The 120,171-nt window shown below is 38.5% G+C and overlaps 1 protein-coding gene across 1 annotated transcript; it reads left to right on the top strand.

Annotated features, from left to right (window-relative positions):
• The first annotated feature begins 56,028 nt into the window (after positions 1-56,028).
• On the top strand, positions 56,029-119,899 carry SEL1L2 (SEL1L2 adaptor subunit of SYVN1 ubiquitin ligase). Its single transcript, XM_030763577.2, has 17 exons — positions 56,029-57,216; positions 61,579-61,741; positions 84,514-84,567; positions 84,983-85,042; positions 85,128-85,209; positions 86,623-86,777; positions 87,419-87,475; positions 94,527-94,595; positions 95,456-95,533; positions 99,302-99,364; positions 99,931-100,018; positions 104,599-104,747; positions 105,898-106,063; positions 106,177-106,251; positions 110,354-110,526; positions 117,866-117,994; positions 118,135-119,899. Exons 1-17 carry the CDS (start codon positions 57,083-57,085, stop codon positions 118,252-118,254), a joined length of 1,815 nt encoding a protein of 604 aa, XP_030619437.2. The 5' UTR covers positions 56,029-57,082; the 3' UTR covers positions 118,255-119,899.
• The last annotated feature ends 272 nt before the right edge of the window (positions 119,900-120,171 follow it).

Below are 120,171 nucleotides of genomic sequence, written 5' to 3' on the forward strand. Positions count from 1 at the left end.
AATTTTATTTAGATACTTTTTTAAAGTACCGAAGTTGGGCCAGTTCTATTTTGAAGTCTCTTGGTGAGAGGAAAAGGTATTAGGGACACTGGTAGACTGAATAACGGTCCCAAAGATCTCTAGGACCTAATCTCTAGAACCTATGAATGTTACTTTATTTGGCAAAAGGAACTTTGCCAATATGACTGAGGATTTTGAGATCAGGAGATTATCTTGTATTTTGGTGGTGCCTAAATGTAATCGCAAGTGTCCTAAGAGGGAGACAGAAGGAGATTAAACCACTGAAGGGGAGAAGGCAAATGATGATTGTGCACAGATTAGAGTGATGTAGCCACAAATTGAGAAGTGTGGGCAGCCACTAAAATCTGGATGATTCTAGGCAAGGAATGGATTCTCCCCTGGAGCCCCCAGAACCAATTAGATCTGCTTTTAATTTTAGTCCTGTAAGAATCCTTTTGGACTTCTGACCTCCAGAACTGTAAGACAATACATTTCTGGGGGTTTTTTCTGTTATTTTTAACCCACTAAATTTGTAGTAATTTGTCACAACAGCAATGAGAATACAGGGAGTAAGCCTAAAAATTCAAGGCAATAAATACATCTGTTTCTGAAGTAATTACCTGAACAAACTGTAAAAGTTGGATATATTTTAGGTATGATTTCTCTACTAACTCCATTCTTTGGGTATTGTTAATATTGCGATACTTTACCTAATATTCATTTTGATTTCTGGTCCTAGCTTTAAGGGTATTCATTCATAAAATGCCCATATATTTTAAGAGAGTAAAGAAGGCATTTTTAAACACCTTTTAATGAAAGTTTAATGAAACACCCTTTTTTTTAACATCTTTATTGGAGTATAATTGCTTTACAATGTTGTGTTAATTTCCTTTGTATAACAAAGTGAATCAGCTATATGTATGCATATATCCCCATATCCCCTCCCTGTTGCGGCCCCTCCCTCCCACCCTCCCTATCCCACCCCTCTAGGTGGTCACAAAGCATGGAGCTGATCTCCCTGTGCTATGCGGCTGCTTCTCACTAGCTATCTATTTTACACTTGGTAGTGTATATATGTCAATGCTACGCTCTCACTTTGTCCCAGCTTACCCTTCCCCCTCCCCTTGTCCTCAAGTCCATTCTCTATGCCTGCGTATTTATTCCTGTCCTGCCCCTAGGTTTATCAGAACCATTTTTTTTTTTAGATTCCATATATATGTGTTAGCATATGGTATTTGTTTTTCTTTTTCAAAAATGTAATTGATGACTGGGATTTGTTTGTCTTGGTCCTAGTAAAATGTCAGCAGTTCCTTACCTGAACAGAGTATAAACATTTTCACCAAGATGGGGACCATAGCAGACTTGGTCCATATATTTCCTGTCCACCATAGCCTTGAGATCTTAGATTAAAGGACGATGTCAGGTTAATTGTGTTTTCACATAATTGCAGCTTGCATCTCTGGAGGTACCATAAAAATAATAATTTCCAGCAACTCTGAACAGAATTCAGAGAGCAACTCCTACCTATTTCAAGCCTACAACTTATCTCTCACCGGAGAAGAAAGAAACTAGATATGGTTCCTTCCCCACAGCCTGCTCTGTCCATCAGCTGCCTTCATTCCCCATTGAAAGGAACTTCCTGGCCTGGCAGCTCATTGGCCCAAGAGTAAAGAAATTGTTGCTTAGCAACCAAGTCCTGACCCCTACAGACCTAAAAAGAGGAAGCTTGTGGACCAGCCACCTAGTTCTGCCTGTGTTACAGTAAGAAGGAGCTGCTTAGGAGAAAATGAAGCCCTTGTCCCTGCTAATAGAGATATTGATAATTCTTGGGGTCACAATTAAAAGTAAGTTTTTCTGTCCTTATGGTTCTCTATGAGCGGTTTTAGCACTAAGGGTGGAAGCTGATTAGAAAATCATATGTAACTTCACTATATTCCTAATTAACACTACTTTTGGATAACTACTTTAAAATATTCAATTAGGATAAATAGTAACGATACTCTCATTTAGGACAATACGTGGGAAGGATGTGTGTGTGTGTGTGTGTGTGAGAGAGAGAGAGAGAGAGAGAGAGAAAGAGAGAAGGAGTGCGGTGGGAGAGATTGAGCAAATCTATGAGAAAAGGCTTACAGTAATTTTTATAGAGTAGGGATATTTGAGACAGGTTAAGTTTTGTTAAATCTAGAATATCATGAAGATCTAGTTCTAGAACTTTAAATGAAAAGTATAGAACTCAAAGAGTGGTTAAGTGCTTTAATTTATATTCTTGTAGTCTCTTATAATCTTTCCACAATAGCAATTCTACTTTCAAAGTTTCCATGATTCCTAACTAATTACTATCTTAAAATGGAAATTATTTTCCAATCTTGTTTCTCTGGCTGTTTAACAAGTTAATTTTTACCCAATCCTCAGATACTTTGCTCACCATGAATTCAATTTAAGGAATATTTATTTGCATTTAACCCAGGAATGCAAGGTTGGTATAACACCTGAAAGTTAGTTAATGTAACACACCACATCAATAGATCAAATGACAAAGACCACATGGTCATCTCAATTGATGCAGGAAGAGCACTTGACAAGTCAACTTCCCTTTTGTATAAAAACACTCAACAAACTAGGAATAGAAGGGAACTTGTCAACCTAATAAAGTGCATCCTCAAAAAACTGGCACCTAATATATTTAATGGTGAAAGACTGAATGCTTTCCCGGTATGGTCCGCCTAAGATCAGGAACAAGACAAGGATGTCTACTCTTGCCATTCCTATTCAACATTGTACTGGAGGTTCTAGCCAAGGCAATTAGATAAGAAAAAGAAATAAAGATTAGGAAGGGAGAAGTAAACCTATCTGTATTTACCAAAGACATCTTATACACAGAAAATCCTAAGGTATCCACTAAAAAACTATTAGAACTGATAAATGAGTTCAGCAGGGTTGCAGGATAAAAGACAAATAGACAAAAATTGATTCTATTTCTATACCATCACAGTAAACAAACCAAAAATGAAATTAACAATTTCATTTACAATAGCATTGAAATAGATAAAGTGCTTAGAAATAAATTTAACAAAAAAGTGCAGAGCTCATACTCTGAAACTGCAAAAATTGTTAAAAGAAATTAAAGAAAACTTCAATAAATGAAAATACTTCCCATGTTCATGGATTGGAAAATTTAATATTGTTAAGATGGTAGTACTCTCCAATTTGATCTACAGATCCAATATAATCCTATCAAAATCCCAGCTTCCTGGGATCTTTGCAGAAGATTAACTAATTAATTTCTTTGCAGAAATTAATAAAACAATCTGAAAATTAATATGGAAATGAATGTTCTTGAAAAAAAGGATAAAGTTAGAGGACTCACACTTCTCAATTTCAAAACTTACTATAGAACTACAGTAATTAAGACAGTGTGGTACTGGCATGAGGATAGACATATAGATCAATAAAATGTCATTGAAAGTTCAGAAATAAATCCTCACATTTATTGTCAATATATTTTTGGCAAAGATGCCAAAACATTGAGTTAATGGGGAAGGGGAATAATAATTCTTCAACATACGGTGAGGGCATCTGGAAAGCCACCTATCTTATACTAGTTGGACATCTACCACACGCTGTATATAGAAACTAATTCAAAATGTGTCAAAGAGCTAAATATAATAGCTAAATCTTTAAAACTCTTAGAAGAAAACATAGACATAAATCTTTGTGACCCTATATTAGGCAATGATTTCTTAGATATGCCATGAAAAGCACAAGCAAAAAAAAAACCAAACTGGATGTCATCAAAATTAAGCACTTTTATGCTTCAAAGGACATCATCAAGAAACTGAAAAGACAACCCACAGAATGGGAGAAAATGTTTGCAAATCATACATTCAATAAAGGTTTAGTATTCAGGATATATTAATAACTCTTAGAACTCATCAAAAAAAATGACAAAAAACCCAATTTTTAAATGGGCAAAGGAATTGCATAGATGCTCTTCCATAGAAGCTATACAAATGGCCATCAAATGCATGAAAACACATTCAACATCATTGGTCATTAAGAAAATGCAAATCAAAACCACAATGATATATTACATCATATCTATTAGGATGCCTATAATAAAAAACAAAAAAGGAAAATAACAAGATTTGACAATGATGCAGAGAAATAAGAACGTTCACACATTGCTGGTAGGAATGTAAAATGGTACTGCCACTGTGGAAAACAGTTTGGCAGTTCCTCAAAAAGTTAAATTTAGAATTACCATATGACCCATCAATTCCACTACTAGGAACACACCCAAGAGAAATGAAAGCATATGTCCACACTGAAAATTTGTATACAAATGTTTATAAAAACATTATTTATTATATTTAAAAGGTGGAAACAACCTAAATAATGGATGCGTCGATAAACAAGTTGTGGTGTATACATACTATGGAATTCAACCATGAAAAGGAATGAAGTACTGGAACATACTACAAGTTGGATAAACCTCAAAAACGTTATGATATGTGAAAGAAGCCAGATACAAAAGGCCACATATTATATGATTTTTATTATATGAAATATATGTGAAATATCCAGAATAGGCAAATCCATAGAGACAGAAAACAGATTAGTGGTTGCCAGTGGATGGGGGAAGAGATAATGGGGAGTTATTTAATGAATATAGAGTGAGTTTCTGGGTTAAAGAAAAAGGGTTTTTTTGTTTGTTTTTTATTTATTTTTTTGGCTGCGTTGGATCTTCATTGCTGCGTGTGGGCTTTCTCTAGTTGTGGTGAGCGAAGGCTACTCTTCGTTGCCGTGCACGGGCTTCTCATTGCTATGGCTTGTCTTGTTGCAGAGCACGGGTTCTAGGTTCACATGGGCTTCAGTAGTTGTGGTGCTTGGGCTCAGTAGTTGTGGCTTGCAGTAGTTGCTCCACGGCATGTGGGATCTTCCCGGACCAGGGATCCAACTCATGTTCCCCTGCATTGGCAGGTGGATTCTTAACCACTGTGTCACCAAGGAAGACCCAAAAAAAATTCTGAAACTAAAAAGAGATGGTGGTTGTGAATGCACTAACAGTCACTTAATTGTACATTTTTAAATGGTTACTTATATATTATGAACTTCACCTCAATTTTTTAAATGGTACAATGCTTTGGAAAGCAGCCTTGAAGTTCCTCAAAAGATTAAACATAGAATTACCATATGATCCAGAAATTACACCCTAGGTATGTATCCAAGGGAACTGAAAACATTCCCATGCAAAAACTTGTACACAAATGGCAGCATTATTCATAGTAGCCAAAAAGTGGGGAAAAAACTAATGTTCACCAGCTGATGAATAATAAAGATACTTTGTTATATCCATGCAATGGAATATTATTCAGCAAAAAAATAAATGAGGTACAATATGGATGATCACTGAAAATATTATGCTAAGCAAAAGCAACTAGACATAAAAGGCCACATATTGTGTGATTTCATACAGATGAAATGTCCAGAATAGGCAAGTCCACAGAGACAGAAAGTAGTTTGCTAGTTACCTAGAGCTGGGAGGTGTAGGGGATTTGAGGAGATTATGGCTGAGAGATTACTTTTGGGGTAATGAAAATGTTCTAAAATTAAGGTGATGGTTGCACAAATCTCTGAATATCCTAAAAGCCTTTGACTTATAGGGAGAAAAAAATATTTAATAAAAGTTACGTGCCAGGAGTATGGGAAGAATATCTAAGACACAGTCCTTGTCCTTGAGTAGCTTAGAGTCTAGAACAAAAAAACAAGTAAACAGGGAATAAATTGTAAAGTGTTGTAGGTATTAAAATAGAGGCATTTATAAGATACTGTAGGGCACAAATCGGGGAGGCCAATTCTACCAGTGTGCAGAGCAGTCAGAGGGCTTCATAAAGAAAAGGACATAAACTGAATCTTGAAAGATTAGTGAGTGTTCACTAAGCAGGCAAAAGAGAACGAGAACATTTCAGACCAGGTAAAGGGAACAAAGACACAGAGGAATAAAAGAGCATGGTCTATAAATAAGTATGTCAGTTTGCTATGGTTTGGGATATAAGATGGAACACAGCAATTGATGGGGGGAGAGGTAGGCAAAGACCGTGTGATAGGCTTTGAAGTTTGGGCTTGATCCTGTGAGCAATGGGGAGTCATTTAAGGGTTTACTCATTGAAGAACATGAATAGACTTATGCTTTTTAAAAATGACTTTGGCAGTTGAGAGGTGGTTGGATTCTAGCTGTACAACTCTAGTGACAATGTAAACAGTAGCAGACTATTGAATGGCCCAAACAAGGAACTATGAGGACTTAAACTATAGCGATAGCAGTGGGGACTGAGGAGTAGATGGAAAACAAGACTAAAGAGAATAGTGTCATAAGAGTCCAGAGTGAGAGCGTGCCATGAAGATGGGAACAGCCAATAGTGCCAAATGCCGGAGAGAGTAGGGAAAAGAGGTAAGAGCCAACAAGTGACCATTGGATTTAATAGCTGGAGAATCCACATTGCCAAGACAGTTTTATTAGAGAAGCAGGGACAAAATTTGATTTCAGTTGGTGGGAGTGAACAGGAGGAGAGAAAGTAGAGACAGTAATGATGAGTACAGAGCTCCTCCTGGATTATGACATGGTGCCAGGGTCAGATGCGTTTTCAACAGATCATTTACTGATTGCAGGTGTACAGAGACCCAAGGAAGCAGTTAATGGGGGAGAAGACATTTGCTTTACAAGCTAGTGCTAACACACCTAAGGTTCATACATAAAATCAGCCCTTAACCCCACTCTATTTTTTCTCTTCCTACCTCTCTACCCCTACTTCTCAAGGCAAAACAGGTCTGTCCTTTTTCACTCACATGTAACTTGCAAGCTTGCATGTTGCCTTTTTATGCATTTTTTGCTTGATGCTCAATATACTTTGATTTCACCTCTGTAAAAATATTGAAAGAGGGATGATGCCATAACTATGTGATTTTCCCTGACTCTGCATTCACCTCAGGAAAGTTCTAAAATAGTTACCAACATTTTTCCCTTTTAGTAAATCCTCAGGAAAAAAGTAGTTGATGCTTATGGAAAAAATGAGCAATCTATCCCAAAGTGTAGCTTATAAAATGGAATAAAACTAATAGTGTGTTTTTTCTGTATCCACCCTATCCATCCAGATGCTGATTTAAGGTAGTATAAGGTATATAACTGAGGCAGAAAAAAGACATTGCCAGAAGTTCCAGCTCTAGATTCTCCAGGATTCAAGGTTTCTCTATCCTGTCTCTCTTTTCAGGAGTAATTTCTCACTGTCATACAAATTCTGCAATTAGAAAAAAATAAAGTAAAATTCAAATACAAGCTGAAATAGAAAGTTCATAACAACTCTGTCCCCTGATAGTCACCCACCCAGCAACCCTCTTCCTCAGTTGAAAAAGGCAAGTAGCTCATCGATCTCACACCAATCGGTGGTCAGAAAACAATTGCCTAGCAATCACATCTATATTCCTGGAGGGTCCAGAGAGAAACCACATAAAGGCCAAGTCCTAGACATGTTGCAGTTGATTCTGGGCCTAAGCAGTACAAGCAGGCAATGTCTTACTGCTTCAGAAATGTACTTCCATTACCAGTTCTATTTTGAATAACTTTTGAAATCCAAGAATTTTAAATTACCTTTGCTTCCTTTCAGTTTTGTTTGTTTTTTAATAGAGTAGTTCTTTCTTTTTCAGTTAATTTTATTTATTTATTTTTTGGCTGCATTGGGTCTTCGTTGTTGCGTGGGGGCTCTCTCTAGTTGCAGCAAGCAGGGGCTACTCTTCGTTGCGGTGCGCGGGCTTCTCATTGCGGTGGCTTCTCTTGTTGCAGAACACGGGCTCTAACCGCGCAGGCTTCAGTAGTTGTGGCACACGGGCTCTACAGCATAGGCTCAATAGTTGTGGTGCACGGGCTTTGTTGCTCCGCAGCATGTGGGATCTTCCCGGACCAGGGATCAAACCCATGTGCCCTGCATTGGCAGGCAGATTCTTAACCACTGCACCACCAGGGAAGTCCCTCAGTTCTTTATATTATGCCTCTAAACAGGGAAAGAATAAATTGTCAGTATCTGGAGCATCTTTCCTTGCAGAGAAGCAGGAGGGAGCAGGTGTGTCATGGTGGGACCATTGACTACTAGAGAGAAGTTTGATTTCTGTGTTATGTTTAGGGATCAGTAAGGAAGCTCATTTCTCCTTTGTGAGTTGTCCCGGAATATGTAAAGCTTTTCCTTGTATTCATATCCTAGAGTCACCTGAAAGGTTTCTATATTAACCAATTACTGTTACTCTTTAGAACCATCCAGTAGGACAGCACTCAGTGGGGAGAGGGCAGCCCTCAACCTGGAGATCTCTGGGAGAATAGATGCCCCTGCTGAGCCCATGAATGCCCTTGCATCAGCTTTACTTCTGGTTGCTCAGTTAGATTTGAGGAACTAACCTCTTCTGCCATGTCCTTTTGTCATACCAGAAATCACTCTTCCCAATTCTACTCCATTTTCTCCATGCAGAGACTCATAATCCACTTCTACTCCGTTTTCTCCATGCAAAGACTCTCATGTCTCTCTTATCACATAACTACTCCAAGAATTCTCTCTGCCAGTAATAGCCCTCTACTTGCTCCTAACTGATTCTAAGATCTACTCCCCATCTATTGAGACTGCTTTCTCAAAGAACACCAATAGCCAATGATTACCAATCCAGTGGCTCCTACTGTTCTTACTACTTAACCTCTCAGCAGCATTTGACACTATATTCTTTCCCCTCTACCTCTGTAGAATCTTCTTAGGCTCTTTCACTGGCTTGTTTTCCTCAACCCTCCCTTTAAATGCTATGCCCAAAGTTCAGTGCTTAGCTCTCTTGCTCTTCATATTCTATGCTTCTGGTGCTCTCTCCCAAGCCCCACAGCTTCATTTACCTGTGTATTTACACCCTAGGCCTTCCTCTGAATCTCCAGGCCTACGTATCAGCTGCATGATGGTCATGAACAATGTATGGTCTGCGAACATCTTAAATTCAACATTTCTTCTCAGAGTTAGTTCCTCTCGGACTTCCCTGGTGGTCCATTGGTTAAGACTTTGGGCTTCCACTGCAGGGGGCACAGGTTCAATCCCTAGTCGGGGAACTAAGATCCTGCACGCCTCAGAGCGCAGCCAAAAAAAAAAAAAAAGTTCCTCTCCTATGTTTCTTCTCTTCTTAATGACATCAACATCCCTCCCAGCTTCCTTGGTTCTCAAGTGTAAAACCTGCAAATTATATGATCATACAGTTAATGATGCACTAATTATCATCTAATTCAATGTTTTTACAGATGATAGGAGTGGCGCCCAGAGTGGTGAAATTAATTCCCAAGGGTTATTTTGCAAGGCCAGTTCTGGAGCCAAAATCTCCTAATCCTTTACGATTATTCATTCCTTTATTCCTTCACCAAATCCTGTCAGTTCCACAGTGCTTCTCCCATCTATACATTTTCACCATCTCAATTTATAGTCTTTTTTTTTTTTTTTTTTTTCGGTACGCGGGCCTCTCACTGTTGTGGCCTCTCCCGTTGCGGAGCACAGGCTCCGGACGCGCAGGCTCAGCGGCCATGGCTCACGGGCCCAGCCGCTCCGCGGCATGTCGCGGCATGTGGGATCTTCCCGGACCGGGGCACAAACCCGTGTCCCCTGCATCGGCAGGCGGACTCTCAACCCCTGCACCACCAGGGAAGCCCCATAGTCTTATTTTTGTATTTTTTATTTATATTACTGCACTTCTAACTTTCCCCTCTCTTATTCACAATACAGTACTGCGGGAAATAATATTCCTAAACCCCAGATTTGATCATGATTTTCCCTGTTTCAAGCACCTACTTTATACAGAATAAAGTTCAACATCTTGTCCAGCAGTCAGAATCCTATGCAGTTAGATCTGAACTTCCTTTATTTCAACCGATTCAAACTATGAGCTACTCAGTATACCTCTCTCACTTCCACATCTTTCTCAGTCTGTTCTACAGACTCTTCTTCCCCATCACCACCATAGATCCACAGCATAACATCCTACTAATCTTTTAAAGTCCATTTCAAGTTCTACTCCTCCAAAAAAAGCTTTCCCAAGCCCTTCCTCATAGCACATTGTGCCTTTACTTTCTTATGCATCACAGTTTCACAACTGAGTTAGTTTTTAACCCTTCTCACTATATTATCAACTACCTGAATGCAGAGATTGTGTTTTACTTACCTTTAGTATTTCCTATAGCACATTGCAGAACTTGGCATATAATAGATGCTCAGTTAGCACTTGTAAAATAGAATAACTAACATCTGTGTAATACTTTGAAATTTGTAAAATACATTCCCAAAACCTGTGGAGTAAGTCATGTAAGTATTTTTATTATTCTAAATTTACACATTTTCAAAACTCTGAAATATAGAGTTTAGTAAAACCTGAATCCTCTAATAGGAACCAAGCTTTGTTTTTTGTTTTTTACTCCCTATCACCTGTTTGTTATGCTAAGTCTGTATTCTTCAAAGTAGACTTCTGAGAGTATTTGCCTTATTATCATATTTACTTGCCTCAGGCTATTTCTACATACTACCAAACAGCCAGATGAAAAATAAAAATGCAATCAATCTTCCAAATATTTTAAAATGTAGTATACATATGTTTGTTTCTGTATAGAACAAACAGCTAGGTGATTGATTTGCATTATTTACTTTTCAACCAGTTGTTTCGGCAGTGTGCTGATTATATAAACTCCAACAGTGGCATTTTCTCAGTTTTTTGTTGATTTTGTAATTTTACTGCCATCTGCAATTTTTTTACAGTAGCCATCTAATTTTATTTATATAGTTTATTGCCAATGAGATATGGTAGGCAAGAAAAACTGGTTTCTTTTAAGTCTTCTTTAAGCCTGCCCCACAGACGTGGAGCCAAGGTTGCATGGGATTGAAGATATATTCCCAAATTGAAAAAAGTACTGTAATGTACACCCTGCAGCTTCCCTCATAGAAGAGTTAAAAACAAAAAAAACCCCAACTCATCAGCTCTGAAAAACAAGTGCCTTTGATGAAAACAGAATTAGGAATACCTAAAAGACAAGAGATAGAAATGGATTGAAAGAAGAAACTTTTGCCCAAAAATGTACAAAAGAGAATATGGCTAGAAAAAAATGTACAAGTGGGTTCAGGAAAAAGGGAAGGAGCCCCAGGGCAAAAAGAAAGGGCTGTTGGTTGAAAACAACATTAGGAGCAGCCTAGCAGTGCTGATCCCTAGTCCCCTCATCACTACATGGCACTACCACCAGATACAAAGGAAAAGTCAGCACTTTGATTTCTGGTAACAAAAGGCTAGGTGACTAGGTTATTTGGACCAACCCTCCCACTGAAAACATATGACACAAAAATATACGAAAGTCTTAAATTTATCAGAGAGTTGAGAAGTTAGTAAAGGACTACCAACAAAAAAATCTACGGAATTGCTGGAATGCAAAGAAGTAAACACAGAGCACCTGAGCAGGGCCTGGACTTGCCTTACGCTGGTCCCAGCCCTGTACCTGAATATCAAAACAGCTTTTGCCCTGAACAAGATAAACTTCGGCTTTGGTTTTAGTGGCCTAGCAAAGCAAGAAGGATGGAACTGTAGTCCTCAAGACCTGTTAAAGGTGAGGCATCTAATAAGAAACTTTTTTATCATTAACCAAAGTCCATAAAGTGCTATACTCATAGGATAAGGGCAGACCAGAAGTAAATACACCCCTTCCAAAGTCCAGGGATCTGCAGACAGCTTAACACTTAGCAGAGCAGGGAGAAAAGGAAAAGGATAAATTACATTTCTGAGAAGTTATGGTCTCAGGCCAGCCCTCCTGGAGATTTACAGCCTTGGTAATCCCAGGTATCCTGAGCCTAGAACTAGATCTAAGATGGTCCTGTACCGTAGTGCCCTAGGCACTTGGCAAAAGCAAACTCATGTTCTCCCCACAGGAAGGCAACTTCATTGTAGGTCTCAAAGAACCCACTCAGATAAGGTTTTCAGTACATAATAAAAATAACTAAGCACACAAGGAGACAAAGCACCATGAAGCAGGGGCATTTTGGGGTGGGTATTTGGGCCAGAGATGTAGGATACAGCTGCAAGTGGCTAGTGATACTCAAGCAGCCTGTATTCCAGAAGACTAGCTCTTGTCACATCCTGATAGCATATCCTACAACACTCCGTTACTAGTGGCAAGCTGAGGTAATTGTTATAGCATTCACAGACAGGTTAAGAGGGAAAATCCAAGTCCAACATGAATACAATCAAGAATCACCAAACATTTGAGAAAAACTAACACCACGAGAGAAAAGCATCAGCCTACACACACACACGCACACACACACACACACACACATACATACACACACACCCTGATAACACCTGAGGAAATAGAACAAATGGTTGAAAACTAAAACATAAAATGATTGTCATAAGATGTATTTAGAGAGGTTGCTATATCCTTGAAACAAGAGCATGTCTAAAAGATGAGCTATTTTGGAAATGAAATAAATAATGGTTAAAAAAAAAAAGCCTCAAGGGTAAATAGCAAAATTGAAGAGCAACCTGGAGGCTCAAAGATCAAACTGAGAAATTCTCTTAGATCACACTGCAAATGGACAGAGAGATGACAGGTATAAAATAAAAGTTAAAGGCCTTGGAGGAGCCACCCAAAAGTTACAAATCCACATAATGGGATTTCCAGAAAGAGAAAATCAAAGCACTTAGAAAAAGAAATAAAGAAATGAAATAAAATTCCCCAGATCTGAAAAACGACTCAGATTTTTAGATTAAGTGCCACTGAGTGCCAAGCAAGAAGACTGAGAAAAGACCCACTCCTAGAAAATAATGGCAAAATCTTAATATTTCATGGCTAATCAGAAAATCCTAAAGGCTTCTAAAGAGAAAAAATACATTATTTATAAGGAAAAAAAGCACCATGTTGACTTCAAATTCATTAGCAACATTGGGTACAGAAAGATACTAGAGAAATATTTTCTTAGTATTGAGGTAAAATGATTTTGAATCTAGAATTTTATAATCTGACAAACTATCAGACAAGTGTAATGGCCAAATAAGACATTTACAGACAAGAGAGGATTCAGAAAATTTACCATCCACAAATTTTTAGCTGAAATATTGACTTGAAGATATGCTCCAGCAAAATAAAACACAAATTCAGGAGGAACACCAAAAATCAATGGTAAGCAAAGAAATCTTTAAGACTTATGATTACTCTAAATAAATGTTCATTTTAATTTTAAAAAATATAACAATCACAAAGTCATTAAAAAAATTCCTTTCACAATAGTGACAGAAATTATAAAATAGGTAGGAATCAATTTAATTAAAGTGAAACAAGACATACATGAGTAATAAAAATGAAATTTTTCTGAAGACCATTAAAGAGAAAAATTGAAATAAATTAAGGCTATAAACCTGAATGGATCTCAATATTGTAAATATGGCAGGTCTTTGTAAATTAACATGTAAATCCAATGCAATCCCAGTGAAAAGATCAACACATTTTTAAATGAATCTGACAAACTTATTCTAGAATTTATCTAGAAAAGAAATTATGCTAGAATCCCCAAGATAAGTTTTTAAAAGAGGAACGATGAGGGTGTGTTTTGTGTGTGTGTGTGTGTGTATCTGCACAGAGAGGTTCTTGCCCAACCAGATTGTAAAATACGCAATTATAAATCTGCATTAATTGTAGTATTGGCAGAAGAATAGATCAAGAAAATAGAACAGAGAGGTTTCAAACAGGATTTGAAAAATAGTTTTGAATGTGAAGTTAAACCTGATTATGGAGGAAACTGGAAGTCGAAATAGGAAGTTAGTCTTTGTACAATAAGACTTGTGGGTTTCTAAGCAGATGTATGCCTTGCTGGAAACAGTACTTGGGGAAAATTATTCTGAGGGTAGATGTAAGTTAGATTAAAATTAGAATAATCATGATTAAATCCATTAGGAAGCTGTTATAAGAATGCAGGCACGAAATGATGAGGGTCTGATTTATGCTGTGCTTTCCACAGGGAACCAAATACTCACCCCCACAAAAATCCCTTTGGCAGAATTTTCTCTGGACCTTTGTAGGTACCAGCCCTCACTCTTCTAACTCCTACATTTCCAGAGTTGTTTACTCATTTCTCGCTCATCTACACTTCTATTCCCACCCTGGCCTGCTCCCATGATTTTAGTCCTAGGTTTTGGAACTGTCCTTGTTGCCAGGTTGTCTCTCATCACTTGTCTCACCTCTGCCAGCCTGGATTCCTTCCCTGGATTCTCCTGTTACCTGTGTTTTTCTGCTTTCCAGCCATCACGGTTTGATTCCCAGGGTTTTACTTCTTAAGTGGCCGCCTGTCCCAGAATCAGTACCTTATTGTTTCCTAGCTCCTGAACGCCTGCACTCACCATCTGTCCACTTCAAAGTCTTTGCTGACCCCACTCAGCTCTTAGATCATGCCAGAGAGAAAAGGTGAGGACTGAGCATTAAGAAATACACAGTCATTAGTGGATATAAAACCAAAGAGGAACTCTAGAATAGGGGTTTGAAAGGAAGAACGATATCCAGGATAGTGTAGAGTTACAGAAACCAGTGTACTACACAGAATCTAAAAGAAAGTTTGGAAAGGAACCAATGGTTAATATTTTTATACCAAATGAATCAGGTGAAGATCTAAGTGAGGCATAAAGCACCATTTTAGAGAACTAGGACAGGAGAATCAATAAAATACTTCTGTTTAGTTTCATTTGTCAGTGTTGTGTGAACAAAGAATCAGATTTTATTTGGCTTTAACTCCCCAGGCAGATCCCCCATAAAATACAGAAGTGTTTTTTCATAACTTCAGTCAGTAAAAGAACAGTCACATTAACTGGTGTCCCAATGTTCATTTAAAGGAAGATAAACCGTGTCCTGGAAAGAAAGGAGGTGAGCAACGTTGGGGGAATTCATGGTAAAGCCAGGAGTTAATGTATATCAAGCCTTTCATGAGAAAGTGGATCTGAAAAGAACTGTGATCAAGGCAATATTGGGGGATATTATTTTTTTCTAATCCTTTTCTCAATGCTATGAATATATTATATACGATTTATTTTGGCATCATTTATTGGTCTAATGTGGCTTCTGAGAAATGAGAATTCTATCCAAGGAGTCCTCGTAGGCTGAAGAAACAGGCTTATTTCAGTTATCAATTGCTGCATAACAAACATCCCAAACTTAGAGGTTTGAAACAATGATTTATTATTTGTCATAATTCTCTTTCGGGTTGACTAGGTGATTTTTCTGCTGGTCTCACCTGGGATCACTCATGCAGCTTCACTCAGCTGGTGGTCAGTGGAGACAGCTGGGTCTCTCTCTCCATATGACCTATTACTCCTGGCATGATAATCTCAAGGCATTTTTCCAAGAGGGTAAAAGAGGCTTAAAGGTCAAAGCACTACCCTTGGAAGTTAAACAGTGTCATCTGCCACATTTCTTTTGGCCAAAGCAAGTCACAAGGACAACCCATTCAAAGAGTAGGGAAAATAATCTCCATCTCTTGATGGGAGGATTGGGCAAAGACACATTGTAAAGGGGTATCAACGTGGGTAACAGTGATTCACTGGGGACTGTTGTTGTGACAATCTACAACAGTCTAACCTTAGACCTCAATGATTCACATCTCTCTCATGTGATTCTCCCCCTTCCAAAATTGTCCAAATCTTATCCAATTATAGCATCAGGCTCAAAATCCATGATCTCATAATCTGCATCAGGTCAAGATGTCAATGAGGCTCCTTGGTGCAGTTTTTAGATTCAGACACCTATGAGCTAAAAAGGCAAGTTACCTTCCCATTACCTCAGGTACCCAACGTACACTGGAGAGATAGAAAAACCACACTACCATAGACACTGATGTTCAAAAAAGGGGAAGGGGAAAATGTACAACAGCCACTGGTCCATGACAATTTGGAAATCCAGCCAGGTGCGTGTTGTCAGGTTTCTATACTCCAGGAGTAGACAGTGTTGCTTGATTGGAGTATATTCCTAATCTTTTGTTCTCCTGGGTTCTGGGCAACAACCTCTCAGCTCCTGGCTCTGTCCTCTTGGTTGTCCTTCCTTCTCCATAAGAAATGACCTGTGTTTGTAGGTGAGAAGCTTTCTCATCCTTCTTCCTACTCATTGAAAGATAGAGGCCCAGAAGCCTCTTTTTATTTTGAACTATCTCAATCTCTTTTACTCTAAGCTAGTAATGTTTTTTCAACACACTCTTTTAAAAATTTTGTGGTTTTTCTATAAAGCTGTTGGGGTTCACTCCATGCCCCCAAAAGGCATATGGATAATTCTTTTGGAGGCAATGAGCTGTAGTGCTAGTTTCTTCTTTACTATTTCAAAATTCTTCTTTCTCAATGAGGGATAATAAATTAAAGCTCTTGTGTACATAAAATGGTGTGTTTCACATTATGCAAATAGACATACCCTGTAAAATTTTGTGCATAAATCAATTTTTTATAAAGACAATGGACTGCATGTCATTGTAGAAGCTTGCCATTCAGTCTATTGTGAATCCTTTGGTAAAGTTGGGAGAGACAGTGGAGTAGAAAGAGGGGTAGCTCTGGAGTCAGACCTGCATTTGAATCCCACTCTGCCATGTGACCTTGGACAAGTTACTTATGCTCATTTGATGTCAGTTTCCTCATGAGTAAAATAGAAATACAAATATTCTGTGCTTACTCCTTAACAACCCAACTTCTGTGCTGGGTTGTTAAGGAGACCAGAGCTAAATTATGCAAAGCAACTGGCATATAATAAATTATAGCTAAATTACAGATGTAGAAAGTAAACTTATGGTTACCAGGGGATAAGGGTGGGGAAGTATAAATTGGGAGATTGGGATTGACATATACACACTACTATATGTAAAATAGATAACTAATAAGGACCTACTGTATAGCACAGGGAACTCTACTCAGTACTCTGTAATGGCCTATATGGGAAAAGAATCTAAAAAAGAGTGGATACATGGATATGTATAACAGATTCACTTTGTTCTACACCTGAAACTAATACAACATTGTAAATCAACTATACCCCAATAAAAATTTTTAAAATAAATAACTTAATTAATTAAAGCTAGAGCTACAATTCTAGAGCTGAATAAAACTTTAGTCCCCTTCCAAAGCTGACTCCATATCAAAACTTTTTGATGGTATATTCTGTTGTATGTATATTTATTTATTTATTTGGATGATATACTACTGATCTAGTATATTATAAAAGACACCACAAAGATAGAAATTATAAAGGAGATTTTTTAAATCACACATAAGTAAGTCTAATATATTCTCCCTGCACACAGTGGATTGTGTTTTTCTCAGGGAGTGCTGAAATTTGTGGCAATATCAATATTCACATAGAGGGAAGCGATGAAACAGTGGGACAGGTCTCCAACAATCACCAGTGTTTCTCAATTGATATAAAAACCTACAAGAAAGCATTGTGCAAGGTACCATTTGAAGCAGAATGGTTTCCCCAGTAGCCAATCAAAAGTTTGTTTTCTCTAGGTGAAAACCTAGAAGCCTGATATTTAGGAAAGAAACACATTTTTAAAACGAGTTTCAAAGGAGGCTTTTTTTATTGTGCAACTTCTGCTGTAAATAATGACCAACTACCTTTATCTTCTTTTTATGTTTTAAGCTATTAAATAGTTTGTTCCTTCAGTTAGATTATTGCACCTCCTCCCATTTCAATAATTCTTTTATCTGCATTTATTCTACCTTTGATAGCTACTTTTAGCCCTGTAATTTTCATGACAGTTTGATTTTCTGGTCCAGTGTATAATACAATTTATTCCATTTAATATCCATAATTTTCTTCTCTTATTCTAATACACATGACACTTTCTACTTCTTATTCTGTGTCTGTACATTCTGTGCATACTAACTCTAATTTTATTCTCTGTACTTTGGAGAATATAATAATGGGAATACACCAAATCACATTGCTTTTTTAGTTTACTTTTTCTAGTTGTGATAATGGAATTTTTAAATTAGTAGACGTTTGCTGTGACTGTAATATCAGTCACACTGTCTGATTTCCAATACACAAATATAATTAGACAAAGTAATTTGTTTTGAAGAAAATACCTTAATTCAGAAAGAAGTCATATTATAGGCAAAGCATTAATAAATTCTAACAGGGTATTAAGTCTTTAATAATGCTTTATTCACCATAGTCCTTTTAAAATACAAATTTACATGTACTATTATCCTGAAGGCATCTTAAGTCCTTTAAAGAAGTAGGCTTCATATAACAATAATAATAATATTATTATTTTTATTATATATGTAGCTAACATTTATTAAACATACTGAACATGTATTAAGTACTGTGCTAAATATGTTACATGGATTATTTCATTTGATTAGCATAATAAATTAATGAAGTAGGTATAAAATTAGGACTTGATCACAGTCCTGTGTGACTCAAAGTCTACATGGTGGGCCATGATGCTATGTTGCCTCTGATAATGAGTATACATGGCCCCAAAATGAGCACTTTGCAAACTTGGGATAAAGAAAGTTTCATTTGTAGTAAACATTTTTATTCTGGTAAAATTTATTTTACATCCTGAAGCTAAAGAGCAATCCTAATGTACATAATTGTATGAAATATGTATAACCTTTAAATTTTTCATGTGCTTTATATTAATGCAATTGTCACCATGTAATTATTGGATTTTTATTTAGAATTTGCCAACTGTTTCTCTAATTTGACAGAAGACTAAATATCAAACAACCTAGGACCAGTTTCTTTAAGGACTGGCTTATGAAGTAAACAGAATTGTGAGGCCAAGTGCTAAAGTTCATTAGTGAGAGAAAGAATAAAACATATCAAATTAATAAATAAAATGTCAGAGATAACATTAGAAAATTCATAACCTGCTCTTAAAGTACAAGCTCATGACTATTGGAAATATAAAATTTTGACTACCCTATATTTGTCTTGAGTCAAGTTCTTCAGTCTGTAAAATGTGAATGTATCACATACATGCATTTTTTTACTTCAGGAAATATGTGGGGTCATTTTTGCTGTGCATCAAATAATTTTTCAGTAATTGAAACTGAGCAATACTAATAAAGTAGTTGACGTGTCATGAGTTATCAACCCTTTATATCAGGTTTTCAAATTCTTATTTTTCTAAATATGTAAGTTAATAAATATCAAGTACTGTGCAAAAATGAAATATATCAATAACTACATATGTATTCTATATGGTATATATAGTCTATTCTTCATAAAAAGATTCATTAAAAATTGCTTTTGAAAATTATTTGCTTAAATTTCAAAGCCTGATATAATTATACTACTCTACATTTCTCAAATATTTATATCATTCAACTATATTCATTTTTAGTATCTCTCTGCCATATGGATGAGTCTGTAAAAATTTAAAAGACTGTATTCTCTCTTCTATGTTTTAATATTCTCTATTAATAGATGGCTTTTATTTACCTAGATACTTTTTAATTAAATTCTAGCTCAGAAAGTTTTCAACTGTTGTAATTAACTCCATTATTTGTAGAACTCTTTCATGTTATCTCAATTTCATGATGCTTGATTAAAGTATTTAGATTATGTCTGGTGTCAAGTTACATCTTTAAAAATTATCAGTAAAGGAATTACTTTGTAACACACTATTAGTAACTTTAAACTGTGTATTATTTTAAATTATTATTTTTAGAATTCTAAGTTATCCCAAAAGTTTTTTAACAAGAAACTGTAGTGAAATTTTAAAAAGAAAATGTTTTCATATTTTATAAAAATGTTTGTATATTGCAGCTATCGAAGCAGAAAAACATAATAAAAAGCAAAAAGAAAGAAATGTCACCACACAGGTAAATATTTTGCTAAATCATTATTATTTTTTTTTAAATCATTATATTTTTCCAATACAAAATTAAGCTATAGGCACTATTACTAGTGTTTACTCAGCATGCTCATATTTTCTTAAACAACTAATTATTGACTATTGTTTCTGTTCCTTTTTTTACATTCTCAATCAATATTTTTTGTTCATTCATTCAACAAATATTTGTTCATTCCACTGTGAGAAGATAAGAATGTCATCAGGCCTGAGCCTTTCTATACACCATGGCCTGTCTGAGGTCCTAAATACTAAGACAAAAAGGGCACAGACCCGTCTGGCTTATAGAGTCACAGATGCTTATTAACCTCAGGATGTCTTCTGACATCTTCAAAGAATTTAACATTTTCAGTCTATTCTCAACCCAGCAATCAGCATAATCCTGTAAATGTTAAGTCATTTCCTTGCAACCATCTCACACCGATGTCTTGCCTAACAGACTCTGTGGTCTGGCCCCACTGCTTTTTCTCTGACATCACCTCCCTTACACACACCATTCTAGACACACTGGGCTCTGTGCTGTTCCTCAGAAACCCCAGATGCGTGCCCACCTTTCTGTTCTTTCTGCCTGTAACATCCTTGAGCCCAGATATCCACATGGCTCCCTTCCCTCTCCTCCGCTCAAATGTCATCTTTTTTGGAGGGTTCTTCCCTAGACATTCTATAAAGTTGCAATCACTCTAAAATCACTATCATAACACCTTCTATCTCCCTTCCTTGCTGTATTTTTCCTCTCAGAATTACCATTATGTTAAATAACATATTTTGTTATGTTTGTTGTCGCTCTCCCTCCACTAGAATATAAACTCCATGAGAGCAGGGGTTTTTGTCTCTGTTGTTCACTGCTATTACCCCAATAACTAGAACAGTGCCTGGCACATAGCAGACCCTCAGTAAATGTTAATTGAATTAATGAATAAATCTTAAATCCAGATTAAAGAAGTAAACTTTGAAAAAATGTTTATATAAATTAAAACCCCTCTACATTGCAGCATTTTCTAAACCCCTGCAAATTTAGCTTTTTTCCCATAACTACCACACCCCATAATTAGCAGTGGGATTGTTATCTGCAGAAATAGAAGTGACCTTGGCATAAAGTTCAGTTTGTCCTTGAGCAGGTAGAGATTTAAGGACACCTGCTTCATCAGGTCATCTTGCTTTCCTTGTTATCTTATGATTTGTAGTGCCTGCCCAATAACATATAAAAGCCCCCTTTGGATTCGAGGACCTCCTTACTGCTTGGGACCAAGGATGCTGCTCAGGCCCATAAGCGTCCTCCCCAGTGAGATTAATAGATGAGGCCTATACAGTAAATATGGGAGAGGACCCCATCTCTACCCATGTACAGCCAAGCAAAATAGAAAACTATAAACTATACTAGAGATCTTAGAATATTGGAAAACAAAAGCACTATCTTCCTGTCAAAGATGGAAAACATGCCAGGGTGGCCTGTTTGTAAACTATATATCTCACTCAATTCCCCCGGAGTTTCTTCTTTTTTTACCTTCCTTAGCACCAACCTCATAGAGCACAGACTGAGGAAGTGAAAAGACCAAAGACTGCAAATGATTCTAATGCAAAGTCCCTTACATCCATTCTATACTACAGCCAGGATCAAGTAACCTTAATTCACTCAACTTGCCATATTGTTTCATGACTCCTTTGTAATAAACAGGATATTATCTGGCTGAAAACATTCTCTGCCTAGATCTACCCCTACTATAGACATGGTAAATTCTAGTTATCTTTCATAATAATTACTATTTGCACTATAATTTTTTTAAACACTCACCTACGTATAGCTACTCTTTCCCTAGGTTTTCTCTTTCTGGCTTTATAACTCTAAAATCCACAAGAGTATCATCTACTCCTCCATCCCCCAACACACACTTTCTAAAAACACACATTCACACTTAAAATAATGTTTAAAGACACTTTGTTTTGTGTTAAGGATCTAATACTTTCAGGGGTTCTGTGTATTACTTCCTTCAGTATTAAAGAATGATCATGATCACAGAGCAGGGGTAGACTCTCAGGTATCTAATGTCCTACCACAGAGTAACTGAGGCCGCACAATGTTGCAATTCAAGTGTATGCCTGAGGGACCATTATGACAACCACCACTACCAAGAGCAACAGTGTAAACTCTGAAAACAAGGAAAAAGTAGCCCAGCTCGCAGGATTGCACAGTTTCACCGGAGTTCCCAGAGTCCTCAGTTCCTTTCTCTGCTTCACCTAAGCAGACACATTCTGCTTGTTTTTGAGATTATTGTTATTGTTCTAACAGTTAGATTTTTTTTTACACATTTTGGTACCTTGATTTATGTCTTACAGTTATGTAATACTTTAAATTTTGTAAAATCCCTTCACATATACTATTCATTTCTCCTAACATTTCTGTGAAGGAAGTTAATTAGTTATTTAAATGGTTACTTATTAACCCCATTTTACGGATCAGAATAACCAAGCATGTTCAAATTTAAAAGATCTTTGTATTACAAATTTCATTCATTCAACACAATGCCTACCATTTACCAAATACAGTTACTGGAATCTGGAATTTCCAAAAGATTCTAATTTTTTTTTAGCTTTGTGAAACCTCCATTTGATATTGCTTAAACTTGATTGTGAGCTTCTAAAGGGTAAGAAGGTATCTTGTCAAACTTTTTTGCATATGGTAGATACTGTAAAGATTTACAGATTTAATTAAATATGGTGCTACCATCTAAGACTTTCATTATAAAATGGGTGGATTCTCCATCCCATGGACTCTTATTTTTTTTCTAATCACCTATCTTGGTGTCATACTTCTCCAAATGCTGCCTTTACCTTCATTTTAACTGAAATCTGGTTGTCTCCTGAGAACTTCTTTCCCTGTAGCCCTCTTGGGAATTTTCTCCCATTGCAAAATAATATTGGTCCTAGTTGGGGTGGTCAGTATCCATCTTCCTCCTTATTGCTACATTCTCATTGGGAGAATAATAGGAGATGGGGACAGAGAAGTAGCCCATGGTCTTTGTCTCCAACTCTGCTCCTGTCATTGTTCTTAGAGACTTTAGTATCCATGAATCCTAGCCTCTCTGTTCTGTTATATAGACCTGTTAGCTCCAAGAATTGCACACTCCTCTCTACTCCCATGGTCATAATCTGGACTATGTCTTTTTCAAATTAAAATTTCAAGTTTCCAAGTCTCTAATGACCCCTGATGCTTTCCAGGTTACTCCGTCAATACTTCAGTTCCACCAGGACCTCAAGTCTATTTGTCCCTTTTACTGCTCATCATTCCCCTCACATTCTCACTTCCCTTCTTACTTGACTTAGAGTTGGTGGCTCATCACTACAGGACCACAGTTTCTTTTTTAAAACCCTTGGGAACAAGTATGTTACAGAATTCAAGGTTTTTTTTAAAAAATTGTGGTAAAATATACATAACATAAAGTTTACCCTCAAAACCATTTTTAAGTGTACAATTCATTAGTATTAGGTACATTCATTCACACTGTTGTGAAACCAAATTCCAGAACTCTTTTCATCTTTCAAAACTGAAACTTTATACCCATGAAATAATAACTCTCCACTCCTCCTCTACTCCCAACCCCTGGCAACCACTGTTACAGTTTCTGTCTCTATGAATTTGATACTCTAGGTACCTCATATAAGTAGACACATACAGTATTTGTATTTTTGTGACTGACATTTCACTTAGCATAAAGTCCCAAAGGTTTATCCATGTTGTAGCATATCAGAATTTTCTTCCTTTTTAAGGAACAAAACAGAAACTCTAGTGAAAGTTATGAGGAAAAAGGTACTGAAATTAATGACAAAAACCAGGTTTCTAGAGTTACCTTTTGATTTTAATTACCTGTTTATCCCTTGTACCATGAATACTTAATACGGCTATATGTTTAACTATAATTTTTTCTGCTCCTTGCATGTAAAAATGCAGAATACAAATACTCTAATATGTATTGGTTCTTAATGTTCTCTTAAATTCAGAAAGCTACCCTTATAATGCATCTGCCAATTAATAGAAATGTTATATTAGCACTGTATTATTAGTATCACTGATGCTATTTTATTTTTCCCCTATTACTTTCTACTTCACCATTTTCCCACATTTCAGAAGTTATCTTTGGATAGCTGTCTACTGTTGTTATTTGGTGACTTTTGAAGGTAGATGTACAAATACACAATAAAATAATTAGCGTTGCCTTTGCCAAGAGAAAGAAATATTTTTACTGATGAATGAGTTATTTCTTCTATGTAAGAGGTAGCTATTCTTTTAATTTACAAGTGGCTATGCCATATTTGCCTTATTTTGAAAAAAACTTAAGCATGTTAGGAAAAAGTTTTCAATATTATTTTATATCCTTAACTGAATATAGTCTAGGAAAAATGAAAAATAATAAGATCATTACCAAAAATACATTTGCTTCCATTTAAGCATCTCATAAGTAAAATCTTACTTTAAAGGAGAAAAATTACTAAATCAGTGAGCTTTTCTAATTTAAAAGTGCCAGTCATTTTTTCCCCAAATATATATATATATACACATTTATTTAAGACCTAGAAAGCTCGAGTAATCTGTTACAACTTAAATTCCTTGTTAAAAACCATAATCCAGACAATCAGCTTCAATGTGTCTTTGTTATGTGTGTAAATATCTTCACTGTCTGATGAGTGATAGAAATTTTATATTTTATTTGTGTACTTTAATTCCATTTTAATTTGCTGTTTACCTTCTTCACTACGACCTAGGGCAGGGGTTCCCAAACTTTCACATGCATCAGAATCAGCTGGAGGACTTGTAAAAACACAGATTGCTGGGCTTCACCCCCAGAGTTTTTGATTCTGTAGACCTTAAGTGGAGCTGAGAGAATTTACTTTGTTTTCCTTCCACGGGAAAAGTCATGCCAACTTCCATAAGGCTACAGGCTGGACCAAGTCCTCCTACCTCAAGACCTTATGTGGCTGGGCTGCTAGTGCTTATTTTGCTCTCTGTCACAGCTCTGTAGCACCTCACTCATCCCCCCAACAGGGGCCACTAATGAGGAAGTGCTGAGCTAGTCTGGGTTTGCCACTGCTCTCGTCCTCACTGATGATTTCAATAAGTTCTTACTTTTCATGTACTCTTTACCCAAAGAGGTTTTTCAGCAGAATTTAGGACCTTACACAGTGCCAAGGAACAGTGACTGTTTTGGGGCATGTGAGATGGGGGGAAAAGGGGACACAGATAGTTAAGGAAAGCAAGATACACCCTTGATTTTTGAGCCCTAGGGAAAGTAAGTCTGACAGGCAAAGAATCCTTACCTTCCAGTTCTTCTTTAACTTCTCAGCTATCTCCCATTTGCAGGGAATGACGCTCACTTCCCGTTCCATAGCAAACATGATTCACACTTACCCCCACTTAGACAAAAAACCAAAAATTTTTGTTTTCCATGTATATAGTCACACAATTTGGAGACATTACCACATGTATGTGTGTGGCGGTGTGAGAATAATTCCTTCCTCCAAAATTCCTCCCTGCTCCTCATTCTTCTTCATCCCTGTAACTGGAATCTCCATCAACTCAGCTGGTCCAGCCAAAAAGCAAGAAGTTATCTTCAGCTTTGTCCTTGGGGATAAGCCTATATACAGTCCCTATCTGCACTACTTCCAAAACATATCCTAAATCTGCCCATGTAATTTATCTCTATTGCTTCTACACTCATCTGAGTCCCATCATCCCGCACCTGGTTGACGACAATAGTCTCTGAACTGTACTTTTTGTTCCCACCCTTAATCCTGTGCAATCCACTCTTCACATGTCAGCCAGAATGTTCCTTCTTTCTAAAATTTAAATGAGAGCCTGTCACTTAAAACTCTCCAGTGTCTTCCTCTTGTCTTTATTCTTGTTGAATAAAATGTCAACTCCTTACCGTGTCCCTACATGATATGATCCCTACTTCTCTCCGTCTTTCTCGTTTGTAATTCTCCCCTTAGCTCACACTCCTTCAGTCACTGGGGCCTTATTTGCGTTCCTAGAACATACACGTTTGTCTCCGCTTTAGAGCACTGGTACTTGCTATTCCCTCTGCCTGGAATGCTCTGCCCCATATCTAGGCAGGACTACTTTCCTGTCATTAAATTCTTGGCTACAAAGTCACCTCTTCAGTGAGGCTTCTTGGACATCCAATCTAAATTACCTGTACACCAATCCCTCTTTACCCTGCATATCACTCTTTTTGACATCTCCTTGTTTTAGTCTCTTCATAGCATGTATTGATACATGATACTAACTTGTTTACTGGTTATTGTCTGTCTTCTCACAGACGAATGAAAGCTCCATAAGATCAGAAAATTCTTCTGTCTTATTTGCCACTATGTGTTCAATTCCTAGCGGGTCTACTCAAATACTATCAGAGAACTTGTCCCTTACCATCCGTATCAAATAACACCAGCTTCAATCAGTTCCATCCCCTTACTCTTGTCTTTTTAAACCTCCTTTTATCAGTTGACTCTTATCTTCCCCACCAGAACATCAGCTTCATGAGGACAAGGAATATTTTTGTTCGTGTCTATCTCCCCAGCTCTTAGAACAGGGTCTGAGGTAGACACTCAATAAATACTTGTTATTGAGTTATATAATCTTCAGATGCTTTTAAGAGTTAGAGGAAGGCTCTCTGTCTGCCAGGGCTCCCTGATACTAGCTCCAGCTGGCTATTGTTCTGCCCACTCCTACTAGGCGAGAAAGGAATCTAAATCAGGAAACAGCCTCTGTAGAAGGAGGATATAGAAACACCAGATAAGCAGAGGCATTTGCCAAGCTTTACTGCCTCCTCAACTTAGCTGTTGGCTGTTTTTGAATTGAAAAATTCAATTTCTTTTAATAGCAATAATATATGATAATCCCATTGTACCAAAGAATGCTGGAGGCCCATCGAAGTCCATGTTCTCTTCTTCATGATACCCAGATAGATTATATTTCCCAACTCCCCTTGCAGTTGGGTGGGGCCATGTGGCAGCTTCAGCCAATGGAAAGTGACTGAAAGCACTGTATACCACTTCTAGGTCTGGCCTATAAAAGAAAATTGAGCAAAGCAAACCAAATGAAACAAAGCAAAAAACAAAACAAAACAAACAGAAAACGCTTTCTGCACAAGATCTTCTGTGCTCTTTCCCTTTCTGTCTGCTAGATATCAATACTCTGGGAAACCTTGGAATTCACATGTTGAAGCTGGCACAGCCTTTATCTGCCCAGGTCCCTGAATGAAAGCACAGAGCAGAGCTGCCACTGACTTGAACACCTGGTTATTGCAGAGCAGCCACTGAGCCATCATACACTATGGGTCCATTTGTTAACATACAATCTTTGTCACATACTTATACTTTTAAAAAATTCATGCTTATGTGAAATTCAGATTTAACTGGGCACCCTGTATTTTCTGTTGCTGAATCTGGCAACCCTACAATAAGAAGAATCACGTTTAAAGTCCTCATTTATCCATACAGAAACTTGTATATGAATGTTTATAGCAACATTATTCATATAGCCAAAAGGTAAAAACAGTCCAAATGTCCATCAGCAGGCAAATGGATAAGCAAAATGTAGTATACCCATATAAAGAATAATATTTGGCCATATAAATGAATGAAGTGCTGATACATACTACCACATGGATCAAACTTGAAAACATTATGCTAAGTGAAAGAAGTCAGTCACGAAAATTCATACACTATGTGATTTCATTCATATGCAAATCCAGAATAGGGGAATGTGTAGAGATGTAGAACATAGATTAGTGATTGCACGGGGCTGGGAGTAGAGGGAATGAGAGAAGAGGGAGGGTAATAGCTAAAGGACTCATGGTTTCTTCTTGAAGTGATAAAAATGTTCTAAAATTGTGGTAATGATTGCACATATCTGTGACTATTCTACAAGTCGTTGAATTGTACACTTTAAATGTACAATTATACATTTATAATTATAGCATATGAATTATATCTCACTAAAGGTGGTTTTTCAAGAGTCACTTGTTTCATTTTAAAAAGCTACAAATGAAAAAAAATGAGCAAAAATCTTTTTTTTTGTAGGTATCAGTGAGTGAAATCAAACAATATTTATCAAATATATTGGAACAAAAAAAATCAATTAATGTGATCAATAAAAAAGAAAATCTCTTAGAAAAAAAGAAGAATCAGCATAAATTAAGAATAAAAGGAATTCGAAATAAACATCTGTGGAAAAGAAGTAAAAATCATTGTAAGTAGAATGCCCTCTCACAGGTAAATTAAAAATGACTTCATGTACTCTAAAATCAAATTTTGTAGCTACATTCCAAAAAGTCTTAGGATATAGTCATAAAGAGTTATACACACAAAAGCCTTAAATTTTGTCAGTTTTTGTCCACTGACTTAATTTAGAATTTGTACTGATGATAATAAGCAATGTTGATAATTAAGACTTATGAATAAAAAAACCTCCATAATTATGTAAATAAAACATTTCAGATATTCTGCTAATAGAAACCCTCATACTTTAAAGAAAATCGAAGTTAATATAGTGCTCTTTTTTTTCTGGTCTAGCAATCTAAAACTGTCTCTAGTAAAGACATAACTGATTAGTTGATTTCTCTGGATGCAGGAAGAGTCTAGAAAATATAAACAGTGGAAGTGCATGCTAACCTTCCCGAGGCACACTTTCCCCTTCGCAAGTAGAGCCTGGGTATAGAATGTCACCATCCTTTGCCTGATTTCATCAAACAAGCCTTCTAACAGGTCTCCCATGTAGCTTTCTCCTGGCTTCAGGGCATCTTCTCCAGTATGACCCAGCCGTGTGGCTGACAGTGTCATGGTGCTCGGCCAGGTGTCAGGCCTGAGCCTCTGAGGTGGCAGAGCTTAGTTCGGGACATTGGTCCACCAGAGACCTCCCGGCTGCCAGAAATATCAGTCGGTGAGAGCTCTCCCAGAGATCTCCATCTCAATGCTAAGACCCAGCTCCACTCAACGACCAGCAAGCTCCACTGCTGGACACCCCATGCCAAACAACTAACAAGACAGGAACGCAACCCCACCCATTAGCAGAGAGGCTGCCTAAACTCATAATAAGTTCACAGATACCCCAAAACACACCACCAGATATGATCCTACCCACCAGAAGACAAGATCCAGCCTAATCCATCAGAACACAGGCACCAGTCACCTCTACCAGGAAGCCTGCATACCACACTGAGCCAACCTTACCCACTGGGGGCAGACACCAAAAACAACAGAAACTACAAACCTGCAGCTTGTGAAAAGGAGACCCCAAACACAGTAAGTTAAGCAAAATGAGAAGACAGAGAAATACACAGCAAATGAAGGAGCAAGGCAAAAACCCATCAGACCAAACAAAGAGGAAATAGGCAGTCTACCCTGAAAAACAATTCAGAGTAATGATACTAAAGATGATCCAGAATCTTGGAAATAGAATGGAGAAAATACAAGAAACATTTAACAAGGACATAGAAGAACTAAAGAGCAAACAATGATGACCAACACAATACATGAAATTACAAATTCTTTAGAAGGAATCAATAGCAGAATAACTGAGGCAGAAGAACAAATAAGTGACCTGGAAGATAAAATAGTGGAAATAACTACCACAGAGCAGAATAAAGAAAAAAGAATGAAGAGAATTGAAGACAGTCTCAGAGACCTCTGGGACAACATTAAACTCACCAACATTCGAATTATAGGGGTCCCAGAAGAAGAGGAGAAAAAGAAAGGGACTGAGAAAATATTTAAAGAGATTATAGTTGAAAACTTCCCTAATCTGGGAAAGGAAATAGTCAATCAAGTCCAGGAAGCTCAGAGAGTCCCATACAGGATAAATCCAAGGAGAAACATGCCAAGACACATGTGAATCAAACTATCAAAAATTAAATATTAAAAGCAGTAAGGGAGAAGCAATAAATAACATAGAAGGGAATCCCCATAAGGTTAACAGCTGATCTTTCAGCAGAAACTCTGCAAGCCAGAAGGGAGTGGCAAGACATATTTAAAGTGATGAAAGGGAAAAACCTACACCAAGATTACTCTACCCAGCAAGGATCTCATTCAGATTTGACAGAGAAATTAAAACCTTTACAGACAGGCAAAAGCTAAGAGAATTCAGCACCACAAAACCAGCTTTACAACAAATGCTAAAGAAACTCCTCTAGGCAGGAAACACAAGATAAGGAAAAGACCTACAATAACAAACCCCAAACAATTAAGAAAATGGTAATAGGAGCATACATATCGATAATTACCTAAAATGTAAATGGATTAAATGCTCCAACCAAAAGACACAGACTGGCTGAATGGATACAAAAACCAGACCTGTAAATATGCTGCCTACAAGAGACCTACTTCAGACCTAGGAACACATACAGACTGAAAGTGAAGGGATGGAAAAAGATATTCCATGCAAACGGAAATCAAAAGGAAGCTGGAGTAGCAATTCTCATATCAGACAAAAAAGACTTTAATATAAAGACTATTGCAAGGGACAAAGAAGGACACTACATAATGATCAAGGGATCAATCCAAGAAGAGATATAACAATTGTAAATATTTATGCACCCATCGTAGGAGCACCTCAATACATAAGGCAAATGCTAACAGCTATAAAAGGGGAAATCAACAGTAACACAATCATAGTACGGGCCTTTAAACCCCACTTTCGACAATGGACAGATCATCCAAAATGAAAATAAATAAGGAAACACAAGCTTTAGCTGATACATTAAACAAGATGGACTTAGATGGTATTTATAGGACATTCCATCCAAAAACAACAGAATACACTTTCTTCTCAAGTGCTCATGGAACATTCTCCAGGACCGATTTTATCTTGGGTCACAAATCAAGCCTTGGTAAATTTAAGAAAATTGAAATCGTACCAAAGATCTTTTCCGACCACAACACTATAAGACTAGATAACAATTACAGGAAAAAAAACTGTAAAACATACAAACACATGGAGGCTAAACAATACACTACTAAATAACCAAGAGATCACTGAATGAATCAAAGAGTAATTTTTAAAAATACCTAGAAACAAATGACAATGAAAACACAACAACCCAAAACCTAAGCGATGCAGCAGAAGCAGTTCTAAGAAGAAAACTGAAATCCTATCGAGTATCTTTTCTGACCACAACACTATAAGACTAGATATCAGTTGCAGGAAAAAACTGTAAAAAACACAAAACACATGAAGGTTAAACAATACACTACTAAATAACCTAGAGATCACTGAAGAAATCAAAGAGGAAATCAAAAAATACCTAGAAACAAATGACAATGAAAACACGACCACCCAGAACATATGGGATGCAGCAGAAGCAGTTCTAAGAGGGAAGTTTGTAGCAATACAATCCTACCTCAAGAAACAAGAAAAATCTCAAATAAACCACCTAACCTTCCACCTGAAGCGATTAGAGAAAGAACAAAAAAACCCCCAAAGTTAGCAGAAGGAAAGAAATATGAAGATCAGATCAGAAAAATATGAAAAAGAAATGAAGGAAATGATAACAAAGATCATTAAAATTAAAAGCTGGGTTTGGAGAAGATAAACAAAATTGATAAACCGTTAGCCAGACTCATGAAGAAAAAAAGGGAAAAGACTCAGATCAATAGAATTATAAATGAAAAGGGAGAAGTAACAGCTGACACTGCAGAAATACACACCACCATGAGAGATTAATACAAGCAACTATATGCCAACAAAATGGACAACCTGGAAGAAATGGACAAATTCTTAGAAAAGCACAACCTTCCGAGACTGAAACAGTAAAAAATAGAAAATATAAACAGACCAATCATAAACATTGACATTGAAACTGTGACTAAAAATCTTCCAACAAAAAAAGTCCAGGACCAGGTGGCTTCACAGGCAAATTGTATCAGACATTCAGAGAAGAGCTAACACCTATACTCCTCAAACTCTTCCAAAATATAGCAGAGGCAGGAACACTCCCAAACTGATTCTATGAGGCCACCATCACCCTGATACCAAAACCAGACAAAGAAGTCACCAAAAGAGAAAACTACAGGCCAATATCACTGATGAACATAGATGCAAAATCCTTAAAAAATATTAGCAAACAGAATCCAGCAGCACATTACAAGGATCATACACCATGATCAAGTGGGGTTTATCCCAGGAATGCAAGATTTCTTCAATATATGCAAATCAATCAAAGTGATAAACCATATTAACATATTGAAGGAGAAAAACCATATGATCATCTCAATAGATGCAGAAAAAGCTTTTGAAAAAATTCAACACCCATTTATGATAAAAAACCCTCCAGAAAGTAGGCATAGAGGGAACTTACCTCAACATAATGAAGGCCATATATGGCAAACCCACAACCAACATCGTTCTCAGTGGTGAAAAACTGAAACCATTTCCACTAAGATCAGGAAATAAGACAAGGCTGTCCACTCTCACCACTATTATTCAACATAGTTTTGGAAGTTTTAGCCATGGCAATCAGAGAAGAAAAAGAAATAAAAGGAATCCAAATCGGAAAAGGAGAAGTAAAGCTGTCACTGTTTGCAGATGACATGATACTATACATAAAGAATCCTAAAGATGCTACCAGAGAAGTACTAGAGCTAATCAATGAATTTGGTAAAGTAGCACGATACAAAATTAATGCACAGAAATCTCTTGCATTCCTATACACTAATGATGGAAAATCAGAGAGAAAAATTAAGGAAACACTCCCATTTACCATTGCAACAAAAAGAATAAAACATCTAGGAATAAACCTACCTAAGGAGACAAAAGACCTGTATGCAGAAAACTGTAAGACACTGATGAAAGAAATTAAAGATGATATGAACAGATGGAGAAATATACCATGTTCTTGGATTGGAAGATTCAACATTGTGAAAATGACTCTACTACCCAAAGCAATCTACAGATTCAATGCAATCCCTATCAAACTACCATGGTATTTTCACAGAAATAGAATAAAAAATTTCACAATTTGTATGGAAACACAAAAGACCCTGAATAGCCAAAGCAATCTTGAGAAAGAAAAACGGAGCTGGAGGAATCAGGCTCCCAGACTTCAGACTATACTACAAAGCTACAGTAATCAAGACAGTATGGTACTGGCACAAAAACAGAAATATAGATCAATGGAACAGGATAGAAAGCCCAGAGATAAACCAATACACATATGGTCACCTTATGTTTGATAAAGGAGGCAAGAATATACAATGGAGGAAAGACAGCCTCTTCAATAAGTGGTGCTGGGAAACCTGGACAGCTACATGTGAAAGGATGAAATTAGAACACTCCCTAACACCATACACAAAAATAAGCTCAAAGTGTATTAAAGACCTAAATGTAAGGCCAGACACTATAAAACTCTTAGGGGAAAATATAGGCAGAACACTCTGTGACATAAATCACAGCAAGATCATTTTTGACTCACCTCATAGAGAAAGGGAAATAAAAACAAAAATAAACAGATGGGACCTAATGAAACTTCAGAGCTTTTGCACAGCAAAGGAAACGATAAACAAGACCAAAAGACAATCCTCAGAATGGGAGAAAATATTTGTAAATGAAGCAACAGACAAAGGATTAATCTCCAAAATATACAAGCAGCTCATGCAGCTCAATATCAAAACAACAAACAATCCAATCCAAAAATGGGCAGAAGACCTAAATAAACATTTCTCCAAAGAAGATATACAGATTGCCAACAAACACATGAAAGGATGTTCAACATCACTAATAATTAGAGAAATGCAAATCAAACCTACAGTGAGGTATCACCTCACACCTGTTGGAACGGCCATCATCAAAAAGTCTACAAATAATAAATGCTGGAGGGGCTGTAGAGAAAAGGGAACCCTCTTGTGCTGTTGGTGGGAATGTAAACTGATGCAGCCACTATGGAGAACGGTAGAGGTTCCTTAAAGAACTAAAAATAGAACTCCCATATGACCCAGCAATTCCACCACTGAGCATATACCCTGAGAAAACCATAATTCAAAGAGGGTCATGTACCACAATGTTCACTGCAGCACTATTTACAATAGTCAGGACATGGAAGCAACCTAAGTGTCCATTGACAGATGAATGGATAAAGAAGATGTGGCACATATATACAATGGAATATTACTCAGCCATAAAAAGAAACGAAATTGAGTTGTTTGTAGTGAGGTGGATGGACCTAGAGTCGGTTATACAGAGTGAAGAGAAATATCTGGAAAGGGATAACAAATACCGTAGAAAGAGAAAAACAAATATTGTATGCTAACACATATATATGGAATGTAAAAAAAAAAAAAAAAAGGTTCTGTGGAACCTAGGAGCAGGACAGGAATGAAGATGCAGACGTAGAGAATGAACCTGAGGATGTGGGGAGGGAGAAGGGTAAGCTGGGAGAAAGTGAGAGAGTGGCATGGACATATATATACTACCAAATGTAAAATAGATAGCTAGTGGGAAGCAGCTGCATAGCACAGGGAGATCAGATCACTGCTTTGTGTCCACCTAGAGGGGTGGGATATGGAGGGTGAGAGGGAGATGCAAGAGGGAGGGGATATGAGGATATATGTACACGTATAGCTGCTCACTGTGTGATACAGCAGAAACTAACACACGATTCTAAAGCAATTATACTCCAATAAAGATGTATTTAAAAAAAATATATAAACAATGTCTCCATAGATTCTGTGTGCAGGAGTTAACTGGTGCTCAATTATAAATTTTTTTTTTTTGCTGTACGCGGGCCTCTCACTGTTGTGGCCTCTCCCGTTGCGGAGCACAGGCTCCGGACGCGCAGGCTCAGCGGCCATGGCTCAGGGGCCCAGCCGCTCCGCGGCACGTGGGATCCTCCCGGACCGGGGCACGAACCCGTGTCCCCATGATCGGCAGGCGGACTCTCAACCACTGCGCCACCAGGGAAGCCCTCAATTATAAAATTTAAGACTCATTTTCAGCATTTAAGTCTGATACATGAAAACTTTCTCTTTTCTAACAGATATGTATGAGTTTCTATAATTTAACATCTTATTTAGGAGAGGGAATCTTCCTTGGCAGAGATAAATTAAGAATATCAGTTTTTAATGGCATTATAAAAAATGTACATATCTTAAAGTTCTTTTAAATCTAAATCATATACATTGAAACGTACATTTGACAATTTTCTGGCATAGAAACATGAGCTGTCTTTTATTTAGCATTGGTCTACTGATTGGCATTTCTAGTATAAACCACACTCAAACTGTATCATCTATGATTTCCCATCTCAGTTTTTTAATGAAAAAAGGAGCTAAAAACATTTATGGAACAAGTATGCGCAAAATCCTTCCAGATATTTGCAGACTTTTCCCCCAGTCATTTATAAATGCTTTGCCTACAATTAAATTTGATAACTTTTAGTGGCTCTCCTTATCATTTTTTTTCATAATATTTCAATCACTTTACATAGAAACAACATTTTCTTTTTGTACTTATTTTAGTAAGTTTACATATTGTTTGGTTAAATTCTGTAATTATAAAAACAGCACAATTGATACAAATAGATTTGGGATCAAGCACTCCTGATCTTTGGTAAGTATGCAAAGGGTGGGAACAGAAGTAACACCTGTACTAAAGAGAATCCCACTGGCCACAAACTAGTTCAATATGCTGTGGACATCGGTCAGTAAGTTGGATAGAAGACGTGAAAATCATTGATTAATTTGGCGAATATGGTAGGTAGAGGTTGTTTAAGAGAGCTTCTGCTGTTTAAAAGAGTAACTAATGTCACCCTTCAAATGAGATCCCTTTCCCTTATATGGAACTAGTTATATTATACCTAATAATAATAGATAATACGCTAACTCTAATTGAGCATCCCCCATATTTTTAAATGTTCACTTAAGATAGGTTATATCATTTCCACTTTGTAAGGTGTGAAACTTGCAACACAGAGAAATAATTTGCTTAGCATTATAAAACCAATATTTAGTAGGGAAACTAGGATTTGAACTTAGATGGTGTAGTCTTAGATGGTCTGGTGTCAAAGTCCTCTAGCTCTTAGCCACTATACCATATGCATCTCACAAAAGTAAGCTGACAATATTAAGAAATTTTAATCCCTTGCTTCTCAAAATGGCTTAGGGCAAATATTGAACTGTATGGTAAAGATGCTCAGTTTCCTGAGCACCAAATGAAGATTTTTAAGGGAAATAAATAATGGTAGGGACTACCCTTGTGGCTCAGTGGTTAGGAATCCACCTGCCAATGCAGGGGACACGGGTTTGAGCCCTGGTCCAGGAAGATCCCACATGCTACGGAGCAACTAAGCATATGCACCACAACTACTGAGCCTACACTCTAGAGCCCGCGATCCACAACTACTGAAGCCCGCGCACCTAGAGCCCGTGCTCCACAACAAAGACAAGCTGCCATTATGAGAAGCCTGCACACCACAACAAAGAGTAGTCCCTGCTTGCCACAATTAGAGAAAGCCCGTGCCCAGCAACAAGAATCCAACACAGCCATAAATAAATAAATTTATGGGGAAAAAAATAATGGTAAATAATTGAAAACATTTTCATTTTAGAACTAACAGTATAATGTATGCTGTAAATTTCAAAACTCACACTTTGAATTATCAAACCTAAGACTTTAAAGAAATTTATTCCTGTCCTCCACATCTCTAGGGAGTGTATATGCATTCATTGATGCCTACCTAAATGTTTCAAGGACATTTGAGAACCCCTGTCTTATAATAGTCATAACACCCATTCATCAAGATTTACACAAATTAGAAAATGTTTCCTTCTGCCAGAAGTAAACATAGAAAAGTGATCACTACTAATAAGAGCAACAGAAAAAAATTGAGAACCAAGAGATTCCAGAGGAGAGAGAAGTTAGTTTTGGAGCTGGAAGGACTCTTACTGACCTAGTCTGTCCTTGGTCTTTATGAGAGTCTTGCTTCGATAAAGATTTTTAAATTTTTTTAATCTTAATATTTTAAGAGTATTTTTCCCACATTTACTCCAAAAGACTGGTTGACTGCTCATTTGAAGAGTTGGCTCTATATAGGACATAAAGATGTTGACATGCGTGTTACTTGAAGTACCAGGTAGGATTTTTGACAGGAAACAAATGACACATTTAATTTGAGTCATATGGGGACTTCCCTGGTGGCACAGTGGTTAAGACTCCTCTCTCCCAATGCAGGGGGCCTGGGTTCGATCCCTGGTCCGGGAACTAAATCCCACATACATGCTGCAACTAAGAGTTCACATGCCACAACTAAGGAGCTGGTGAGCTGCAACTAAGGAGCCTGCCTGCCACAACTAAGACCGGACACAACCAAATAAATAAATTTACTTTTGAGAAGTGATATATTTATTTATTTATTTTTATAGATCTTTATTGGAGTATAATTGCTTCTCAGTACTGTGTTAGTTTCTGTTGCACAACAAAGTGAATCAGCCATATGCATACACATGTCCCCATATCCCCTCCCTCTTGAGCCTCCCTCCCATCCTCCCTATCCCACCCCTCTAGGTCATCGCAAAGCACCGAGCCAATCTCCCTGTGCTATGCTGCTGCTTTCCACCAGCCAACTATTTTACATTCGGTAGTGTATATATGTCAATGCTACTCTCACTTCACCCCAGCTTGGCCCTCCCACCCCATGTCCTCAAGTCCATTTTCTATGTCTACCTCTTTATGGAAAACAGCATGGAGGTTCCTTAAAAAACTAAAAATAGAACTACCATATGACCCAGCAATCCCACTACTGGGCATATACCCTGAGAAAACCATAATTCAAAAAGAGACATGTACTGCAATGTTCATTGCAGCACTATTTACAATAGCCAGGACATGGAACCAACCTAAATGTCCATTGACAGATGAATGGATAAAGAAGATGTGGCACATATATACAATAAATATTTTTTAAAAAATAAAAAATTAAATGTATATGAGTAAAATTTAGTCAAGGGCCTATTTCTAAAAGTGCAGACAGGGTGTGGAGAAACCTAGGATAGTAACCACAGTGGCATTACCACCCCCAGGTCTGCAGGGTCTCGGGGCAGTAGTGGCTACTGGGATGCTGAGAAAGAAAGCAAGAGGTATGTGGAGAGGACCCTCTGACAGAACTATGATGTGAGGTCAAGGGACTAAGCCAGCCTGCAGCAACCCAGACTTGGGGAGCTGGAGAATAAATACTCCTACCTCGTTCTCTTCCTACCCTTCGTACTTCCAGCTGGTGCCTCTCAGCCAAATCTAACCAGAAGCTGGAGGGCAAGGGAGTCCTTTGAAGAAGCCCATATGGGCATAGAGCAGGATGGAATGGCTCTAGAAAAGCAATCAGAAGACAACGAACACACCAGGTTTTCCAGACAAGGGAAATTAAATGGCATGAACTAAAAGGATGAGGACATTTAGTGGCATGCATTAGAAGCATAGTTATTAAAAGTAAAATTACAGAACCTTAGAATTAGGGAACACTAGAGGTCATCTAGTCTAGTATCTTTCATCAGATATTCCTGGCAGACAACACCAGCTCCTACTTAAATACCTGTGACTAAGCTCACTATATCATACAGGGCAGCCTGTGACATTATTTAATATATCTCTTTCTTATAAAGTTAGCTTCCATTACACCAAAATCCCTTCCCCACAGTGATCTTAGGCAGCTGGAGGTGGACAGAATAATCCCGCTATGGGTATGGACTCCAGCAATGGAGCTGTGGCTCCCCTTCACTGGATACTGTGGCTCGTGCATATTGTTTCTAAGATCCTGTGAGTTGTTTCTGGCCCCCACTCGTAGCGATTAACGCATAACAAACTTAGAAGAAACTGAAATCTTTTCACACCTAAAGGTACTAAGCCAGTGTATCAATCAGGGTTCAACCAGAAAAAAAGAACCAGTAGGAGATATATATTAAAGGATTTATATTAAGGTATTGGCTTATGCGATTATGGGAGCTGGCTGGGCAAGTCCGGAACCCACAGGGTAGTTTATCAACGAGGCAGACTGGAAGTCTCGGGCAGGAGCTGAAACTGCTGTTTACAGGTGGGCTTTTTTCTTCTTCAGGGAAACCTCAGTTCCATTCTTAAGGCCTCTCAACTGTTTGAATCAGCCCAACCCAGATTATTTAGGATAATCTCACTTACTTAAACGTGCCTGCTAAATACCCTCACAGCAAAAACTAGTTTCATGTAGGACTTAATAACTGGAGGCTGTACTCACCAAATAGATACATAAAGTTGACCATCACAGCCAGGTATCTCCTAATCCCTATGTGTTCACTAAATTTTTGAATCTAAGTGAAATCTTTTACATTTATGTCTATTTGTTTCATTGTGTTCATTTGGGACTATTTCAACCTATCAATTATAAAAATCAAACTCTCCTAGTTTTCTGTCATTCAAATTTTTTGACAAGCATGCCCTCCAATCTTTTACCCAAATTCTTGTTACAGACGTTAACCAGACAGGACCAAGTTTAGAGCCTAGAGCCCACAATAATCCACCATAAATCTCTAATATTATATTTACCCACTGATAACAGATAAAAATCTACATGTGATGAGGTTGAAAAAATAAAATTTTAGTTATCAGAATGCCTTGTACAGAGTGCACTGCCCTTGTTTGGGAACATGCCTTAATAGGCATTGGTAGATAGAAGGTAGGCAGACACGCCTTCCTGATCCCCCACCTTCAACCCCACACAGAAGCCTAGTGTCAGGAACAGTACCTATGGAATCAGTAGTTAAGAAAGTAGAGGAAGCCATGGAGAAGTAACCTTCCTTGGAAGATTTACAAGCTATGAAATGAACCAGAAATATGGGTTATACATGGTTATAGAGCTGGCTAAAAACCTTGCTAAATCCCATTCTCATTCAGTTCCCATTTCAACATTTTGTGTACAGGATATCATAAAAAATGGGATATAGGTGTTTTATATAAATGCTACTCCCCAGACTTGTTAGTCCTTCAGAAGAGAAAAATTAGATTGAACCTAACATTCTCAAAAAACTTCCTGATTCTTAGTGATAATATCTCCTTAACTCAAGGCTCACAAACTGTGTATAAAAATTTGTTCAAAAAATGAAAGAGAAATTAAGGAGATTGGCATCAAGCTGGTTCTAGAATATGAATATATTTTTCTACATCTTGAAAATAGGAGAACTATCTACCAATTTTCAGATCCCTGTCACTTTTTCCTTTACCTAGAGATTGTCAAATATAACCAATAGCATTTGTTTTCCCTTTAATTCAAGGCAAGATCTGTGCCTGGCATTGTGTCTGTCACATACTTAATATGAATAAATATTTGCTGAATTAAACTGAGTTGAATTCTTCCTATATAGAGCTAGGATGTAAACTCAGATCTTCTGACTCCAAGTTCAGCATTATCTACAATATAGGTGCTACATAAAAATAATAAAACCTTACAGTTTTAGAGTAAGTTTGAATGGTGTTTTATAGTTGAGCACAATGCTTTCATATCCCATTACATGTTTTTAACAGCATGCTCATTTTCTCTCAGGATATCTTATCACTAGAACTTCAATAACTAATTCTTTCTGAGTCAGAATTGAGTCTAATAGAGTAATTATCTTTATTAAGTTGTTAACAAGACAAATCAATAATTAATCATGCAGTGGGAACAGTGGAGCCTATTCCTGCAGGCAACTGGAACACTAGTTTCTTTGTCCTACCTGACCAGATCCTTCCTGGCATTTCTTGGAATTAATCATCATTAATTTTGGTGATCAGACCATACAGCTCCTGTGTTCTTGGTTGGAGGGGAGTGTCTTAGAATCCTGCTTTAAGCCAGGGTTGGCATTCTTTTTTCTCACTTCTAGGGTCTGTGACCAGCTAGGCTAAGTTTATCTTTTGTATTCCACTTTATTGACTGTGGAATGTATGTGGAGGACACTGGGAAGTGCCATTCAGATCCTCTCTTCAATGAGGGACTTGTTGCCCAGTTGCTGGAAGTGAAGTTCACAGACAGCCTTCAGCAGTCAGTCCCTTTAGAGACTGTCTCAGGTGCAGACAACTGCATAGCCCAAAGTTATGCCTCCTTCCTGGGAGAGGCAACTTCCAATGACTAATCAATTCGGGAACATAAAGGCCTGACCATGTCAGTCTAACTTGAGATGAGTTAGAAGAGACATGTTAGCTCCAGAGTACCCTCTGGGGTCAGGAAAGGGTTTCACTGGACTTGTTACCGAGTCCAAGCTTGTACTGCTTGCCACATGACAGGCCAATAAATCAAGAGACAAGTTAGTTGTTGGGGCAAGGAATAGAGACTTTATTCAGGAAAACAGCAGGCTGAGAAGATGGTGGACTACTGTCTCAAAGAACCATATTACCTGAGTTAGAATTCAGGCTTCTTTTATACTAAGATTGAAGGAGGTATGGCTCATTCTTGCAAACTTTTTGGTGCAGGAATCCTTTGTTCCTGCAGCTGTCCAAGTAGGTCTGGTCACAATGTTCCTATATACCACCAAGAAGACAATTATTATTTTCTGTTCTGCAACTTTTTATCTCTATATGTATGGAAAAATGTTATACCTTCAAAGGTCAGAACCTTGAGAATGGGTTATCATGTATATTTCAGGCTATAAGCAGCATTCTTTTACAAAAGGAGCAGAGCCAGCATGGCTGAGCACAGGCAACAGAACACAAGGGTTAGAATTAAAGGAATAGATCTGATATGGAGTCAGGTTTGTTCTTCTCTGTTACAGGTTGCATAACAGCTTCTCTTTCTGCCTAATCCAACTTCTTCACCAGGTGTGCTTCCCAAGGGCACTTCTTCTTTCTTTTTATCTATTTATTTATTTATTTATGGCTGCATTGGGTCTTCGTTGCTGCACGTGGGCTTTCTCTAGTTGCAGTGAGCGGGGGCTACTCTTCATTGCTGTGCGGGGGGTTCTCGTTGCGGTGGTTGTCTTTGTTGCACAGCACAGTCTCTAGGCACACGGGCTTCACTAGTTTTGTCATTCAGGCTCAGTAGTTGTGGCTTGCATGGTCTAGAGCAGAGGCTCAGTAGTTGTGCCACATGAGCTTAGCTGCTCCATAGCATGTGGGATCTTCCCAGACCAGGGCTCAAACCCATGTGCCCTACATTGGCAGGCGAATTCTTAACCACTGCACCACCAGGGAAGTCCCAAGGACACTTCTTAATAAATACTCCAAACTCTTAAAGTCTGCTTATCAGGGAACCCAATCTGTGTACCATTTAATATCTTTCCTATTACTTAAAGTTTTTCTTTAAATCAACACAAGTTTTTTTGTGAATGAATTTATTTTAAAAGAAAATCACTAAAGATCTCCTATTCTGGCAAAATGGTGGTTTAATCCAATATGAAAATCCTACTGCTTACAAATACCTAAAAATGACACCTAATATATGCCAAAACACTTTTTTTAAATGAAGGCCTGGGCTTACAAGAAACTGAAATCCCCAGGTGCTAGAAATAATGAAAAATAAGCATGTGAGTTGATGTTTTGGCAAGCTGTGATCAGAGCTGGTACTGGATGAGCCTTGGATTTTAAATCCCAGGCTGGGAAAATAAAAAAGACATAAAGATCTTTGACAAGGGAATTGAGATTAGAGTTATGAATAAAACTAAGAGTCTCATAGAGCTGTGCATACAGTGAGAGGGGAGATTAGGAAATAACAACAAACCACCCACCATTATATGTAAATATCAAGAAAGCTTTTCTTCCACTTCGACTCTCGCAGAGAAAAACATGTTCCTGGAAAATAACCTACACAATATCCCTGCACCTTATACAGATTTGAATTTGAATTTATGCCACCCTATTTTTGTGTGTGTGTGTGTGTGAACACTTTCAAGCCAATATGTTCACATACACAAATTTCTTTCCACCAATAAGATGATAAATCTGGAAACCTGAAAGAAGCAATACAAAATAACTTTGTGGAAACAATTCCACAATTCCTACATTAAAAGCCTTGTTGGGGGGGTGGAGTCAAGATGGCAGCGTGGGAAGACGTGCAGTTAGTGTCTCCCCACAACTAGGGTGCCTGACGGCCGCTGGTAGGATGCCCAAGGAGACGGGAGGAACCCCCAAGTGAACCCCCAAGTGAACCAGCTTGGTTCACAAGCCAGGGGTCATGCAGAAGCTCCTGCGGTGGGTGCTCTCAGTCCGAACCACTGGACTAACAGAGAACCTTAGACTCCAGGGGAATATTTATCAGAGTGAGGTCTCACAGAGGTCCTCATCTCAGCACCAAAACGCAGCTCTACCCAACAGCCTAGAAACTCCAGTGTTGGAGGCCTCAGGCCAAACAACCAGCAAGACAGGAACAAAATCCCACTCATAAAAAAAAAGGAAAAAAAAAATGAGACGGCAAAAAAATATGTCACAGATGAAGGAGCAATGTAAAAACCTATGTGACCAAATAAATGAAGAGGAAATAGGCAATCTCTCTGAAAAAGAATTCAGAGTAATGATAGTAAAGATGATCCAGAATCTTGGAAATAGAATGGAGGCACAGATTGAGAAAATACAAGAAATGTTTAACAAAGATCTAGAAGAACTAAAGAAAAAACAAACAGAGATGAACAACACAATAATTGAAATGAAAAATACACTAGAAGGAGTCAGTAACAGAATAACTGAGGCAGAAGAATGAATTAAGTGAGCTGGAAGACAAAATGGTGGAAATAACTGCCAAGGAGCAGAATAAAGATAAAAGAATAAATAGAATTGAAGACAATCCCAGAGACCTCTGGGACAGCCCTAAACACACTAACATTCGAATTATAGGGGTCCCAGAAGAAGAAGAGAAAAAGAAAGGGTCTGAGAAAATATTTGAAGAGATTATAGTGGAAAACTTCCCTAACATGGGAAAGGAAATAGTCACCCAAGTTCAGGAAGCGCAGAGAATCCCATACAGGATAAACCCTAGGAGAAACACACCAAGACACATATTCATCAAACAAACAAAAATTAAATTCAAAGAAAAAATATTAAAAGCAGCAAGGGAAAAACAAAAAATAACATACAAAGGAATCCCCCTAAGGTTATCAGCTGATTTTTCAGCAGAAACTCTGCAGGCCAGAAAGGAGTGGCAGGATATACTTACAGTGATGAAAGAGAAAAGCCTACAACCAAGATTACCCAGAAGATCTCATTCAGATTCAATGGAGAAATCAAAAGCTTTTCAGACAAGCAAAACCTAAGAGAATTCAGCACCACCAAACCAGCTTTACATCAAATCCTAAAGGAACTTCTCTAGGCTGGAAACACAAGAGAAGAAACACAACCACAAAAACAAACCCAAAACAATTAAGAAAATGGTAATAGGAACATACATATTGATAATAACCTTGAATGTAAATGGATTAAGTGCCCCAACCAAAAGACACAGACTGGCTGAATGGATACAAAAACAAGACCCTTATATGCTGTCTACAAGAGGCCCACTTCAGACCTATGGACACATACACACTGAAAGTGAAGGGATGGAAAAAGATATTCCATGCAAACGGAAATCAAAAGAAAGCTGGAGTAGTAATACTCGTATCAGATAAAATAGATTTTAAAATAAAGACTGTTACAAAAGATAAGGAGGGACACTATATTGTGATCAAAGGATCAATCCAAGAAGAAGCTATAACAATTATAAATGTTTATGCACCCAACATAGGAGCACCTCAATACATAAGGCAAATGCTAACAACCATGAAAGGAGAAATCGACAGTAGCACAATAATAGTAGGGGACTTTAACACCCCACTTACACCAATGGAGAGATCATCCAAACAGAAAATAAATAAGGAAACACAAGCTTTAAATGATACAATAGACCAGATATATTTAATTGATATTTATAGAATATTCCACCCAGAAGTGGCAGAATACACTTTCTTCTCAAGTGCACACGGAACATTCTCCAGGATTGATCACATCTTGGGTCACAAATCAAGCCTCAGAAAACTTAAGAAAATTGAAATCGTATCAAGCATCTTTTCTGACCACAACGCTATGAGATTGAAAATCAATTACAGGAAAAAACTGTGAAAAAACACAAATACATGGAGGGTAAACAGCGCCATACTAAATAACCAAGAGATCACTGAAGAAATCAAAGAAGAAATTTAAAAACTGCATAGAAACAAACGACAATGAAAACACAATGACCCAAAACCTATGGGATGCAGCAAAAGCAGTTCTAAGAGGGAAGTTTATAGCAATTAAGTCTCACCTCAAGAAACAAGAAAAATCTCAAATAAACAATCTAACCCTACAATTAAAACAACTAGAGAAATAAGAACAAAGAAAACCCAAAGTCAGTAGAAGGAAAGAAATCATAAAGATCAGAGCAGAAATAAATGAAATAAAAATGAAAACAATAGCAAAGATCAATAAAACTAAAACCGGTTCTTTGAGAATATAAACAAAACTGATAAACCCTTAGCCAGACTCATCAAGAAAAAAAGGGAGAGGATGCAAATCAATAAAATTAGAAATGAAAAAGGATAAATCACAACAGACACTGCAGAAATACAAAGGGTTATAAGAGACTACTACAAGCAACTCTGTGCCAATAAAATGGACAACCTGGAAGAAATGGAGAAATTCTTAGAAAGGTATAACCTTCCAAGACTTAAGCAGGAAGAAACAGAAAATATGAACAGACCAATCACAAGTAATGAAATTGAAACTGTGATTAAAAATCTTCCAACAGGGCTTCCCTGGTGGCACAATGGTTGAGAGTCCGCCTGCCGATGCAGGGGACACGGGTTTGTGCCCTGGTCCAGGAGGATCCCACATGCCACGGAGTGGCTGGGCCCATGAGCCATGGCCACCGAGCCTGCACGTCTGGAGCCTGTGCTCCTCAATGGGAGAGGCCACAACAGCGAGAGGTCTGCGTACCGCAAAAAAAAACAAAAAAATCTTCCAACAAACAAAAGTCCAGGACCAGATGGCTTCACAGGTGAATTCTATCAAACATATAGAGAAGAGCTAACACCTATCCTTCTCAAACTCTTCCAAAAATTTGCAGAGGGAGAAACACTCCCAAATTCATTCTATGAAGCCACCATCACCCTGATACCAAAACCAGAAAAAGATATCACAAAAGTAGAAAATTATAGACCAATATCACTGATGAACTTAGATGCAAAAATCCTGAACAAAATAATAACAAACAGAGTCCAACAGCACATTAAAATGATCATACACCATGATCAAGTGGGATTTATCCCAGGGATGCAAGGTTTCTTCAATATACACAAATCAATCAATGTGATACACCATATTAACAAATTAAGGAATAAAAACCATATGATCATCTCAATAGATGCAGAAAAAGCTTTTGACAAAATTCAACACCAATTTATGATAAAAACTCTCCAGAAAGTGGGCATAGAGGGAACCTACCTCAACTTAATAAAGGCCATATATGACAAACCCACAGCAAGCATCATACTCGATGGTGAAAAACTGAAAGCATTTCCACTAAGATCAGGAACAAGACAAGAATGTCCAGTCTCGCCACTCTTACTCAGCATAGTTTTGGAAGTCCTGGTCACAGCAATCAGAGAAGAAAAGGAAATACAAATTGGAAAAGAAGAAGTAAAACTGTCACTGTTTGCAGATGGCATGATACTATGCATAGAAAATCCTAAAGATGCCACCAGAAAACCACTAGAACTAATCAATGAATTTGGTAAGGTTTCAGGATACAAAGTTAATGCACAAAAAGCTCTGGCATTCCTATACAGCAACAACAAAAAATCAAAGAGAGAAATTAAGGAAACACTCCCATTTACCACTGCAACAAAAAGAATAAAATACCTAGGAATAAACCTGCCTAAGGAGGCGAAAGACTTGTACTCAGAAAACTACAAAACACTGATGAACGAAACCAAAGATGACATAAACAGATGGAGAAATATGCCATGTTCTTGGATTGGAAGAATCAGTATTGTGAAAATGACTATACTACCCAAAGCAATCTACAGATTGAATGCAATCCCTATCAAACTACCAATGGCATTCTTCACAGAATTAGGACAAAAGATTTTACAATTCGTATAGAAACACAAAAGACCCTGAATAGCCAAAGCAATCTTGAGAAAGAAAAACAGTTGGAGGAATCAGGCTCCCTGACTTCAAACTATACCTCAAAGCTACAGTAATCAAGACAGTATGGTACTGGCACAAAAACAGAAATGTAGATGAATGGTATAGGATAGAATGCCCAGAGATAAACCCACACACATATGAGCACCTAATTTATGACAAAGGAGGCAAGAACATTCAATGGAGAAAAGATAGCCTCTTCAATAAGTGGTGCTGGGAAAGTATAAACAGATTATACACAGACCATTGATTATCATTTGGATGAAGATTAACATCAGATCCCATCCCCACCTCATATACAAAAATTCCAGTTTTATTAAAGACCTAAATGTGATTATCAAAACTTTAATAATTTTAGAAGAAATTATGATATTGGCATAAGAAAGGGGTCTTAGAAAAGATAAAAATAAAACCATAATGGCAAAATTCATAAATTTGACTACCTGAAAAAATTTTAATTTGAATATATATTTTTTATTATAACATAAAAAAAAGCCTAACAGGCTGGAAAAAGCAACAAATATAGTCAACAAAGAATTAGTATTTGGTTATATAAAGAACACCTACAAATCAACATGAAAACCAAATAGAAAAGGAACAAAGGATACAAATAGGCAATTCTTTTTTTTTTAGATTTATTTTTTATTGAGGTAACATTGGTTTATAACATTATATAAGGGGACTGGGGACTTCCCTGGTGGTCCAGTGGTTAAGACTTCGCCTTCCAATGCAGGGGATGTAGGTTCAATCCCTGGTCAGGAAGCTAAGATCCCACATGCCTCGCAGCCCAAAAACCAAAACATAAAACAGAAGCAGTATTGTAACAAATTCAGTAAAGACTTTAAAAAAATGGTCCATATCCAAAAAAAAACTTTAAAACATTATATAAGTTTCATATATATAACATTATACTTCTGCTTCTGAATATACTACAGTGTGCTCACCATCAAAAATTTAGTTTCTATCCATCACCTTACAGTTGGCCCTCTTTATGCATTTTGCCCTTCCCTCCCCCACTTCCCTTCTGTTAACCACTACTCTGTTCTCTATATCTATGTGTTTGTTTTGGTTTGGTTTGGTTTGTTCATTTATTTTTTATTTGTTTTTTTGTTTTTCATATTCCACATATTAGTGAAATCATATGGTATTTGTCTTTCTTCATCTGACTTATTTCACTTAGCATAATACCCTCAAGGTTCATCCATGCTTCATCTTTTTTGATGATAGCTGAGTAGTATTCCATTGTGTGTGTGTGTGTGTGTGTGTATATGTGTGTGTGCCGCATATATATGTATATGTATGTGTGTGTATATATATATATATATATATATATATATATATATATATATAAAACATCTTCTTTATCCATTCATCTATTGATGGGCACTTAGGTTGTCTCCATACCTTGGCTATTGTAAGTAATGAAGTGATGAATACAGGGGTGCACATATCTTTTCAAGTTAGTGTTTTCAAATTCTTTGGATAAATACCCAGAAGTGGAATTGCTAGATCACATGGTAGTTCCATTCTTAATTTTTTGAGGAATCTCCATACTATTTTCCATAGTGGCTGCACCAATTTACATTTCCAACAGTATATAAGGTTTCCCTTTTCTCCACATCCTCACCAACATTTATTTCTTGCCTTTTTGATGATAGCCATTCTAACGGGTGTGAGGTAATATCCCATTTTCCTAAAAGGTGAAAACAACCAAAGGCCAATAATTATACTTAACTTCATTAGTAATTGCAGAAACAAATTCAATAGCAAAGATTAATTATTTGACACAGATTAGCAAAACTAAAAGGTCAGATAGCCCCATGAGTGATCCAGAATGTGAAGAAACAAGAACCCTTATACATCACTAGTGAGAGCATAAGTTTTGTCCAACCTCTTTAAACAGCAATGTGGTAATATTTAGTAAAGTTTAAGATGCATATATCCCATACTTGGCACATGTACTTTTAGATAAATTCTCACACATCTGTAGAAGGAAATGTGCATGAGGATTTTTATTGTAGAATTGGTTTTGGTAACACAGAAGTGGAAAAACCTAATGTGCATGGAATGAGTAGGATAACTAATGAAGCAATGAATACATAAAGTGGATTATACATACAAAGAATTTTAACCAGACAGTTGGTGCTGTTAAAATGAATGAATGAAACTTGCTTGGCTCAAGATGAATAAATCTCAAAAAGTGAAAAACCGGGCTTCCCTGGTGGCGAAGTGGTTGAGAGTCCGCCTGCCGATGCAGGGGACACGGGTTCATGCCCCGGTCCGGGAAGATCCCACATGCCACGGAGCGGCTAGGCCCGTGAGCCGTGGCCGCTGAGCCTGCGCATCCGGAGCCTGTGCTCCGCAACGGGAGAGGCCACAACAGTGAGAGGCCTGCGTACCGCAAAAACAAAAAGTGAAAAACCTAGTTGCAAAAGTATATACAGTATGATGCTATTTATATAAAGTATAGAAATAATATTGGGTACATATATGTAGTAAAATAGCTACATAGCAACTTCAGGACAATAACCCCTCTGAAGAGGGAACAAGGAGAAAGGATGCTGGGAGGAGGCTTGGGTGTTTCTGTACATTCTGTTTCCTTAGAGTTGATACCTAAAACAAATAAGGCAAAATGTCACCATCTGTTAAACTGGGTGTGTGAGGGGGGAGGGTAATAGTGTGTTTCACTTTCTGGATTTTTTTTTATATGTTTGAAATAATTCATGGTTAATTTTTTAAGGAAAAAAAATGGAAATTAGCATCACTTGACACAAATAGAATTTACAGGTGAATATACATTAAATATATTAACTATCAAAGTATTGAAGTTTGTGTGTGTACCACTTAAAATTATCTTATGTACCCTTTGGGAAACAGTGATCTAAGGTGTTACAAATTAGCAAGTGCAGCTAAGTGTCAACCCAGCCACTTTCAGCAGGCACTCTTGCCCACCCCAGAGGACATGGGTACAGCATGTCACCATCTTTCTCTTGCCCCTGCTCCCACTCATTACTGAAAGTCTTCCTATTATCCAAGGCCTCCCACAAGCACTGTCTTCTTACATAATCTTGTCCAAACCAACCAGACTGGGCATTGTCAGGTATGCCTAATGATGCTCTGAATCATCAAGACCAGGTTACACCATGCTCATTATCTTCTGTTGGGGAAGGTGGAGGAATATACTGTATCCTTTTCAGACAGATTTCCATCAGAAAACAGTCAAAATAAAAAGGGATATGACTCATCTAATGGGGAAAATGATTTATATGAAACATATTTTTTAGCAATGTCAGATAAATGAAGTATTACTATAAATAAACAACTTTAAAATATAACAAATTACAATAAATTTATTTTTTAAATATATTTAAATTTTTTTTATTTTTTCAAATTTTTCATCATTTGATAGTAACTTTGCATTTAACACATGAGTCTGCATATTGTGTAGCTCTAAGAGGTAGTATGAGCACAGACTCTGGAGTCAGACTGCCTAGACTTGAATCCTTGTCTACTGGGTACCAGCTATATGACCTTGGGTAGGTTACTTAACCTCTCTGTGCCTACATCACCTCATCTGTAAAATGGGAATGATATGGCGCCTTCCTTTTACAGTCAGTGAGAAAATTGCCTTGGGACCCAAGTGCTTTATAAATATTAGCTCCTATTTATAACTATAACTATAGATATATATTATTTTTGATTCTTCACTTGTTTTATAACCCATATTTCTTTCTGCTAAATTAAGAGTTTTAGATTGTGATTTGTATCTGTCAGAATCCGTCTTATTTCAAGTTTTGCTTAATACACACTTAAAGAGAAAAAAATTTTTTTTCTACTGATAATTTGTCTACCATTTCTAAGAAATACCACTGGAGGTATTGATATCTGAGGACAATAATCTGGGGACAGAATGAATAAACTTGACTGTTGTAAATATCTGTGCTCTATTCAAGTGTATTTGAGTTGATCGCATCTTTATCTGACTAAACTCTGCTGAGTCATTCTTTCTTGGATGGAATGTTATTTTTAGAAATGGATCGTTATTCTCCCTCCTTATCTTAGATTGTATCTTTCTAGCAGACATTAAGGGCAAATGTGAAGAGCTCTTCTGATGCATTATTCAGAAAATCAGTAACTGAAGTTGGTTTATATTAAAGACAACTAAAATTAGATAGATACAGTGTCTGTGGAGGCAAGATTTTCTGCAGGGCAAAGATTTTCCCATTTAATCTTTTTGTATCATTTTAATGGTGAAAGCACCTGATTTTTAGTCAGACTAAAAGATATTCATCTCCTTTAACTCTCAGTGACAAGACATTCTTTTAACTCTCAGTGGTCCTTTGTGTGGTTCACAACATAACTATAATTTGAGATTCAAAATAATGAATTTATTATTCTTTTTCCTTTTATTTTTCTAGATAATTTAGATGGTATTTATATACTTAAATTTAAGTGCTAAAGTTCTAGATTTTCTGGTGAAACATACAAGAAAGTGAGGAATGCAGGCTAGGGCAAGGGAAGGAGCTGAGCAAAGATAAGAGTTTCAGAAGTTTAGGGCTTTGAAGAACGAATTGCCCTGGAGGATTGCCCCCTTTGCATAGGCAAGGGGGCTGGGCTTTTTTACTCCCACATCAATCAGCCAATGGCTATAGGCCACCAGCACCTTATATGTTGAAAGACCTTGCCTTACTTGCTGAACCTCCTTGACTCCAATCAACTTCGTCTCTATTCAAACTCCAAAACAATTGTCTCTGATCAGAGCCATCTTCCTGCCACTTCTATTCTCTCACTCTTTCTCCTTCCAAACCTGCCTTCACCTTCACAATGACCTCAGTTCCCTCCTCCCTCTCCTTCTTCACCCCTCTGTCCTCTCTCCTCAGTATCACTTACTTCTGTAGCCAGCTTTGGCTGCATGACCAGCCGTGACATTCAAGCTCTCATTCTTCAAGATACACTGCCCCCCAGTTCATTTGCATAGACTGTTTCCTCCAAATGGAACACCAGTTTCATCTTCTTGGTCTGAAAAATTCCTACCTACGTTTTAAGAACTATCTAAAGTGCCATTTCATCTGTGAAGATTTCTTTATTTCACGAAGCCAGAGTAAGGGGCATGAAGTGGGTGGGCATTTGCTGTTTGTGGGCTTCCCATCATCCATTTTACCCTTCTCACCATCCCAATTTCCTCTGAGGAATTAGGTCTTCCCCAATGGATACATTTTTATAGGAAGGTAATGAGAAGCCTTGTTTTCCCTGCTGACCCATCAGATTCATCATGGAGTCTTCCTCAACAGAGAGAGGAAGGTCCTAAAAGGATTGGATTCTAGTCCATCCCAGTAGCAATGTCTGGCTCTGCTTCCAGAGATACTTTGATTCCTGATCAACCCCACTAAGTCTATGAACCTCCTAATAAGTTTCTTCGGCTTAAGTCAATCATATTGGGTTTCTGTTGCTTACAAACAAAGAAGCCTCCTTTACTCCCACTGTGCGTTCTTATGTAGTGCCTACCACGTGGCCTTGTAATTTTTGGTAAACATGTTTTTCTCCACCAGGCTAAGACACAATATCTAGCATTGTGTCTAACACATGGTGAGTATCAGTTCATACCTATTAAATGAACGAGGGAACATATGAATGACAGAGAACAAGTTGTCTCCAGCTTTCCTTCTTCTCATTAATATCTGAAACAAGCAAGTGGGCCATTTTTGTTCTAAAGATTTGCTTCTAGTCATTATGAACAAGAGGATTCTGCACGAATTCCACAATGGCAAGTGACAGGAATTAAGAAATAGACTTGATTAGAGAATTTTACAACTGAAGTATGAGCAGGAGAAGGCATAGATTCCCATTTCTCCCACCATCTCACAGAAAGGTAATCTGGGTCCAAGTATTTATGGACACATGCAAGGTCTACCTACTACACTGTACTTTGAGTACAATCATGAGAAAGTGACCTTGTCAGAGGTGAGCTACTTGGGCATCCAGCTGCCTGGGAAAGTCAGATGTCCAGCACCTGGAAACCTTGGGGGGCCATGGGAAATTTCAGTCCCTCTTGCTTTTAGAAGGTAGCCACTGATCTGATCAGAAACTGAGTTTGGGTGCATCCTTTCTCACAGGGAGAAGGGACAGCTTGTTTTCCTTGTGATCTGGAGTTGGCATCAGTATTAGTTTGCTATGGCTGCCATAACAAAATACCATAGGCGAGGTGGCTTACACAGCAGAAATTTATTTTCTCACAGTTCTGGAGGCTGGAAGTCCACGATCAAGGTGTTTGCAGGGTTGGTTTCATTCTAAGGCTTCTTTCCTTGGCTTACAAAGGGTCACCTTCTCAACGTGTCCTTACATGATCTTTTTTCTGTGCCCGCATGCTCCTGGTGTTTCTTCTGCTTATAAGGACACCTGTCATATTGGATTAGGGCCCCAACCTAATGGCCTCATTTAATCACTTCTTTAAAGACCTCATCTCCAAATAAGGTTACATTCTGAGGTACTGGGGGTTGGGACTTCAATATATGAATTTTGAAGGACACAATTCAGCCCATAACAGTCCCCAAGTTAGATAGGGAGTAATGATAATACGGCTGCAGAAGTAATAAAGTATCTAGAACTCTCTACAAATTATATCTCTGACAAACATTGAAATACAAACTCATCTAGTTGGAGCACTTTCCACAATTACTGCTGCCTTAAATACTACTCTGGCACACCTATTCGCCCTTTTATTCCTGATGCTCATCCCCACCACTTCTCAGTCACCTTAGAGCCCCTACCAGTACAAAACAGTTGGCCATTCAAAGGACTTCAGAGTTATGAAGGTCTTTTACATCAACTTCAGAATGGTCTCCTCAAATCCACAAATCATTTCCTGACTGTAATTTTCCCCAAATTTTGAAATCATTAAACCATAAAAAGAAAATCAAAGTGTTGTCAAGATAACTTTTTCTGATAATTGAGCCCTCTTGTGTTAAAGAAAACTTGTATTTTAATACATTTGGAAAACCAAAAAGAAAATTACACATAAAGGTAAAAGCCATGGCTAGAAATCTGTAGTGGTAAATCATTTCTCATATGTATATGGATGCAGAGTCAACCTTTCAAAATTTATTCTCACTCTTTGAAAGCATGTTAATAGGAGCAATTGCTATTCCATTAATAGGAGCAATTGCTATTCCAAACACAGATGAGTAGATTTTTCCCATTATTTTTCCTCTTTAATCATAAGTATAGGTAATATACAACCCAAAGCAGAAGTTAGACACAAAACTTGTCTGGTGTTACTAAATTGATTGGATAACTTGAAGCATTCAAAATAGTTGTAAACTGGCTTTTAAGTTTGTTGTGTTTGGGTTTGTTTTTTAATTTACAAAAGAAAGTGCACAACTCTGATATCTTGTCAGGAAGAAGAAAAACAAGAACCACTTTAAAAGTTCTTTGTTGTCTTGTTAATGAGGCATCAAATCCCAGAATGCCTCTCCTTTAAAATGACTTCAGCAATCTTCAGAAAGAAAAATGGAGCTGGAGGAATCAGGCTCCTGGACTTCAGACTATACTACAAAGCTACAGTGCCAGACAGTATGGTACTGGCACAAAAATAGAAATATAGATCAATGGAACAGGATAGAAAGCCCAGAGATAAACCCATGCACGTATGGTCACCTTATTTTTGATAAAAGAGGCAAGAATATACAATGGAGACAAGGCAGCCTCTCAATAAGTGGTGCTGGGAAAACTGGAGAGCTACCTGTAAAAGAATGAAATTAGAACACTCCTTAACACCATACACAAAAATAAACTCCAAATGGATTAAAGACCTAAATGTAAGGCCAGACACTATAAAAATCTTAGAGGAAAACATAGGAAGAACACTCTATGACATACATCACAGCAAGATCCTTTTTGACCCACCTCCTAGAGAAAAGGAAATAAAAACAAAAATAAACAAATTGTACCTAATGAAACTTCAAAGCTTTTGCACAGCAAAGGAAACCATAAACAAGACCAAAAGACAACCCTCAGAATGGGAGAAAATATTTGCAAATGAAGCAACTGACAAAGGACTAACCTCCAAAATTTACAAGCAGCTCATGCAACTCAATATCAGAAAAAAAAAACAACCCCAATCCAAAAATGGGCAGAAGAGCTAAATAGATATTTCTCCAAAGAAGATATACAGATTGCCAACAAACACATGAAAGAATGCTCAACATCACTAATCATTAGAGAAATGCAAATCAAAACTACAATGAGGTATCACCTCACACCAGTCAGAATGGCCATCATCAAAAAATCTACAAACGATAAATGCTGGAGAGGGTGTGGAGAAAAGGGAACCCTCTTGCACTATTGGTGGGAATGTAAATTGATAGAGCCACTATGGAGAACAGTATGGAGGTTCCTTAAAAAACTAAAAACAGAACTACCATATGACCCATCAATCCCACTACTGGGCATATACCCTGAGAAAACCATAATTCAAAAAGAGTCATGTACCACAATGTTCATTGCAGCTCTATTTACAATAGCCAGGACATGGAAGCAACCTAAGTGTCCATTAACAGATGAATGGATAAAGAAGATGTGGCACATATATACAATGGGATATTGCACAGCCATAAAAAGAAATGAAATTGAGTTATTTATAGTGAGGCGGATGGACCCAGAGTCTGTTGTACAGAGTGAAGTAAGTCAGAAAGAGAAAATCAAATATTGTATGCTAACACATATATATGGAATCCAAAAATAAAAAAAGATTCTGAAGAACCTAGGGGCAGGACAGGAATAAAGACACAGACGTAGAGAATGGACTTGAGGACACAGGGAGGGGGAAGGGTAAGCTGGGATGATAGTGAGAGAGTGGCATGGACTTATATATACTACCAAATGTAAAATAGATAGCTAGTGGGAAGCAGCCACATAGCACAGGGAGATCAGCTCGGTGCTTTGTGACCACATAGAGGGGTGGGATAGGGAGGGTGGGAGGGAGACACAAGAGGGAGTAGATATGGAGACATATGTATATATATAGCTGATTCACTTTGTTATAAAGCAGAAACTAACAAACCATTGTAAAGCAATTATATTCCAGTAAAGATGTTAAAAAATAATAATAAAATAAAATGACTTCAGATGTGGTTCACCTAATCAGAGTTTTCAGTGAGTGTCATAATGGACTTCAAGAGGCACTGTGATACTATGGAGGGGTGTGTGTGTGTGTGTGTGTGTGTGTGTGTGTGCGTGTGTGTGTGTGTGTGTGTGTGTTGAGGTGGGGGCTCTAAAGCAGACTCTCCTTCTAACCAGCTTTCCCCATCTGTAAACTGGTGATATGTTTTGAAAATTGTGAATTGTTATATAAATGTTTTAAAATATTATTATTGTAGCAGGTAACTTCCTGTTTCCTTATTTTCCTTAAATGCTATAAAATTTACTCTGAGTCTCCATCCCACAAGGCAAATTATTATTGATACTCTCTCTGTGTGTCTTCTCCAAGGTCCAAAGTATGTCTTGGCACACGTACTCTTATTCCTGATGCTCATCCCCAACAGTTCTCAGGCTAGAAAGGTCTGAGAAAGGTTCTGGGGAGGAGGGAGGAGCCTTGGGCAGAGCAAAATTTTCAGGGAGATTCTCTCTTCCAATCCTAGGTACACAATGGTCATCTTGGAGATGCCCATTGCTCATGAAATCTTAAGGTTCAGACAAGGGATCTGAGAGCTGAGAGCCTGGTGTATAAGATCCAGCCTGTAGAATACACCAGGCAACCCCTTCCCTTAGAGGCCTTGCTTCCTGTCTTCTGCTTACAGGACTTTGTACCCTCTTCCCACACTGGGAACACCTCTCTCACTCCTACCATCAGAAACATCTGACTGTCTCCTCTACCCTCCAAGACCTTTCACAAAAGAGAGGAAGAGAGTACTTTTGTAGGCAGCTTCTACCATCTGACCAAAGGTGAGGTGATCTTGAAATGCAGAAGTTAGAAAATGAGAGAGAACCCCAACTAATATTCCAGCACCTTATTTTTAAAATATAAAACACAAAAATAATGTTATTTGTCCTTGTTGGTCCATATACAGTAAAAAAGCAAACAAAGAAAATTTTCACAGATGAAGGAGACCAGCTTTTTAAGATGGGCATCAAGATCCTCCAGCAGTCTAAAAGCCGAAAACAAAAAGCAGAGTAAGTCCATCCAGCTACTTAAGCCAAGTTCAATTTCCAGGTTGAGAAAAAGGAACAATCCAAAATCTAATTTGTCATTAAAAGCTTACTGGTATAACAAGTAAGCTTATTTGCCTGTAAGCTTTTATTTTTAAAAGGATCAAATGGTGTTTAAAGAATCCTACAAATTTTCCAGCCTACAAATGGAAGGACTATGTGTGAAATTGTGGTCCCTACACATTAAATGAAAGGCAGAATGAAGGCACTGATCTGAGCATTCAGGCAAAAATATTCTGTTTTGGATTTAATTGATTCAAATGAAATAAAACATGTATTATTTGAATTAGAGAAGTTATTGTTTTAGAATGCTTTATTCTGCCTAACAGCATTTGTACATCACTTTATGGTTTTCAGAGCACTTTTGTACATGTGACGCCATTTTATCCCCAGAACAGACTTATGAGTTAAGAAGAGTTTCATTTTTCCCCCTTTAAAAAGTCGAGAACAGAGATTCAAGGATGTTAAAGTGAGGTGATCACAAATGCACAGCTGGGAGGTGACCAAGCCGTGGCCACATGGTCTCACATCATGTCCATTGTTTCTCTTTTCACTTGTCTATTTTGTCTAAATGGGAGGCAGAAATATCTTCTCCCCCCAGGAGAGGGGCACAACTTGAGGTCCTATCAACTCTCTAGTTAAAACCTTGGGATCACACTCTGGCTCTGCCATTACTGGTGTGATCCTGAGCAAGTTACTTAACTGCTTCGTGCCCTGGATAATGCAATCAAGCTCTTAGAACAATGTCCTTAGTAATAAGGAGATAAGTGTTTGCTATTTTTATCTCTAGTCCTCTAAATGGTAAGTGGAAGGTGTGGAAGAGAAGAAGGCAAGTGTGTCTTGAACCATAATAGAAAGAATGGACTCAGCCCCCGACAAGAAGACTTCTTTTGTTTTCACACAAATTAGGCATACCAGCCCCACAGGAAGCATCCCAGAGCTGTGGTAACCAGCCCGAGGCGGGCAGCCGCAGAGTCCATGAATTCTTTCTGAAAACTCAAAGCCTTTGAGAAGAGCGTAAGAGTGTAGAGGATGAGGGTGGGGGTGGGGCACTCAACTGTGAACCTGGTTATAAAAACATTGCAACGTCCATTTTTCAAGGTCCTTCTTTGTGTTAATGTTGTAGGCGTTTATGTGTGGGATATTACTCATTGCTCACAATGATACTGTAAGACATAAATTATTATCCCCAAATTATGGAGGAGGAAATGGAAGGTCAAAAAGATTCTGATTTTTCCAAAGTGACAAGAAGAAGGAAGTAAGGGATTTGGTCCTCTCTCTAGGGAAAATTAAATTAGAAGCTCTTTATAAGAGCAAAGGAAACCATTCTCAGCAAAACCCAAGGCTCATGCTGAGCATTCCTGGGGGCTCTCATGATGAGGATGGAGTTAAATCAGACCCCAAACTACAATCCAGCCTGGGAAGTCAGCTCACTCAGGTGCCAATGAGTAGATGAGTAAGGATAGGATTTCTCAAGCTGGCCGGGCTAGATGAGAGAACAATGGGAAGGGCTGTTCCCTGAGATTTCAGACTAGCTCTGCCTATAGCCTGTGAACCCAAGATGAGGGGCTCCATCAAGTCCAAGGAAGGCCTAGATTCAGCCTGATGGGACAAAACCACTCTTAGAAGGTTCTGCTTAACCTTGATGCGTGCCTTCCTTTCTGGCTTCAAGGATGGGGAGAAAACCCAGCCCTTCAGTGCAGGACCATCCAGCAGTGCAGGAACCTTCATGCCTACCTGGTGTCATTCAATCTCAGGTTATTCTTTCCCAGTCTATCCTGCTCCAGTCCTTGCCCAAGAATCCGAGAAGAACAGCTTGTTTCTGTAGCAGCATAGATACGTGAGAGGGTACATAAATCTGAGTCTCCTGACCCTTCAGCATGTGTAGCAGTGGAGACCTGAAACCAAATGTGTTCATAACAAAAGACCCTAGGAGTTTGTGGGCAAGATGGGTGAAATTCCTTCAGTTTTCAGGATGATCTGCTCTCCACTTAAGCCAGTTACATCTAATACAGCCATTTTAAGATTCTGGTCAGACCAAAGAGGAATCATATCCCTCCTATTCATCTTCTACCCTACCGCCTCCTTGCTTCACCGCTTCTCAGATGAGGGTAGCATAAGTTAGAGGGGCTAGTAGAATTTTTGGCTCATCCACACCCACATCTTGGTCTAATTCATTTATTCAGTCTCTTCATATATAGGAAAGGAAAATTGTTGAACAAGTCAGTGCTGTTGGAAGTACAGATGTTAAGCAAGCATATGTCAGGGAAACACAAACTTGTCTGAAGGAGTCAAGAAACCTCTATGACATCCCAGGTTAACTGTCATTAAGAATTACTCCCCATCAGTGAAGAAGCTGTGAAGATAAGCTGCTGCCCCACACCAAGTTTCTGATGTGTCCTAGAGATGCATTTAGCCTCCTCCTTCCCCAGCACCCAACCGAGCATCCAATGCCAGATCCTTTACAGACAATCCGGATACCTAACTGAACTTTCTTTTGGAGATCTGCCCCTGCAGCCCAGTTTCTCCTACTTTTTCACTCTTGGGGATTGCAGTCCACATCTTAATCCCACAAACTTTACCAACACCTTTCTCCTGCCCTTGGTCCTGCTTCTGGTATTCCATATATCACCTTGGACTTTCCTGACAGGGGACCTAAGTACCCACCCCTCCCTCAGAATCAAAGACACCTAGAGGGGTTGGATTTGCAAACTTTTGCTGCCCCCTGGGACCAGCGACTGGCTATATTGCTGGCCCCTGTAGCTCATCTCAGGTTTCTCTGCCCTGGACCATGTCGGTGCCCTTCTAGTCCCAGCAGACTATGTGGTTGCAGCAGCAAGCCATGCAACAGAAGAGCTCCCAGGAGTCTGTATCCTGTTGCCATGCCCATCCCCTGATGCCAGACATTTGAATTCATTGACCTTTGAGAACTTCTATTTTATTATTTGCTTTCTGGTCCCCAGAACCTCCGCTTGCTTTGACCATGGCTAATTTCTTGCTTGACCTCCTGGCTTCTTTTTGTCCCACTGGGATCTACTCTCTGTTTGCCATCCAGGACCCTAATGCGTACCTGGATGTCACTCATCCTGGCCTTTTTGGCCCATTCTGTTCTGCTCCAGCTTTTGACCAAGAGCAGCTTATTCTAGCAACAGCATGGGTAGGGGTATATAAAGCTGAGTCTCCTGATCCTTCTGAATTGGTAGCTGTGGTAGATTTGTGTGTTTGTTCCGGTATTTGAGTCAAGGTCACAGGCTTGACTGATCTTACTGCTACCAAAAAGGAAGTTAAAAGAGTAAAAATAAATTCCCAAAGCACTCTCTATCTCCAACACAAGTTTTGACCTTGCAAGTCTCTCCATCATTACTTGCTACACAGATCAGGTCCAGGTGACTTCTGACTAGGACTCATAAAATGCACTGTGAGGCAATCCTCTGGCATCTATATTGGTTATCACTAAACTTTACGTGATTTACCCACTAATTATAGGAGAAAAAGTACCATGCTATAAAACTTCAGAATCTATGCAATAGTCCTAGTAATAATAATAGCTAAATTTATTGAGTGCTTACTCTGTATCAGGCAGTATGTCAGGCACTTCGCATGGATTATCTCATTGAATCTTCCCAGAAACCCTATGAAGTAAGTGCTCTTATTATCCCCATTCCATAGATGAAAGAGGCACAAAGAAGTTAAGTAACTTGCCCAAAGCTCTCAAACTAAATTAGTGGTAGAGCCAGGATTTGAACCCAGGCATTCAGACTCTACAGCCCTAAAAACCATTAAGGTTTTGTTTGGTTATTGTTTTCCCACACAGTCTGTCTTTGCTGTGCTGAATAATATGTTCTGTTTTAGAAATTTATTTTGGAATATAAAGGAACTGTTCTCATGATAGTAACTTCCAAGATGACATTCCAGTTTTGATTATTTTTAATTGATTTTGATTATATTGTTATGTATTTCAGAGTTCATTTTATAAATCAAATACTCATAATTAATGGGAGTTGCCGTGGGAGAGTTCACTATTTTAAGAAAAGTGCCCCAATTTTTCACTTTTCTTGGTCTATAAGCTTGAAGCATGATATAGCCTCAATATTTCTACTTTTCAGCAGCTTCATTATTTGTCAGATATATTTGAAATTATAATCTTAGACTGACCTAAGGCTGAAAAAAATCTACTGGTCTAGAAATGTAATGGACTTTAGCCAAACTGTATTGTTAGTAGCAACATCAACCAGGTCCTACTTGTTAGAGAGAAGCAGTATGAAGGAGGGAGCAGCAATTTTCATTTTTGATAATCACACTTCTAACTTCGTATTCTTCAAACAGAGCCTACAAACTCTTTGCTAAAGCATCTGACATGGGAAACTTGAAAGCTACGGAGAAAATGGCTGATGCTTTGCTATTTGGAAATTTTGGCATGCAAAACATAACAGCAGCTATCCAATTATACGAGTCGTTGGCTAAAGAAGGATCATATAAAGCCCAAAACGTGAGTTTTGAAAGAAAATTAAACTTTAAATAGCTACATCCTGAAATAATTATAGGCAAATAACATGTGAGAGGAGTTGAGCCTCTACTGCATGAGCCCAGGCCTAGGAAAGTTACTGTAATGCGCTGAGTGTAATGTTCTCGTCAGGGCAGGAACGAGCAGGAGCCCGGGGCAAATTCTTCTAGCTCTTGAGTGACTTTCAGGAATGGAGCAGAGCTGCTCTCTAATCCACCTTCCCACCATCCATGTCCATGTGTGTGTTTCGAAATAATGTGAGAACTCTGAACCCCTAACATAGTTAAATTTTATATAAAATATATTCACCTATGCAAAGAAATATGGAACTAAATCTCCTACCTTAGGATGCCAGGTTTTTACACTTCAAATATTTTATAAGCTATATATATTTCCTTTTCTATTTTAATATGTGTATTTCATTTTATTCCAAGAATAACATAAGCATTTCATAGAAAATCTGGAAAACAGGAAAAAAAAAAAAAAGCCCTTCCCAAGCCAACCATCCTGACTCAACTACTGTTAGGACTGCTTTGTATTTCTGTTTGGCTTCTTCCTCTGTGCATCTTTCTTTTAAAAATATCATCATAATCACATGTATTATGATTATGATGTATAATTTTGTTTCTGGCTGCTTTCACTTAATGCTATAGCAAAAGTATGTTTTCATGTTGCTGGTTGCGCTTTTTTGTTTTAGATGTTGGGGGTAGGAGTTTTAGTAATTTATTTATTTATTTTTGCTGTGTTGGGTCTTCATTTCAGTGCAAGGGCTTTCTCTAGTTGTGGCAAGCGGGGGCTACTCTTCATCGCAGTGCGCGGGCCTCTCACTATCGTGGCCTCTCTTGTTGCGGAGCACAAGCTCCAGACGCGCAGGCTCAGTAGTTTTGGCTCACAGGCCTAGTTGCTCCGCAGCATGTGGGATCTTCCCAGACCAGGGCTCGAACCCGTGTCCCCTGCATTAGCAGGCAGATTCTCAACCACTGCGCCACCAGGGAAGCCCTTTGCTGGTCTTCTTAATGAAAACATTTCTTTCTGATCACAAAAGAAATTTATGCTGATTACAAGAAAAACTGGCGAATTCAGAAATTATGAGGAAGACACTAAAAGTTGTCTAAAATCTTTTCCCATAGATCATTTTTGTTTCCATCCAGTAAAGTGTAGAAGCTAAGCTTTGGAGTCAGGCAGATCTAAGTTCAAATGCACTCTACGACTTGCTTATTGGATAACTACTTAACAAAACCCTTTCCCCTTCTTCTGCATGAGAATTTGACCTTTGGTTCACTCTCTACTTCTGTTTCCCTGGTAATATGATAGGAGTGAAATGTTAACTATGTTTCTAGATAGTATTGCTTATTGTTGAAATGACCTCTACTTGGTAAACTACCTTTGGACTGGGAGAAACTGTCATGAACTATAAATACCTGATGGTGGTGATGATTCTTACCGGGTTCCTGGACACTATGCCTATGGAGTTGTTACAGGGGGAATATGAGGCTTTTATGTCAGGTTGCCTGTTGCACCACCCAATGTGCAACAGGGGATCTCATCCCCTTGTGTCTGAGTCAGCTGAGGGACCAAAGATGAGGGCTGCTGGAGGACTATGTGACCTGCTGCAAGGACTCCCACAGAAAGGAGGCCTGATGCTGCCCTGCTGGCAAACTGTGATTCCTGTGCTACATCTACCTGAAGAAACTGGTGGCATGTGTGGCCTGTGGGAGTCTTGTGAGTCTGCATATTTATTTGAACCAGAAGTTGGACGAGAGGAACTCTAATGGGTGGGATAACCTTTCTAACTTTCACCTGTAGAGTTAGGATAATGATAAAACACCAGGTTCTATGTCTATCTGGTTCACTGCTATATCTCTAAAAATTTAGTGCAGTGCCTGGGACAAAAACTATTAGTTCAATGCTGAATTAATTCATGATGAATGAATTAATGGAGTTGTGAGGATTAAAATAATGTGTGAAGGCACTTAATTCCATACCTGGAACTTTATAATCATTCATCATAAAAGATATAAATGCAATTATTACTCTTACTATTATTCTTCCAGAATTTTTCCTATAAGTATGTAGAAAATTTTTTACAAAAATGAGACATACTTTAATTGCTGTTTCTTAATCTGCTCTTTACTCACTTAATAATATATCACAGATATCTTTCCCTGTGAATATATCCCATATTTGGTTAATCAAAAATATAAAGTTCCAAAACAGACCAAATGTTACCATCATGACCACCACAACAAATAATGTCACCTAATTCCTTTCTAAACTAGTGAATATGTGCTTTTTCTGTTAGTGGGTATATTAATTAATTAATTAAGTCAACAGTTGTTTCTTGGACACTTACTATGTACCACACATAATCCTGTTGATGGGGAGAAAAAGATCAATAGGCCAAAGTCCTTATGGGCCAATCTGAAATATAAACAAATATATAAATATATTTATATAAATATGTTTATATAAATATAAACAAATAATTTCAGCATAATTTAGGTGGACTAGAATTAAGGTGTGTATAAAGTGCACAGAAAAGGGTCTGACTGGTTTTGCCTGAGGCAGGTAAGGAAGGCTTCAAGGAAGAAGCGACATTTGCTCCCAGTCTAGAATATTGGATACAGGCAACATGAAGGATTTGTCTATATTTGAATAAAGTATTTGATGCAAGGGTCAAAGTACTACTTTCAGAAAAAAAAATTCCAAATTAACATAATTGATACATAAAACATATGGATTTTAAAGTTGAAGTCAGAGTTTCACTCCACATACTCTAGTTAGAATTGTTCTATCGCATGGCCCCAGACCTCCTGTCTATTTATGTGTGTTTGGTCTCAAGAGGATAAGAAGACAAAATGTGGGTGAGGACAGACTTATCACCTGAAAGGCTGACATTGACCTGATATGCAAAATTCAGCCACACTGTTTATTGAAATGCTACAACAGTGCTTGGAAAAAGTCTCTGCCCCAAGCTCCTCTTATGCTCTTCCTGACAACCTGAACACCCGTATTCTTCACTTGGACCTCCCCCTCCTCCCTTCAGCTCCCCATGAGCTTGCAGCCAAAGTGTTATCTGGATGGGCAGGGAGCTTACAGGACCGTGTTCCAGTGCTACAGCTGGATTCTATTCTGAAATTAACTGTCATCCCTGTCATCACTATAGGAAAATCTGTTTCTGACAGCAAGTCCTCTTGCAGTTGATTTATCTCCTTATACAAAGAACAATTAAAGATATTCCATGGTACAAACAATGCTTTGTTTGATGGCTGGTTGCTGCGACAAGGCTGGCCACGTGCCATATTGATCACAGCTCTTTAACAGGACTGGCCAGGTGACCACCTTTCTTCTCAGGCTGTTTGTGCCAGGCCTGATACAGGAATCCAGCCGCACTGGTAGGAAATATTGCTGGGAACTGTGAGGACAACGTAGCAACAGAAATGTGGCTGAAGAAGCTGAAATGTATACTGAGAATGATAATGAAAGAGAGTGAGAGAGATAGACATAAAGATAGAAAGAAAATTAGAATGAAGACACCTATCTCTGGGGGAAAAGGGTAAGAACAATCGGAAATACTGAAATGTTATAGATGGGAGAAGTCTGGAGTGCCAGAGGGCTAGTAGAGACCTGATTTAACAAAGAAAACAAAAAAGATATGAACTCAGATTCATGCAGGCATTGAGGGGGTGGGGGAAGAAATGCAGTTTCAGGCTATGTATAAAAGGAAAGCTGGATGGAGGAAAAGAGGCATACTTATTTCTTTTCATGCACCTTGAATGGTTCATCTCACAAAAAATCCAAATAAACTAAAAGAAATCCTGATAAGGGCAATAAAAACAAATAAGATTGTGAACAGACTCCATTGAATTGATTTGCAAAGAATCTGTACCTTCCAAATAATGAAAACTATCACTAATGGTGTAGTCTTCATGAAAATGGTGAAAAATTGAGGAAAGAACAAACAAAAATAAGCCATATTTTAGAGGATGTCATAAGATATTGTAGTATACCAGCTGGAGGTAGATAAATTATGTATTTTTTATTTCTCTGATCCTCATTTAAGGAAGCAGAGATTCAGAATTAGAAAGACTCATTCTTTTCTTGATACTGATGAACTGTTTCAATAAAAAATTTGTCTGTTAATTTGCCAAACAAGAAGATAGGGTTTAAACCTCATTTGCTTTGAGAATCAAGAAATAGATCATAAATGGATAACTAATAAGAACCTGCTGTATAAAAGAATAAATAAAATAAAATTAAAAAATAAAAAAGAAGAAATGGATCATTCACATTGTATCACCTTAAAATTAACTTAATCACTGTAATGATTATTAGCACTGTGCTACTACTGAAAAAAAAATCATTTTTAGTATCAAATACTCGCTTTGATAATTCTAGGATTACCTGTGTAGAGCATTTCTTTTTGACGTTAATCATCTTTTTGTATTAAGGGTGCAAAAAGGATCTGAGTTTTCCATCAGGGTTGATTCACACTTCTGTTTGGCATGCAATTTGAGCTAAAAGTAATGACCACAGATGCTTTCAAGCCCCGTACAACAATTATAATAATTAAATGCTTAACCTTTTTTCTCTTTTAATAATTCCTTATATAAAGAGAAAAAGGAGGAACATTTAATTTTTAAGTTGTTATTATGGAACCTGAGTAATTTGCTTTGAAATATACTAAAATATCCTCTACACTTAACTCCTTCCACTCAAATCCCAGTGACTATAACACAGCACAATGGTTGATTTCAGGGTCTTATAAACAAATTTAATTTGCAGAGCTTGACATTTTAAAACCACTGAAAGTATCATTGATGTCATCACTATAGTGTAGCTTCTTTTCAAATCTCAGCATTTTTTTTCTGGATTAAGATTTAATCATTCTAGGGCTTCCCAGGTGGCACAGTGGTTAAGAATCCACCTGCCAATGCAGGGGACACGGGTTCGAGCCCTGGTCCGGGAAGATCCCACATGCTGTGGAGCAACTAAGCCTATGCGCCACAACTACTGAGCCTACACTCTAGAGCCCGCGATCCACAACTACTGAAGCCCGCGCACCTAGAGCCCGTGCTCTGCAACAAGAGAAGCCACCGCAATGAGAAGCCCACGCACTGCAACAAAGAGTAGCCCCCGCTCGCCCCAACTAGAGAAAAGCCCGCGTGCAGCAACAAAGACCCAACACAGCCAAAAATAAAATTAATTTTAAAAAAGATTTAATCATTCTATAATCCATTTCATTTCACCTCAGCCTTATCTCAGAAAAAACCAAAGACCAAAAACTGACTACTGTAAAGTTGTTAGGTAACAATGCCTAAGTGTAAAGAAACAGGACAGCCCTGACTATAATTGGCATATTTACTACATGAGAGCCCATAACATCTTTTGTCTTCCTGCCTGCCATGCTTTAAGCAGTGGGGAAAAAAAAAAAAAAAAAAGTTAAGCCCTCCAGAGAATTAATTCAAGATCATCCATTGTTATTTTTCTGCTAAAGAGAGAGGAAGCATTCTCTTTGAGTTGATTTATTTGAGGCTGGGAAAATCATGGTTTTAGCCCTTTATAGAATGAGCTTTATACAGAGAAAGCTCTCCATCCCAATCACAGGATGGAAATTAACTCCCACACAATCCACTACACAACTTCACGATCTCACAATTTTCTCCAAGAGGATCAGGCCAAAAAGTGTGGTAGGCTCTGCACAAAATGATACACTGTTGGTGAAAGCATCTTATAATACAAGCTCAACTGAATAGAACATATCTTCATTTTCTTATATAAAGGTCAGTATATTTGTATACTATCAAAGTTTCTACATAAACAAGATTCTAAATGGAGCAGAATCAAAAATTGCTAAGAGTTGCAAGAAAAATAAATTATTTAGCCAATAATATTGGCTAAAGATATTTTTACAAGGAACCAATTTAGCCATTTAAAATATAACTACAAGGGTTAGAGGAGTACCAGGATTCCACTTTCCATTTGTAATAACAGCCTTCATGATCAACTTTCCTGAAAAGGGAGCCTTTGAGACTAAAGAGGAATTGGCAGAATCTTAGATTTTTTTTTAGTTTATGGATTAAGTAGATTACAAATTATAAACCACATGTTAGAGCTATTATGCTTTTAAGAACTGAACTCTGCTGTCAATTCCCTAGTTTAAAAAGTAAGATTGTTCTTTATCCTTGAAATTTTAATAAAAAGTTTAAGAAATTATTCATTTTCTGTTTTGATGGAATTATCAGACCTCGTTGTATCTTGATTTTAGGGAGACATTTAACAAAGTCTTGCATCATGTTCTCATGAGCTAGATGAAAAAGTAGAAACGTGGGCTTTGATAATGGTAAATAAAAAGTATAGACTAATAGGTTGATGCCAAGGTGAAAGCAAGTCTGGTAATCTGCCTCAGGACGCTGCCTATGACCCTGTGCTCTTCAAATATTCCATCAGCTATTAAGCTGAATGGCTAATACAAAATTGTTTTTAATTTGAAGCATAGAAAGAAAGGCATATTACCCATGATTTGCATAAGAGTGTAGAATGAACTTGTAAAAATGGTGATAGGAATAATAAAGCTACAAATGAGTAGCAACTTGAAAATATTAGGAACACCAAAACAGACTATTACAATTATGTTCTGACAAAAAATAGTGTTATGACTCTATTGAGAAGAGGAGGAAGGAGAAAAAATAAAGTGATGTAGATGACCTAAATCATCATCTATCATCTAGCAAATCTATAGCTAATGTGCAAAATACATAAATTAACAGCAAGTAGTAGCAACTTATCAGGAGTCCTAATGGTGGTAATTATTAGAAGAAAACAGCTAAAATAATTAAAAGTGGTTATCTCTGAGGAGACAAATAGGGAGTAGCCTAGAAAGGAGCAGGGCATTGATATTTGTATTTTAAGCCCTCAGAAGTATTGGAATTTTAATTTTTAATACATATACATCTCTTAATTTTATAACAAATATATAAAAAGTTAAATTTAGATATTAACTCTCCCCCCCAAAAGGAATTATGCTTAACAACAGAAGTCCTCTCCCACTGAAAAGAAAGCAGAATCTTTGGAAAATGTCAAATTCTGGGTATGGGGCAAGAAATATACAAGATGATGTTGAAACATCTTATCCTACTTGATGGCAAGGACACTGTAAGAAAATACTAGGATTGAGAATTCCCTGGTGGTCCAGTGATTAAGACTTGGCGCTTTCACTGCGGTGGCCTGGGTTCAATCCCTTGTCCGGCAGCTCAAACAAGCACGAATTACTAAAGATGGAACAATTGAGCACAAAGATGAATAATGACCACAATGGACTGAAATTACCTCAAATGTACTTAAATCCATTAGTTCATAATGATACTTAGAAACAACACTCTTTTTTTTTTTTTAATATTTATTTTTGGCTGTGTTGGGTCTTCGTTTCTGTGCGAGGGCTTTCTCCACTTGCAGCAAGCGGGGACCACTCTTCATCGTGGTGTGCGGGCCTCTCACTACCACGGCCTCTCTTGTTGCGGAGCACAGGCTCCAGATGCGCAGGCTCAGTAGTTGTGGCTCACGGGCCTAGTTGCTCCACGGCGTGTGGGATCCTCCTGGACCAGGGCTCGAACCCGTGTCCCCTGCATTGACAGGCAGATTCTCAACCACTGCGCCACCAGGGAAGCCCGGAACAACACTCTTTAATCACTTTGGAGGATGTTAGAGAGCCAACTCTCATTATTTTGAAAACTGATAAACAGACAGGTTCAAACATTTATTGACTATTCTTCACAAACTATATCTCAGAATATAGGAGACCAAGGAAAGTTTTTCTTTATAAAATTATTCCAGCTAATAAATAAGGAAGGAAAGACAGAATTAGAATGGTATCTTTTTGCCACCCCTAATAAGTCAATGGACTTATGCAGTGGTCATTACTGGCTGCTAACATCACAAAGTAGAGACAAGAAACTATATACCTCCTGATGGAAATACATAACACTTCCTATGAGACAGTCTTGCCAAACACATTACGCCTAAGTTTGATCAAGCCTCTAAATCTGACTGCCAGCCTGTAGAAAATACAGTATTGTGATCAACAAAATCCAGGCTAAGTATAACTCTATAGGAGGAGTGACTGGTTTTTTCAACAACAACGAAAAATTACAAGGAGAAAAGGGATGGATAAGAAACTTAGATATTAAAAAAGACTTGAGACTTCCCACTCAGTTGCAATGTATTGGCCATATCTGGATCCTAATTCAAACAAACTGTTAAAAAAAGAAAAGAAAAAGTTAAAAGAAAAATAAAGAACATTTATAAGGCAGTTGGGTAGATATAGACACTGACTAATGATATTAACAAATTTATATTAATGTTTTCAGTGAATAATGATATTATGATTTTGTTTTTTAAAGGTTCTTTCTTTTAGAGGCACATACTGAAATATTTACAGATGAAATATATATTGTCCAAGATTTACTTCAAAATAAACTGGATGGCCAGAGAAAATCAGTGTGGATATCAGTGAAGCCAGATTGGGCAAATTGACCATGGATAATGATTGGGTGATGGATCATGGGTTTTTTATATTACTTTATTTACTTTTTCATATTCAAAGTATTCTGTACTAAAAAGAATACACAGATGGAATAGGTGTTAGACTTGAAGATTAATAACTAAGAGGAAGTGGAATATCTCTACACCCTTCTGGTTTTTGTTGAGCAGTATGGCATTTTCCCCCCAAAATGGCCACAGTAATATTTCCAGTCCACATGCTATTTCAGACCCCTAATCAACATCATCAAAAAGCAGAGTCTACTTTCCATTTGCTTGTATGCAGGTGGGCTTGTGACTACTTCAAACAATAGAGTTTGCTATAAGTATTGCTACATCACTTTGAAGGCTAAGTCATAAAAAGGATATAGCTCTGCCTGGCTCCCTCTCTCTCAGGATGCTCACTCCTGGAACCCAGCTACCATGCTGTGAGGAAGCTCATACAATAGGAGAGGCCACATGTTGCTGTTCTGGCCATTAGTCTCTGCTAAGGTCTCAACAAACAGCTAGAATCAACTGTCAGACGTGTGAGTGAACCAGCATTCAGATTATTGCATCCCTAGACTTTGAGTCTTCCAACTAAGGCCCCCATATCATGGATCAGAGAAAAGCCATCCCCACTCTACCTTGACCAAATTCCTGACCCACTGAACCCTTAGCCTAATAAATGGTCATTTTATGCCACCAAGTTTCCGATTACTTTGTTACACAGCCATAGTAACTGGAACAAAGACACAAACATTCAGAATTTAAAGGGCAGATTGTACTTTTCTCAGAAGCACCTGATGCCTTGGCATCCTTGTTGAAAATCACTTAACCATATATATGACGGTTTATTTCTGGTCTCTCTACACTGTTCCATTGCTCTATATGTCTGTCTTTATGCCAGTACTACAGGGTTTTGATTTACTGTAGCTTTATGCCAGTACCATAGGGTTTTGAATTACTGTAGGCATCTAGCTTTGGAGTTTTTTCCCTCAAGATAGATCAACTATTTTGTGAGCTTCCATATGAGATTTTATATAAATTTTAGGATGTTTGTTTCTATTTGTGCAAAAATGACATTGAGACTTCGATAGAGGTTGCACTGAATCTGTAATCTCTCTGGGTATATTCTAACAATATTAGGTCTTCCAATACATAAGCATAGGATATTTTCCATTTATTTATGTCTTTTTAAATTTTTTTCAGCATTGTTTTATAGTTTTCATTGTACAATTCTTTCACCTCCTTGGTTAGTTTATTCCTAAGTATTTATTCTTTTTGATGCTATTGTAAAATGGACAGTTAAATTCCTTTTCTAACTGTTGATTGTTAATGTATAGAAAAGCTATTTGTTTTTTGTGTTGATTTTGTATCCTGCAACTTTGCTGAATTTATTAGTTTTAGCAGATTTTTGTGAAATCATTAGGGTTTTCTACATATAAGATTATGTCATTTGTGAACAAAGTTTATTTTACTTATCCTTTCCAATTTAGAGGTCTTTTTTTGTTTTCCTTGCCTAACTCCTCTAGCTAGAACTTCCAGTACCATGTTGAATAGCAGTGATGAGAGTACATCTCCTTGCCTTGTTCCTAATCTTAAAGGGAAAGCTTTCAGTTTTTCACCATTACATATGATGTTTCCTATGGGCTTTTTATACATGGTATTTATTATGCTGAAGTAATTTTCCTCTATTCCTAATTTGTTTAGTGTTTTTATTGTAAAAAGGTGTTGAATTATGTCAAGTGCTCTTTCTGCATCAATTGAAATGATCATATTTTTCTCTTTTATTTTGTCAATGTGGTACAGTAGGCCCTTGGGATCCATAGGGGATTGGTTCCAGGACACCCCTACTGATACCAGAAATCCACATATGGTCACATACATTATATTGGGTGGGACAAAATATGCCTTCAGTTTTCTAAGTAAAAATAAAACACACATTTTTCATTTTCACCAAGAACTTTACTGAACAACGTATTCACCCTTTTGTTCCACTACCTTCTGTCATTTTTCATAATTCCATCTTTCCAAAATATTTTTAACATCTTTTTGAGACCATAATTGCTTTACAATGGTGTCTTAGTTTCTGCTCTATAACAAAGTGAATCAGCTATACATATACATATATCCCCATATCTTCTCCCTCTTGCGTCTGCCTCCCACCCTTCTTATCCCACCCTTCTAGGTGGATACAAAGCACCGAGCTGCCCTCCCTGTGCTAAGTGGCTGCTTCCCACTAGCTATCTATTTTACATCTGGTAGTGTATATATGTCCATGCCACTCTCTCACTTCGTCCCAGCTTACCATTCCCCTTCCCTGTCTCCTCAAGTCATTCTCTACCTCTGCGTCTTTATTCCTGTCCTGTCCCTAGGTTCTTCAGAACCATTTTTTTTCTTTTCTAAGATACCATATATATGGTTAGCATATGGTATTTGTTTTTCTCTTTCTGACTTACTTAACTCTGTATGACACACTCTAGGTCCATCCACCTCACTACAAAAAACTCAATTTTGTTTCTTTTTATGGCTGAGTAATATTCCATTGTATATAATTGCCACATCTTCTTTATCCATTCATCTGTTGATGAACACTTAGATTGCTTCCATGTCCTGGCTTTTTTTTAAAAAAATTTTTCATGTCCTGGCTTTTTAAAAAATGAACATTGTGGTACATGAATCTTTTTGAGTTATGGTTTTCTCAGGGTATAGGCCCAGTAGTGGGATCGCTGGGTCATATGGGAGTTCTATTTTTAGTTTTTTAAGGAACCTCCATACTGTTCTCCATAGTGGCTCTATCAATTTACATTCCCACCAACAGTGCAAGAGGGTTCCCTTTTCTCCACACCCTCTCCAGCACTTATTGTTTGTAGATTTTTTGATGATGGCCATTCTGACTGGTGTGAGGTGATACCTCATTGTAGTTTTGATTTGCATTTCTCTAACGATTAGTGATGTTGAGCATTCTTTCATGTGTTTGTTGAAATCTGTATATCTTCTTTGGAGAAATGTCTATTTAGGTCTTCTGTCCATTTTTGGATTGGGTTGTTTGTTTTTTTGATATTGAGCTGCATGAGTTGCCTGTATATTTTGGAGGTTAATCCTTTGTCAGTTGCTTCATTTGCAAATATTTTCTCCCATTCTGAGGGTTGTCTTTTGGTCTTGTTTATGGTTTTCTTTCCTGTGCAAAAGCTCTGAAGTTTCATTAGGTCTCATTTGTTTATTTTTGTTTTTATTTCCATTTCTCTAGGAGGTGGGTCACAAAGGATCTTGCTGTGATTTATGTCATAGAGTGTTCTTCCTATGTTTTCCTCTAAGATTTTTATAGTGTCTGGCCTTACATTTAGGTCTTTAATCCATTTGGAGTTTATTTTTCTGTATGGTGTTAGGGAGTGTTCTAATTTCATTCTTTTAAATGTAGCTATCCAGTTTTCCCAGCATGACTTATTGAACAGGCTGTCGTTTCTCCATTGTATATTCTTGCCTCCTTTATCAAACATAAGGTGACCATATGTGTATTGGTTTATCTCTGGGCTTTCTATCCTGTTCCATTTATCTATATTTCTGTTTTTGTGACAGTACCATACTGTCTTGATTACTGTAGCTTTGTAGTATAGTCTGAAGTCTGGGAGACTGATTCCTCCAGCTCCATTTTTCTTTCTCAAGATTGCTTTGGCAGGCTTCCCTGGTGGCGCAGTGGTTGGGGGTCTGCCTGCCGATTCAGGGGACATGGGTTCGTGCCCCGGTCCAGGAACATCCCACATGCCGCAGAGCGGCTGGGCCTGTGAGCCATGGCCGCTGAGCCTGCGCGTATGGAGCCTGTGCTCTGCAGTGGGAGAGGTCACAACACTGACAGGCCCACATACTGCAAAAAAAAAAAAAAAAAAAAATGATTGCTTTGGCTATTTGGGGTCTTTTGTGTTTCCATACAAATTGTGAAATTTTTTGTTCTAGTTCTATGAAAAAGGCCATTGGTAGTTTGGTAGGGATTGCATTGAATCTGTAGATTGCTTTGGGATGTATAGTCATTTTCACAATGTTGATTCTTCCAATCCAAGAACATGGTTTATCTCTCTGTCTGTTTGTATCATCTTTAATTTCTCTCATCAGTGTCTTACAGTTTTCTGCATACAGGTCTTTTGTCTCCTTATGTAGGTTTATTCCTAGGTATTTTATTATTTTTGTTGCAGTGGTAAATGGGAGTATTTCTTTAATTTCTCTTTCAGATTTTTCATCATTAGTGTATAGGAATGCAAGAGATTTCTGTGCATTAGTTTTGTATCCTGCTACTTTACATATTCATTGATTAGCTCTAGTAGCTTTCTGGTAGCATCTTTGGGATTCTCTATGTATAGTATCATGTCATCTGCAAACAGTGACAGTTTTACTTCTTTTTTTCCAATTTGGATTCCTGTTATTTGTTTTTCTTCTCTGATTGCTGTGGCTAAAACTTCCAAAACTATGTGAATAATAGTGGTGAGAGTGGACATCCTTGTCTTGTTCCTGATCTTAGTGGAAATGGTTTCAGTTTTTCACCATTGAGAAAAATGTTGGCTGTGGGTTTGTCATATATGGCTTTTATTATGTTGAGGTAAGTTCCCTCTATGCCTACTTTCTGGAGGGTATTTATCATAAATGGGTGTTGAATTTGTCAACAGCTTTTTCTGCATCTATTGAGATGATCAAATGGTTTTTCTCTGTCAATTTGTTAATATGTTTTATCACATTGATTGTTTTGTGTATATTGAAGAATCCTTGCATTCTTGGGATATCCTCACTTGAACATGGTGTATGATCCTTCTAATGTGCTGTTGGATTCTGTTTGCTGGTATTTTGTTGAGGATTTTTGAATCTATGTTCATCAGTGATATTGGTCTGTAGTTTTCTCTTTTGGGACATCTTTGTCTGGTTTTGGTATTAGGGTGATGGTGGCCTCATAGAATGAGTTTGGAAGTGTTCCTCCCCCTGCTATATTTTGGAAGAGTTTGAGAAAGATAGGTGTTAGCTCTTCCCTAAATGTTTGACAGAATTTGCCTGTGAAGCCCTCTGGTCCTGGGCTTTTGTTTGTTGGAAGATTTTTAATCACAGTTTCAATTTCAGTGCTTGTAATTGGTCTGTTTATATTTTCTATTTCTTCCTGTTTCAGCTTTGGACGGTTATGCTTTTCTAAGAGTTTGTCCATTCCTTCCAGGTTGTCCCTTTTATTGGCATATAGTTGCTTGTAGTAATCTCTCATGATCCTTTGTATTTCTGCAGTGTCAGTTGTTACTTCTCCTTTTTCATTTCTAATTCTGTTGACTTGAGTCTTCTCCCTTTTTCTTCTTGATGAGTCTGGCTAGTGGTTTATCAATTTTGTTTATTTTCTCAAAGACCCAGCTTTTAGTTTTATTGATCTTTGCTATCGTTTCCTACATTTCTTTTTCACTTATTTCTGATCTGATCTTTATGATTTCTTTCCTTCTGCTAACTTTGGGGTTTTCTTGTTCTTCTTTCTCTAATTGCTTTAGGTGTAAGGTTAGATTGTTTATTTGAGATGTTTCTCGTTTCTTGAGGTAGGATTGTATTGCCGTAAACTTCCCTCTTAAAACTGCTTTTGCTGCATCCCATATGTTCTGGGTGGTCGTGATTTCATTGTCATTTGTTTCTAGGTATTTTTTGATTTCCTATTTGATTTCTTCAGTGATCTCTTGGTTATTTAGTAGTGTATTGTTAGGCCTCCATGTGTTTGTATTTTTAACACATATTTTCCTGTAATTGATATCTAGTCTCATAGCGTTGTGGTTGGAAAAGATACTTGATACGATTTCAATTTTCTTAAATTTACCAAGGCTTGATTTGTGACCCAAGATATGGTCTATCCTGGAGAATGTTCCACGAGCACTTGAGAAGAAAGTGTATTCTGTTGTTTTTGGATGGAATGTCCTAAAAATATCAATTAAGTCCATCTTGTTTAATGTATCAGCTAAAGCTTGTGTTTCCTTATTTATTTTCATTTTGAGTGATCTGTCCATTGGTGAAAGTGGGGTGTTAAAGTCCCCTACTATGATTGTGTTACTGTCTGGTTCCCCTTTTATGGCTGTTAGCATTTGCCTTATGTATTGAGGTGTTCCTATGTTGGGTGCATACATATTTACAATTGTTATATCTTCTTCTTGGACTGATCCCTTGATCATTATGTAGTGTCCTTCTTTGGCTCTTCTAATAGTCTTTATTTTAAAGTCTATTTTGCCTGATATGAGAATTGCTACTCCAGCTTTCTTTTGATTTCCATTTGCATTCAATATCTTTTTCTATCCCCTCACTTTCAGTCTGTATGTGTCCCTAGGTCTGAAGTGGGTCTCTTGTAGACAGCATATTTACAGGTCTTGTTTTTGTATCCATTCAGCCAGTCTATGTCTTTTGGTTGGAGCATTTAATCCATTTACATTTAAGGTAATTATTGATATGTATGTTCCTATTACCATTTTCTTAATTGTTTGGGGTTTATTATTGTAGGTCTTTTCCTTCTCTTGTGTTTCCTGCCTAGAGAAGTTCCTTTAGCATTTGTTGTAAAGGCTGGTTTAGTGGTGCTGAACTCTCTCAGCTTTTGCTTGTCTGTAAAGGTTTTAATTTCTCCATCAAATCTGAATGAGATCCTTGCTGGGTAGAGTAATCTTGGTTGTAGGATTTTCCCTTTCATCACTTTAAATATGTCCTGCCACTCCCTTCTGGCTTGCAGAGTTTCTGCTGAAAGATCAGCTGTTAACCTTATGGGGATTCCCTTGTATGTTATTTGTTGCTTTTCCCTTGCTGCTTTTAATGTTTTTGCTTTGTATTTAATTTTTGTTAGTTTGATTCATATGTGTCTTGGCATGTTTCTCCTTGGATTTATCCTGTATGGGACTCTCTGTGCTTCCTGGACTTGATTGTTTCCTTTTCCATATTAGGGAAGTTTTCAACTATATTCCCTTCAAATATTTTCTCAGTCCCTTTCTTTTTCTCTTCTTCTTCTGGGACCCCTATAATTCGAATGTTGGTGCATTTAATGTTGTCCCAGAGGTCTCTGAGACTGTCCTCAATTCTTTTCATTCTTTTTGCTTTATTCTGCTCTGCAGTAGTTATTTCCAGTTTTTTATCTTCCAGGTCACTTATCCGTTCTTCTGCATCAGTTATTCTGCTATTGATTCCTTCTAGAGAATTTCTAGTTTCATTTATTGTGTTGTTCATCATTGTTTGTTTGCTCTTTAGTTCTTCTATGTCCTTGTTAAATGTTTCTTGTATTTTCTCCATTCTATTTCCAAGATTTTTGATCATCTTTAGATCATTACTCTGAATTATCTTTCAGTTAGACTGCCTATTTCCTCTTCATTTGTTTGGTCTGGTGGGTTTTTATCTTGCTCCTTCATCTGCTGTGTATTTCTCTGTCTTCTCATTTTGCTTAACTTACTGTGTTTGGGGTCTCCTTTCTTCAGGCTGCAGGCTTATAGTTCCCGTTTTTTTTGGTGTCTGTCCCCAGTGGGTAATGTTAGTTCAGTGGGTTGTGTAGCCTTCCTGGTGAAGGGGACTGGTGCCTGTGTTCTAGTGTATGAGGATGGATCTTGTCTTTCTGGTGGGCAGGACTTCATCCGGTGGTGTGTTTTGCGGTGTCTGTGAAATTTTTATGATTTTCGGCAGCCTCTCTGCTAATGGGTAAGGTTGTGTTCCTGTCTTGCTAGTTGTTTGGCACGGGCTGTCCAGCACTGTAGCTTTCTGGTCATTGATTGGAGCTGGGTCTTAGTATTGAGTTGGAGATCTCTGAGAGAGCTTTCACGGTTTGATATTACTTGGGGCTGGGAGGTCTCTGGTGGAACTCGGCTCTCCCACCTCAGAGGCTCAGGCCTGACACCCGGCTGGAGCACCAAGACTATGATTGTGGAGGCTTGGTGAATACAAAATCTGATATAGTAGGCCAGTAAGATGGAGACTCTGGGAAGAGTTGCAGCCCAAAAGAAGGCTGCTGGCAGAATCCTATCCTCTGGTCATTGGCAGGAGGCTTCATTTCCTTACCATGTGGAGCTCTTATTAGGGATGCTCATAACAAAGCTTCTTCCATAGAATGGAAGAGAGGAAAAGGGGGAGAGAAGGACAGAGAGGGAAAGGGAGAAAGTCAGGGGCTGGGAGAGTGGGCCCCAAAACTTTTTATCTTTTTGAGCAAAGAACTGTTCCAGGTGCCTTTTACAGTCTTCTAGGGAATTGAAGTTTTTTCCATTAAGAGAATTTTGTAAAGACCAAAATAAACGGAGATCCGAAGGTGCAGTGTTTGGTGAATACTGCAGATGAATCAGAACTTCCCAGCCAAGCTGTAACAGTTTTTGCCTGGTCATCAAAGAAACAGGCAGTCTTGCATTATCCTGATGGAAGATTATGTGTTTTCTGTTGAATAATTCTGGACGCTTTTCATTGAGTGCTGTTTTCCGTTGGTCTCATTGGGAGCAGTACTTGTTGGAATTAATTGTTTGGTTTTCTGAAACAAGCTCATAATAGAAGACTCCCTTCCAATCCCACCATATACACAACATCACCTTCTTTGGATGAAGATCGGCCTTTGGTGTGGCTGGTGGTGGTTCATTTCGCTGTCCCACGATCTCTTCCCTTCCACATTATTGTACAGTATCCACTTTTCATCGCCCATCACAATTTGTTTTAAAAATGGAACGTTTTCATTATGTTTCACTGGAGAATCACATGCAGAACTATGGTCAAGAATGTTTTTTTCGCTTAAATTATGTGGAACTCAAACATTAAAGCAATGAACATAACCAAGCTGGTGCAAATGATTTTCAGCACTTGATTTGTATATTTTGAGTATGTCAGCTCTCTCCTGCATGGTGTAACATTGATTGTTCTCAATTATTGCTTTGATTTGATCGCTATCCTCTTCAGCTGGCCTACCCAACCATGGAGCCTCATTCAGTGAGAAATCTCCAGCACGAAACTTCGCAAACCACTTTTGACATATTCGATCAGTCACAGCACTTTCTCTATACAGTGCACAAATCTTTTTGTGCATTTCAGTTGCATTTTTACCTTTCTTGAGATAATACAGCATAAAATGCTGAAAATGTTGCTTTATTTCTTTCATCTTCAATATTAAAATGGCTATACAAAAATTCACCAGTTTTGTTGTCTTTTTTTATTTTTTATTTATTTATTTATTTTTATTTATTTATTTATTGCGGTACGCGGGCCTCTCACTGTTGTGGCCTCTCCTGTTGTGGAACACAGGCTCCAGACACGCAGGCTCAGCAGCCATGGCTCACGGGCCTAGCCGCTCCGCGGCATGTGGGATCTTCCCAGAGCAGGCCACGAACCCATGTCCCCTGCATTGGCAGGTGGACTGTCTACCACTGAGCCTCCAGGGAAGCCCTGTTGTCTTTTTTTAAATGCACAGTGATATGACAGCTGTCACATACAATCTAACAAAATTGTTTGGAATAAAGTTAAAGACAACTAAGTGCTACTAGAGCCATCTTATGAAAACCGAACTAACCTTTGGCTCACCCGATAGAATGATGTAGTATTTGCATATAACCTACACACATCCCCCTGTATACTTAAAATCATCTCTAGATTACTTACCATGTAAATGTTATGTGAATAGTTTCCAGTGCACAGTAAATTTAAGTTTTGCTTTTTGGAATTTTAAAAATATTTTTGTTCTGTGGTTGGTTGAGTCTGTTGATGCAGAACCCCCCAGATACAGTGGGCCAACAGTATATATTTTGATCTATTTTATATGCTGAACTGTCTTTGCATTCTAGGAATAAATCCCATTTGATCATGGTATACAATCCATTTAATGTGTTGTTGAATTCTGTTTGCTAGTACTTTGTTAAGGTTTTCTTTTCATCAATATACATCAGGGATATTGGTCTGTGGTTTTCTTTTCTTGTAGCATACTTGTCTGGCTTTATTATCAGGGTAGTGGTGGCCTTATAAAATGAGTTTGAAAGTATTCTCTACTCTTCGGTTTTTGGGAAGAATTTGAGAAGGATTGGTGTTATTCTTTAAATGCTTGATAAAATTCTCCAGTGAAGCCATCAGATCCTGGGCTGTTCTTTGTAGGAGGTTTTTGATTACTGATTTAACCTCCTTACTAGTTATAGATCTGTTTAGATTTTTATTTCTTCATGATTCAGTCTTCATAAGTTGTGTTTTTCTAGAAATATATCCATTTCTTGTAGATTATCCAATTTTGGGGTGTATATTTGTTCATACTACTCTCTTATTATCTTTTTCATTTCTGTGGCATCAGTTGTAATGTCCCCTCTGTTATTTCTGATTTTTGTGTTTTGGGTCTTTTTTTCTTAGTCTAAGCATTTGTCAATTTTGCTGATCTTTTGAAAAACTAGCTCTTAGTTTCATTGATTTTTCTACTGTTTTTCTATTCTCTTTTTTGTTTATCTTTCCTTTATTCTTTATTATTTCCTTCCTTCTACTAACTTCGGGCTTCATTTGTTCTGTTTTCTTTAGTTGCTTGAGGTATAAAGTTAGGTTGTTAATTTGAGAGCTTTTTAAAGTAGATTTTTATCTCTATAAACTTCCTCTTAGTACTGCTTTTGCTGCATTGCCTAAGTTTGGTATGGTGTTGTTAGTTTTCATTTGTCTCAAGACATTTTCTAATTTTTCCTGTGATTTTTCTTTGACCCATTTGTTATTCAAGAGTGTGTTGCTTAATTTGTGCATATTTGTGAATTTTCCAGTTTTCTTTTTGCTATTGATTTCTAGTTTCATTCCACTGTGGTCAGAAAAGATACTTGGTATGATTTTAATCTTTTTAAATTTGTTAATATTTGTCTTGTGGCCTAACATATGATCTATCCTGGAGAATGTTCTATGTGATCTTCAGAAGAATATGCATTCAGCTGTAGTTGAGTAGAGTGTTTGCTATATGTCCATTAGGTCTAATTAGTCCTTGGTGTTGGTCAACTCCTCTGTTTCCTTATTAATCTTCTGTCTCGTTGTTCTATCCATTATTGAAAGTGGGGAATTAAAATCTCCTACTGTTATTTTATCACTATTTCTCCTTTCAATTCTGTCATTGTTTGCTTCATATATTTGGGTGCTCTGCTGTTAGGTGCATATACATTTATAATGGTTATATCTTCCTGGTGAATTGACCCTTTTATCATTATATAATGTCCTTTGCCTCTTGTGACAGTTTTTGACTTAAAGTCTACTTTTTCTAAGTGTGATCATCCCTCTCTTTTGGTTACAGCTTGCATAGAATATCTTTTTCCATTTTTTTCACTTTCACAGCCTATGTTTGTTTTTATATCTAAGGTAAGTCTTCTGTAGACAGCATAAAGTTGGATCTTGTTTTTTATCCATTGAGCCTTCTATGTCTTTTAATTGAGGGAGTTTAATCCATATAAAAATTGAGAGTAATTACTTAAAGAGAAAGACTCACTATTGACATTTTGTTCATTGTTTTCTGTTTGTTTTATAGTTATTTTGTCCTTCTTTTCCTCTCTTGATGACTTCCTTTGTCTTTCATTTATTTTTTTGTAATGGCATGCTTTGATTCCCTTCTCATTTTCTGTGTGCATCTTCTGTAGGTATTTTCCTTGTAGTTACCCTGGAGATTACATAAAACGTCTTATAGTTATGACAATCTATTTTAAATTGATATCAACTTAACTTCAATCACATAGACTCTGCCCTCCTCCCACTTTATGTTATTAGTGACACAAATCACTTCTTTTTATATTTTGTATCAATTAACATAGTTTTTTAGTTACAGTTATCTTTTATGCTTTTATCTTTTAAATTCTCTACCAGAATTAAAAGTGACTTATTCACCACCATTACGGTATTACATGATTCTTTGTTTGTCTGTGTATTTATTATTACCAGAGAGCTTTATATTTTTGTATGCTTTTGTGTTGCGGGCTAACATCCTTTCATTTCAACTTGGATTCCCTTTAGCAATTCTTGTAAAGCAGCTCTAGTGTTGATGAACTCCCTCATCTTTTGCTTATCTGGGAAGTTCTATATTTTGTCTTCATTTTTGAAGGTTAGGTTGTCCAGATACAGTATTCTTGGTTGACAGCTTTTTTCTTTCAACATTTTGAATATATCATTTCACTCCCTTCTGGCCTGTAATGTTTCTGCTGAGATATCTGCTCATAATCTTATGGAAACTTCCCTGTACATGACAAGTCTCCTTTCTCTTGCTGCATCTGGTGCTCTATGTCTTTGTTTTGATTATAATGTGTCTTTGTGTTGGCCTCTTTGAGTGGACTCCCTACTTGGAGTTCTTTGAACTTGAATTTAGATACCTATTTCCTTTCTCAGGTTTGGGAAGTTTTCATCCAAATTTTATTAAAATAAGCTCTCTGCCCCTTTATCTCTCAGTCTTCTGTGGCTCCCATACTGTGTATAATGTTCAGTTTTTTTGTGTCCCTCAAGTCCCTTAGGCTTTCTTCACTTTTTTAAATTCCTTTTTTTTTATGTTCCTCCAACTCAATCATTTCAAATGACTTGTGTTCAAGTTCACTGATTCTTTCTTCTGCTTGATTAAGTCTGTTGTTGAATGTCTCTAGTGAAATTTTCAATTTTATTATTGTATTCAGCTCCAGAATTTCTGTAAGATTTTTTTAATAGTTTCTCTTTGTTGATTTTCTCATTTTGTTCATGCATTATTTTCCTGATTTCATTTAGTTGTTTATATGTGTTTTCTTGTAGCATTTTGAGCTTAAGATGATTGTTTTGAATTATTTGTCTGGTAATTTGTAAATCTCCATTTCTTTAGGGTAATTTTTAAAGATTCATTTTATTCCTTTGGTTGGGCCATATTTCCCTGTTTCTTTATCTGCCTTGTTATTTTTTGCTGTGATTTATGCATCTGGGGAAACAGCCACCTTTCCCAGTCTTTATGGACTAGATTTATACAGAGGAAGACCTTCACCAGTAAACACAGCTAGAGATTCTGGGGGTCTCTCAAATATTTTCTGGGAATGTGTCTTCTCTGGATTTGTGTTTGTAATTTCCCAATTACAGAGATTTCTTTTTCAGAAGGTTGTAATCACTTGCTGTCTCTGGTGGTACTGCCTTCTGTGGTACTGCAGGTTCTCTAGTGTTGCAACAAGCCTCCAAGCTCTCTTTTTTGCTTAGAGGCCCCCAGCATCTAAAGCATTCCATTTCTGTCAGTGCTCCAAATCAGATGAGATGAAAGCCAAATCTTCGATCAGCCCCTCTTCAAAAGTCAGAATTCCCACTCTGTTTTTCTCTTTCCTTCCCAAGGGAGAAGCCATGAGGTGGGCTGTTTCTCCTGATTGTGCCGAGTTGTGCTGGCTGCCATCTGCAGTATGCTATAAGTTCTCTGATGCTGCAACAATCCCATGAGCTCTTTTGTTCTCAGAAGCCCCCTGGGGAATCGAAAGTATGCTGGTTCCCCATTAGCACCCTGTATCAGGCAAGACAGAAATCAGTCCCTCAGGCAATCCCACCAAAAGCTGGAATACTGGACCTAAGTTCCACTCTCCTCTTTCCCTCCCAAGGGAGAAGCTCCAAATTGGACACACCAAGCTGTGCTGGCCTGGGGGAGGAGTGATTGCAGATTAAATAACCTTAAAAACCTGCAATAAGATTGCAGATTAAATAATGGCTTTTCTAACCTATTTTAATTGCCTGTTCTTTGCTGTGAGCTTGACTGGGTAACTACGATTTCTTAACTGGCTTCTGAAATTCTCATAAAGGCTTTTTGAACTGTGTATTTTGGCTACATTGGAGAAACAAGGCTTGGGGCTTCCTATTCCACCATCTTGCTCTGTGTTCAGACTTTCACTTTTTATTCAATATAATTCTTCTTGTTTGAACTTTTTATATCCATCACATTTTATTTTTAAAATATGTAAAAAAGTATTCAAATTAAAATTTAAAAGTATTGGAGAAAAAAGTCTTTTCATTGCCAAGAAAGGTAAACACATAGAGAGCTTTGGTTTATACTATTTTATTACTATAATTATTCTAAAATTCAGTAAGTATTAGCTTATTTTCACATATATTATACAAAACTTCCACTACTGTAACCTTTTCCAAATTTTTCCTGTTGCCTTAGCAAAAGTGTAATAAGGCAATTTGCTATGGTATAAGAAATAAGTTAACAATATAAATAATTATAGAGCAGACATTTAAAATACCCCTTACTAATGTAGGTAAGAATAGCTGTAAAATAAATGGATTTGTTGAGTTTTTCTTTTTCTTTTGGGCTTTAGGCATTAGGATTTTTGTCTTCTTGTGGAATAGGAATGGAATACAATCAAGCTAAGGTAAGGTCATTTTATTTTTTTCTGGAACAAAAATGATTTTTTAAAGGGACACTGAATAGAGAGTCTACTCTTTAAGTGAAGGGCTCACTCTAGTGTGGTGGTTAAGAGCACAGCTCAATAGTTAGAGAAGTTTAGGGTCCTAATGCCATTTGTTTCTTAATGTTCCATATTATCAAGTTTCAGATAATATCTACTCCATAGGGGTTTTGTGATGTTTAAATGGAATATCATGTACAATCCCCTTTTCACAGACTCCAGAGCTCAATAAGCCCCCAGTGAATGGCAGCCATCTTTACAGAGAAAGAGAATGAAATTTGTAATTTATTTTGGAGTAGCTCAAGGTTGGGAATAAAAAGGCAATGATTGGGTTTGAGTTTCAAATTTAAATGTCGAATAACCTTTTTTTAAACTTTAGGCACTGATATATTACACCTTTGGAAGTGCTGGAGGAAGCATGATATCCCAGATGATTTTGGTTTGTAATTAAATATTCTTGGGCCCAAACAGGTGTGTTATAAATATAGCATTGTCAAAATATTAAGAATTTATATGTGTTTTAGGGTTACAGATATTTGTCAGGAATCAGTGTTCTACAGAATTGCGAAGTTGCCCTAAGTCATTACAAGAAAGTGGCAGATTATAGTGAGTAATCCACATAATTTATTTTAAGATAAAGAGATTTGCCAAGCAATTAAAAAAACAAATCAATACTAGTTGAAATATTTATGAAAGTATTTAAAGACTGTGCTTTAACATCGGTTATAATACAATTCTTTTAATACAATGTAGAGTTTCTGATTTCTTAATAGTTACTTTTCCAAAAGTTTTAAATGATTGTACTCATCTTTTATTTTTGTTAGTTCATGTCTCCAAACAATTCTATTTTACTTGATCTTGTGATCTTCTTTCCTTAAACTGAGAATTTTAATATAACATGAATAAATATTAAGCAGTTTCTGTAATTCTAACATTTAGAATATGGGATGACTTGTTAAAAATTCCTGAAGAAATGGATGTAAGGTACATACCTTGGCAATCTCTATTGTTGCACTTGAGAACAATTCAAGTAACCATTATTCTATTACCCTATCCTTTGTCTACAAAAAACAGAGCACGAGGTTAATATATATTCCTAGAATCATTTTCAAAGTTGCATGTAATATTTCCTCATGCAACATCACTGAACCAGACTACATAATAGAGTTTTAAATAAAAATCTTCCAAGAAGTGAATAGGGTAAAGTCCATGGTTAATTTCTATGATCAGAATAACATCTGAATTTACATCTTTGACATTATTAGGATCTGAGAAAAGAAAGAAAAAAAATTACTTTTGGGGCTTCCCTGGTGGCGTAGTGGTTGAGAGTCCGCCTGCTGATGCAGGGGACACGGGTTTGTGCCGCGGTCCGGGAAGATCCCACATGCCGCGGAGCGGCTGGGCCCGTGAGCCATGGCCGCTGAGCCTGCGCGTCCGGAGCCTGTGTTCCGCAACGGGAGAGGCCACAACAGTGAGAGGCCCGTGTACCGCAAAAAAAAAAAAAAAAAAAAAATTACTTTTGAATTAAAGATGTTATATATATCAAGATGTTTTTGTATGCTTAATGAAACTGAAATTACCAGATATATTTCAAATTGTGTATTTTGTTAGGTTTACTCAACCATATTTGAAATTTATTTTCAGACTATCCATAGGAAATAATTAAGAAGCAGTTCTTACTCTTGTATTGTAGTTTCAATATACCCAGTAAAAGTCAGTGATAGAAGGAGTTGGTTGCCTTCTTCTGAAATCTGTCTTCTTTCCTGAGCCTGCTTGGCTAGGGTCTTACATATATTGATACAATATTTGTATAGGCAGCAAAAAATAAGTAGTGTCTTGTACTTTTCTGAGAACCAAATAAGCAAAATTCTATCTCCTAAGGATATTACTTTTCTGTTAGTAGACCAGATCTCTGCACAATTTGAAGAGAATAGGCCTAATAGTTTTTTTCTGTAAGCTGACTGCTGTCTCTTACAGTCTGTGTATTCTGGCTACTTTCTGGTTTGTTTCTATTCACAGTTGCTGACAAATTGGAAAAAAGTGAAGGTGTTCCAGTGGAAAAAGTGAGACTAACTGAAAGACCTGAAAATCTGAGTTCTAACAGTGAGATTTTGGACTGGGACATATACCAATACTATAAATTTTTGGCTGAAAGAGGAGATGTTCAGATACAAGTAATGTATACAGATGAGCTTGAATTTTTAGAACATGCAAATTACAAAGGGCTTAGTTCTCTCTGAGTCCTAGAAGGGTTAACAATGCTCCATCTTGAATGGGAAAGGGAAGAGAACCCCCTCTTTGTTCTACTCCTTTTTTGTCTGTATCTTTCAGTTCTTTATAGCCTATGGGAGAGCCAGTTGCAATAGTAATGGCATTGTTTTTTGCATTTACTCCTAAAAAAATTATTACAAAAAAAACCTAGATTTTAATTATAGAAAAAAAGTACCATCCAATGTTGGTTTTAATATGAATGAACTCTTACCAGGATCCAGAAATACCCTGTCCTTGGAAATGGGAATGGAAATAGGACAGCATTTGTGTGACCTTTGAGAACCAAGAGTTAAGGCCACTAGGTTTACGTGCCCAGGTGTTGCTGTACATCACCAGGCCAGCTTTCTGGCCTTGAGGAAGCCATATGACCAACATCAACCCAATAAAATACAGAATTGGGAACGGTTTTCTGCTTTTTTTTTAAGACATGCCAATTGTAGCAAACTGGATCAATATACTGCATTAAAATCAAATAATTTTTTTTCTTTTCTTTATTGAAATGAATACTACTACTAAAATAATTGTCAAAACTCATCATTTCTAGGTATCTCTTGGACAGTTACACCTAATTGGGAGGAAGGGCCTAGATCAGGATTACTATGTAAGTCAATCTCAAGCTTCAGTCACGTGGGGTGGGAAGGATAATGGTGAGAGAGGTTGGCGGGGCCATGAAAGGTGAGAGGGTGGGTGGAAGAGTTGCTGGGGAAAGCCCACTGCTGCTTCCTTGGTCAGATCTGCTTCCCAGTTTTTGAGGAAGAACAAAGTTCACTAGAGAAAGCACTTTTCCTACCTGCCTCCAAGTACAAAGGGGTAGAGGCCTGTGAAGGAGTAGCTGGGGCTGGGGAGTTTCCATGGTCCCACTGAACCCTCTCTCTTCCCACCCAAACTCACTGTTGAACTGGGGTTAGGTGAGGAGGATACACCCATTCCCAAAGGCCAGCTGTGGAAAGTCTACCTGGGAGTTAACACCTCAACCCCACTTGGCTAGATTAGAGGACAGACTGCTACCAATATAATTAGGTATATTATTAATCATCTTTATACATTTGCAAAGCTCCTTTCAGTCACTTTGCTTAATCTTACCTGATCCCAGCGAGGTTAGAAGATTAATTAACAATCCACATTTATGGTGGAGAAAAAAGCAAATAAACTTGACCTACAGAGGATCCTCCTCAGTAAGATGCCAAAGACGTTGGATGAGATCTTGTCGTAATCCTGATTGTGGTTTCAAGGCCCTAGAGCCCCACAGATCTGGGGAACTAACTGGGATTCTTTTAAAAGATGATTTTGCAGCCCTTGTCATTTTATACAAGCCATGTGCTCACTGTCTCAAAGGAACACACACTCTATTTCAACATAGTCCCAATGGCTAAGCAATAGAAATAACTACTTTGTATGGCAGTTACATAAAAGACTGATCTGTTATTACTTTCTGTTTCACTTTATATTTTATTTTATGAATGTACCTTTGGTACTATAGTTTGTGTTTTATATGAGGTACTATACTCATTAGGTAAATGTCAAAGTTCATTTTATAAGATGTGATAAAATAGGTAGCAATTGAAATAAGCATATGCATCCCAAGACAGCTCAACTGAAGGTCTTCAGATTTTTTTAAATCTTCACAATAACTAAGGTTTTAGCTTCTTAGATGAGAAGTTCTGGATTCACACGATTCCAACATCAGATTTCAGCCTGCAATGGGTTTCTCCTGTAAACTATAAGATGCATAACTGAGAATTCCCCATTTTCCATAAAGACAAAATTTGATTGTGAAGGTGCCCAAACCATGCCTATATGGAATGCCCACTAAGCTTTGCAGAGTACATAAGATCCCACAAAGCTCAGCATTGGGCTGGCCAAAAAGTTCATTCGGGCTTTTCTGTATGATGGTATGGAATAACCCGAACGAATTTTATGGCCAACCCAATACTTCCAGTCAGCTCTAGCCACCATGAACACCAGATGGGAGCTGTAGCTGCCTCTAGGTGAGAATGAGGTGCAATCCCAAGGCTGGCAATAGAAGAGCCTGGTGCTGTAGTGGCAACAGCTAGGCAGTTGGGTATCACCCAGGAGCCCAGTCAGGCTCTACTGTGGGCTCATTCACATTCATTATCTCTGTTTTACAGATGAGAAGCTGAGGCTGGAGAGATGAAGTAAATTGTTTCAAATCTCACAGCTAGGTAGTAAGATTGTTAAGGAGTAAAATTTGAACTCAGGATTTCCACATTCAAAGCCTGTGCTCTTGTCATTAAACTTTGCTTACTCTTGACCTGGGCAAAAAGAAAACACAAATTAAAAAAATGCAGCCATTGAAATCTAGTTTCCTCATTTGTAAAGCAAGAAGAAGGAATGATATAATCACTCAGGTTTCTCCAAATTCTCTGGTGGTATGTTGGGCTCCAATCTTCCCATCTAGGCATCTAAAAAGGCTGGTTTAATTCCAGAACCATCCCAGTAGTTGGGCAAGCACAAGCTGGTCCTTCCTGCTTTCCTCAGTCTAATAAATCTGAGGTTGCATGGAGGACTCCAGTCAAGGTATCAAGACTGATTGGCTTATATATCAGTTAGCTTAACCTGCCATCATAAACCCCATTCCCAAAGTTAGGTGGCTTAAAACAACAACCATTTATTTAATTCATGATTTTGGCAGGTCAGTAGTTGTGGCTGGGCTCAGCTGAGAAATTCTTCTGGTCTGGGCCAGGCTCAACTAATCTTGGCTGGGCTTACTCACACATGTATAGTTAGCTAGAGTTTTGGCCAGGGCTGGCCCATTTATGACGGCCTCATCTGTGACAGCTGAGATGACTGGGTCTCTCTTCATGCTCTCATCCTCCAGCCAGTTGGCCCAAGCTTTTCACATGGCAGTCAAAGGTTCTACAAATACAATAGCAAAAGTCTCTTGAGGCCTAGGGTTGGAACTGCCGAAATCACTTCTGCCATATTCTTTTGGCCAAAGTAAGTCATGAGGCCTGCCAGCGTTGAAGGAGTAGGAAAAAGAATTTCTCCTTTTAATAGGCAGAACTGCAAAGTATTGTGGCCGTTTTTGCAACTTGCCACAGCTTAGCTGCATCAAAATCAACTTGGAAGAGCATGGAGATGCAGAGGGGAGAGAGAAGATAAAACGATAAAGACAATTTCTGAAAGGCTGTTGCTGCAGCTCTTCCCATGTCTAGCTTCTCATCCTTCAAGTCTTACTGCATCAGAGAGGGCTTTCTTGATCAACTCTGCTTTTTTTTTTTGCGGTACGTGGGCCTCTCACTGTTGTGGCCTCTCCCGTTGTGGAGCACAGGCTCCGGACACACAGGCTCAGTGGCCATGGCTCACAGGCCTAGCTGCTCCGCGGCATGTGGGATCTTCCTGGACCGGGGCACGAACCCATGTCCCCTGCATCGGCAGGTGGGCTCTCAACCACTGTGCCACCAGGGAAGCCCAACTCTACTTTTTTATCACTTATCCTATCATGCTGTGTTTATTTTTCTCTAGCCCCTCTCACTCCTTGTACTATACTGATCTTGACTTGTTTGCTGTCTCCCCACGATGGAATGTAAATTCTTATCTATCTTACTCATTACTGTGTGTCTTGTACTCAGATTAGTACCTTGTACATATTAGGTACTTAGTAAATATTTACTGAATAAATGAGTAAATGAGTGAATGAATGAATGACAGCATCCTAAGAATTAGACATTTTCCCCAGCCTAAGAACCACCACTTGAGTCAGTATGCTAATGTTATAGTCCACCAAAGAAAATTAGTAGTGTAAGGCTCTTTATAAATATAAGTGATGCCCAGTACTGCCCAGCAAATTAAACATCAGAATACCTGGAAATGACTAGCTTGCCTTTTTTCCCCCTCCTCATTGTTTGATTGAATTAATTTCTCTTATGAGTTGTCACCACAGGCAACATTTTCACCTTCCCCTCCCCACTACCAAATTCTTAATTATTGAAAAGTATTGTATATGCAATTCTTGATTACATTGTCTTGAATTTGTACACATATATTTTAATGTCATTTGCATTTCTAAATATATACAGGCTCAGAATTAATTGGATTAGGAAAGCTGGGTGTTTTGGTGCATATTATTAAAGTGGATAATGCATAATTAAATTAAACCTAGTGGAAGAATAATATCAAGTATGTAAAGGCAACAGCTTTGTCCACCCTGCCACCTATTAAAAAGAACAGAGCTAATACTATCCCCTTTAAGAGTGGCTTATAGAACCTGTGATAAAAGAAGATTCACAAATGTTTTTAGAACAATACATTTTCTTGGCATTTCATTCTAAAGGAAATATTATAAACTGATTAAACTAGGGACTTTCTTAGAACCAACAAAAAAATCATGCCCATTTTTATTTTAAAAAGAGATGTGCATTCAAATAATGAAACTTCACTTAGCATAATGCCTGAGACATATTATAGTTCATCCTATCTAAGACACCATCAATTATAAGATACATTATGTCTACTGAGGAAGAGAAAACACTCCCAATATAAATTATATGATGCCATTGATAGTAAGAAATGTCCTGATTAAAATGGGAGACGAGTTGGGCGCTGTACGCCTTAGAATCAGTAAAATATGATGGTGGGTGCTCAGTAAATATTTGAAGAATGGATGGATGGATGGATCGTGTCTTAGTCTGTTTGAGCTGTTATAACAAAAATACCACAGACTGGGTGGCTTATAAACAATGAAAGTTTATTTCTCACTGTTTTGGAGGCTGGAAGTCTGACCTCAGGGTACCAGCATGATTGGGTGAGGGCCCTCTTGCAATGCAGGCTTCTCCTTGTATCCTCACATAACAGAAGGGGCAGGCTAGCTCTCTGGGGCCTCTTTCAAGGGCACTAATCCCATTCATGAGGGCTCTGCCAGTCACCTCTTAAAGACCCCACTTCCTAATACAATTACCTTGGGCATTAGGTTTTCAACATATGAATTTGGGGGGAACACAAATATGCAGACCATAGCAGATGGATAGATGAATGGATGGATGGATGGATGGATGGATGGATACTTGACTCTTTGAGAGCAAGAACTCAGGTTTGCCCATGCATAGCCATCAAAGTAGCTTGCATGGTTCTTTCACATAGTGTTTAATAAATGTTTATGCAATTGAAACAATAGCATTGAAGGCAGGTTAATGTAAAGATAAAGAAAAGAGAGCTGAGATGCCAAGTAAGCCAGGAAAGAGGAAGGGGAAATGAGAGAGAGCCTCAATTCCTTTGGTCTTTACAAGATCATTATACTGAAGGATGGGGAAAACTCCAGGATTCTTATTTGCTTCTAGGGAATAGATGATTCTCTTTTAACAGTTCAAATCTAGAGTCCCAGAATGTAACTTTTCCCCCAGAGCTCTCTATTGCCAAATATTTGAGCCCAAATTCTGAAACTGGACTTTGAAAATGATTTCATAGAATCATAATGCTAGAGCTGGAAGGGACCATAAAAATTAAAATCCAGTCCCCTTGTTTTAGAGATTGACAAATTTATCTTTTCATTCAGTCATTTATTCTTTCATTCCAGAAATATTTTCTGAGTGCCTAACATACAGTAGACACTGTGCTAAGATACAGAGAATTCAACACTGGGGGAGACAAAAAATTAAGCAGACAGGTCAATGGATGCATGCCATGATAGGGAAAGACAGGGTTCCCAAAAGCACAGAGGAAGAGAACATGAATGAATAATCCAAAGCCTGGAGCAAATTTGTACTATGACTTGCACAAATTATAGTTACTGACGGATATATTCGGGTCTTGGCTCAGTAGAGATATTTATAAGAAATACGATTATTTCTTATACTGATGTGTTCTGATAAATGTGATCGTTAAATCATACGTTTAGTCATACCTTTGATTTATTTACCAATATGTAATTGGTAAATCATACATTGCTACAATTTTCTCCTATCCAGTTGACACCTACGTTATTCCAGACATTTTAGACAGCATTTGTTTCAAGACTACTTCATGCTCATAAATCTCCAATGGCTTCTATTTTTTACCAAATAAAATGAAAGTCCTTAGCCTGGTATTCAAGACTGTTTATAATACGGCCCCATCACATTTTTGCTAGTCCTAGCTTTTGGATGTTCTACTTCAGGTGTACCGAAGTAACTACTATTTCCTGGACACACCTTGGACACTCCCATCTCCATTCTTTGTTCATGTTATTCCCTCAGCCTATGATGCCTTCTGCACAGTGAATCCTTTATCTTTTGTATGACCTTTATCATTTAAGCCCTCCTTCTTTAAACCACGAAGGCAGAGTGCCAAGGACATGGGAATTGGATTCAGGCTGCTGGCGGGTTGCCAGTACCAACTGCATGAATCTGAGTGTGACTAAATGGGCGCAGATATTAATAATACCTTCCTTACAGTGCTGTTGTGAAAACTGAGTAAGGAAAAGCTTGTAAAACACTTAACATAGAGCTGCATACAATTTCTATTATTCTAAACCCATCTAATTCTTTTCAGTGTCCCTTTTAGGTCACCTATCACTTATTGTCTTACTGCTATTTACATCTACTCCTTTTTCTCAACAGTATTGTTCGGGAGCAAATGTAGGGATAGGGTTTTTTGCTCATCTATGAATCACCTATAATACCTGCCATACTACCATATGTATGGCAGGTTTCAACCAAGTTCTTGAAAGGATAAGTGAAGAATAGAAGAGGTGGATGGATGAATGGATGCATGATGTGATGAGGTCCGGGATGGTAGCGTTTGTATTTACTTTATGTCCACAAGGCAGACCGACTTTAGTAACAAGTGTGTGGTTCTCAAATAAGTTGGCAATCTTTCTAGAGCAAATTTATGTATAAAAGAACTACCTGCATTTCTTCCTTGAACATTCTCTTCTCTTTGGGAAGGAGTGGATCCTTGCACATCAATCTAGTCAAGGCTTTTTAAAGAGAGAAGAGTTGTGTCCTAATAAGACACTTTGGCGAGTGTCTTCATTTCTCATTCCTGGGGCTTCTTTCTTTTATTTCTCCATGTGGTCTCTGAGGAGAACTGATGGAAGGTCACGATGAGGCCTAAGGAATGAGGCAGCAAGAGACAGGTCAGCTCCCATGGGTTCTAGACTGAGCATTTCATTTAACATTATGACCCAGAGAGAATCAAAGGCTTTGCTGGCCCCCTTCAGTTTGATTTAGAAAGAATTGGTCTGAAGTTCACCTCTGCAGAAAGGCCTGGGCTCAGCAGGCAGCCAGCTGTGTCTAGTCTTACTTCCTCTGCCTCATAAACATTAGGATGCTGTATATCCAATTCTGCCAATTACACAAACTGTCTTATGCAATAAGTACATACTGACAACATACAAGTATACTTTTTTAAAATAACGGAGTATTTAGTTCTGCAGCTGGGATTTATCTGTCCTCCACAAAGCCACATGCCTATCATGCCTTTCCAAATGTGAGAAACAAGCCCTAACATTCTAAAATTATATATATGAAATATATATATTTATCTCCCACTCTTTCAGGTTTGTGATTGAAATAGCACTTGGAGTAGTGCTTTAAACAAAGTGGGCATTTCATAGATCGTTTTTAATGCATGTTGAATGAAATAAAATTTAGTTCAAAAGCTATTTTGTATGATATGTTCATTACTGTCAATAATGTTGTTCCTTTTCTCTCCAGAAAGCATTATACTACTTCTTAAAGGCAGCAAAAGCTGGGAATGCAAATGCCATGGCATTTATAGGAAAGGTACAAGCTTCATCTTTACCAATATTTTTCATTTCTTAAAACCTAATACTACCAGCTAATTGAACCCAGTGTAGGGTGACAGGGCTGCACACCTCCTTCATGGAAGCAGCTAAGCGGGGCATTCGGCTACAAGCTGAGAGTAGCATTCTTGAGGTGACAGTTTGGGAAGAAGCCCCATACAATAGTGGTCTTTAGCCAGGGCACCAAAAGCTGTCTTGAAAGTGAATGTGGCCCAGGGATCCTGGCTGAGTGTAGCTCAGAGCCCCTCTGTTGAGCCCTTGGCGGGTAACAGTAGATCTGGGCTAGATTGGGACAGGCCTCGACCCATCGAGGTACCTCCTTCCTCCATCCCTGGAATGAGAACCAGCTCCAGACTGACCGAAACCCAGCTCCTCCCTGACTGATGGGAGGAGCTGTTGTGGAGTGTCCCTCTGGAGAGGCATCTTCTTCTCTCCTTCAAAGACCACTCACACTCCTGTGTGCTGTCCTTGGCTCCCCGCAGCCAGTCTGCATCAGTAACCATGGGGACAAGTGCCCTGCTTCCAGAGGGCTACATACAGTAAATTTAGATGCAAGGAAACATGAAAAAACACACATAGGATCCTTTTTTTTTTGCCCTTGGGCAAGGGCACTCCAGAATGTATGTAATAGATTGTATCCTTAGTTTTTCCATTTATAAAAATTGAGGTGAAATTCAAATAACATAAAATTAACCATTTTAAAGTGTACACTTCAGTGGCCTTTACTGCATTCACAATGTTGTACAACCATCACCTCTATGTAGTTCTCAAAGATTTTCATCACCCTCAAATTCCTTAGTTTTTACATCTTTTCATTTATTTTATTTTATTTTATTGTAGATGTATTTAGAAGGGAATGTTGCAGCACCACAAAATAATGCTACCGCTTTCAAATACTTTTCTATGGCAGCTAATAAGGTATGTATTCAGCCCATTTCTGTAAAAAATACTTGCCTTTTATTACATGCAGACTGGTGCTGAAGAGTTAAGTCCAAAGCCCCATGCCAGACTAATGGGCCTGGGAGGCGTTTAGGGTCCCGGGGAAGAAAAATATTGTTGACAATGAAATTTGGGGTGGGAGTAGGCAGAGACACGTCTCACCTTCTTGGTAAATGGAAAATGGCAGTGCCTTGTGCTGTCCTAGCTGGAGGCCAGACAGAAGCTCAGCTCTCCCCTCCACCATGCAGTAGATGAGGCCATCTAGCTCAGGAAACAGGAAACAAAAATGAGGACCGAGGAAGGGAAAACTCAGTCAGTAACTGCAGTAAGTTGAGTACAAAGACAACCAAGAAATGCCCAGTTTTTTCTCCCTTGATCTTACCCAAAGGCTCTGGCTCAGGCAGAAGGTTGTCGGGCAGCCAGGACAATATGATTGAGAGCGTGGCGCTGGAGACAGAATCCCTGGTTTGAATGCCAACTTAGTAGCTGTGTGACCATGGACAAGTTACTTAACCTCTCTGTGCCTCAATTTTCCTATCTATAAAGTGAGAACATAGGAAAATTTGCCTCATATTATTGTTGTCAGGATTTAATGAGTTAATAGTTATATGCCTCATATTGTAAAGTACCTAAAGCAGTGCCTGGCACATAGTAAGTGTTGTGTGTCAGCTATTATCTTTCCAAGTCTGGGGCCAATAAGGTAGAATGAAGTTCAAAGCATATCCTAGGCAGAATGGATGGGATCTGTGAGGAAATATAGAAATTGTGTAGTGTGGCTCCTGCCGCTGAAGTTCTTGCCTTGGTTCCTAAGATCAGTGAGGCTGGTATCTGTCAGGTGAAATTTAGCAGACTCCCCTAAACCCCTGTAGTGCATAAAGAACGTCCTCATGACTACACTCACCAACCTAACGTTGGAGAACAGCCTTGATAAACTTTCTAATTCTGCACGGTAGGAAGCATTTTGTTGTCTTCCACTGTCTTACAGCAACACAGGCAGTAGAGATGTGCTCAAATGGAGAATATTTTCAACTGTTCTCGGTTTTTAAAAGCCCACACGCTGCTTCAGGAGCCTATTTATAAATGACTAGCACCTCGGAGCTGCTGCTATTGTGGTTTAAATTACTGAGAAGGCTGGTATTCGGCTCCTCTCCTCTCCCTTGTAATTTATATGAAATTGTTGCTCAGCAAGACAGTCATCCAGAGTACCATTAGATTAGGATGACAAGGAGAGCAGACTGAAAAAGAGGTGGTATAATGTAACAGAGGAAGATCTCATGTGACTGGGCAGATAATGCTGATTTGTCAGCGCAAAGGAATGATGCCAGGGAGCTGAGTGTGTAAATTAACCCAGCTCCCCCAAGCTATTCAAGGGCTGTGTAACCAGTAGTGATCTGAGCTACTCGTGCTCTAAACCTGAGCTCCCTTCCTTTATGGTCATTATTATGAATGGCATCAGGTGGACATAGCCATGTAATCCTTTACCATCTCCTGGACAGTTTATTAGACTCCTCACTTGGGATCACTATCAAAGTAAAGAGTTTCTGCCTCCAACTCTTGCACGCCCATACTCTTCTTTTACAACTATTTTTTAAACTGTTGCTTTTTAAATTTGTTTTTAAGTCATATCAGTACCAGGATGCAAAGCTATAGACTCTACCACTTCTTGTGTCTTACTCAGAAACATGAACAGTTATCCTGTGTTGGGCCCAAGTTGGACCATATTCTTCTGGTTTCCTCTCTCACACCTCTGAACACATGAGGCCCATCCCCATCTTCACACTTCTGTCATTCCCCCCTTCCCAGAATCCCCCATTCTGAATACCCATCCCCCAGAGCAGAGCTCGATCCTCTCTCCTGCCACAAAGCCACCCCTACTCCCTTAAACACAACTTTTCCCTCTTCTGAACTTGCCCTGTGTTCACTCTGTGTACTGCTAGACACTTCACTGCTTCTACCCTGTGCCTTCTCTCCTACTGTCTGAAGGTCATGTCTCTTCACCTAGAGGAGGCCAACGGTCTTAGTGCCTTGTAGGGGTTCATCAAATATTTGCCAAATGTGACCATCTGGTCCCTAAGTTCATGTCAGTTAACCTGAGCAAGAGCATTGAGCCCTAAGGCAGAAGTTATGTATGGGGTGGGGGTGGTGGTGCCTGCATATATGTTTTGTTTGGCTCAGAAAGAGTTTTAAAAATTAGGAAATTTCGTATCAAAATCTGGATGTCCAGCTTTTCTTGGAAAATGAGAAGAGCTGTCCACGTGAGGCGGCCTTTCCACATGATGACAGCTGGCTGCAGCAGAGAGCCGGGGAGGTGCTGCTGCCTTTGGACAGGGCAGGTGCTCTCTGGTTTGCCTCAGTCTCCACCACTCCCCCATCACTGGGCTTAATGTACTTCTTACATTACTTGCATGGCTCTGGAGGTATCTGAGTTAGCCACTCCTGAGTTGAACATTCTAAACAGGTACTCTGGGCCTTAAACAGTTGGTGAGTCATCCAATGAGACCCTGGTTTCCCAAGGATTCTCTTAGAGAAAGAAAGAAATGTGTCCCTAGTATTCTAACCTTTCTCCTCCTTCTCCCTTCCTCTTTCCTTCCTCTCATTTCCCTTCCCTCCCATTTTTTCTCAACATCTAAATGAAGATAGTTAAAAGGAGACAGACTCACTAGACTTTACCACATGGATCACACCAGACCTTACTATCCCCAGAGCAGACTATCCTAAAACTCCTGGAACCACAGGTAGTAGTCAGGGGAGAAGAGAGAAGAGGATAGTAGACATATACCAGCTGTTTTAAATACAGGTGGACCGTCCTCAAGAATTCTTACAATAGCTGGCCCTTTGACATGCATAGGCTCAAAGTCTGGAGTCTTGAAATAGTTGTTGAACTATGCCTTCTCTAGTTATGTGCTATTCATGTATCACCGAGGAATATTCTGGTTGCATCAGCAATAATTACATTTCAATTATTAAATTATTAAAACTAATTACAAATAAATACATTTAAGTGGTAAAGAGAAATTTGGAGAGTTTTCTATCAGAACTTAAGTCCCTGAGGAAATACTATAAACCTTACAAGCAGTAACAGTGCTTTACCATCCATAACAGCTAGATTGAAATTCATAGAGTCTCCAAATGTTATTTGGCCATTTATGTCAACCTCCTTTGACCAAAGCAGGTAACAAGTGTCTAGATAGACTTCTCCCTTCTGAAAAACTCCTACACATCCTTTAAGACCCAGCTCAAATGTCAACAACTCCGACCACTCAATCTGCTCAGTCCCTAGTCTCACCCACCGTCACCTAGCCTCCCTCTTCTAGGTGCCCACAACACTCTTTATCTGTTTCTACTATAGGACTTACCACATTTGACATGATTAAGAGGTCCTACCTAGTGGCTCAGAGCCCAGGAGTCTATAAGGCAGGGATCATGGTTTATTGATCTTTTGACTTTCATCTCCTACCTCTGCCCAATGCCTGTTACGGAGTCACACACAAAGCAAGCACTAAATAAATGCTGAATGAAAGACTGGAGGAAAGATTTGACTTTCATCTCCCTCTTTCTAGTCAGAGGTGGGTTATGAAAGTGTGAAAGGAGAAACTAGAGAGGGTCAGAATAACACCAACTGCCTGATTCACCTGCCTTAGTTCATCTCCTACCGGCTGCATTTCAAATATTGTGAATGATTTTGCAATACTTTTCCGTATGGTGAATTCTTCTGGGACTTTACTTGGATTTTTAAACCTGTTCCAGGGCAATGCCATTGGTCTTCATGGGCTTGGTCTTCTTTACTTTTATGGGAAAGGAGTTCCTGTGGTAAGTTAAATAATTTTCTTATCTTTTTCAACATTTCTAGCAATTTATTAGGGTGAAATTCATGATCACTGATTAATCTAAAGGAATTAGTCTCTATTACTTGGTTTGCCAAGGTATCATATCTGGTAATAGAGAATAAAATAATTCAGTGAAATATTTGCCAAAGAGACATAGAACAAGCTTGTGACAAGAATAACAACCCTAATTATATCTTAGAATCACAGATTCTAAGTAACCTTAGAAATCATCTAAGCCGTGAGGATTTTTTTTCATAGAGAAATTTATCTTCTTACTTTAACTTTCTGTCTTTTGAGTGACCTTCCCCCAATATCTAACAAAACCTACTGTCAATGTAGGAAAAGACATAATTTACAATGAAAATAAGATAATTATTTCTTAATAGAATCTAATATAATAATGAAATAAAATGTATAATACTTCTGATACTACTTTAATTAGCCTAAATCACATAGGGCACTAACTATGCTCTTAAGAAAAGTGGAAGGCAATTGTTACCATGGAGTTATGCATGTACCTTTGAGTAACAAAGTGTAATTATCTTGCAGAATTATGCAGAAGCACTTAAATACTTTCAGAAAGCTGCAGAAAAGGGATGGCCAAACGCACAGTTTCAGTTAGGCTTCATGTACTACTGTAAGTGCTACACATATGGCTGCTTTACTTAGAATGATACATGCAAAGTCTGCTCCTTTTTTAAGACAAATCAAAGGATTGGTGTAAGTGGTTTAGATAGAACATTCAGGCAGCAATTTGAGGAGGAATTTGAAGAAGACAGGAGGAAAAGGACATTTGGGGGGAGGAGGCAATGAGGTGCAATCAGAAAGCTCACCTTTGAAAATTTTAAGTTTAAAGTGCCGTGTGACACTCAGCGCACAACCCAGAAACAAGTATGAAACTCACAAGAAAGGTAAAACTTGGAGAGAAAGATTTGGGGAGACATCAACATACAGGCATTAGTAAGAGTAACTGAGGTTGCAGAGGGAAAGGAGACAGAGTGTGAGAGGAAGGAGAGTGGGCCATGGTGAGAAATCTGATGATCCTTGGTGCCATATTGAAAAGACGGGCAGAGAAAGAGTGGTCACAAGAAGACTGAAAAAGCATGGCCATTTGATTTGGAATTATAGTATTATCTGGCCCAAGATAGGTGGTGCTCCTTATTTTGGGCCAGATAATACTATAATTCCAAATCAAATAACACAGTCCAGTGGCATCAGCTCAATGGTTGCAATATATGCCATTGTTTAATCTATAGTCCTCATTTATCTTTGATCAAGATAAAAAATGATGTAACTATCCTTATTAAATTGATTAATACTTTGCATCACAATTATGGCTAGGACTAATACTGTAGCACTATGCCCAGAAAAATGATTCCATAAAAACATCCGAGTTTCAGATCAAAGTGAAGTGTTAATTCTCAAGTGGTACTAAGGGTTAAGAGTCTTATTCCAAAACAGTGGTTCATATACATTTTGGTTCTTATACATACCTTTGTGAATCTGATGAAATATAAACCTTCCCCTTCAGATATGTGCGTAAGGACACGTGTACACACACACACCCCAAAAAAATGTTGGATACATTTCAGAAACTTACATTCCCTGAAGCCTATCCATGAATTCCAGGTAAAGAATCCCTTCTCTGAATATTTTCTCAGCTTCAGAAAGATTTGAAAATAATCACAATAGTTTGGTCTTAAAATAACCAAAAGTTGTCCAGGGGCAATGATTCGATGCTCTATTCCTAGTGGGTTTTCTTTTATTTTTGAGAAATTTATTTTCTCCAAATTGGCTCATGTCTACTAGAAGAATATCTAAGATGTATACAGCATTGTTTGATTTTCAGAGCACTGGCATATGGTGCCATATGACTTACCTTGGGGCTTTTGCATAATATACATCAGTTGAATTACATTTTAGACTCATGCGATCTTCTCAACAATTCTAGAAGGTTTCAACCTCATTAATGGATAGGAACCTCAAATACAGAGATATCCATGAGTTGGCTAGTCAGCATGAGATTGAAAAAGAGACTCAGAATGCTTGCTCTGGTACCAGTCCCTTTTCTTTGGGCTATGTTGCCAACCAATATTTTAAATAAATAAATAGCAACAACAATAATAAAATAGTTATTATTTGCTGAGCAGTTCTAAGCATTGAGCTAAAAATTGCTATAAAACCATGAATTTCAAACCAGAATTTTAAATGTGGATTTACACTGAATGATGATCTTTAACGAACAACATGAACATATTCTTCATCATCTGGTGATTGTCCTAACACTGAGTATTGCTACTCCATTTTAGTGTTCAAGCTTGCATTAATGCCTGCCATTGTGAAAGCCAAATAATTCCATGGCATCCCACAGCAAGAGAGGTTTCTGGCAGTTCAAATATAAAAATGTAATGAGAGATCTGTGTTCACAGGGCACATAGTGGTTTGAGAAATCTGCTCAATAAATGCTTGTTGTTGATTGAATACTTAGTTTCGAAAATAATATTTAACTTTTCTTCCAGAATACCAGTTTAGCAGGAAATGTTATCATAAGTATAAAGAAATCATTTCCACTCCCAGAAATAAATGGATTAAATTCCCATTTAATGCAGATTTTAATTCCCTAAAAACACTAACCTTTGTGCTAATCTTTAGCAATTAATGAAAATTGGCATGTAAGAATTTTTTGCTGGAAGAATTTTGATAAATTATGAGACTAACTTGAGCTATCAAACAACTCCTTGGAGTTTTAAATTTCATTTTGTACAGCATATTTATGCGAGTAAACCTTTTTTCGCATTAGAAACGGTGAAGCCAAAATGCTGAAAATTATGGAGGCTGACATGAAGCCTCATCATATTAATATTAAATTCAACATCAGTGATTTATTGTCACAAACAACATTATCTGTCATGTTAAACAAATGCTATTAACTTATACTATGTTTTTATTTGATTTGTGTGTCCATTTTGATTTTTAAATATTTATTGTTGAATAAGGCCTGCAAGTGTGAACAACTTATTTCTAAATTTAGGTTTATATGTTTGAATAATATTATAATAAAATTTTAAATCAGAAAAAAATAAAAAAGCATGGTCAGAGGAATGGGGTGAGGAGGAGGTGACCTTAAGTAGGACAAGGGATAGAACTTTCAAGAAAGAGTAAATGAATGAGTACCCCTTTGAAATTCGGTGAAAGGCCTAGTTCTCACTTCTCAAAAAAAGAAAAAAAAGGAAGAAAGGGCCAAGTATCTGTGGGACTTGTCGATAAGGAGGATTTTGTGAGGTCATTGAACTGGTTGGGATGGAAGCCAGATACAGTGGGCTGAGGTGTAAATGGAAGGTGAGGAAGTAGATGAGTAAAACTATTCTTGGAAGTAGTGTGCCTTTAAATGGAGGAGAGAAGGGCGATAGTACCATGAGGGGGACCGAGAATCAAGAGGGAGTTGTTTTTAAGATGGTGAGAGACCTGAGTATAATTTTTGGCAGAAAAAAGAGAGCCAGCCAGTGGAGGTGGTTAATGTGTCATGGGAGAGATGAGATAACTGATGAAGAGGTTCTGGGAATATTTAGGTGGCATTTCTGATCTAATCTGACCAGTGGCAAATCTGAAAGTATCTGATCAGGTCCAGGTAGGTGGGGGTCTCATTAGCTTTGATGAAGAGGAGGGATTTCTCACCCTCAAAGGCTGGAGAGACGGTGGAATAGATGGTGCAGCTGTAAATCTGGGGAGAGAGGCAAGTGAGGAAAGATAATGTGAGGGTTCCCTCCATGAGCTCAGAGGTACAAAGTCATCTTCTGAGAGCGAAGGTAGAGTGGTTGGGGTAGGTGATCTCAGAAAGCCATGAAGGTTTGTAATAATCTTTGTGGGAACTGAGAGAGAGAGAGTGTGGCCAAGACACGTGTCAGGAGATCTGAGCACACCTGAGTAACCCTGCTGAGTCCTTCCTGTCAGGTGGAGCAAGGGCAGCAGCAGACTGCATCATCAAGAAGACAGGTCTGGTGGCTTCCCTGGTGGTACAGTGGTTGAGAGTCCGCTTGCCTATGCGGGGGAAACGGGTTCCTGCCGCGGAGCGTCTGGGCCCGTGAGCCATGGCCGCTGAGCCTGCGCGTCCCGGAGCCTGTGCTCCGCAACGGGAGAGGGCACAACAGTGAGAGGCCCGCGTACCACAAAAAAAAAAAAAAAAAAAAAGACAGGCATGGCCAAGAGGTCAGCTGGCATTTTCCACAATAGCCCAGGTGGAGGGCCTGTTCTCTATGGTCTTGGGAGGTTGCCTAAGATAGTCTTGTTCTTCTAGTTTATTCCAAATCCCAGGCCCAGGGTCTATCAGATTCCTCAAGCATCTAGAATAAGAGTAATAGTTATGGCTAATGTTTAAGTCTTTACATGTATTTACTTATTTAGTCCTCTCAACACATCTAGGGGGTAGCCCACCATTTCTAGAGGAGCAAACTGAGCCATATCAAAGTCAAACATCTTACACAAGATCACACACTTGGTGGAGCTGGGACTCAAACCCAAGTGACCTGCCTCCAGAGCCTTTGCTCTTAGCAGCAACATGGCACTGCTTCTAAAGGCTAAGAAATGTTAGAGCTGGAAGGCAGTTTCAGAACCACCTAGTGAAAGCCCTTCCTTTTGCAAATGAAGTGCCTATGAGTGCCCAGGTCACAAAAGGAGTAATGGGAGAGCCAGGACAAGAATCCCAGCTGCTGGGAGTAGCTGATTCTCCATCCTAGCTCCAAATGCCTCTCCTTGCTCCAAGCAATGAGCTGAGTCTGAGCTGGGCCTCCTGGAGCTGGGATTTACCGGCTCCAAACTCCATAGTTATGGCTGGGAGGAGCTATACTGGTCTCCTGGTGTGGAAGGATGACAGGGATGGTGACACACATCATGGAGGGCCTTCTGGTCCTCAGAGACTACCACTTGGTCTCCTTTTCATTAATTGCAGTTATACCATATTGAGGAGATGTTTTCATGAGACTAAACAGTCCATCTCCTTCAGTTTTCTGAATGGGTCGAGAACATACATTTCCATATTCTTACTTAAAATTTAACTCAGCTTTTTTTCCCCCAAATAGTAGATCTAGAGTAGCTTGACTTTTGGTTGGCTTTTCTCATCCTATTTAAAATAGCAGGAATCACTATGAGCATTACATCCATAGATTATAATGTAAAAAATAATGTAAATAAGGGGTGGCTCAAAATAATTTTAATTTTCAGCTGGCTCTGGAGTATGGAAGGATTATAAACTTGCCTTCAAATATTTTTACTTGGCATCTCAGAGTGGGCAGCCCCTCGCCATTTATTACCTGGCCAAGATGTACGCCACAGGAACAGGAGTGTTAAGATCATGCAGAACTGCTGTGGAGGTAAATCACGGGCTATTTCTAAAGCACTTTTCATTTATCACAGAGAGGAGGTGATACTGTCCTTAGATTGTTGGTGTCTTTGATTTTATAGATATTATTTTGTTTCTTCCAGCTGACATTGTGAACATTGACATTTGCCAGGGAGGAAAAGCAGTGATGTAACTCAGACTGGGAAAGGGAGGAAAAGAAATGATCCCTCCTGTCTTGCATCTGGCTTTTCATCAAGTTCAGAGCTCGCCTCCAAATTCAGTTATGGAGCTCTGTTTCAGCTTTCAATCAAATCTCCAGGGCAATTTGGCACTTCTAGTAGGATTGGGAGTTGCGACTTGGGACATGAAAGGCTTGATTTAGCCTAGAAAATGTAGCTCACTTCTTCCCAGAAAGCCAGGTCCTTAGGTTTTTCTGATGATTTGGATGACAATTGAGAAAGTGAATTCCTTCAGCCTGGGATAGTGATGCAGTTTTCAAAAGAATGCTTTTAGGACCTTAATGTCCTTCATTGATTTATGAAACACTTCCCCTGCACCAATATAAATACCTTCATGTTGCAACCTGGCCCCTCTGAAATTCGTTTCAAAGCCTGCCAGCTAATAATCTATCTTTAGATTTGCTCCTTTGCCAATTCCTAATGAATTATGTATGGTTAACCTCTTTTGGTTACATAAGGGCTATTCAACTAAGTTGCCGGTTGTCCCCACAGAGCTCTGCACACCTCCCTCACGGTTATGTCATCTACACCCTCAGGCACTATCTTCCCTTCATTCTCTCTTCTCCATATCAGCTGCAGCCTTATAACGCATCCTCGCAGGGCAGCAGCGTCCAGAAAATCCCTTTTATTAAAAAACAGAAGTCGTTACATCCTGTTGTCCTGCCAAATAGCCCCCAAGTCAGAAAAGTTCATTTACACATATTTAAAACAAGCCTCAGGAAGTGTAAGCTCAAGACAAAAAAAAAAAGATACACACCTGTAATCTTCATGCCTGTGAAAGGTATTAACACCTCACCCTAAATAATTTTCAAAAGCCATGCTTTAGACCTAAAATCCTTGCCTGACCAGCCAGCAGGAACTGAAGACTGAGGTTATTTATCGTTTACCTGGAATGAAGTGTATTGGCTAACTGGTCTGCTTGATTTCTCTTTGTATATACAGCTTTATAAAGGTGTCTGTGAACTAGGCCACTGGGCTGAGAAATTCCTGACAGCATACTTTGCCTATAAGAATGGTGATATAGATTCTTCTCTTGTTCAATATGCGCTACTTGCAGAAATGGGTTATGAAGTAGCTCAAAGCAATTCAGCATTCATTTTGGAATCTAGTAAGATAAGTTAAAATTCTCTGCAATTCCCCAATCATACATATGCATATATGACTTTACTGTAGGGGTATTTTAAGCCTTCCTAATGGAATGTCTCCTTTTTTTTTTTTTAGAAAAAGCTAAAATCCTTGAAAAAGAGAAGATGTATCCAATGGCACTTCTCCTGTGGAATCGAGCTGCCACTCAAGGTACAGAACTTAGATAAAAATGAGCACTACTTGGCCCCTGTCCACTATTATTCATCTGATTTGCTCCGGCTGAGTTCTTGGGCATATAGGCAGAAAGGTGCAGAATATCTAGCAGGTGGTATTTCAAACTGATGTTAGGGTCAGTCTTTGGTTAGAGGTCATTTCCAGGAACTTCTTTTGTTATTCTCAGGGTCTCCAGTTTAGCAAACCATAGGAATTTTTCTATGGCTCTGTCTCCATGACATCAGAACGGTTGTTTGAAACATGGCAGTTTTACTCAAGAAATCTGTTTTCTTGGTCTGGCTTCAGTCACTCATTTGCTGAGTTTCTCTAAACTTATCAGAGATATGACCTATGTTTCAATGAGTTTATATAGGTTAAATTACTTATGGCTCTAAGACTTGTTTGATTTTTCTTTTAGAATATCACATTGAGTATTACCACAAGCTTCAGATCTCTATTATAACCATTAGCATGGTAGCATCAAGGGAAAAAAAGAATTAATTAGCAAGATCCTCCCCCCCGCCGTAGGGAGCGCTGGTGGGAAAGCAGTGGCAGGTGGCATTTGCATCACTATGTCTCATTCCATTCTTTCCCTAAAATTATATTACTAATAGCAGAGAGATTCTGCAAAGCTGTCACTATTGGCATTTGGATATGTGAGGTGCTCTCTTACGGTAAGAGAGCAATTTTACTTCCAATTAAGTTTCTTAAAATTGTCTCAGGCTAAGGCCGAATCATCCCTTTTCTATAAGAATTGAATGGAATAAAAACAATTCTCAGTGATGATAATATGAGGCAGAAGCAAAAGTCACAGTGGTGCCTTCTCAGGTCCAGCTGAGCTGGTACTGCAGCAGCAAGCCATCTGTGTGATTTTAGTGAGAAATTCCCTAAAAAAAGAAAATTCTCTGTTTTCTAAAATGTTTGGAGTAAGGAAACAACACCAGCAACCCTTCAGCTATGGTAAATCAACTGAATTGTAACAAATACAGGTTTATTCCAAGCCAGGAAATGCTGTGGAAATTGCACTAAGGAAAAGAGACATTGAAAATGAGAGGACATTAATATTAAACAGAATTCACCAGTATAAAACTGTCAGACCACTAAAAATAATTGTGTGTCACCAGAGAGGTCAGGCATGATTGTCCCCAGAGATGTGGTTGCTGAATGGCTGTCTTGAGCTTAGGAAATCTAGTAATGGAAGTTAGGTTTCCAATCAGTCATTGGTGATGTTTGTTCCAGGAGTGTGAGGAGGGTGCTGAACCATAAGGACTCAGCCACCAGCCTGTGACTGTGAAATTGGAGGGGAAATCCCTCCCACTGTCTAGTGACCCCCCTAGGAGCCTGTCAGGATTGCCACATGCCCCCCACCCCCATCAGTCCCCTAATTAGGGTGGAGCTGAATCCTCTGGAGAATCTGCTTGTTCACAACATTTCATTCTTAGAGACCTCAGGGGTCCTGCTTACTGCTTGCAAAGCTTGAAAATGCAGAGTCCTGTTCTTTTGTGGCTATGGTGCAGAAGGAATCTTCGGGTCAAAGGAAGATAGCTTTGTGCAAAATTAGAAATGGAGTGGGCTTCTCTTTAGAGCTTGAGGGGTCTCTTGCTTCTGCAGGCCCCTCTGAGCCCCTCTCCTGGACGTCATTTCTATGAGGTCTTACCCCGAGCTACCTGCACATTTTGAAGCACCTGAGAAGCAAACCCTGACAACTAATATCTTTTGCAGCTTAAGAAGTTTGCGACGTTACTTCTACTCCAAGAAAACTAAAGACGGCTCATGGTATTACATTTTAGTATAGGGTTCCAGAAGACTAAAAGAACTTCAGAACCCAAAGGAATCAATTCCAAAAAATGTTAGGCTTTGCGTTAGGCCAAATGGGAAGAAAAACTTGGAAGGAGTCCTATAGCTCTTAATGATACACATCAGACCATACCACACAGGGTACTTTCCCCTTTTCCAAGTAAGCCTAGACTGTGCCAGCTGGTTAGCCACAGCTGAAGTGGATGTCCTACATGAGCATTCCCTCATCTTTTCAATCAATATAGCCCTAGTGAGTGGAAACATGGGCCCCAAAGAGACGCTTAGAGGTCATCCCTAAGTGGCCTTCAAAAGACTGAAGTCTCATATCTTAAAAAGTCACATGAATTTTTTTCTACTCCTGAATATTTTCATGTTTGTTGGAAACTAAGATTGTAAAATACTTAACATCTGGGGGAAGCATTTTCTAAAAAGTTTCTTACCCTGTCTATCCATTCATTCCATAAATATTCATCAAGTACCATTCTCATCCTGGTACTATATCAGTGATCAAGAGCTTCAAAATTCTCTCTCATGAAAGAGAGAGAGAAAATAAACTAGTAAACAAATAAGAGAGATACATGCTGTGAGGAAATAAAACATGGAGATGGGATGGATAACTACTGGGATGTAGTCTGACAAGGTAGTCAGAGAAGGCTCTAGAAGGGAAGCGAAGTTTGCAGTGAGACCAGAATGATGAGTAAGAGGAACTGCAAACATGCCAGGCAGAGGGGCTTGAAGAATCTTACTGCAGGGATGCCGAGGCAAGAATGAGCTCGGTGTGTTGAAGGAATATTAAGAAGGCTACAGCATCCCGAGAAAGTGACATGTGGTAAGCCCAGCCAGGGAGACAGAAGACAGATAAGGCACAACTTGTAGGTCGGGTAAGGAATCTGGATGTTATTCCAAGTGCAAAGTGAAGCGCTTGGGGGAATAACGTGATTTGATTTTACATTTGAAAAAGATCATCTTGGCTGTTGTGTGGAGAACAGATCGAAAAGTGTAGCTAAAAGCACATTTTGGAGGCTGCTGTAGTATTCCAGGCTTAGACTAGATGGTGGAGGAGCTGGAGAGAAACAGGTGTGTTTTAAAGGTAGAACCAACAGGATTTGCTGATGGATTTGATAACGAAAGTGAGGGGAAAGAACTGGGAATAATTCCCCTAGATTTATGGCCTGAAAAATGGTGGTGCTGGCACTGATAGAGGAAAGGAACTGATGACTTTGTTCGGGGGAAGGGGTAGCAGGGAGTTAAGAATCTCTAGTGGATGTTTTAAGTCTGAGATCCAGGCAGAGAAGTCAAGAAGGCAGTTGTAAGAATCTGGGGCTTAGAGAGAGATGGAATATAGATACAAGTTCAGAAATAGGAAACATAGAGCCATGGAACTAGATGAGATCACCTGGAAAGAGAGTTGAGATAGAGCAGAGTGGAGGAGAGAGGAGGGGAAGGGAGGAGAGGAGAGAAAAGAAGGGAGAGGAGCTGGGGAAAAAGGAGTCAGTAACAAGCCCTTGATACTCCAACATTTAGAAGCTGGGTAGAGGAGGAGTCAGGCAAGAGTTTGAAAAGGACAGGCCTCTGAGGCAGGAGGGAAGTCGAGAGAAGAAAGGGCGTGGGCAGACAGCACCAGTGATTCCAGTGCCGCTTAGTGGTCCAGTGAGATGAGGACAAGAAGTGACCAGGGGATCTGGCTGCGTGGAGGTTATCGACCACCTTAAAAATAGCAGTTTCTTGGAGGAGGGAGCAGAAGCCAGAGTGGGGTGGGTTGAAGAGTATGTGGGAGGAGAAGCTTTGGAGACAGTGAGTGTAGAACACACTTTTGAAAAGGCTGAGTATGAAGTGAACAGAGAAATGGGGAGTAGTTACAAGGAGATGCCATGGGATAAAGGTTTGGTTTTGTTCATAGAAGATACCAAAGTGTGTTTGGATGACTCATGGGACTAGAAGAGGGGCAGAAACTGGTGATGCAGGAGAGCAGAGCTTCAGGAGTGAAGGCTAAGAAAAGGAAGGGTGGGATCCAGTGTCCCAAGAATTGACCTACCTTCAAAAAATGAATCTAAAAGGTAAAATTGATAATTTTTTATTCTTTAAGAACATTTGTACTATACTGTGGGAGTTATCCTACAATAAAGACAGCTAGCATTGTGTGTCATATCCATAAATCATATCTAATTCTGATTCTGGGACTCTGAGTGTTTTTTTCTTTTTTTATATAGATTATCATTAGGCTGATACTAATGATTTACTAGGAACTACACATGAATCATTTGAGTTATTATTCTCCTTCCCTTTCTAATATTTCTATCAGGCAATGCATTCGCTAGAGTGAAAATTGGAGATTACCATTACTATGGCTACGGGACTAAGAAAGACTATCAAACAGCAGCCATGCATTACAGCATCGCAGCCAACAAATACCACAGCGCACAAGCCATGTTCAACCTGGCCTATATGTATGAACATGGTTTAGGTATCGCAAAGGTAATTGTGCTGGTAATAATCCAACCTAGTAACGGCAGCTGTACAGGAAGGAAAATTTATAATGTTTCACATTTCATTGATGTCATCAATGTAGAGAAAAAGACTTAATATTTGCTGAGTCCCTCCCACATGCCAACACATATTATGTATCCTGATATAACCCTATGAGGTAGAATTTATTTTCTCCATGACGCCCAAGGATGGAACTAACGAGGAGAATAAATCTAGTCTTGGCCAATTTGAGTCATAGTAAATTCACGCTTTTTCCAGCAACACTAGTAGGCCCTGCCCCCACTGCCTTCCACCCACAGGCCTTTTTCCATTAAAATTTCCATTGACTCACAAGCTCTCAGTAATAAGGAGAAAGTGAGAATGAGATCAGAGCTGGATACAGAGGTGGCATTAATCCAGAAACGTCTTTTGAAACACCCACTGTGTACATGACATAATGCCGAGTGCTCTAGAGAAGCCCAAGAAAACAGATCTCCATCCTTCAAAGACTACACCCGACTTGAGGAGATGAGGTGTATTCATTAAGAGGGCTAACACTACAAGGTGATAGCGGGTAGATCCTTCAGACAGTCAGTGTAATTAAGGCAGAAGATGGCATTAGGATCTGACAGGGTGAGAAAGGTGATTACGATAGCCAGGTGTTGGCGTGTTATGTATACCATGTCATTTAAGTCACATAACCACTCAATGAGACGCATCCTATCATTGTCCTTGTTGTGTGCATCAGGAAATCACAGTGCAGGTTAAGTCATAGGGCCGAGTTTGCAGGGCTCATCGGTGGTGGAGCCATCATTCGAACCCAGATCTGGCTGACCCCACATTGCTGTTGGAAAGAGTTGGGCCCGGCACTACTGAATTTTCTATGCTTTCTTTTTCCTTCCAGTTGTTATAGTAACTGGGAATTATTGGTGGGGAATTTCCTACCTGACAACTGCTCATGTGCACACGGCTGCAAGAGCTTCTCATTCAGGTGCCAACAATCCAACGGTAGAGACCTGTGCCTGCCTGTGCCTCTCCTGTGCCTGCCTCTTGACTGATCACTTTTCATCATCCCCAGAACCCTAAGCAGTAGAAAGAATGTCAAATCCAAATGCAGTCTGTTTTCCCCATTCCTAGCAGGTGCAAGCTTCCTGTTTTATAACATTGGGGCGGGTAGGACTGGATCGAATAGCTAGATTGGATGATCCTTTGGATGTTATTAAGCCACACTCCCTTCCCCTCCAACTGTCATCCACATCTGTAAAACAGAACAGTGATACAAGCCCTGCCCCAGGCTTTGAGGATAAAACGAATAAGCCTTTGTGAAAGGGCTTTGTAGTGAAACAGTGTTAGATCAGAAGAGAATGTGAGCGATTGCTAAGTAAGGCTTCAAGAGGATTAACGCTTTTGTTCATCATTCCCCATGTAAAACATAACAATATTGGTGAGAGGAGCATTGTGTGTATAGGATAAAAGTGACCCCACCCCATGGGTTAAATTCAGATTAGCTCTCCTGCCCCCATGTGAATGGAGAAGGACTTAACAGCCCCATTGTCCTCACAGTGAGGTCATTTAGCAGTGACTCCCTGGGGTGGGGAGAGCCGTCCTCTCAGGACACAAGGCTGACTACACAGCCCACTGTGTCAGGGGTTCAGTTTTCCTCCTTCAAGTCACTGCTGGCTCTCTCCTAGGCACTTTCTTCACAATGTCCAAAAGCAGTTGTCGAGACATATATTTCATACATCTAGAAAAACTTTGAAGTTTCTCTCTAGCCACATTTCTTTTCTTTTCGGTCAGGGTTCTTGTTAAATCGTGGGTAGTTCATTTTGATCAGTCTCTCTGTCACAGATAAATTTTTTCCTACAGAAAGTCTCTACATATAGAAAAAAAAGAGGCTGCGCTTAACCTCAGACCTGGACACGGGAATTTTAGATTTAGTTAATGAGGGCCCATTGCTCTTTGCCTTTATTAATTTCTTCTGTTTAGCAATTAGTAAAATAATTACCAAGTACCCAGGGGCCAAGTTTATTAATCTTGCTATCTCGTAGTCAGATTAATGAGGAGATATCACCTCTTCTAATTTTTAAAATGAATATGCTGATAATTAAAAGTCCAAAGCTTGTTCCATTTATGGTTAATGAAAGCAAAGCAGTTAGGAGAACAGGCTTTCATAGCACCCAAGACATCGAGTAATTATGCATGTCTTCAGCAAGGCTCTTCACAATCCTCTTTATTAGTTAAACCTCATGCAAACCAGTGGGACAGATGAGTCTAACATCGTTACCAGGATTTCTCTGAGAATCAAAAGAAGTTTTGGTAAACTCTGAATGTAAGCCCCCTGGAAAAAGGCAGTAAGGTATAAATCGACTCTTGGTAAATCAGGGTAAAAATATGGGTCATTATTTTTCTCATCCGTCTTTAGGAAAGGATTTGGGACTGGGGTGATGTAGGTCAATTATCCTAATAGCTTCACTGAGAAACGTCTCATTCCCCAATTTCCGCCCTTGAGTTAAGCTCACTTGACTTAACTGTGGACCAGGACTGACTGTACCATTGTTTTGGGAACACAAAATAATACCTAGGGAGAAACTGAGAGATGACCTGAACTAATTTAGAAATATAAGCACTCGGCTCACAATTTGTTATGAAACTCCTTCTCAATTTATACTTGATTCAGAAGTCCTTCAAAAATTTAATAACCATGAAAAAAATCTGTTGCCCATCCTCTCCTGCCCATTCCTTCTGGCCTTATCCCGGTTCAGGCCAGAATTTCTACTTGTTGTAAAGGATTCTCAGGGGTCTCCCATTCTAGTGTTCTTCCTTGAACTGTGTGGCCAGAGAAAGCTCTGTCCTACAAAGATTTACCACCAACCAGAAACATCCACACTCGACTGTTGAATGTGCTAAACCATTGAAATTTGGGGGTTTATTGGTTGCAGATGTTAGCATTACTTTAGTTAACACATAATACAGCTAACAAAGCCCCACTGGGTTATTCTTGATAAAGTATAACTCTAGTACTGCTACCCCTCCCCCACACTCCTCCCAAAAGATGCACACACACATGCACACAAATACAAGCCAACAAACACAAAAATAAAAGAATCTTACTGACTTTCGATTGCTTAATGAAGTCCAGACTTCTTACCCTGGCATTCAAACCCTCCCTGACCTAATCCACCTTGACAATAATGGCTTGATATGCCACTATTTCCCTATATATCTTCTAGACTGCTTTTCCTTTCCCCGCAAGACCTTGAACTGCACCCTCCTGACCTTAGGTCACATCGCCCCATTTGCTGGAATGATCTTCTCCCACATTTTTGCCCATTGAAGACCAATCCATTTTTCAAAGAATAGCTCCAGTATCATCACCTCTATGAACCCTTCAATGAAGCCCTAGATTTAAAAGACATCTGCTTCTAAACTACCATGGTAACGTGCCTTGCTTTTCTTCATTCATTTATTTACTCAAATATTTATCAAGTCCTTGTTTTGTGTCAAGAAGCATTGTGTCAAGAAGGATCCGAGAACAAGACACCCTTCAAAGCGTTCATAGTCTACTGTGGAAGAGACACGTCCATAACTAAAGTGAAAGCCCAAAATGATGTGCATGCATGCACACACAAGTGAAATACTATAAACTTGTTAAAGAGGAAACCATTCAGGTAGAGGAATCAGTACTGTCAGATTCTGTTCTAAAATGTTTTTGTAACATAGAGTATAAGACACACATGACGCTCTTTTTATTTTTTCATTTTTTTCCTTTGTTTTGTTTTTAAAATGGAAGAAAGCAGGTATGTTTTAAGATACTGACTAGAAAATCTATCTAAATTAAGAAAAAAGGTGAGAGGAAATTATCCTTGGAAATGAGTTTCAATATATATAGTTAGACCTACTAAATAACACATTTTTTGGATCCTGCAGGGAAAACAAAACCACATCTACTGAATAAATTATAAATAGATCTGTCAAAAATAAAAGTAATTATGGCACGAAGCATTTTTATTTTTTTCATTTGTCTGGTCTGACCTCCTATGGAGTGTTAGAGCTGAAGCTTTAAACACCAGAATAGAATTATTTTCTGGAAAGGCCAAACTAAAGTTTGACATTAAAATGGCCCCCTCGGAAATATGACAGGACAAAATATACATCTCTTAGAAATGGTCATAACCTTTCTTGAAATACATGTCTATTATCTAATGAAATAATCAGAAATGTGCCAAAAAATTTGTGTGTGAATACCTTTATTTATTAGAAAAAAACCCTACAAACAACCAAAATACTCCAAAATAGAGAACATGTTATATCAACTATTGTGTGGTGGTATACTACTCCATTATATATTTTATGGCCTAGTGACTAAGTGAGCAGGCTAGAAGCAGACTCTCTGGATTTGAATCTCAGCTCTGCCATTTACAAGTCATATGAATTTAGATAAGTGACTTAACCTCTCAGCGCCTCAGTTTCTTCATCTTTAAAATGAAGTTAATAATATCAGCTGCCCTACAGAATTGTAACAGGGTTTAAATAAATGACAGCGGTGAATGTCACACAGTAAGTATTTAATAAGTACTAGTCGTTATTATGAAATACTGTACAACCATTAAAAATAAAAATATTATAGACTAAAGGAATATCTTAGGACATGGTATATTTTTTGAAATATATCGTTAACTTAAGAAAACAGAAGACAAAGTATCATACAGAATGAAAAATTCCTAAATTAAAAGTATGTATGTATGAATATATACAAAAACACTGGAATGCTGGAAGGATGTGTATGAAATATCAGTAGTTACCTCTGTACAGTGAGATTGTGGGTGTTTTTTCCTTATTTGTTCACCTCTGTATTTTCAAAGTTTCCTCTAATTAACATATTTATAATAAGAAAACAAGAATGAATTATTCAAAAAACTACCTCTGTCCCAGTATAAGACATTTTTGATGACACCCAAAGATTCGGGGCTGGAAAACTCCTGAGTCATGTAACTGAACAATTTTCACAAACCGGATCCTTTATTGCTGGAGAATTCTATATCTTTGAGTTATAAGCAGCTTTTGAACATGTGAGCATAGGGCGGTACTTCGGCACACCTGACATCAGAGTTAGAAACACTTAAGAAATCTGTAGATCTGTTTATATAATCTCCTAAATCACTGAATTTAAAGCAAAATAAACTCAAACGTACCACAGAGAAGTTAAATGTAAGTGGACTGGATGTGCAATGGACTTAAATAATGAACCCTAGCCATCATCAAAGCACAATTTATCACGGGGAATTTTCTTTGTGTGAATGGTTTGGACTTTTTTTTACTAAATAGGATCAAAGAACAAGCAGTCTTTTCTAGAGTCTAGTAATAAAATTTCTTTTATATGGGTTGCCCTAATTAGGCAGAAGGGTTTAGGATTTTCTTTCTCTGCGAATTTTAAAGAAAGACTTTCCTATCGCACCCCACCCCCACTGCGAATCGTGAGACTACCTCGGCTGGGAGCCAGCTCATCCCACTTTAACTGGTACTTCTTTGCTATTTTTTATTATAAGCTGAGCAACTGAATTGTGATGTTTGTGCCTCAAGAAATAAATTAATAACTCTTGCCTGCCTCAAATAAGAAGGAAGGAATGAGATATTGACAAAGGTTGCCTCTCCTTGAACGTCCCATCCAAGTTAACATGCCTGTCATGTGTGGAGGTAACACTGCTGTTGTGATCTGTAGGGTGCTTTCAAGTGAACACCCTCTGAATTTGTTGGAATCAGAGACACAATTTAGAGTTTTTATAACATCCATTTTCTCTGTTGCCAGGAAGATTTGTTTGGAACAGTCTCCTGAATTTTAATTATTTTAAGCAAGCATTATTCCTCTTTCTCAAACAAATACATTTACCAGTCCACGAAGCTTTGGAAAAATTTAAGAAATGACAGGCAAAACATAGCTGAGAGGACACCACCCAAGAAATGGGTTTAGCAGAGGCCTCAAGGATTCACAACTCTTGAACCCTGTGTAACGGGGGTCTGGGAGATGGAGAGGAGAAACAGAGAGATACTGGATGAGCACAATTTGTGAAAAATCCCTCTTCTTCCCCTTCTTTTGAAAATAATCCACAGGCACCCAAGCAAAGTATAATTCTGGCACTGGCCTAGGGTGCTTCAACCTTTAAAAGCAATTCTACTTAGCCTTTTCATTACTCGGTTTGGGAAAACAAAGCAAATATAAAGCAAACAAAAACAAGCCGTAAGTAGGTGAAAATGAAAGCTTTTTGATCTACCATGGCGTAATTTAATGGGGAAAAACAAGTTCCTAAAAATATAGTACGTCATTTATGGAACCAAATTCCAGCCTGAGAACCAAAATAGCTTATTCGCTCATTCCTCGTTTATTCACTCATTTGATAAGTATTATCAAAGACTTGCTATGTGCTTGGCACTTCATTAAGCACTGGGAATTCAGGGGTGAACAGGCAGTGCAAGCCCTTGTCTTCAGGGACCTGGAGACAGACAATGAATAAACAAATCCCATAACTTCAGGTATGATAAGTACTAGGAAGTCACTATCTGTGTTGCCATTTGTTTGGGGAGATGTACTCTTAGTGTCTGTTCTCCTGCCCCTTTAATTGGAATTATACTTAAGGTCTGGTCCAGAGATATCCAAGAAAGCTCTTTGGAGTCTGTGTTGGTTTTCTATGGCTGCTCTAACAAATGACCACAAATTCAGTGCCTTAAAACCACACACATGTATCTCACAGTTTCTGTAGGTGAGAAAGCTAGGTGAGCTTGACCAGGTCCTCTCTGTAGGGTCTCACAGGCTGAAATAAAGGCTGTGTTCCTTACTGAGGGCTCTGGGGAAAAACCTGCTTCCAAGCTTATTCAGGCTGTTGGCCAAATTCAGTTTCTTGCGCTTATAGGACTGAGGGCCCCATTTCCTTGCTGGCTGTCCACATTCCTTCTCCTGTCTGCGTGGCCCCTCCACAAGGGCAAGTTGAGTCCTTCCCATCGCTAGAATCTCTGACCTCTCCTCTGCCACATCTCTCTGCCTTTCTCTTCTGCTCTCTGAGAAAACTCAGTGTTGAAGGGCTCATGTGACTACACTGAGTCCGCCAGGTCATCCAGGACAATCTTCCTATCTTAAGGTCTGTAACCTTAATCACATTTGCAAAATTTGCTTTGCTATTGTAACATAACATATTAACAGGTTCCAAGGATTAGGGCATGAGCATCTTGTGGGGGCCATGGGGGAAGAGCGTTCAGCCTACCAAAGATAAGTTACTGTATTTCAAACTACGGATTCCATTTAATTTCTCCCAAAGAATCTGTACCTAATGAGTATGGGCTGTTCTTCTCTTTCCAGGACGTTCTCTTGGCCAGGAGATTATATGATATGGCTGCTCAAACAAGTCCGGACGCTCACATACCTGTGTTCTTTGCCCTCACAAAACTGGAAACTGTGCATTTGTTTCGAGATATCCTGTTTTTTAATGTAAGTTTGTCTCAAATAGGTCCCAAAATCTCTGAAAACTCCAGTGAGCAACTCTTGGGGGATGGGATGGAGGCCGATGATGGTTCTGAATGAAGTGGGAGGCTTCGATTTATTTTTGACAGAATGTCTCTTACCAGCAGTTTACCATGAGATGGAAATGGATGAAATTGGACAATACCCTTGGACCATACTGGGATTTATTTGTGATTGGCCTAATTGTTGCTGTGCTGATCTTCTTGCTTAGAAATCGCTACCTGTAGGATCTGGACCACAGAAAAAACCTGCTCACGGGGACCAGTTCACTTCAAGTCACCTTCACTAAATAAAAAATTTCCCCGTCAGACTCAGGAGTCTGCTGCTGATTTCCCATATAGGCCTGTGATGGAAAATGGACAAAGGTTGGGACCCATCCTCTGGGAAACCATTCCAGATCTCCTGCTTAGTTGAGGTGACCACTTGGTGAAGAGGGGATTGCTGGAGACTGATCACCTAAGATTTCCTTACAAACTTCTCATCCTGGGGATCTAGTCCTGAGTTAGGTATAAAGACCACCCATTTTCACATGGTTGTGACAGCCTGTCCCCTTTCGAGAGGACAAATGGGTTTCTTGGCTCCTACAGACATACTGAAGTCGGGAGAAGGGGAGTTTTGGGATGGCAAGAACACAGATCCCTCAGAATGTGATAAAGGCAAAAATTACAACAGATGCTTTGTCTTATGGGAGTGATCTGGTGAACCACATTCTATCTCCAATGAGCCGAAATTCCTCATGGCATTGCTGTGCCAGGGGGACTGACAGCCTCCTCAGCGGGGGGCCTTCTATCAAAGCTCCCTTAGCAGCTGTGCAGTGAACGGCACCATTTGGGGTCTCTCCAGCTTGTACCCCTCTCTTCCATTCCTCACTGGACCCCTGTGGAATCCCCTTTGGAGTATCCGTAAAGGGAGAAATTACCAGCCTCCTAGGACAGAGGCTAAAGGGCCCGGTTCTTTGTCTCCTCTGACAGGTGAAGCAGAGCTGCGGCCCAGTGCTGGGGACAGTGCAGGGAGAGAAGAGTGCAGGAGGCCCATGACTTATGTGAAGGGCCAGTCTTGGATCTCACCCTCACTGAGCCTCAGTTTCCTGATCTGCAAAGTGGGAAGATCTTCGAGATCTTAGAGAGCTGGTATGAGAATGAATGGGATAACGTATGTAAAGGAATTATCACAGGGTCCGGCATCTGGAATAAACTCCATAAATGGTAACTTGTAATATTCTCTAGAAGCTCATGGCAAGTTGCTTGGAATATGCGGACAGCTGAGTTGATAGCACTCAATGTGGTTTCAGTGCCCTGCAGTTGGTTCTCCAGCCAAAATGCTGGGTGTTTATGTAGGAAAAGATTGTGCTTGCCTACTTGAAAACCCAAACTAGGGACAGGAAAAGAGTTAATTAATAATGTCAATCATGGGAAATTACCTGGCAGTCCAGTTGTTGGGACTCTGAGCTCTCACTGCTGAGGGTCCGGGTTCCATCCCTGGTCGGGGGAACTAAAATCCCATAAGCCTCGCAGCACAGCCAAAAAAAAAGAAAAAATGTCAACCATGATCAGAAAGGGGAGGGAAATGGATTTGGAACCAAGCCTGGGTTTGAGATCCAGCTCTGTCCCTTAGTAGCTCTATGACTTTGGGCATAATTTATCCAAACCTGTTTTTCCTCCATAACATAGGATTAATTCCTACCTGACTGGAGATTTTTGCAATTTCAATTAGCCTGACTTCACAAGTGCTTTGTAAACATTGTACACACACATACTAGCCACAGTCATTTACCTGGCTGTTGACTACCCAGGCTTGTCTGAGGTCCGAGTGTTTACAATTTCCTGACACAATCCCTAACTTACTAGAGAGTTCCAATTCCAAAGGAATGATAAAAGCCCCATTCACAAATGTGAAAGGAAGGAGCAGGCATCCAAACCTCAGGTCAGAGCCTAACGGACAGGAGGCCCGTGCAGTTATCGCTCTCATGTGTCTGGAATGTGAGCACATCAGAGACGGGATAAGTGCAAAGAGGGGAGCGTGGAAGGTGAGCCCCGGTTCCAAGACTGGGTGAAAGATGAGCTCCTAGGAGGTAAAGCTTGTGAAAATAGCTGCAGGCGGGGTGGAAGGAGAGACTCTGCGGCTTGCTATGTAGAGTAGAGCAC

Source organism: Delphinapterus leucas, chromosome 15 (assembly GCF_059928025.1).
Source record: "Delphinapterus leucas isolate spDelLeu-1000000601 "Yukka" chromosome 15, BTC_Dleu_Yukka2, whole genome shotgun sequence".
Lineage (NCBI taxonomy): Eukaryota > Metazoa > Chordata > Mammalia > Artiodactyla > Monodontidae > Delphinapterus > Delphinapterus leucas.

Excerpts from the sequence above, each read along its gene's own strand:
- SEL1L2 (XM_030763577.2), top strand. The coding sequence starts at position 57,083 with ATGTTATTTGTCCTTGTTGGTCCATATACAGTAAAAAAGCAAACAAAG. Across the intron at positions 95,534-99,301 it reads TTTCTATGGCAGCTAATAAG|GGCAATGCCATTGGTCTTCA; the intron begins GTATGTATTCAG and ends AACCTGTTCCAG. Across the intron at positions 104,748-105,897 it reads CATGCAGAACTGCTGTGGAG|CTTTATAAAGGTGTCTGTGA; the intron begins GTAAATCACGGG and ends TTGTATATACAG.